Source organism: Camelus bactrianus, chromosome 22 (assembly GCF_048773025.1).
Source record: "Camelus bactrianus isolate YW-2024 breed Bactrian camel chromosome 22, ASM4877302v1, whole genome shotgun sequence".
NCBI lineage: Eukaryota > Metazoa > Chordata > Mammalia > Artiodactyla > Camelidae > Camelus > Camelus bactrianus.
In genome coordinates, this window is record NC_133560.1 from 25,777,859 (window position 1) to 25,899,754 (window position 121,896).

The 121,896-nt window shown below is 51.7% G+C and overlaps 5 protein-coding genes across 16 annotated transcripts; 2 read left to right on the forward strand and 3 right to left on the reverse strand.

Moving 5' to 3' along the window:
* Positions 1-12,551: 12,551 nt before the first annotated feature.
* Positions 12,552-40,323, forward strand: LDLR (low density lipoprotein receptor). 3 transcript variants are annotated; one of them, XM_010966875.3, is made up of 18 exons: positions 12,553-12,775; positions 18,117-18,239; positions 19,717-19,839; positions 21,488-21,874; positions 23,448-23,570; positions 25,433-25,555; positions 26,781-26,900; positions 27,385-27,510; positions 29,297-29,468; positions 29,558-29,785; positions 32,069-32,187; positions 32,474-32,613; positions 33,848-33,989; positions 34,090-34,242; positions 34,738-34,869; positions 36,720-36,797; positions 37,969-38,126; positions 38,677-40,323. In XM_010966875.3, exons 1-18 carry the CDS (start codon positions 12,709-12,711, stop codon positions 38,710-38,712), a joined length of 2,550 nt encoding a protein of 849 aa, XP_010965177.2. In that variant the 5' UTR covers positions 12,553-12,708; the 3' UTR covers positions 38,713-40,323. The 3 variants fall into 3 exon arrangements, with proteins under 3 accessions (XP_045360049.2, XP_010965177.2, XP_010965178.2); XM_045504093.2 differs by lacking the exon at positions 27,385-27,510 and having other exon boundaries at positions 12,552-12,775; XM_010966876.3 differs by lacking the exon at positions 18,117-18,239.
* Positions 40,324-47,509: 7,186 nt separating this feature from the next.
* On the reverse strand, positions 47,510-52,514 carry SPC24 (SPC24 component of NDC80 kinetochore complex). Of its 2 annotated transcripts, XM_074350816.1 has the most exons (5): positions 52,321-52,514; positions 48,965-49,121; positions 48,720-48,815; positions 48,534-48,610; positions 47,510-47,731 (listed from the first exon to the last, which is right to left on the reverse strand). In XM_074350816.1, exons 1-5 carry the CDS (start codon positions 52,478-52,480, stop codon positions 47,625-47,627), a joined length of 597 nt encoding a protein of 198 aa, XP_074206917.1. In that variant the 5' UTR covers positions 52,481-52,514; the 3' UTR covers positions 47,510-47,624. The 2 variants fall into 2 exon arrangements, with proteins under 2 accessions (XP_074206917.1, XP_074206918.1); XM_074350817.1 differs by lacking the exons at positions 47,510-47,731; positions 48,534-48,610 and having other exon boundaries at positions 48,716-48,824; positions 48,977-49,121.
* Positions 52,515-57,959: 5,445 nt separating this feature from the next.
* On the reverse strand, positions 57,960-80,946 carry KANK2 (KN motif and ankyrin repeat domains 2). Of its 3 annotated transcripts, none has more exons than XM_074350812.1 (13): positions 80,813-80,946; positions 79,275-79,495; positions 78,191-78,304; positions 76,580-77,791; positions 67,165-67,338; positions 66,966-67,068; positions 65,913-66,152; positions 65,187-65,274; positions 64,476-64,695; positions 63,494-63,636; positions 61,966-62,166; positions 61,796-61,885; positions 57,960-60,116 (listed from the first exon to the last, which is right to left on the reverse strand). In XM_074350812.1, exons 3-13 carry the CDS (start codon positions 78,225-78,227, stop codon positions 60,063-60,065), a joined length of 2,562 nt encoding a protein of 853 aa, XP_074206913.1. In that variant the 5' UTR covers positions 78,228-78,304; positions 79,275-79,495; positions 80,813-80,946; the 3' UTR covers positions 57,960-60,062. The 3 variants fall into 3 exon arrangements, with proteins under 3 accessions (XP_074206913.1, XP_074206914.1, XP_074206915.1); XM_074350813.1 differs by having other exon boundaries at positions 78,191-78,341; XM_074350814.1 differs by lacking the exon at positions 79,275-79,495 and having other exon boundaries at positions 80,813-80,837.
* Positions 80,947-81,799: 853 nt separating this feature from the next.
* On the reverse strand, positions 81,800-121,652 carry DOCK6 (dedicator of cytokinesis 6). Of its 7 annotated transcripts, none has more exons than XM_074350805.1 (50): positions 121,524-121,652; positions 115,236-115,323; positions 114,345-114,520; positions 114,029-114,097; positions 113,648-113,777; positions 112,498-112,710; positions 110,968-111,053; positions 109,584-109,650; positions 109,335-109,484; positions 108,365-108,445; positions 108,086-108,239; positions 107,804-107,931; positions 107,580-107,673; positions 107,056-107,218; positions 103,967-104,084; positions 103,825-103,895; positions 103,484-103,622; positions 103,288-103,389; positions 102,605-102,691; positions 101,985-102,216; positions 101,570-101,731; positions 100,755-100,918; positions 100,128-100,232; positions 97,911-98,003; positions 97,537-97,632; positions 96,900-97,040; positions 94,441-94,554; positions 94,169-94,339; positions 93,624-93,763; positions 93,365-93,534; positions 91,060-91,220; positions 90,457-90,639; positions 90,154-90,280; positions 89,783-89,867; positions 89,537-89,633; positions 89,268-89,402; positions 88,802-88,954; positions 88,465-88,623; positions 88,246-88,346; positions 87,226-87,418; positions 86,990-87,133; positions 85,852-85,983; positions 85,742-85,756; positions 84,274-84,399; positions 84,086-84,175; positions 83,541-83,777; positions 83,082-83,225; positions 82,894-83,000; positions 82,471-82,635; positions 81,800-82,029 (listed from the first exon to the last, which is right to left on the reverse strand). In XM_074350805.1, the coding sequence occupies exons 1-50, from the start codon at positions 121,565-121,567 to the stop codon at positions 81,987-81,989; spliced, it is 6,345 nt and encodes a 2,114-aa protein (XP_074206906.1). In that variant the 5' UTR covers positions 121,568-121,652; the 3' UTR covers positions 81,800-81,986. The 7 variants fall into 7 exon arrangements, with proteins under 7 accessions (XP_074206906.1, XP_074206905.1, XP_074206908.1 ...); XM_074350804.1 differs by having other exon boundaries at positions 112,498-112,713; XM_074350807.1 differs by lacking the exon at positions 97,911-98,003.
* Positions 105,200-106,961, forward strand: ANGPTL8 (angiopoietin like 8). The gene is made up of 4 exons (XM_010966870.3): positions 105,200-105,586; positions 105,765-105,926; positions 106,466-106,575; positions 106,681-106,961. The coding sequence occupies exons 1-4, from the start codon at positions 105,290-105,292 to the stop codon at positions 106,706-106,708; spliced, it is 597 nt and encodes a 198-aa protein (XP_010965172.1). The 5' UTR covers positions 105,200-105,289; the 3' UTR covers positions 106,709-106,961.
* Positions 121,653-121,896: the final 244 nt, after the last annotated feature.

A 121,896-nucleotide genomic window follows, 5' to 3' on the forward strand; every position in this document is an offset into this window, starting at 1 on the left:
CAGTATTGTGGGGCTGGGACTGCTTTGGATCTGGAGGAAAGGCCAAGGGTCTGGGCGGGTGAAATGGCCCCCTGGAAAGGGTGGTGGGTTGAGTGATGGAGCACAGGTCTTTGTGTCCTCAGGGAGACAGGGAGGGCCTCCACAAGGCTTGAGTGAGCAGGTCTTCACAGCTGGAATGCCACATGGTCAGGGTGTGACAGGAGCCCAAGGGGAGCCCTGACAGCCAGGACTGGGAGGGGGACAGTCAGGAATAATGTGGAGCCTCACATGTGATAAACAGCCACAGCAACATCTATCCCACCTGCGCTTCAAGAACCTTGCAACTCCCCCATTAAGACGTGGAATCGAATTCTTCCCTTGACTTTGGGACCCTCTGGTAACCAGTGGAGTACAATGGACATGACAACTGGGACTGCAAAGGGCGGTTGTACAACGCACACAGATTCCGCCTTGCTTGTAGGAACACTCCTTTTCGAAGCCATCAACTGTCATGGAACAGCCCAATGGCCTGGAGGCCACCATGTTGTGGGGAAGCCCAGACGAGCCTATGCCGAAAGGCCACCAAGACTATTTGAGGACAAAGAGATGGCTGGCCAGTCCCCAGCTGTGTGTACCACCCAGCTGAGCCCTTCCCACCTTCTGAGACCAAAAAACCATAAGAGAGTAAACGAATTATTGTTTTAAGCCACTAAGCTGTGGTTTCTTAGGCAGTTACAGCAACTGGAGCCCCCTAAAACCATTCTTCAAATGACATGCCTCTAATGAGCATGGAAAGATCTTTAGATAGAGCGTTGTTGTCTAGAAAAGCAACACACACAGGATCTCAGGTATTTGCTGGGGATCATGTCACTGCCGCATAAACATTTAGAGGGTGGGCTGTCAGGATATACTCCAAACACACTGTATCCTGAACAGCTGTTATCCCTGAGGGCAGGGCACAAGAGGATGGAGTTGGGAGCTTCTCCAAGCTGCTGAGGTTCTGGACACTTGTCCCTTTTAAGAACTATTCCTTGATTCCTCATCAGTGTTTAATTCAACAGAATAGTTGGTTTCTGGTTCATGTCATGGTCTCAAAGATTTCTACTTCAGCAAGGCCATTTGTATTTTCCAGAGCATTTGCCCACTTACAAGGCAGCCAAAGTCCAACTCATCAGGTTCCTGCTTCCCCTGATTCTGCTTCTGTGTCCCCACCTCACAGGTGGCCCCAGTGGCCCCCAGAAATCTAAGTCAGCCCCCATTCCTTTTCCTCAGGTTCCTCCATCCAGTCAGTCCCCCGGCTTAGCCTATTTTCCTTTCTAAGTATTTCTTCAATCCGCCCACCTCTTCTCCATCTATGGCCGCTGTCTGGTCCACCACTGCTGCCACCACTGGTCTCAACCAGCGTGGTAAACTCCTCTGTGGTTCCCCAGCTCCCACCCTCACTCCCCACACGGCCAGAGACTTCTAAACTCTTCCATTTCCTGAGTGCACGTGGGGCCCTGATCATCTGAGTCTGGTAAGTCTCTGGTCAAATCTTTTTTTTTAAATTGAAGTGTAGTTGATTTACAATGTCGTGTTAGTTTCTGCTGTACAGCAAATTGATTCAGTTATACATATATATATTTTTTTCATTATAAGTTATTATAAAATATTGAACATAGTACCCTGTGCTATACCATAGGACCTTGTTTATCTACTTTATATATAGAAATTTATGTCTACTAATCAAAACTCCTAATTTATCTCTCCCCACCCTTGTTCCCCCTTTGGTAACCAAAAGTTTGTTTTTTATGACCGTCTATTTCTGTTTTGTATATAAGTTCATTTGTATCACTTTTTAAGATTGTACATATAAGTGAGATCATATGGTATTTGTCTTTCTCTGGCTGACTTACCTCACTTAGTATGACACTCTCCAGGTCCATCCGTGTTGCTGCAAATGGCATTACTTCATTATTTTTATGGCTGAGTAGTATTCCATTATATCTATATATCTTATATATATATCATACATATATATCTCATCTTCTTTATCCAGTCATCTGTTGATGGACATTGAGGTTGCTTCCATGTCTCCAGCCATATCTTTCTAAGCCCCAGCCACACTGAAATTTTACATACTTACGGGTGTTTGCACATGCACGCCCCTCTTCCCATAATGCCTCAGCTGGCGAGTCTCCTTCCCCTGAGCCTCATCTCAGATGTCACCTTCCTGCCCCTTCTTGCCTTTTGTTGACAATCTGGGGCAGGAGGCATTTGGGTCCTCCCTAACAGAATCCTAAAATGTTTGTTTCCAAAGCATATTCCTCTGACACCCATGAAAGCTTGCAGCTAAATATGAGCAGGAGGGGGATGTAGTTAATATGATTTGATGGGAACTGGAGAAGAAATGCTGGCTTGTTTGCTTTCTGTTTGCTGTTTTTCTTCAGAAGCCTCACAGAGGAGCCGCAGAGAAGAAATACGAGTGCCTGTGGGGAAAAAGGTGGTTAATCCTATTAACCACCAAGTAAATGCAAATTGAAACAATGATGAAATACTTTAATATTATTTGGCTTAGCAAATTAGCAAAGATTCATTAAATGATAACACAGTGTTGGCAAGGCAGTGGGAAGGCAGGTCCTTGTATCCGTGACTACACCTGGATATGGCTTTCTAAAAAGCAATTTGGCAAGATGATTGAAAAAGCTTATGCCCTTTTCTCAGGAATTTCTCTTAAGGAAATCATTAGGGGTATAAAGATATGCGAACAGGTATCATTTCCATGTTTTTGGTGGGAATGAAAGGGCTCAACACTAAGGCAATGGTGATGCCTGCTGAGGTTCACCCAGAAGATACTGAATGGGCTTATGTATGAAAAAAGTCAGGGAGATGGGCTACAAAATGGTATTGGTCAATAAAATCTGAGTTAAGTCTATGTATAATTGTATTATACTAATATCAATTTCCTGGCTTAATTAAGTAGTTATGTTACCAAGATATTACCTACCACTGGGGGAGGCTGGGGGAAAATATTCAAGGGACCTCACTGTACTATTTTTGTAACTTATTGTGAGTCTATAATTATTTCAAAATAAGGGTTTAAAAAATACATTAGTCAGGACAGACAGGTTTTATTGCTGCTGTAACAACCATCTCTATCAACAAAATGGTTTAAACCAACAAAGGGTGATATTTTTCTTCACACACACACAATATATATATATGAGAGAGAAGGCTGGAAGAAATAAATGATACAAACAGAAATGATCTTGAGTTGATTGTGGGTGTCTGTTGCTCACCTCTCAGTAATTTTTTTTTTTTTTTTTTGGTGTGGGGAGGTAATTAGGTTTATTTATTCTTGGAAGAGATCCTGGGGATTGAACACACACTCTATCACTTGAGCTATACCCTCCCCACTCAGTAATTTCTAAGTGTTCTACTTTCTAAGGTTTTTTGTTTAATCATGTGCTCTAGTCAAAGATCATGATGAAAATGGATGGAATTTAGTTCACCTCAGGGAAACATTCTAAGTTGGAGATCATGAGGCTGAGAACTTCAGGAGGTGACACCAGTGGGTTTTCTAGCCCCAGATATGGGTTATTTCAGTTCAGTTTTAGTCTAATAGATGTTTTATCAAGCAGGTTTTTTTGTTTGCAAGTGGCTCAAACCAGCTTGAGTGGTTTCAGAATCAAAAGGACAGTAGGTGCCCAATCAGCAGCCTGGCTCTGGAGTCAAATTCTTGGGTATGAGGATATGATTGGCCAAGTCCAGATCACATGCTTATGTTCTTGTGCAAGGGATGCTGGGAAAGCAACTATCTGGCCTTTGAAATTTCTTAAGTGGATGTGGGAGGCAGATCCCCAAATGCAGGAAAGGGGTTCAGATGCTGAACAAAGGGGGAGTACCATAGCTTAAGAAAAGGGAGACCAGCTTTGCCACCAACTTGTTGTGTGACCTTGGGCAACCCCCATTCCTTCTCTGTGCCATCGTGTCTCCATCTGTCAAGGGGGAGGGGATGAGTGATTTTGCCTATATTCTCCTTGCAAAGACAGACATTTAATATTTTCTATAATAATACTTGTAAAAATAAATAATAAATTATTATTATTTTAAGTAATTTTAAAGACTCTTCTTATTAAAACAAAAGTTTTCTTCTGTTACCAGAAGTGGGGAGAATGGCTCCTGGGCAGACAAAAATCCCCAAAATGCCCACTAAGGTTACATGAGACAAATAGAAGGAAAGGCATTTCTGGTAGAGGGAACAGCATGAGCAAAGGCCAAGTGTGCAGCACTTAGAGTTCAGGCTGAGTGACAGGACTGAGAGGACCCAAATACCAAGAGGGGGGTGCCTGGTCTGCCCGGGGACTAGCTGGCATCCCCACAATGACAGTAATAACCATAGTGACAATAATAGCAATAATGTCATTACCTCATGGGATCCAGGTGCTATTTTTAAGAATTAAGAGTGGTCCTCATGCCCATTTGATGAAGGAGGAAATCAAGGCACAGAGGGGTAAAGTAACTTGCCCAAGGTCACACAGGAAGTGGCAGGACTGGGATTTGTACTCAGACTGTGTGGTTCACCCACAAAATCAAGGCAAGGGTAAAACGCTCATTCAGGAGGTCCTAGGAGTGCAGGCGACACTTCTATCAGGAGCGGTTTACATCAGGTAGGATCGTACTTGCTGCTTATTGTAATAGAACAACTGAGTTAAGTAACTGGGGAGCTTATTATTTTCAGGTAACATGGCAGGCAGTCGAGGCGTTGACGCCAGTCAGTTCCTAGCATCCTTCTCCCCGTTCTCAGTGTGCTGGTTTTCACCTTCATGTGGGTGAGACAGCGGCTTCACTCCCAGGCACCGCTGTGGCATCCAAACAGGAGGAGAGAAGGGTAACAGTCGAAGAACTGCTCCTTGCAAGAATTGTATTTTCACTGGGACAGACATTTCCACCGGCTTCCTTGGTCTCAGGACTACTGGCAGCAGCACGGGAGTCTGGGAAAGTATTTTTAACCGGGCATCTTATAGCCTGAAATAGGACTGGGAGTCTATCAGTCAAAGAAAAGGAATGTAAAATGGTACAGCTGCTGTGAAAGACAGTATGAAGTTTCCTTAAACAGTTAAAAATAGAATCACTATGTGATCCAGCAACTCCACTTCTGGGTATATATGCCCCAAAGAATTTACAGTAGGGGCTCAAAGAGATGTTTGCACACGCATGTTCACTGCAGCATGATTCACAATAGCCAAAAAGTGGAAGCAACCCAACTGTCCATCAGTGGATGAATGGATAAACAAAGTGGTGTATCCATAGGATGGAATATTGTTCAGCCTTATAAAGAAGGAAATTCAGTGAGGGGAGCATAGCTCAGTGGCAGGGTGTGTGCTTAGCATGCATGAGGTCCTGCGTGCAGTACCTCCATTAAAATAAATAAATAAGCCTAATTAACTGCCCCCCAAAGAAAAGAAGGGAATTCTGACACATACTACACTATGAATGAACCCTGAGGACATGATGCTCAATGAAATGTCACAAAAAGACAAAAACTGCATGACTCCACTTACATGAGGTCCCTAGAAGAGTCAAATTCATAGAGACAGATATATGTATGACCGAATCGACTCACTATGCCGTACACCGGAGACTAACACAACATTGTAAATCAACTATATATTTTTAAAATCATTTCACATTTATATTTTCAAAATTCGGGGGGGGGGTAATTAGGTTTTTATATATTAATTTATTTTTAATGGAAATACTGGGGATTGAACCAAGGACCTTGTGCATGCTAAGCACACGCTCTACATTCCCCCTCTCAACCATATTTCAACTTGAAAAAAAAAAATTCCTAGAGACAAAGCAGAATGGTGGGTTCCAGGGGCTGGGGCAGGGGATGGGAAGTTAGTGCTTCATGGGGACAGAGTTTCAGTTTCGCAAGATGAAAAAGTTCTGAAGGTGGATGGTGGGGATGGTTGCACAACCATCTGACTGTGCTTAATGCCACCAAACTGCGCACTTCAGATGGCTAAGACGGTACATTTTATGTTATGTGTATTCTGACATAATTATTAAAGTTTTAAAATTGAAAAGGAAAGAAACAAAAGGAGAGTACTCTTGATGCAGGCAGCCAGCTGTGCCCAGTGCACCTGCAGTCAGGTGTGACTTCTCCCCCTGACCCAGCACCAGAGCTGCCATCAACTCAGCTGAGCAGGACCGAGCCCCAGTCCCGGCCAGGGCAGCGGGGTTGCCAAGTGTCCTAGGACGCCTGACAAGGAGAACAGACACAGAAGGTCTGCGGGCCCCTGCAGCGATTTCTTACAGGCTTTTCTTCCTGGATTCCTGGCAGTGGGGAGAGAGTGGCCTGAAAAAGAAGTCCTGGAGACTGTGCCGACCTTGACATTGACTCAGAGGCTGAGGCTTCCAGGGCTGACGCAAATGGCTGGGAGAGCCAAGGTCACACTTGTGGTTTGGAGGGGCCCTTGCCAGAGGGTTTCCTTCCTTGGTTTCTTTCGCTCTTTCTTTCTCTCTCTCTCTCTTCTTCCTTCCTTCCTTCTTTCCTTTCTTTCTTTCTTTCTTTCTTTCTTTCTTTCTTTCTTTCTTTCTTTCTTTCTTTTTCTTTCTTTTCTTTCTTTCCTTTCTTTTTCTCTTTCTCTCTCTCTCCCTTCCTTCCTTCCTTCCTCCCTCCTTTCCTCCCCTCCCTCCTTCCTTTCTTTCTATTCCTTTAATTTTTTCTTTTCTTTCTTTTTAAATTCTGGGGCAAGGGGTGTAGCTCAGTGGTAGAGTGCCTGCTTAGCATACACAAGGTCCTGGGTTCAATCCCCTGTACCTCCATTAACACACACACACAAAATTAAAAAAAAATAAAATCAATAATAATAAAATTAACAAGATAAAATTTTAATCATGGCAAAATACACGTGACATTGAATTTGCCACCTTAACCATTTTAAGTGCACAGTTCACCGGCATTATGTTCATTCACATTGTTGTACAACTAGTACACAACCATCCACCTTCAAAACATTTTCATCTTTCCCTGCTGAAAGTCTGTCCCCATCAAAAAAAACAACTCCCCATTCCCCCTCTCCCAACCACTGGCACCCACCATCCTGCTTTCTTGTCACTAGGAGATTGACTCCTTCTAGGGCCTCCAATAAGTTGGATTGTACCACATTTGTCTTTTTGTGACTGGTTGATTTCATTTTTTTCTTAATCACACAGGTAGCACGTAACAGGCGTATCCCATTTTATTATGCTTCACCTTGCTGTGATGTGCAGATATTGCATTTATTTACAAACTGAAGGTTTGTGGCAACCCTGCGTTGAGCAAATCAGTGGGCGCCATTTTCCAACAGCTGTCCCCACCCATGCCTTGCCTGCCAGCCTCCCACACAATCCACAACCCCATCAGAGCGCTCTATTTGTTACCATCGGTGAACCAACACTGACATGTCACCATCACCCAGAGTCCATAGGGGTCACTCTCTGCATTGCACATTCTATGGGTTTGGACCAAGGTGTAATGACATCTATCCATCATTACAATATCTCACAGAATGGTTTCACTGCCCTAGAAGTCCCTGTACTCTGCCTAGTCATCGCTCCCCACCAACCGCTCAACTATTTACTGTCTCCATAGTTTTGCCTTTCCAGAATATCCTAGTGTTGGAAATCCACAGTATGTAGACTTCTCAGACTGGCTTGTTTCACTTAATAATATGCATTGAAAGTTCCTCCATGTCTTCATGGCTTGATAGCTCATTTCTTTCTAGTGCTGACTAATATTCCATTGCCTGGATGTACCACAGTTTATTTATCTAGTCACCCACTGAAGGACATCTTAGTGTCTTCCACACTTTGGCAACGATAATTTGTGCGCAGGTTTTTGCCATTTTGTGCTCCCAGCAGCAATGCACGAGGTTCCAATTTCCCAACACTCATTTTCTCTTTTCTTTTCTTTCTTTTTCACTTGTGGCCATCCTAATGAGTGTGAAGTGGTATCTTGCTGTTGTTTTGATTTGCATCTCCCTAATAATTAGTGATATTGAACAGCTTTTCAGGCCCTTATTGGCCATTTTTATATCTTCTTTGGAGAAAGAAATATTTATTTCTTTATTTAAATCCTTTGCTCATTTTTAAATTGGGCTGTTTGTTTTGTTGTTCTTGGGTTGCAGGGGTTCTTTGTATATTCTGAATGTTAACCTCTTACCAGATGTAGGATGTGCAATATTTCCTCCCATTCCGTGGGTTGTCTTTTCACTGCATTGATAGAGTCCTCTGGTACACAATAGTTTTTAATTTTGATGAGCCCCACCTTATCTGTTTTTTTTTTCTTTTATTGTGTACACATTTGTTGTCAAACCCAAGAACTCATTACCAAATCCAATGTCATGAAGTTTTACCCCTTTTTCTCTAAAAGTTTTATAATTTTAGCTCTTACTCTTAAGTCTTTGATCCAGTTTTATTTTTTTTTTTTCTTTGGAGGGAGGGAAGGTAATTAGGTTTGTTTGTTTGTTTTTAATGGAGGAACTGGGGATTGAACCCAGGACCTTGTGCATGCTAAGCACGGTGCTCTACCACTGAGCTATACCCTCCCCTGTTGATCCAGTTTGAATTAATTTTTGTAGATGAGGAAAGTAAGGGTCCAATTTCATTCTTTTGCCCGTGTACATACAGTTTTCCCAACACCATTTGTTGAAAAGGCTATCCTTTCTCCATTGAATGGTCTTGACACCCTCGTCAAAATCATTTGACCATGTAAGTGAGGGTCTATTTCTAGGCTCACTGTCCTAGTCCATGTGTCTATATGTTTGCCTTTATGCCAACACCATGCTGTTTTGATTGCTGTAGCTTTGCTGTAAGTCTTCAAATCAGGAAGTGTGAGACCTGAAACTTTGTTCTTTTTTTTTTTTAACACCTTTATTGTGGTATGATTCCTGTACAGTAAGCTACACATATTGCAGATGTACAATCTGATGAATTTTGATAGATGTCTGCATCAATGAAACTACCACCACAATCAAGATAGCCAACATTTCCGTCACTCCCCAACCAACTTTGTTCTTTTTAAGATCATTTTGGTTATTATTCAGGGCCTCTTGAGAGTCCATATGAATTTTACGGTGGATTTTTCCATTTCTGCAAAAACAAAAAGGTCTTTGGGAAATTGATAGGAATTGCATTGTATCTGTAGACCACTTCGGGTACTATTGACATCGTAACAATTGTAAGTCTTCCAATCCATGAACTGGGGATGTCTTTCCATTGATGTGTGTCTAATTTCCTTCAGCAACATTTTTTAGTTTTCAGTGTATTTCACTTTCTTGGTTACATTCATTGCAAAGTGTTTTATTCTTTTGGATACTATTGCAAAGAGAATTTTCTTAATTTCCTTTTTGAATTGCTCTTTGCTCATGTATGAAATGCAGTTTCTTAATGTGTTGATTTTATATCCTGCAACTTTGCTGAATTCCTTTATTAGTTCCAACAGTTTTGTGCGTGTGTGTGTTATGTGTTTAGATTCTTTATGGTTTTCTACAGATAGAACTTCTACTTCTTCCTTTCCAATTTGGATGCTTTTTATTTCTTTTTCTTGCCTAATTACACTAGCTAGTACTTCCAATACCGTGTTGAATAGAAGGGATGAAAACAGGCAGCCTTTTCTTGTTTGTGACCTTAGGAAAAAAGTCCTTTCAATTTTCCTAACCACGGGAATGTTTCACCTGGTCAAACTAAGTGAAATACACTTTTCTTTAGGAGCCTTCTGTGTCTCATACTGGAAGTAGCCTCTACACTCTCTGCCCTGCACTGCCTGGACCCGTGCATATACATATATATACACACACATCCTGCCCTGTTCTCTCTCCTGTTGTGCTTGAAGGTGACATGGTGTCTTGGTCAATTTTGAATCTCCCTGACCACTGGCTCAGGGCTGTCTGTGCCCTCAGTACAGGTTTGATCTCACATCTGGTGTTCTGCTTGAAAGGAAGAACTGGCAGTCCAGGACAAATCGGAGTTCTGACTTATCAAAAGCTCAAGGAACCTGGAATTCAGAAACAGAGTGTCTCTAATGCTGTTGCAGCCATGCCTGCAATAATTTCTCTTATTATCACATATTTATTTAACCGTTATTACAGGCAGGCCTGGGAAATATAAGCCATTGTCTCTGCCCTCACATGGCTTAGAGGTGCTTTCTGGAGATATTTGGTGGCTGCTGAGTCAAAGGAGGTCCCTAATTGTACCTACTGGCAGGCATCAAGGCACCTGCGGTTACTCACCCTCTCTCTGCTGACTGCTGGGTCAAAGGCCAGAGGCACACCTTGGCTAAAAAACCAGACTCTTTTGGGTGCAGACCTTTTCTGGTCTGAGCTTCCTGGAGAATTTGATTAGTGAAAACCAGGACAAAGAGAACTGTCCATTAAAATGAGGAGAATGCCAGCTCAGGGTTGAGATGACTTTGCAAGATTAGGAACTTTCAAGTGAAGTGGATTCCACGGAAGGATTATTTTTAAGTGCCTAGGAAGAAGAAGGTCCTCCCTGAAGAAAAGAGAGAAAAAAAGAGGTAGTTGCAAAGACAGCTAAAACAAAAAACATATCAGGGAACCCATATACTGGGTTTATTATATGCCAAGCAGGGTTCCAATCACTATCTATCTATCTATCTACATATCTATCTTTACTTAATCCTCACAACAACACTATAAGCCAGTTACATAAGAGCCAATGAGGGCTCCAAGAAGTAAGAGTGGCTCCAACCTCAAGGCAACATGTGTCCATGTCCATGTGTGGCTGGGACAGAAGGGACCCGGAGATTTCTGCAGGCAGGTCACAGGGAGACTTGGGGAGAGCCATCCTGGAATTCTCGCCCAGGCCTTGACACCCCCAGAATGTTCTTTTCAGAGATTTTGTGGCCTTTTTACAGGCCTCCCCTACTATCTCTACAGAACTAGCTCTGGAGACATACTAAACTAAGCCCTTTCTAGAGGAGAACGCTTTCCTAGTAACACTTTTCAGGCCCGTTGGGGAAAAGGGCTTCTTACCACCAGGTGAATCAGAGAAAGCTGGGCTCACAACAGAAGCTGAGCCTGTGAGGTCTTGCAGTTTTTCTGAAGGGAAATCAAACCTATTGTTCCTGACTTAAAAAAAAAAAAAAAAAAAAAAAAAGTAGGGGGGCGGTATAGCTCAGTGGTAGAGCGCATGCTTAGCATCTGTGAGGCCCTGGGTTCAATCCCCAGTACCTCCATTAAAAATAAATAAATAAACCCAATTACCACGCCCCCCAAATGTGCATATGGCTTAAGGAAAGGAATTTGATGGTGACATATTCGTAAGTGTTGAAACACCCAGAACTTGCCCATTCTTGACAATTTCTCCAGGTGATTACTAATGATCTCATTTTGACCATGATACGCAACCTGCCAAGTAAGGGAAGGAGGTATTATTTTCCCCCCATATTAATTTTATCTCCCAGGTTTTATTGGCAAAGCTAAGTCACTAGCCCCAGGTGTATGATTCAGAAGCTGGGGCTCTTTCCTGCCAAACACTCTTTTTTTAAAAGTTTCTGTTCCTGGATTAATCACTGTTTCTCTTTCCAAGGAGTCAATCATCCCCTCTGCCTCTTTTCTGCCTTCTTTCCTGGGTTTCCCTGTAAACCTGCTGAGGGGTTACTGTGCCCTGTCAAGCTCATTTCGGAATACCTCAGACAACTCCCCTCTTTCCTGAGGGAACCCTCCAAAACTTTCAGACCCTTTGTGGGAGGCTTTTTGGCAAGTGGGCCTCTGGCAAGAGGATGTATCTCAACAGATACCCTGATTCTTAAAACCTGTTCTCAGCCAGATTTCTGTGGTTTAGGCAGTCAGGTTCAACCCTGAAATCGCTGTTCTGTTTCAATTTTGCTTTAGGGAGAGGAGGTGGCCTTTATGTTTGTTCAGCTCCTCGTAAAAGGATAAATCAATATTTATGTCCAGACCCCAGATACTGGGTCAATTGATTTTAGAGATGTTTTTGCTCATACTTCATTTAAATGCTGGATCCCACAAAACAAAATCAGTTTTTGGCTGTATTTTCGTGATGACTTTACTTAAATGCCTCATTGATTACTGTTTATGTGGTGATTTGAAAGAACCCTCTAAAACTATACGTGACGAAACAGTTAAAATCTATAAACAATTCCTAGAAAGGAAAAGGCAAGTAGAGAAAGGAGAGGGGTAGGTTTCCAACATTTCTAGTTTTTCCTTTTGAGTCAGAGGGGAGATGACATTGGCCAATTAGATGATCTGGAAGGACAGACAGATGCTAATCTTCTTTGGGCACCAAGGAGAACGTAATTAAAAGTTGAGAGAAATTTAAAAGAGCTCCTTCAAGAGACGTGTGATTCCAATTTGGGGTGGGGCTGGGAGGCTCAGCTCTTCACCGGCAGCCAAAATAGGATAAATTCAGCAGCCAGTCCAGGAGCGGCTTTGGAGAAGGACTGGAATCAGAGTCAGGGCTTCAAGGGTTAAGGAGCCCATGTCACATCGGCCGTTCGAAACTCCTCCTCTCGAAACTCCTCCTCTTGCAGTGAGGTGAAGATATTTGAAAATCACCCCACTGCAAACTCCTCCCTCCGCGAGAAACCTCACATTGAAATGCTGCAAATGACTGGGGCCCCGCGTGCAGTCGCGTCCGGGCCGCGCGACGCCCGGGTTACCAGAGCTGACACAGCGGATAGCAGCCCGGGCCGGGGCGTTGCAGGCGGAGGCTGAGAGCATGAGGCCCGCGGGCTGGGGGCTGCGCTGGGCCGTTGCCCTGTTCCTCGCTGCGGGGTCGGCTGCAGGTAAGGCTGGCTCCAGAAGCCCGTGCGGGGTAGGGGTGAGCCCCCAACTCGGGGATCCCCCTTGGTAATTTTGGGGGAGAGAGAACGAAAAAAAAAAATCACTCCATCCATGGGTGACTTGTGGGAAAATCGCACGTAGTCCCTCCCAAATGGCTGGAGGGAGCACTGAGGGGCGCGCGAGTGTTTGGAGGGTCTAGGAGAGTCAGAGGAAACGGGGTGCGGCTTTCCCCACAAGTCACCACCCAATGGAGACTTATTAGAGCGGGGCAAGCGGACCTTCAGCCCCGGGGGTTGGGACCCCCTGCTAGAGTTATTTCAGGGGTGAGAATGACCCGAAACCAGGCTGCTCAGCCTGGAGGTCCTTGAGGGCGCTTCCTCGCGCAGATTCACCGGCAAGGGTTACGGCGGCGGCCAAGTTGGCTGTGTGCTGCCGGAGGGCGCTGCTAGCTCCCGGAGCTGAGCAGAACGAGCCCACCACGGACCGCGCACCACGCTTCCGCCAGAGGCCACCGCCTCCAGCCCCGCCTTCTTTCTCGTGGGCCCTCCCCCGAGCTCCCATTGGGCGCTATTCGAACAGGCGAGCCTCGAGCCACTCCCCTTGGCCAATAGGACGCTGTAGCTGCGGAGGCGCGCGCGGCGCGGGGCGGGGCTGGCTCACGACTCTCGCCGCACCTCGTTCTTCGTGAGGTAGAAGGAGATTCCTCCCGTCCGTTCCAGGCTCCTGTCACAAAAGAGGCCACACGTCCTGGGCCTCTGGAGACTCACCGCGAGCATGGACGAGGCCCCCGCCCAGCGCCTGGGCCCCCTCAGCGAAGGCCTCGGTTTCCTCCGTGCTCTTGTGGCGAGGCCTTCGTCCCCACTTTGCCATCGGGGTCGCCCGCACTCCGCCCGCCCGGGACAAGTTCGCAGTCATGTCCCCAGGCCATCCTCAAGGCCTCGATTCCTTCCCAGACTGAACCGTTGCCTCACAAATTCCTGGCCCTCGATCGGACGCGAAGGGCACTTCACGGAGACCTTCAGGGACTGATGAACCCCTCGGGGTTGCCTTGTTTGTTCAGAGGCGCTAAATGTGTTCTGTGCAGCTCCCCACAAAACGACCTTTCGTTTTAGGGGGTTTGAAATTTAGATTTGTCTAAATTTCTCTTGGGTAGTTGGTGAGCGATCCTGAGTTATCCATTGCCTGCCAGAGGCGTTTGACCTCGCCCAGGATAATAGAGTAATGGTTCTTTCCTACTTACAACCAGCTAGGCCTAGATAAGAATTGGGATTGTTTGATTAACCGGATGCAGGAAGCTTTTTTTTATTGGCAGGGAAGTGGCTTTGAGCAGAGACCTTTGAACTCTTGGAATCAGTACTTGTGACACATCAGTTTCCTCTAGGAGTAGAGGAAGGGAGGTTGCAGCCACATGGCAGGGGATTAGTGTAATAATTCGGCCGCCCAGTTGTGTGAAAAGGAGGGAGCTTGGCTTGGTCAAGAAGCACTTGATCAACCTGTATTTCACACACTGCTCCACTCCTTCCTGAGGAGGAAATAATGGCAATGAAGTCTTGGGCAAGATGTGTTGCTTACTTTAGTTTCCTCTTTCGCTGTGGTTGAGAATCTGATGTATTTCGGTTCTCAAGGAAGCTCTGAGTCCAGATGCATTCCCCAGACTCCTGAGAGCTGGCATTTACCGGGTAACTTCTCTGATGTTAATGATGTATGTTTGTAGCAGCCCTGGCTACTCCAGTTTGCCCTCGGGGCCAGAATTTCTTGTTTCCTTTGGGAATTGAAATAGTTGGAATCTTAATTGCATAGTTTCCCTTAGCCAGATCAAAATCAGTTGGGGGGGGCGGGGGGGCGGGGCGGGTATCAAATTAGCTAGGGACACACCCAAACTCTCCTTTCTGGGTGATCCTGCTGAGAATTGTGTCTGCTTTAGCAACATGCCCCAAGGGGATTCATTGTTCATTGCCAGGCATATTTTTCTTCCAGGGCAACACTGGCAAAAGATGGGGAGAGTGTTGTTTGAGACTGCAGAGCTTTCAGGGGAAATATGTGCGTCATTCTGTTTTTCCAGGGTGTTCCTTCTCTCTGTAGGGTTCGTCCTCTGATAAGATCCAATTCTAGATGCTTTTTTTGCTTGGTGCTTTGGTGCCCACTTATCTTCAGTATTAAGTATGTTAACAGCGTTCACACTCTGCCCCACTGTCAAGCAAGTGACCGTGTGTTGCTAAGACACTGTGGAAGTAGCCAGGAGGGAACAGTAACAGAAACAGGGTACTCCTCCCCAAAGGAGCAGGCAACAAAATCTACCATAGAGATCACCCCTGCGGAAAGTACCTTGGTGTCACCTCTTTTGAAAAAGAGCACTGATCAACAGATTTCTCATTCATTTTCTGCTGTGTTAGCTCCGGCCAGTTCTTTTCTCAAGGAAGTGATTCTATGGATGAATTTGATTTCCCTGAACAACTATGATCTTCAGTAGCTGCGGAAATAAAACATCGAAAGCATTTACCACCTCATTTGTGTGCTGGAGAAAAAGCAGAAATGTGCATTCCTCTTTGTGTTTCGATAACCTTGTTCCTGACTTGTCACTCGTGACCGGAGAGATCTAAGGGCTAGAGTTTAGAGATTTGGATAGGGCAGGGCGATGCTTCTGTGGTTTGAGGCAACTCCAGCATGAGGAGAGAGGGGATGGGGAACTCTGTTTGCCTTGGCTGAAATTCAAATGAGACTGACAGGAAAAACCCAACCCTTGCTCCTGGAACAGGAAGGAAGCCAGAAAGACGTGTGGTTTCTTTGGGCTGTGGTATTTGAAACAGGGCTAGTTCTGTCCATTTGCCTGCTGGGGGGACACCCATCTGATGTGTTGTCCCTTGGTGCTCTCTGGTCCTCATCCCCACCCCCACAAGCAGGGCCATGGGACTTATTTCCCAGCAGACCGCTGTCTGTAACAGTAAAATCCATCTGGGGCTGTTGGCCAGCTGTTGCATGACCTGTTCAGATAGAAATAGGTAGTGGTGGGGTCTTCCTGCTGCTGAGATCTTCAGCCATCTGTGACAAGCAAATACTTGAATAACTGTTGCCAGGGGAAGGCTTGTTGTCCAGGGAAAGGGGTTATTGTTCCTTATCCCTCTTTAAAGAGATCACGAATATTTCTCATCTTCCTGGTGGCACATTTCATTGGTAAAATGGGTCCTGTTGCCAAGTGGATTAGTGGTACCCGAAGCTGCGGTCTCCTCAATGGGAGACAGAATGACAGAAGTTCCCCCGGGATCCTTATTGTGAATGCCCCTTGCCTGAACTTCCTTTTTGACTTTTTTCTGAGAGTCCTGGAATTTCGATTGCTTTTTGCCCACCCTGTGTGCCAGCAACAGAAAGTGAGTCATTTCCTTTTTCAGGCATGATCAAAATTCGGCTGTGAGTCAGTGAGGTGTAGGGTGTGGGGTGTATTGTAGACTCATCTCTGAGGGAGATATCCTGTTTGGACCCGTAGCTGGGCAATGCATTTGTCAGTTTGTGTTCTTTTTTTTTTTTTTTTTTTTTTTATTCTTCTTCATAGTCTGTCTCATTACAGGATATTATAAGATATCGAATATTGTTCCCTTTGCTATACAGTGGGACCTTGCTGCTTATCTGTTTTATATATAGTAGTTTGTATCTGCTAATCCCAAACTCCTAATTTATCCCTCCCTCTCTTTCCCTTTTGTAACCATATATTTGTTTTCTATGCCTGTGAATCTGTCTCTGTTTTGTAAATAAGTTCATGTGTGTCATTCTTTTAGATTCCAATTATAAGTAATATCATATGGTATTTGTCTTTCTCTTTCTGGCTTACTTCACTTAGTATGATCATCTCTAGGTCCATCCATGTTGCGAATGGCATTCTTTTTATGGCTGAGTAGTATTCCACTGTGTGTGTGTGTGTGTGTGTGTGTGTGTGTGTACGTGTGTACACCACATCTTCTTTATCCATTCATCTGTAGATAGACATTTAGGTTGCTTCCATGTCTTGGCTATTGTAAATAGTGCTGCCACAGGGGGTAGGGTATATAGCTCAGTGGTAAAGAGCATGCTTAGCATGCATGACGTCATGGTTTTGATCCCCAGTACCTCCTTTAAATAAATAAATAAATAAAACCTAATTACCTCCCCCCCCCAAAAAATTGTGCTGTAATGAACATTGGGGTGCACATATCTTTTCAAGTCAAAGTTTTCTCCAAATGTGTCCAGTAGTGGGATTACTGGATCACATGGTAACTTTAGTTTTTTTAAGGAATCTCCATATTGTTTTCCACAGGGGCTGCATCAAATTACATTCCCACCAATAGTGTAGGAGGCCTCCCTTTTCTCCACACCCTCTCCAGCATTCCTTGTTTGTGGACTTTTTAACGATGACCATTCTGACCAGTAGTTTTTGTTGTTGTTGTTGTTTATTTAATGGAGGCACTGGGGATTGAACCCAGGACGTCATACATGCTAAGCAGGCACTCTACCACCGAGCTCGACCCTCCCCTAGCACTGTAGTTTTGATTTGCGTGTCTCTATCAGTCTGTGTCCCAAAAGCAGCAGATTCCAGAGCTCAGTGCATTTGCTTCTCCCTTCCCTTGTCTCCTGTCTCTTCTACCGTTCTCCTTGTTCCCTGGTCTCTTCACGGTGGCCACCTCCCACCTGGCCTCCTTGCAACTCAGTTACCAATTTCTGTCGATGCTTCCAAACACTCTTTGTATTTCTATCACCTCTGGCCTCCTTGTGGCCCCTCCTTATATATCTCCTAATATCTCCTGACTGGTTTCCTAACCTCTGGCGTGAGCATTAGGCTTGAACTTTGAAAAACCCAGAGTTTGTTTTCTTTTTAAATTGAGGGGTAATTGACATACTATAAAATGGATAGAGATTAAATGAAGAGTTCTGTGAGTTGTGATAAATGTCGACTTCCGAGTCACCACCTAAATCATTAGGAGCTAGAGGATTTCTCGCCTCCCAAAAATGGAGAAATGGGTGTATTCTTTTTTCCCTTTTTTTTTTTTTTTTAGGGGAGGAAGTAATTAGGTTTACTTATTTACTTATTATTTGAGTGGAGGTACTAGGGATTGAACTTAGTACCTTGTGCTTGCTAGGCAGGCACTCTACCACTGAGCTAACTCCCTCCCTCTTTTGGGTGTATTCTTTGCCCCTCCAGATACTTGCGGTTCATGAAATTTAGCTTGTTGTGAGTTTCGTTTCTTGGGAAACCTGACTGCTAGAATAGGATTGTATTTCTGTTTCATTCTTCAGTTAGCAGGAAATAGACACAGGGAGCGTGGTCAGTTTTGGATCCTGGCACTGATCCTTCATTCTGCTTTCCTTCTCTCTCAGTGGAAGACAGATGTGGGAGAAACGAGTTCCAGTGCCGAGATGGGAAATGCATCTCCTACAGATGGGTTTGCGATGGGACCACTGAGTGTCAGGACGGCTCCGATGAGTCCCAGGAGACGTGCAGTGAGTCCCCTGTGGGCGTGAAATGTCTCCTAAACATTTTGAAGACAGCGGGTGACAGATGAGGTGGAAATTGGCCATAGTCATATTGATGTATTCGGCCATGAATTGAGAGTTGGGGAGAGGAGATATTACTGGAACTTTCTTTCCTTTTTTTTAATTGAAGTATAGTCGATTTACAATGTTGTGTTAGTTTCTGGTGTACAGCACAGTGATCAATTATATATGTATTCCTTTTCACTTTTTTTCATTATAGATTATTACAAGGTATTGAATATAGTTCCCTGTGCTACACAGTAGGACCTTGTTACTGTGACTTTCTTTTAACGGCTCTTTTTAAAAAATTGAGGTGAAATTCACATAACACAAAATTAACCATTTTAAAATGACCAGTTGGTGGGATGGGTGAGGGATAAATTAAGAGTTTGGTATTAACACATACACACTACTGTATATAAAATAGATAAACAACGAGGACCCATTGTATAGTGCAGGGAACTATAATCAATATTTTATAATAACCTACAATAGAATAGAATCTGAAAAAGACATATATATATATACACACATATATAAAAAACTAAATCACTTGCTGTATGCCTGAAACTAACACATTGTTTTGTTTTGGTTTTTTTCTTTATTTTTTTTTAAACATTTTTTATTGAATTATAGTCATTTTATAATGTTGTGTCTAATTCCAGTGTAGAGCACAATTTTTCAATTATACATGAACATACATATATTCATTGTCACATTCTTTTTCGCTGTGAACTACCACAAGATCTTGTAAATATTTCCCTGTGCTATACAATATAAACTTGTTTATCTATTCTGCATATGCCTGTCAGTATCTACAAATTTTGAACTCCCAGTCTGTCCCTCCCCACCCTTCTCCCCCTTGGCAACCACAAGTTTGTATTCTATGTCTATGAGTCTGTTTCTGTTTTGTATTTATGTTCTTTTTTTTTTTGTAGATTCCACATATGAGCGACCTCATATGGTATTTTTCTTTCTCTTTCTGGCTTACTTCACTTAGAATGACATTATCCAGGGACATCCATGTTGCTGCAAATGGCGTTATGTTGTTGTTTTTATAGCTGAATAGTATTCCATTTTATAAATCTACCACATCTTTATCAAGTCATTTGTCGATGGACATTTAGGCTGTGAAACTAACACACTGTAAATCAACTATATTTCAGTTTAAAAAAATGCCGAAAAATAAAGCGACCTGTTCAATTGTATTAACACATTCACAGTGCTGTGCAACCACCACCTCTATCTCATTCCAAAACCTTTGCAGCACCTAGCATCTAATTTTTTTTAACAATCTTCATTAAATGTCCTTTATTTTGACCCAGAAAGATGGGCTCAGCAAGCCCTTTCAGAAAACTCTGGGTCTTTCCTCTGCAAAGCTGGGACTGGTGAGGCAGATTGGTCTTTCCTCTGGTGCTAAGGCTCAATCCTGTTTCTTGCACAGTGTCTGTCACCTGCAAAGTGGGGGACTTCAGCTGTGGAGGCCAGGTCAACCGCTGCATTCCTGGATTCTGGAGATGTGACGGGCAGGTGGACTGCGAAAACGGCTCGGATGAGGAAGGCTGTCGTAAGTGGGGTCCCTTCCCTGGTGGCCTCAGGGCCCTGCCCGCATCCAAGTGACCTGACTGGGTTCCAGTCCAAGGTCGGAGTTTGTTCCCTAAGCTGAGGGTTCCTTGAAGAAACAAGGCTGAGAGTTTCAGAGGAGAAGGCACTTTGCAGCTGGTTCTGTCTTAGCTCTTTGATTTTATTAATTATTTCTAATTTCTTTTTCAATTGTGTATTTTTTTTAATAAAGTAAGGGTTTAAAAAAAGAAACCCTGGGAAAATTTTAAATAACTATGATCATATCAAATCTTCAAGTTCACAAAATATGAAAACCCCTAAGAGAGTCTTAAAAACAAAAAAAGTGTTTACTTACCTTTACGTTAGGAATGTACATCTGACCTTGGTTAGTGATAAAACAACTCCCTGGGGAACATTTTAAAATTAAAGGGAATGGGAAGGGAGGAGATAGTTCAGTGGTAGAGTGTGTGCTTAGCATGCATGAGGTCCTGGGTTCAATCGTCGGTGCCTCTTTTAAAAATAAATAAATAAACCTAATCCCACCCCCCCAAAATTTTTTTTAATTTAAAAAATAAATGGATTGGTGTTCTTTTCCAGGCACTTTTTTTTCCTTCCAGGTTTGTTGAGATATAATTGATAGATAACATCATGTGAGTTCAGAGTATATAATGTGATGATTTGGTACACATATATATTGTGAAATGATTACCACAATTACCTCAGTGGGTTAGTTAACACCTCCATCACCTCACTCTTCTTTTTTGGCTCTTTAATGCTGGCGAATCTGGCGGGTGGGAGCTTGAGTGAAATAGGTGAGGGCGATTAATAGGTACCAACATCCTGCTGTCAAATAAATAAGTCACAGGGATGTAAGGCACACCATGGAGAATATAGCCGATAATGTTGTAATAACTTTGTATGGTAACACATGGTAACTAGACTTATAGTGGTGATCATTTTGTAATACATAAAAATATTGAATCACTGTGTTCTGCACCTGAAAATAACATAGCACTGTAAGTCAATTATACCTCTAAAAAAAATCCAGTATCATTATAAATTTTAAAAAAATCAAATAATAACAACAAACTTTTTTAAGTGTTTCATTTTTTATTTTTTTTAATGAAGGTACTGGCGATTGGACCACGGCGTGGGCTCTACCCCTGAGCTATACCCAGCCCTCAAGAGCAAACTTTTTTCCCCAGCTGTTTTTTAAAAATTGAAGTATGGTTAATTTATAATGTGTTAATTTCTGGTGTACAGCAAAGTGATTCAGTTATACATATATTATTTTTGTATTATTTTCCATTTTCCTTAGTTTATTACAAGATACTAAATACAGTTCCCTGTGCAAACTTAGATAGTGCTTCCTGTGTGCCCAGCCCAACCTGAGAGCTTTACTCCTCAGTCCCACAGCAATGCCTTGAGGCATGAACGGGGAGGAAACTGAGGCACAGAGGGGACCCAGAAGCTGGGCGGGCGTCTGGCCAGGGCAGTGGTTCTGAGTCTAGGGCACCTGACCACGACCCCCGAGTCCACTCCCTGGGCTCTGGCCTCTCCCCTGCTCAGGGTCCCCGTCTGTGCAATGGGCTGGTGTCGGGAGGCAGGGGCTCCCCGGTGACCAAGCTGTCATGTCCTGTTTGTCCCTGCAGCCCCCAAGACGTGCTCTGAGGGCGAGTTCCGCTGCCACGACGGAAAGTGCATCACCCTCAAGTTCGTCTGTGACTTGGACCTGGACTGCCTGGACGGCTCGGACGAGGCATCCTGCCCGCCGCCCACCTGCGGCCCTGCCAGCTTCCAGTGCAACAGCTCCACCTGCATCCCCGAGCTGTGGGCTTGCGACGGCGAACCTGAGTGCGAGGATGGCTCGGACGAGTGGCCAGAGCGCTGCGGGGGCCGCAACACATCCGCCACCTCAGAGGACGACCACCCCTGCTCGGCCCTCGAGTTCCACTGCCGCAGCGGTGAATGCATCCACTCCAGCTGGCACTGCGACGGTGATCCTGACTGCAAGGACAAGTCTGACGAGGAGAACTGCGGTAGGGGTGCCGGGCGGGGCCCCACAATTGTCCCTGGGCTCCCCCAGGTAGGGCAAAGGGACAGTGCCTTTAGGTGGTTAAACAATTTCCAATCACACAGCAAGAAAGTCAGTCCCATTTCCTGTTTCTTCCAGTCTTTCTGATCACATGGCAGTCAAGCCATCCTCCAAAGGATACTTTTTATTTGTATTTTTTTTTGCAGTATATGATTCTATTCATTCATTCATTCATTCATTCATAACAGAGGTACTGGGGATTGAACCCAGGACATCCTGCACACTAAGCAGGCACTCTACCACTGAGCTGTGCCCACCCCACCATCAGTTAATCTCTTCTGGCCAGGGGAGCAAACTACAGCCTGCAGTATTATTTTGGTCCAGACAGATCCTGGGCTCCTGGCCTGGCTGTGTGACGCTTGGCCAAGGACTTAGCCTCACTGTGCTGGGGTCTCCTCCCCTGTAGGTGAGGCAGTGGTGTTGGCCTTCATGGGCTTTGGTTAGAGACCAGTGCCACCTGGTAGAACTTCCCGTGATGCACGAGCGCTAGCCAGAATCGCTGGAGTCACTGAAGAATGGAATTCTTAGGTTTATTTCATTTTAATTTGTTGAAAGTTAAATAGCCACACATGGTTAGTTTATAGCCCCCTACCTGCTGTGTAGACTTTTTTAAATGTCACCTTTTAAAAACAATTGGAGGGAGGGTATAGCTCAGTGGTAGAGCGCATACTTACCATGCACAAAGTCCTGGGTTCACTTCTCAGTACCCCCGTTAAAGCAAAATAAGTAAATAAACAAAACTAATTCCCTCAAATTTTTTTAAAAATTAGAAAACAAAGTCTTCAGCTGTTTGTATTTTATGTGATCAGGTCTAAAACTGAAGACAAGCTCACTGACTCTCCATAACTCATGAGCCTTTAATGCAACGATACACACATGGGTGAAGAACAGGATCCTTCTTTACGTAGGGCTCAGCACAGCCAGTACCCACTTAAAAATAAAGAGCTCTAAAAGTTAACATGTTTTTTAGAAGGTGAAGGGAGGAATCATTCTGCCCATAGATTTATTATCGCTTTTCACAGATATCCTGAAATCAAAATTTCAAATTGTAAACATTTTTATTGTGAAGTATAATAACCCACAGGAAACCTATAAGCATAAATTTGCGTAAAGCAGCAAACTCTGTTTGAGGTCAAGTTCTGGATCATGGCTCGAATTGCCCTATCCCAGTGACCCACATGCATTCTCCAAGATTTCACTGTGATGTCAATGTCATCATGTTCAAGTAGTGTCAGCTCAGAAAGTTTTTATGTTCGCTTGAATGGCTGTATTACACTCGGTGGTATTGATCTGATTTATCAGAACGTACCTGGCCAGCCTCTGTCTCAACTGGGATCACACCATTGCTTTTCTGCTGAGAATGGCCTCTCAGGTTGACCTACTTTTTTAATGAAGTGTCCTGTTTTGAAACATGCATAGGACAGACTGGGGAGAAGTCTTAAGAAAACTTAATGGTTGGGTTAGGGTGCTTTCCTACCCACCTTCTTACTTTCCACACTTGGCTCTGCCTTTCCCAGCCAAGGCCACCTGCCGGCCCGACGAGTTCCAGTGCTCGGACGGGGCCTGCATCCATGGCAGCCGGCAGTGCGACAGGGAGTATGACTGTAAGGACCTGAGCGACGAGCTGGGCTGCATCAACGGTGAGCTCCTGGGCTGTGGGGTGGCGTTGGGGCACAAGCCCACTGCATCCCAGACAAGGGGGGAGCCTCCTGGGTCGGCTTCGCACCGGCTGTGTGTCCTGCAGCAAGTTATTTGACCTCCCTGAGCCTTACTGCTGCTTATCTGAAAAAATGTGCAAAACTAAAGCACCTACTTCAGGGACTGTGAGGTTTCATGAGGTGCCAGAGTACAGAGCTGATGAACTTGAGCTCGGAAATACCTGCACAGGACCATTCTGTGTAAAGCACTTCCCTGAATTTACAAGATAGCAGTTCCTGGGAATGATGCCACGAAAAACTTGCCCCTGGGCCCTGGGAGACAGGCTCGGGACCGTGCAGGGCAGCCCTCTCCTAACAGCAAATCACTGGAAGCAACCCAAATCTTCATCAGCAGTAGAATTAATTTCAAAGAAATTTTAGTGGGGTAGGGATAAATCAGGAGTTTGGGATTAGCAGATACAAACGACTATATGTAAAATAGATAAACAACAAAGTCCTACTGTACAGCACAGGGAACTATGTTAATATCTTGTGATAAACTGTAATGGAAAAGAATATGAAAAGGAATATATATTTATATGTATACCTGAATCACTATGCTGTACTAGAAACACATTATAAATCAACTATAATTCAATTTTAAAAAGATTTAAAAAATTTTTTAATTGTGGTAAAATACATATAAAACTTACCGTCTTAACCATTTTTATGGGTACAGTTCAGTTGTGCTAAGTACATTCACCGGTTGTACAGCCATCACCACCATCCATCCCCAGTACTCTTTTCATCTTCCCGAATTGAGACTCTGTCCCCATTAAACACTCAGTCCCCAGCCCCCTCCCTCAGCCCCCAGCACCCACCATCCTACTTTCTGTCTCCAGGAATCTGACTCCTCTAGGGACCTCATGTAAGTGAAACCACACAGTGTTTGTCTTTTGTGACTGGTTTCTTGCACTTAGCATAATGTCTTCAGTGTGCATCTATTTAGTAGCATGTGTTAGAATTTCCTTCTTTTTTAAGGCTGAATAATATTTTATTGTATTGCTGGACCACATTTTGTTTATCCATTCATCTGTCGATGGACGCTTGGGTTGCTTCCACCCCTGGGCCATTGTGAACAGTGCTCCTATGAACAGGGGTATATGGAAATAATTTTAAAATGGAGGATGTAGTTGCACAGTGGAATATCATACAGCTGAGAAGATGAGGCCACAGCCCCCAGCTGCAGCACAGGCCAACCTCATAACCTTGAGGTTGGCAGCAAGGAGCAAGCTGCAGGAGGTGACTAGATACAGTTTTTATATAAGGCTCAAAACCAAGCAAAATTCAACAATTTATTACTCATTTATAACTGTTTGATAGAACTATTAATGAAAAAATAAGGAAATGGTAACCCCCAAATTCAGGATCATCATTACTTCTGCTAAGAGGGGTAGTGGGGCGGGATGGCAAAGACCACTGTCATAGGCTAGGTCAGGGCTCCATAAAAGGCCAGATAGTATTTTTGGCTTTTCTGGCCATAGTCTCAGTTACAATTACTCAACTCTGCTATTACAGTGTGCAAACCGCCACTGACTCTATGTAAACCAGTGGGCAGGGCTGTGTGCCAATAAAACTTTATTTAAACAAACAGGCAGTGGGCCTGGACTTTCCCAGCCCCTGCCCTTGGTGTCATTCTAATTCTTAAGCTAGGTGGAAGCTTCACGGGTGTTCAGTCATTCTTCTGTTTCATTAGCAAATGCATTTGCATCTGCTCTTGCATGAATGAACTGTCATATAATAAAGAGCACTAGGCCGGCTCCTGGTGCCCAGAAGCACCTGACCCTCCTCTGTGGCTCTCGTAGTGACTTTGTGTGAAGGGCCCAGCAAGTTCAAGTGCCAGAGCGGCGAGTGCATCTCCTTGGACAAAGTGTGCAACTCGGTCCGGGACTGCCGGGACTGGTCAGATGAGCCCCTCAAGGAGTGCGGTGAGCCCCGGGGTGGGACCCAGGCCCGTGAGTGCTGTGGCTCTGGGGTGAGAGGGACGTGGTGGGGGAGGGGGAATAAGTGGATTGGCCTCTACGCCTCAGTTTTCACAGCCATAACATGGAAGAACAGTTGCCCACACCTCCCAGGGCTCCTGGGCATCGGCCGATGTGATGCTTGTCGTCTCGGCAGGGCTGGGTAACTATTTTGGACTTTTCGGGCCATACGGCCCCTGTCACAGCTGTTCAGCTTGGCCGTGTAGCAGGAAAGCAGCCATACAAACGCACACATGTGCACATGACTGCTGGGGGCCGAGTTCCTTCCCGGGAAACTTCAGTACAGACACAGAAACTTGAATTTCAAAAAACTCTGATGTGGCATGAAATATCACTTTTCTTTTGATTTTTATTTATTCTTTTCAACTCTCTTAAAATGTCAAAACCAATCTTAGCTGTGGGCCTGTGCCAGAGCAGGGGGCGGGCTGGCTTTGGCCGGTGCCCAATGTAGAGGGTCAGAGCATGGATTCTGGAGCTGAGCGCCCTGGTTTTGAGTTCAGCGCTGTGATCCTGGGAAAGTCATTTAACCCGGCCATGCCCCAGTTTCCCCAGCTAGAGTTCCCTTGCCTTTAGGGTTGTAGGGAGGATTAAATAAGTTAATATATGTGACTATAGTAAGTGGTATGTGGCTTTTTTTAAAAACTTTTTTCTTTTGATTTTTTTGGCTTTTATTTTTTATAATTAAAAAACTTTTAATTGTGGTAAAATAAACATAATTTACCATCTTAACCATTTTTTAAGTCTACAGTTCAGTTGTGTTAACATTTATTCACATTGTTGTGCAACCATCACCATCATCCATCTCCAGGACTGTTTTATCTTGCAAAACTGAGGCTCTGTCCCCATTAAACACTGACCCCCCCAACCCCCTCCCCCAGCCTCCGTATCCGCAGTCCTACCTTCTGTCTCTATGGATCTGACTCCTCTAGGGACCTCACGGTGGAAAAATACAGCTTTTGTCCTTCTGTACCCGACTTATTTCACTCACTGTAATGACCTCGTGGTTCATCCATGGCGTCGCATGCGACCGTAGCTACCATGGAGCCATGGTACTTCATGAGCCTCAAAGTCTTTGTGGGGGTTGTGATGGAGATGGTGAAAGAGCACAGGCTGGCGGGGGAGGGGGCTGGGGGCCAGAGTGTGACCAACCCCCATCCCCTGTCCAATGCAGGGACCAATGAGTGTCTGGACAACAAGGGCGGCTGCTCCCACATCTGCAATGACCTCAAGATTGGCTACGAGTGCCTGTGTCCTGAGGGCTTCCAGCTGGTGGACAAGCACAGATGTGAAGGTGATTCCTTAGGCCCGGTCCTTTCCCTGGATGTTGGTCAAGCCCTCTGCCTCAGTTTTCCCTTCTGTTAAGTGGGTGTGGGTGTGGGTGTGGTCCTCCCCTCAGGGCTGATAGCAGGGCTTTAACGAGGTGCCAGGTGCACGGGCCAACTGTCACAGGCTTGGCCCTTGGGGAGCATGTGCTGTTTGCCTTTTGGGATTCATAATTAAGAAACAAATCTCAGCCGACGTAGCTTTGCCCTGTTGGCTGTACTTTGAGGTGAATGGTGAGGTCAGGGTCATGGTTAGAGACAACACTTGGCTGTTTCTAAGATTTTGTTCCTGAACCTGATAGTCACCAAGTCCCCGGCCCTGGAGGTCTTCCCCAGAGGTGGTGGGCTGTCCCCCATTTGCCACTGGGAGGCGTGGCTTCTGGTTGGAGCCCATGGCTCTATCCACGCCCTGTGGGGAAGACACCCCAGATCTCTCTCTGTCCCAACTCACAGATATTGATGAGTGTCAGGATCCCGACGCCTGCAGCCAGATCTGCGTGAACCTGGAGGGCAGCTACAAGTGCCAGTGTGAGGAGGGCTTCCAGCTGGAGCCCCTCACCAAGGCCTGCAAGGCTGTGGGTGAGTGCAGGGAGGCAGCGGGAGGGGCTGGCCTGGCCAAGCAGAAAAGAAACGTGGGGGAATTTCATCATCTGAACTTTGCACCGACTGCAATGACCTGGGGGTAGACCATTTGCTCCCTAGACCTCTGGCAGGTGAGCCCCCAGCCCTGTTAGGAATCGGGCTTGCTGCGGGGCTGCCCAAATGTGTCTGGCTTCTCTGAAGACTCAGGTCAACCCCATGGGGGACAGTTTGCAGCCCTCAGTCCTCCCGGGGACTTTAGGGGACAAGAGATGGAAAGCCATGGCCCAAATAGCTCCCACCCACTCCAGCAAAAGGAACTTATACCATAAAGAAAAAAAAAGAAAATCTGTTGAAAAGAGATCAAAATATAATAGTTCATAGTAAGACCACATAGTAGAAATTGTTGAGTGTCTCTTACCTGAAGTTTCGGTTAGGACTGCAACCCTGCACTAATTCTTAGAAGCACCTAAGTCAAGGTGTCCCATGTTTTTGGAGGCATAGCTGTCCTGGTGGGGCTGACAGGTCACCGCAGCATCCTTTGTCTTGTGTCACGTTCTACCCTTGCTGTGTGATTCCAACGAGGGCCACTTTTGCAGAAATGTTTTAGAGCTGTTTCCCCAAGGGTCTCTCAGCCTTTAAGCCTTTCTCCCCTGTTGCCGCTTGGATGGCTCTTTGGCCTTGCTCTGTCACATCCCCCTGCGTGAAGCCCTCCAGTCTTTGAGATTTCACTTTCCTCCCGTTTTGTAGGGTCAGTGTCTCTATAGATGCCATCCCCGCGGCTGGGATGGTGTCATGGGAAGGGACATTCTGAGCCGGGTCCGTTGCAGAAGGCTCAGTGTGTTGGTGAATATTGGTGTCATGGTCACAGCACAGCCCCCACACTCAGAGTGGCCCTGGTTCAAATCCCAGCTCTGCCACTCACTAGCTGTGTGACCTTGGCCAAGTCACCCCCCCTCTCTGAGCTTTAATCCTCTCATCTGTAAGCGGGGTTGACTACAGCGCCTTCCTCTTAGGAGTGTGAAGATCAAACAGGGAAAGTGGTAGGAAAAGCACTGAGCAGAATTCTCCACCCTTAGGAATCACTCTGTATACATTTGTCATTTTTCACCTTTATGTTCTAAAATGTAAAATGCTAGAGCCTAGGCATTTCTAGGTTTTACTATTCTTTTAGGTTTTACTATCACTTAGGTTTTTAGGTTTTAGGTTTTAGGTTTTACTATCATTCAGCTATGGTGAGGCTAAGACATGAGTGCCATTGAAAAGACAGTTTGTTATGCACAGATCCCAGGGGAGGAGGCATAGCCTGCCATGGGGGCCACCCGGGGAAGCACTGGGAACAATCAGGAGGCAGAAGGAGTGAGGGCAAGAGTCTTTATTGTGGTTTCTGTGAGAAGGAACAGATGAGGTGGGGTAAACAGACTTCAGACTGGCTAGTTTGAATAATTTCAGAGGCTCTGGGGCTGAGGGCTGGCCCTGGTTGCCCAGCACCTGGCCCTGGGGTGACTAGGGCAGGTGGATAGTGGGCCAGAGTGTGAGACCCTATTAAAGGAGCTGGTGGGGGTGTGGGCTGGTTGGTCTGCATTTGATGTGAGCCATTTCCCATGTCTAGGAATCAGGAAGCCCTGGGAGGGCCGCCCTCCTGGGTCTGCGTCAGAACCCAGGTGATGGTTCATATATGAGGCGGGTGTCCTGGGTGTCTCTGCTGATTCACCCAGACCCTGCAGGGTGACATCCGGGGCTGGGGTCCCTTCCATTGCCCTGAGCACCATTCCTGGCTCCCCAGGCACCATCGCGTACCTCTTCTTCACCAACCGTCACGAGGTGAGGAAGATGACTCTGGACCGCAGTGAGTACACCAGCCTCATCCCCAACCTGAGGAACGTGGTCGCCCTGGACACGGAGGTGGCCAGCAACAGAATCTACTGGTCTGACCTGTCCCACAGGAAGATCTACAGGTGAGCCTGGGCCCTGCGTGCAGCCCCAGTGCCTCGTGGACTGAAGGCCCCTGGTGCTGACACTCTTCCTCCTCCACCTCCCCTCTCAGCGCCCAGATCGACAGAGCCCCCAGCTTCTCCTCCTATGACACTGTCATCGGCGAGGATCTCCAGGCCCCCGATGGGCTGGCGGTGGATTGGATCCACAGCAACATATACTGGACCGACTCCATCCTGGGCACTGTCTCCGTTGCCGACACCAAGGGTGTGAAGAGGAAGACGCTATTCCAGGAGAAAGGCTCCAAACCCCGTGCCATCGCGGTGGATCCCGTCCACGGGTGGGTATTCTCAGCAGGTGGGTGGGGTTCATGAACCAGGTTAGGGCTCCAGGTGGCGGAATATTTGAGCTGGCTGGGGGCTGTCCCGAGCCCTGGGATGCTCGTGCTGTCAGAGAGAACAGGGCGGAGAATGTGGGCCTCCCCACCCGCCCTTTGGGGACCCTGAAGGTGGATGCTCGCCATGTGTGCTGTGTCACCTGACGTGGAATCAGATCCTGAAAAGCCCTGCCCGATGGAATAGAATCCAAAATCAGAAATGAAGTACTGATTTAAATTGATAGTAGGAATGAATACTTGTTAGAAATTTAAATTCTGATATCATATTATACGGTAAAGCATCCTACACGAAAACGGAACGAGAGAGATGTAAGAAGCCTCTTGTCCAGCGATAGCCAACTGACCCTCTTTTTTGGTGTGTGGGGAAATTGGGTTTGTTTATGTATTTATTAAGGGAGGTATGGGGATCGAACCCAGGACCTCATACATGGTCAGTATGCGCTCCACCACTGAGCTATACCCCCCATCCCCCCCCAACTGACCACTTTTGCAAGGGGAGTTGGTAGAAAGCATGGCCTCCGTCCCACATACCTGGCACTTGTCAGACCACACCTGCCCCCACAGCACCTCTCAGCTGGACTCTCACCGCCCCAGGACGGGCAGCCCGTTCCGGCTGCAATCATTAGAGAAAAGGGAACATCTGGCCTCAGGGAGAAAATGTTGGCGAAGGCACGCTAGGCTGTGTGATGTCCACAGCTCAGATTAGACAGACCCCAGGGTGAGGTGGGCCTGGCAGGCGCGCATCTCACCTGCTGGAGGGACACCCAGTCCACCCAACTGCCAGGGGAGAGCCCCTCCCAGACGCTCCACTTACATACCTGTGCTCACGCCCTCGTGTGCTCTGTTCTTGTTATTTCTTATTCCCCAGTTAGCAGCGCACCATGAAACTCTCTCCTCCACATGGCTCTCTCACTTGGCCCATAGGGTTCATTCTCTGCCCAACGGATGGACCGTGATTTATTTAACTGTTATCCAGCACATGGAAATTTAGGTTTTTTTCCTCCTACCTCACATAGAGTAGCCATGAGTACCTTTGAACGTGAGTCTTTTACAGTTTATTTGCAGGATAACATCCTAGAAGTTGGATCACTAGGACCGAGTTCATGTGCATACATAGGGCATCAAATTGTCTTTCCAAAAATCATTGTAAAACTGACCCTCCCACCAGAGGTGCACCCGAGGGCCTGTTTCCCCACATTCTCACCATCAGGTTTTCTACCTTGGCCATCGTGATGGGGAGGGTGTATTCCACTATAGTTTTAATTTGTATTTGGCTGTTTGTGAGTCAGTCTGAGCATCTCCTCGGAGGTTTAAAAGCCCTCGGAGATCCGAAAGAATTAACAACAGGGATGGGAACAGATAATTTGTACACCTGTGGTCACAGCAGCACCATTCACAATAGCCAAGAGGTGGAAGCAATGCCAGTGTCCGTCTGCAGGGGATTCGAGAGACAAAATGAGGTGTGCGCACACAGTGGAACTTTATTCAGCCTTAAAAAGAAATTCGGACTCTCACTACAACTCAGTGTACCTTAAGGACAGTATGCTAAGTGAAGTCAGTCAGTCACAGAAAAGAGAAATAGTGTGTTACTGCTCTTACATGAGGTTCCCAGAGGAGTCAGAGTCACAGAGACTGGAAGTAAGATGGTGGGGGCCAGGGCTGGGGAGTCAGTGTTTCATGGGGACAGTTTCAGTTTGGGAAGATGAGAAAATTCTGGAGATGGATGGCGGAGGTGATGGTACAACAATGTAAATGCGTTTAATGCCACTGAGCTGTGCACTTAACAATGATTAGACAATAAATTTGTCTGTTTTACCACAGTTATATGTATGTTTTCAAATATATATATTTGAAATTATATATATTTGAAAAATGTATAATTTGAAAAATATATTATTTGAAATATACATATATTTGAAAAGCAAAGCAAAATTACAGAAAATTTAAAAATTATAAATAAAAGCCCTCAGAAAACAGTGCTCAGGGAGCAGATTTCCAGGCTCTGAAATTGGAATGAAAAACCTCCCTTTGTTGAAGGTCCTAAAATCCTGCTAGGTCTCCCCAGGCTGTGGGCCTGGAGTCAGCACATTCGGAGGAGCAGAAAGAACCGGGGTCCGGGTCTCCCCAGGACTGACTGGGAGTCTAGCCTGGCTGTGTCCGGGGAAAGGGGCTCTTCTGGGCAGGCTGGAGCCTCCTTCCCTGACGTCCTCCCCACTCTCCCACCAGCTTCATGTACTGGACGGACTGGGGAACCCCTGCCAAGATCAAGAAGGGGGGCCTGAATGGCGTGGACATTTACTCGCTGGTGACGGAGGACATCCAGTGGCCCAATGGCATCGCCCTGGGTAAGCTGGTGGGACCATGGTCCTGGTGGTCGGGCAGTGTCTGCAGAGGAGAGATGGATCCCTGAGGTTTTCACCCTGGAACTCAGCTGCCCTCCCTCCGCACACCACCTGCAGCTCAGGCTCACGTGGAGGGGCCTAGTCCAAGCGGCTTTTCTGCGCATGCCTCTGCCGGGTCCTTTGCAGGCGCCTTCCTGCAGAGAGCAGGCTGCCTATGCCCCAGGGCCTCCCCCTACCCCGGCACTGTGTGTGACCTCTCTTTAACCCCCGCCCCTCACTGCGGTTCTAGATCTTTCTGGTGGCCGCCTCTACTGGGTCGACTCCAAGCTCCACTCCATCTCCAGCATCGATGTCAACGGGGGGAACCGGAGGACCGTCCTGGAAGACAAGAAGAAGCTCGCACATCCCTTCTCCTTGGCCATCTTTGAGGTGAGGGCTGGGGGCGTCCACGCCTGCAGGAATTCACGCCAGGCGCCGCTGACTGAGCGCCGCTGGCACACGGGCGCTCGTGCTGCTGGGCCGACGCACAGGGCCTAGCCGTTGTCGCCAAGCCTGAGCCAGAAAACTGCCCAGGAACACGAAGAGGTCTTAGACCTGGAAGTATTTCCATCTTCTCCTCACCAAGAGTCTTGAAAGGTCTAAAGCGGCAGTTCTCAATGGGAGGCCATGTCACCGGCCAGAGGACTTTGTGGTTGTCACCAGGTGGGGTGGGGTCACTGCCAGCATCCGGCAGGCAGAGGCCAGGATGCCGCTCAGCACCACCACGAGGGGTTATCTGGCCCTAATGGCCCCCGTGGGGAAACTAAAGAACATTGCTGTACAGTTGACCCATAACAACGTGGGGTCGGAAGCACTGACCCTCTGCATGGTGGGAAATCCGAGTATAACTTACAGTCGGCCCCCTACATCCACTGTGTGTCGGTATCCACATCCATGGAGTCAACCACCCAGGAACTGTGTCTGACTGTAGCGTTTGCTACTGAAAAAAAAAGATCTGTGTATAAGTGGACCCTTGCAGCTCAAACCCATGTTGTCCAAGGGTCAACTGTATTTGCACACCCAGGTTCACGCAGCATGAGTCCCAAAAGCCAAGCAGTGTAAGCTACCCCAGGGCCCAGCAGCAGATGAGCGGATAAACAAAATGTGGTCCATCCACACAACAGCACACTGCTCAGCCTTAAAGGGAAGGGAATTCTGACATGTGCTACAGTATGGATGGACCTTGAGTGCTCAGTGAATAAGCCAGACGCAAAAAGACAAAATACTGCATGATTCCACTCATAGGTGGTCCCCAGAGGAGACAGATTCAGAGACAGGAAGTAGATAGTGGGGCCTGGGGCTGGGGGAGCGGGTGGGGAGTCAGCGTTTCTTGGGGACAGAGTTTCAGTTTGGGGAGACGGGAAAGTTTCAGAGCTGGATGGTTGCACAACAATGTGGATGTACTTAATGCCACAGAAGTGGGCACTTAAAAATGGTTAATGTGGTACAGTTTACCTTATGTGTATTTTATACAATTAAAAAATTTTTAAAGAAAAAAATGAAGTTAGCACCTAGCACTGTTTGTTCCCTAGAGAACCCCAGAGCTCTGGGGGTGGGGAGACAGCGGTCTATGTCCCAGCCCCATGTTTGATGGGATCTGTCATCTTCCTTCTTGCCCGTGTAGGATAAAGTATTTTGGACGGATATTATCAACGAAGCCATTTTCAGTGCCAACCGCCTCACAGGCTCAGACATTAATCTGATGGCAGAAAACCTGTTGTCTCCGGAGGACATTGTCCTTTTCCACAACCTCACGCAGCCGAGAGGTAAAGATGGGGTGGCCGCCCCCACCTCCACTTCCCTGCCAGTGCTCTGGAATTTTCTCGAATTTTCTGACCTCGTTCTCACCCTGCCTTCTCACCTCAGGGGTGAACTGGTGTGAGAGGACCGCCCTCCACAACGGTGGCTGCCAGTACCTGTGTCTGCCGGCCCCGCAGATCAACCCGCGCTCGCCCAAGTTCACCTGTGCCTGCCCCGACGGCATGCTGCTAGCCAAGGACATGCGGAGCTGCCTCACAGGTGGGGGCACCACCCTTGCCTGTTGGCCCTGCGGCCAGACCTTCCGGAGCCGGAGCCGCTCTTTGCTCCTCTGTCAAGTGGGAGGGCAGGGCCCCAGGAGGCAGTTGTCAGGCCACCAGTTTGCCTTTCTCAAGCACTGGGCGTGTCAGCACTGTGCCTGGACTCAGTACACCTTTGACGCCCAGTTCTCTCTGGGGTCGAGACTGATTTTAGACCCGGACATTGAGGGGGAAAGTGGCCCCCCTTTAATTCTTCTCATCCTCAGAGAGTCTCCATTTGGGGCCAGTGTACCTGTAACGCTTACGGATCTCCTTTTTGAACAACCACATGGAATGTAATAACATAGATATCAGTGGGTTTGTATCTTCACTTCATTTCTTTTCAGGTATTTCTATGTGGCCGAGGGCACTTGCTTCCTATCCGTTGTCATCAGCAGCACAGCTATGTGAGGGATGCTCAGGCCACGGGGCACTCAGGAAATGTTTCTTCTTTCAGAGACTGAACCTGCAGTGACCACCCGGCTGTCCTCCACAGTCAGGCCGAGGGTCGGCTCGACAGCCAAGGGGCCGCAGCGCACAGCCAGCCCTGAGCTCACCACGGCCGAGTTGGTGACGATGACCCACCAAGGTAAAGCCTGGGACCACCCTGGCCCTGGTTCATCTGGAGGGGACTACAAGCATCTCGGTGAAGAGACAGCATGGATCTAGTCTTGGTTCCGTGCTGACTGTCTCTGGCATGGCCTGTGCACTTTTGAAGCCTAAGTTTCCCTTCCCATAAAGCGGGGCCAGTAACAGTGCCTGCCCACCTCCCTGTAATAGTGAAGATCACACGGGCTACCGCGTGTGAAGGGCCCGGTCCCAAAGTCCCCAGGTGAGGGGCCTGGGAGTCTGAAATGTGATCAAGGCCCATTGGCTGCCCCAGGTATCTGCCCAACAGGGCCAGGACTGGTGTGAGGCAGTCAGGCACTCACTCCCTGGGGCAGCATCAAAGGGAGTCACTCAAAAAACCCAAGACGCAAATAGTATTTTAATGCAATATTGAAAAAAAAATCAAATTGTCGAACTATGTCCGGTGGGGCCAAACACCTATTCTTGTAAATAAGTCTGCTGGAGGCCAGGGTCCCAATGAGGCAGGATTTTGCAAGTGTGCAATCAGATCCTGTCTTCCTAAAAACTTTGATATTTTGTTCTTTGAGGTGTTGGCATTAATTAAAATAATGCATTAAAATGTTACTAATTACTGAGTTTTGGGGGACCCCTTTACATTTTGTGCCTGAGGTGAGTCCCTCGCTCTCATCTTGTCAGCCTGCCCTCAAGGTCATGATCTACCTCCCCAGTTGGAGGTCAGAGCTGGGCTCTGAATTAAGGGGAGACTGCCATTCTCCGCCTTGTCCAGCAGAGGGCGCCCGACCTGAGTTTTCAGCAGCCCGGAAATGGAGCTCAGACTTTTCTGGCGGGGGGGGGGGGGGGGGGATAAAAAGGCACATCAGCAAGTTTCAGACCTTTTTTTGCCCTCAGAGTAGCTGAGTCCTTTGTTCAGCCATTAAGGAGATAAAACAGGAACTGCTGTGGTTGAGGAAGGCCTGGAGCCCTTCTCCCTCGGGGACCACTTCTTGAAAAAACCAGTTCCCAGATGGGCCCACCCAGGGCTACTGGAATTTGGCAGAGGAGCCCTTTTAAGGGAAGAATTTCTCAAGGATACTGCTGCTGCTGCCCTAAATTGTTTTTGTTACAAGATTTCTTAAAGATGCACAAAGGTAAAACTGGGTATAAACTCCAGGCACGGACGTGTGACAGCCAGCCGGTAGAAGGAAAGCCCTGGGGAGATTTGAGTATAACTGACGAGCCAGGCATGCTCACTGGTGACGTGTGGCCGGGACGCTGCTGTGCGTCTTCCCAGCCCACGCACCTGTTTGGAGGCCTTGAAACTGTCACTCGCACAGGCCCTCACGTCCCGCCCAGGTGCACACACGTGGTTACATAATGAGGTCTCCCTCCCCCAATATTTCTTATCATCGGGGGACAGTTAGTGGAGGACTATGGGGCTTTGGTGTGACCCAACCCAGGCACTGGAATTGCCGAGCATTGCAGGGACAGAAGGTGGCCCCTGCCCCACCCAGTACAGGCTCCTTGTCATCAAATGCAGATGCAGGTTGAAAAATTCCACCAGTGACCTCTCCCGCCCTGGGAGTGTATCTGCAGGATTGACTTAAGTCTCAGAGACCAGTGGCCCCTTCTCCAGTGCCTCGTAACTCGAGGCTAAAGGACCCTCTTAAATTCGCACCAAATCCCATAACCCTGATTACTAACAAGTAAGGCCCCAGTAGAAGTCAGCCTGGCACCTCAAACCTGAGAGATCAAGTTCAGGTTCCTTTGAACTTCTGGGGACACTGAGAAGTGGCAGGGGTTCCCTTTGCTTGTGCTGCGACACGACACCTGTGTTTTCCCGCCCCTCACTTTCTCTCTTGTCCTGCACAGCCCTGGGCAACGCTGCCGGCCAACTGGACGAGGAGAGGCCCCGGAGCACAGGGGCCCTGTACATCGTCCTCCCCATTGGTGAGTGTGCGCCCCCCGCCCCTGTATGTTCCCCACTTCCTGCAAAATGACCTCCCTCTCCAGCAAGCTTTTGTGTCCACACACGTCCAGGAATGGGGTGGCCCTGCTGCGTGTCCTGTTCATCACTGGGCCTCCCTTCCTAGCTGCTTTCACTTAACAAATAAAGTTGAGCACCTACTGTGTACCAAGGCCATTTCCGGGCTCTGGGGACAACAGCCATGAGAGGAATAAATCCCCCCCGCCCCCCCCCCCCGGAGCTGACAGTGAGGATAGCTGATGTGTCACATGGGGGAAGTGGGCTGGGCCAGGGCCGCCTGTGTGAGTGACAGGCAGTCTCACCGACACACAGGAGATGGGAGCCTCCTGGTGAGCGCTCCTCTTGCAGGGGGAGTTTAGAGAGATCTGCTTTCCTGCCTTCACCCATCGGTCATGGCTCAGTCAGCATCACACCCATGTTTCTCCTTCTCTGAGGAAATCCACAGACCAGAGATACAGGTGCCCAACAGCTGTCCAGCTGTGGGTTGGCAGGCTTGGCAAGTGGGACCCTCACCTCCCTTGGGGCCACCCAAGGGTGACACCCACTCCCTCCCTGGGCATCTTCCCAGCTGAGCCTGAGTCTCTCCCGCCCTCTGGGCACTGGCCAGAATCTTTTACGCTCCCGGGCTGGGTGAGCCCTTGGCTGTCCCCTGGATCCTAGGGATGAGGTAGGGAGGGGAGAGGGACCATCACCCCAAGGCCCACCACAAATGATGCAAAGAGAGATCCAGCCCCACATGCCTTCAAATAGAAGTAAAGAGTGCATTGTGTCTCCATATGTAGAGGACAGTCCCATTTCTGAAGAAGTAGTAGCTCACATGACTAATCACAGAACAAACCTGGAAGAATTGACAATAGTTGGGTGTTTGGTGGGGGGGCGGTAAGGCAGTCACAGTGGTCCTTAAGCTAGATATGTGTTATGTTCATAGATTATTTTTTTACAACGGGCAAGTACTGCTTTAAATGCAAAGCATTAAAAACAAATACACTTGGGGGGAGGGTATAACTCAGTGGTGGGGTGCATGCTTAGCATGCACGAGGTCCTAGGTTCATTCCCCCCCAAAAAAACCCAAAAAACCAAGATGCTTACAAGTAAAAAGGCAGAGCAGCCCGTGACGGTCTGCCTCCCCCGCAGCGCTGCTTATCCTCCTGTGCTTCGGGACCTTCCTCCTCTGGAAGAACTGGAGGCTTAGGAACATCAACAGCATCAACTTTGACAACCCCGTGTACCAGAAGACCACGGAGGACGAGGTCCACATCTGCCGCAGCCAGGACGGCTACACCTACCCCTCGGTGAGCCGCGCGCGCTCGGGACCCTGCAGGGCACAGGGTTTTATGTGTCCACCCTGCCTCCTAGGGGCCCAGCCCTCCCCAGACAGCAGGCGTTCTCACAGTGAGGGGATGGGGACAGAGGATAAGTGAAGGGATCACAGGAAGGGGGACAGAGTGGCCTGTGGGGGTGAGAGGGAGGGGATGCAGCTTCAGGTGAGGTGGTTACGCAGGCTTCCCTGAGCAGGGAGTGCATGGTGTGCAGAAGGCACAGCCTGCGCAAAGGTGTATTTGAGGAGCTCGGGGGCCGCCAGTGTGGCCTGAGTGGAGCGAGCTGGGGAGAGTGGGAGGGTGGGGGGCAGATGGGGCAGGAGTCTGGGCCACCGCCAGGACTTTGCTCTGAGTGAGGTGGGAGCCGAGCCAGAGACCAGGGTGGAGCAGACTGTGATGGTCCAGGCAGGAGATGAGGGGGACTGGTCTGGGGGGCCGACAGGGAGTGAGGCATAGGTGGCCTCTGGCCATGTTTACTGGAGGTTGGACTGATCGTTTCCGGTGTTTATTGTTTTGTTGATAGAGACAGATGGTCAGCCTGGAGGATGATGTGGCGTGAGCTGCGCCTCAAGTCCCGTGCCTCCCCGGAACCTGCCGCCTGTCACTCACATGCAGGAAGGACACTTTCTCCCTGGACCCTTGACCTGCCCCAAAACCCTTCCTGAGACCTTGGCGCCAAAAGCACTGCTGGTGGCTGTGGCCCCGGCATTGTCTGCCTGTCCGCCAGAGCTCTGTTTTATATATTTATTTGTCTGGGAGGCAGACAGGCTTCTGACGGCGCACATGGGTTTGGGTTGCTTTTTTCTTTCTTTACATGTGAAGGAGAAGAGAAGGAAGGCGGGCCAGCTGGGGGACGGTTCCTTCTCTCCTCCTTGACGGGCTCCTCCCGAGGGACACGGAGCAGGAGAAACCTAGTGGCTTTGAACGCTTGAGAGCAGGTGCTACCCACCCCTCTGGCGCGAGCCCCACACTCAGGACTGAACGTGTTTACCTCTGCCTGGCGAGCCTGGCTGGACGGCCAGGGAGGCTCTTGCTCTGCCAGCCCCAGGTCAGGATCAAACTAGGGTCTTCCAAGCCGGATTTGCCCTCCCCTCGAGCTGGGGAGGGGCCCCTGGTGTTGGTATTGACACAGCTGGATCCGGCCTCAGGGGGTGGTGCCTGCTGAACCCCATTCGCTCACCAAGACCCAGCCATTCCCAGGGAAAGCCTGAGCCACCGGTCCCCCGTAATGTGTATTAAGTGCCTGAGACACCCCACCTTGTGCGAGAAGCGGCTCTGTTCTCTGTGTCCCAGTGCGGGTGTCTGGACCCCAGCCTCGCCCCTTGCACTTTTTCAGTTCAGGGTTATATGTTGTGTAAAGTCGACACTCTATTACTATTTTGCACTGCTTTCCGTTCCCGTTGGTTCGGGCTTCCAGGCCGGAGAGCCCAGGTGGATGTCTGGCTGTGGCAGGAGATGTACTGTGTGCGGAAGAAAGGGGGTCGGCTTGATTGCGACTTCAAAGCCGAGATCACTACTGGTGTTTCCACTTCTATGCAGATGCCCCCGAGCCATTAATTTCCCTCACAAGCCAGTTGTGGTTGGCGGGGGCTGGGGGGGCTTCGTCTGAAACAACATGTATGGCAGTTCCACCCTGTAAGACGTGCCCTGGGTGCCCACATTTTGTGGGACTTACTAAACAAGAATGCTTTCTGAAATTGTCACGCGTGTCACCACATTTACAACCAGACAGCCAGGGAGATGTCTGAGGGGACTGCCTGCCTGCTGCACAACCACAGAACACCGCACCCCGCCCTGCAGGAGACTGTGAACACCTTCTCTCTTTCTGAAGCATGTAAATAACCCCCCGACAGCCAATGGGGGCTTTTTTATGTTTGCACTTTGTATATTTGTTGAAACATTTATCACTTATATATATATATGAAAAGATCTATTTATTTTTGCAAACCCTGGTTTGCTGCATCGAGGGAAACTATCTCTGAGACGCCTCGCCTTTCTGTACAAAGCTGTGCACATGCTGTGCACAGCGCACTCTTCAGGAAAATCAGGCCTGCGTTGTATATATGGGTTGCTTTTCAGGGATGGGTATCGCTTTTTAAACCACTGTATAGAATGTTTTTTATAGCTTGAATGTCTTACTGTGATGATTGATTAAATTTCTTAAATACAGTGTCTGGCTAAACTGAAGCGCTTTCTTCTTCGGTCCTCTGGTTTCCTCCATTATTGGTGGACCAGACTCCCTGGGAGACGGATCTGGAAAGAGAACATTTCCCCAGAGCCCTGAGCCGGGGTTTTGCTAAATTTCCTGCTTGTTCATTCATTCAGCAAGCATTTATTGGGCGCCTGTTGTGCGCCAGGTCCTGTTCCAGGTGTGTGGGATACTGCAGTGAATAAAAGTCCCCTTCCTCAAGGGGGGACACTTTAGAAGGAAAAATGGATACCCCAAAAGAATTTTTTAGAAGAATATTAAACAGGATGATGGGACAGAGAAGTGATTGGCAGGGGGCTCTTTTATTTCTGGGGAGTATCAGGGAAGGATTGCCAAGGAGGTGACATCTGAGCTGAGCCCAGGAGAGTAAGAACCGGCCGTGTGAGGATCTGGGAGGAAAGAGTGACGGGCCGAGATCCCCTCACTGGGCTCCATCAACACAAAGTGATGTTCCTGAAGGACCCTTCCCTTCAGAGCCCCTGCAGTGGTTGGCATGAGGACCTCTTAAGCAACAAGACAAAGGACTGAACTGAAACTATTAAATTCACTGCTAAGATATAAAATAGATTTCACAACACAAAGCCAAATAATCTTAAGTTTGGGCGAATTTGGCTTCATTGTGGTAACATTTGGCCAAGTACATGGGCTGTAGTCCACCTGCACCCCCTTTCTCTTGTGCACCCCAGCTTTGCCTGAGCCTGGGCCTTGAGGGCATTTCAGACCCCCACCTTAGGGCTTGGCAGTCAAACCACAAATCGTACTGGCATGTCAACTGGGGTGCAGTCAGGAACACAGCAGGTCATTGGATAGAAAAAAACATAGAGGAAAACACAGGCAGAACACCCTTGGACATAAATCGCAGCAATAGTTTTTCAACCAGCTCCTGAAGTAATGGAAATAGAAGCAAAAATAAACAAATGGGATCTAATTAAAAGCTTTTGCACAGCTAAGGATTCCATCAACAAAATGAAAAGACAACTTACAGAATGGGAGAAAGTATTTGCAAATGATGCGACCGACAAGGGATTAATTTCCAAGATATACAAACAAACAGCTCACATACCTTAATATCAAAAAAACAAGCAGTCCAATAAAAAAACAGGCAGAAGACCTAAACAGATATTTCCCCAAAGAAGGCAGACAGATGGCCAACAAGTACGTGAAAAGATCCTCAACATCACTAATTGTTAGAGAAATACAAATCAAAACCACAATGAGATATCTCCTCACACCAGCCAGATGGCCACCATTAAAAAGTCCACAGATGACACATGCAGGAGAGGGTGTGGAAAAAAGGAACCCCCTACACTGTTGGTGGGAATGTAAATTGGTGCAGCCACTACGGAGGACAGTATGGAGATTCCTTAGAAAACTAAAAGACATTGAAACAATCCAAATGTCCATCAACAGATGACTGGATAAAGAATACACACACACACACACACACACAGTGGACTACTACTCAGTCATAAAAAAGAATCAAATAATGCCATTTGCAGCAACATGGATGGACCTGGAGATTGTCATTCTAAGTAAAATAAGCCAGAAAGAGAAAGAAAAATACCATATGATATTGCTTATATGTCAAATCTAAAAAAGACACAAATGAACTACTTATTATTTATAACTTAGATGGCTGATTTCTTTTTTTTTTTTAACATTTTTTATTGAGTTATAGTCATTTTAGATGGCTGATTTCTTGAACATGAGTAAGCACACTTGGCTGTCCTTTACGATTGGATTACTGCATTGTTGATTCTTATTTTGTGGTTGGCTTTATTTCTTTGGTAACTATGTAAGATTAAAAAGTTAAATCTCTAAACCGTCTTCCAGGCCCCCCTCCCGCCAGCGCCCCCTATAGGCTGAACTCAGCAGGACCTGGGAAACGGGGTCCCTGCCTTACAGGCTGGACTGAGGGAGGGCAGGGGGTATCCAGGAGCAGGGGACCCGGAGTGTCGGGGCAGCAGGTGGGAAAGAACACCCACTGGGCCAGGCTGCCTGTGCTGAGTTGAGTGACCTTGGGCCCATCAGAGCCTCAGTTTCCCCAACAGAAAATGAGGCCAAAGCTGATCCCCCCAACACTGTGGGCTCCGTGGGCGCCGGGCGCTGTGGTCACTGTTATCTTCCCTGTGTCCACAGGGTGGCACTTCCTTCCTTCCTTCCGCCTTTTGTCTTGGGAAGGTTCCAAAACGCCTCTGGGGGCGAAAGCTGAGCAGACCGCACAGGAAGCGGCCAGGGCCGGCTCGATAATTGGTTGATTGACTGACTCCATGCTCAGCCGTGTGGCTAACGGGACAAATGAGCCTGAATGGCCGGGCACGCGGGAGGGGCCCGGAGGTGGCTGAGGGCGCCCAGGGGAGGGTGGGCAGGACTGGGGGGGTCCCTGGGCTGAGGGAGTGCCTGGGAGAGGCCGGAGGTGATGGAAATTTCTGGTCTCTGGCCTGGGCAGTTTTCTGTGAAGGGAGTAAGTAGTTCTTGAAATTCTTCCTCAGACGCCCCCACGTCGGCACTGAGTGTGACACAGACACGCGGGATGAGAGCTTTGGGACAAATATGAGCAAATGCTCTTGGGGATTAACTCTTCTGCTCCTCGAGGTGGCCGCCTAAGGAGGAGGCAGGCCCAGAGCCATTTCACAGATGGGCAAGGGGAGACTGGGGTCACTGGCTCAGCTCCTTCAGCTCCTGATGAGACCCCGACGCCCTCCCTTTGCGTTTCTCCACCAGCAGCCCGAGGGGTGGAGGGGGTGTGCCGTCTCTGGACTCACACGGGGTCCCCTAGGGAAGGGTGTGGATGTCACCTGGGTAAGATGCACCAGGCAGCTGGCCGGCCACTTGGAGCTAGTCTGTGGGCTCGGCACTCCCAGAGGGGTGGGGGGCAGATTGGAGTTTGGGGGCTGCCATCCCCAAGGACAGGGCAAGGGCAGGCAGCCCTGAGCGCCCCCTCTCCGCGGGCTGGACAGCTCTGGCCAGGACCGGCTGGGTGGTGGGAGGAAGCTGCTCCCCCAGGCCTGACGCCCCAACTCGTGTTCTCTGCTGCCTCCCACTCCGGCCCCCACCCCGGCATCCGAAACCACAGCTGCCTGTGGTGAGTCAGGCTGGAGCCTGAGGGGCTGAGCCCAGGTCCGAGGGAGGGAAGGAAGGAGGGGGGAGGGGTGTTCCCAATGCTGGTCCCTCCCCCACAGTGGGGGTCAGTGCCCTCCTGCTCCCCCAGGAAGTGAATTCCCTCAATGATGAAGGGAGGAGAGAGCTGGCTAAGTGTTGCGAGTATGTGCACTGGTCACATCACCCACCCCACTGAGCAGGGCCGTGAATTAGGGGGGGGGGAGTGGAGGCTGGTCAGGGAACAGCCCCCAGGACTCCTGGGTCCAGTCCAGCCTCCCCTCCAGGCAGCTCAGGTTTCAGCACTGATTTCTGCCCTCAGTGGAGGGGCTCCACCCTCCCCAGCACAGCTGCTCTGCTTACCCCGGCCTCCGCTCCCACGCTTGCGCCAGGGATGGAGGCAGGGAGCTTGGAGGTTGACAATGAGACCAGCCCCCAGTCGGCTGGCCTCCTGCACCATGACCTGTGTCAAGAGACCAACATCAGGCTCCTCTTTCCCAAGCCCCAACTCTGGGCCCCTCCTGGAATCTGAAAATCTTCCCTGTGCCTCACTTGTGGACTGCAGGCCTGGTGTGATCCAGCCCCATGGCCGCACGGTTCCCTCCACCCTGGCCTTTTTGCTGTCCCTGAACACCTGCCTTTGCACTTGCTGTTCCTTCTGCGTGGATCACTGTCTCCACACTTTTGTTCCCTAGGAGCTTAGGTCTGTCTGGGCTCAAATGACTCCTCCCCTGAAACAGTGACAGCTATACATTAACTGAGATGAACTCAGTCGTAGGTCGGGGTTAAGAGCACAAGCTGTGGATCCTCATTAGCTGCGAAAACTTCCACAAATAGCTTGCTGTCTCTGTGGCTCAGTTTCGTCACCTGTAAGGGCACACGGAGCCAGCACAGCACCTGCTCAAGACCTCCACTGGAGTGTGGCTTCCTGGAAGGGGGCCTGGCAGTTCACAGAAGCCCAGGGTACACTTTTGACTCAGTTGGGGAGGCCACCAGGAGGTCCTGGGGCCTCCCTGAGGGTGAACCAAATACCACAGTGTCGATGCCCCGGGGCCAGTCCTCCCAGCCTTGGCCCACCAAGCTTTATGGGGGTCCAGCCTCTCGACTCCACATACCCTTGGCAATATCCCCCAGGAACACCAATTATAAGCCAGGTTGGCTGGGTATGTGGATATCTGACCCACAATCACTGATCAGTAGCGACTTTAAGCATCTAGACCTCAGCCTGCTCCACTGCCCCGTAGGGCTCCACTTTCTAGCTGGGTGACCTTGGATGAGGGGCAGGCACTTAGGCCACTTCTCATCTGAAAAGCCACAATGTTCCTCCAGAGACCCTGGGGCCCCACTGCCAGGTTCAGCTTCCCAGGGTGTCACTATCCTGTGACCATGCTGTGCCTCAGTTTCCCCACCTGTAAAATGGATACTCCTGACCAGCTTGGGATGGCGCTGGCCTGAGGAGGTGGAGGAGGAGGAACGAGGTGGGGTGTGGCGTCAAGTCAGTTCTGCGGGCACATGGCTCCAGTTCCCCACTCCCTGGTCTGGGGACTCATCCTGCTCCCACCTCCACGGGGCTTGGCCAGGCGCTCAGTGTGCCTCTGGCTGGCCTCCAGAATTCGGGAAAGAGTTGGTGGCTGCCAATGTGCCGGCTCTCAGAGGGAGAACGGGCAGGGGGGGAGGCAGGGGTGTGGGCTGGAGGCCGTGGGCCGAGGCTGTCCGGGCGTCCGGCCAGCGCCGGGCAGTGAGTCAGGGCCCAGGCATGCGAAGGGCCAGGGCCTCTCCCGGCCCCTGTGAGCTCAGGCACCTCCCTGAGCCCGCCTGCCGGGGCCCCACGGGGCTGCGTTCCTCACCCACTTGCTCACTCCCTGGGCCTGTCATGGGGGCTGCTTGGGGAGACGGGGACACAGGAGCCTGGGTTCATGCAGCCTCCCTCAAGCGACCTTCCTCATCTTGGGGAAACTGAGCTCCAGGCAGGCAACGCCTCCGGGGCCCCTCCCAGAACAAAGTGGGGTGTCTGCTTGGGCTGGGAAGCCGGCCCAGGGCACAGATAAGTGCGCCTGCCCCCCAGCACCTGCATTCTCTCCCAGGACCCTGTGCCCGTAAGTCTGTTTAACTAGAGGGAAACACGTCTCTCCGTCCCCAGTCCCCCAGGACCCGTGGCTGGGCTGGGTCTACTCAGGGCGGGAGGCCTCCTGGCACCTTCACTCATGCAGGGGAACAGGTGCAGTCCAGCTGTGTCAGCAGGAACAGCCACCAGGGTGACAGCGGCTCCTTCGCTGGCCTTGGCTGAAGACTGGTTCCTGGCTGAGGCTGCAAGTCCTGCGAGTGGTCCACCAGTGCTGTCACAACAGGGGTGAGCTCCTGGCATCTGGAGGGCGGAGGCAGGGGTGACGCCACCTGTCCCACCATGTCCAGGACAGCCCCCTCCGGAGAGAGTGACCTGGTCCCAGGTTGAGGCAGGAAAGCCCTGGTCCAGGTCCAGTCTTTCGCCCTTCAGAGGCCAAGGGTACAAATGAAGGGCTCTGCTTCTTTTTTACATCATAAAAAACTCCGCCAACTTTGAAAGTGAAAACAGCCCAGGAGGGCTTATGTGAACATTTCCTTGAATATGTAAAGCCAGGCCCTCAGCACGAAGGCAGGGCCTCTGAAGTTCTTCTGGGAATCTTTCTCTGTGAGCTGAGTGGCCTGGGGTTTCTTACATTTCAGGGAAACCAACAACCCCCTTTTTTGGGTCTATTTCCTGGAGCCCGACAGGTAGGACTCCTTGACCTAGTCCTCCGAGGGTCACCGGAAGGGACTGTTTTTAGTGCCCACTTAATGTACTCAGGTGCTGCTAGAACTTAATGTTACCTCTGCCTAGAGTGTTCCTCTCTGATTAAGAAATACTAATTGTACGTATTGTAAACAATTAAGTCATACAGGGGTGCACAAAACCCAGAGGTTCATGTAACTAACAAATCTACTGGCTTCAGGCAAAGCTGTATCCAGGAGGTACCTGATATCAAAGGGACCCTACTTCTCACTCTCTACCCCCAGGCAGGCTGGCAGACAAGCTCCGCACTCTTAGTAGTACCTCAGTCACTGAGGATGGGGGTTAGGTGAGCACACTGATTGGCTAGCTCAGGCCTGGGCTGCATGCTGAATCAGTTAGGATTTACTTTAGCTGTTTGTGATAGAAAAACCAAAATAACAATTCCTCACCCCCAAAGTCCAGGATAGTTACCTGGCTCCATCATCAGGGAATCAAGCTCCCATCATACCTAGAGGATTACACCCTTCAAGCGTGGCAACATAGCTGCCAGGGCTCCAGCCACCACATCCAAATTCCAGAAGACAAAGGGGAGGGGAAAGGGTATATGCCCTTGCCTTTTAAGGATCTTCCTACAAGTCTCACACAACACTTCCTTTTATACTTCACTGTCCGAAACTTAGCTGCAACGGAGGCTGGGAAATGTTGTGTTTTGACCTGGCAGCTAAAAGGATTCCCTTACTAAAGGTAGATGGGAGAATGGCTACTAGGGAGGCAACCAGTGGTCTCTGACACGCAGCCCATCCTGGAGCAGGGATGGGTCCATGTACATCGCATAATGTAATCTCTTCACGACTGACTCGTCCCTTCAAGTTTCAGCACAAACGCTGCCCTCATCCTCTGGGAAGCAGACCTCCTCCCCAGCCAGGGCCCCACAGCACTGTGGACTCTCTCTAGCTCAAGGGTGGCATCTGATCACTTTTGACTCCTCCCCTGGCTGAAGGGATCTGTCACCTTCATCTTGTCTTGGGCACCCAGTACAGTTCTGGGCACACATTGGCACTCAGAGTGGGAACTCGGAATGAATAAGGACCAAACTTGAATAACAGATGACAAACACCTGGAATTTGTCATCGGATACTGCAGTGCCATTTGCATGTGTGGTCAAGATGTGAAGTCACCGGCCTGATATGGTTCAGTCAGTCTCTGATTACCTAGCCAAGGCCAGTCTAGCATCTGAGGCCAAAAATCAAGATGGGGGAAAGGGAAATCCAGTAAAAAAAAAAAAAAGAAAAAAAAAAGTCATTTATGTGTAAACATTTAATTTTAAGCTGATCTCACCACTGAGGCACTGACCACCCACCACGGCTGACTCTCACTGTGTTGGATTATAAGACACAGTCCAAGAGACTTCTCTCTACCACTCCGCGTCCACCAAGCTCCAGAGATAGTCGCTGATGAATTTCTTGGAGAGCTGGGTGCCGTCCAGGTGGATGGGCTGGGCGACGCTGGGGCCGTGATGTACTTAGGGCATGACGTAAGGAAACCTGGCACACACAGCCCTCCCCCTCGACAAAAGGGTACTGGCTTTACATTTTTACTATGAAGCTATTTAGAGACTGAAACACATTTTCATGAACAAAAAGTAAAATTCTGATCACGCATTGCCCTTTAAAAAAAACTGTGGTAAAATACATATAACACTATATAGTTAACATCTTAAACATTTTAGTGTCCATTTCAGTGGCATTAAGCACATTCACGTTGCTGCGCAACCATCACCACCATCCACCTCCAGGACTCTTTTCATCTTGTGAAACAGAAACTCTGTCCCCATTAAACACTGCCTCCCCCAGACCCTGATAATCACAGTCCTACTTTGTCTCCAGGAATTTGACTCCCCTAGGGACCTCATGTAGGTGGAATCACACAGTATTGACTTCTTCTGTCTGGTTTACTTCACTCAGCATATTATGTTCCGGGTTCACCCATGTAAGAGAGTATGGGCCAGATTTCTTTCCTTTTTAAGAGTGAATAATATTCCACTATATGGATGGACCATATTCTGTTTATCTGGTCATTTGCTGATGGACACTGGGGCTGCCTCCACCTTTTGGCTACTGTGAATGGTGCCAAACGTGGGTGAACATGGGTGTACGAACATCTGTTCAAGTTCCTGCTTTCAATTCTTTCATGTGTCTACCAGAAGTGAACTGCTGGGTCATAAGGTAATTCTGTCTAATTTTTCAGGGCCTGCCATAGCGTCTGTACCATTTAACATTCCCACCAACAGTGCACAGGGTTCCACTTTCTCCACAAAGGATACTGCCTTTGATCATCCCCGGCTCACACTCATAATCCCACTCGATTTTACTAATTCGGCGATAAAGTTGAGCCACATACCTATGCAAGAAGACAAGAGAGAGAGAAAAGGAAGTTACTCCAGCACCAACTCCAGCAAAGAGCTGCAGGCTGTACACACACACACTCACACCGCGTTCGGTGGACCTACACGGCTGAAGGGATGGTGACTGTAGTGTCTTCATCAACCTCCCTCTCCTGTCTTTCAAGATCGGCCTCGATCTCCTTGAGCTCCTCCAGCTCTCTGCTGAGCTGAGTAAGGCAGGCAGTTAAGGACCCCTTGCTTTGGAAGGAGGGCTGGGCTGCCCACATGCTAACACCAACCACCTCGGGGCTGGGGCCGCTGGTTCCAAGCACCTCCCAGGCAAGGCTGGGGCCCAGCGGTTCCGCAAACACAGGAAAGGATATAGGAGGCTGGCCTTCAGATGGGTGTCCTCCTCGCTGGCCCTCTGAAGCTCAGCTTCAAGCTGCTGCAGCTCGGTGCCACCCTGGTGCGCCTGCTCCTTTGCGTCAAGAAGGCTCTGGGCCACCTCTTTCTCCGCAGCAAGGATCTCTGCAGGACGGGGACAAGTCTGTGCCCCTCAACTCGGGCTCCTTAGGAGAGCCTCGGACGGAGGCGGTTCATTGGCCTGTGGCCTCAACGCCCATCTATGGCCATGTTCTCACTTCTATCTGTAGCTCCCGAACCCATCACCCTATTTCCAAATGCCCACCAAGGGCGCCCCCCTGGACCTGGTGTAAGTGCTTCCCATTTCACCAAATCACACTTGAATCCACCCAAAATAATAAAGTCTGGTCCTTCTTTGCATATGTCTTAATTTACGATGCCACTCTCGACTCTGTTGCCTGAGCAACCAGCCCGGGACTCACTATCCACATCCAGTTAACCATCCTGCCTGGTGGGTCCCTCCTCCCTCGCGCAGGTCCTTTATCCCTCCAGGACCACCCAACTGCCTCCCTGTCGTGCCCCTCCTTGGTCTCTACAGTTGCCAATCCTTTCTGCTATCTGTCTTCAGAGCTGCTGCATTAGAGGCCAAATGTTAAATTACTCCCCTGCTCAAAGACCCCCCCATAGCTCCCCAGTGTCTCCAGGATAAGGTCCAGGTTTCTTTGGGCATCTTCACCATCCCTGCCAACCTCCTTTCTCCCTGTTTTTTGCCCCCACCAGGTGCTTTTCCCTCCACTCTGGCTGCAAAAATGCCTCATCATTCTGCAAACATGCCACATTTTTTTCCTGGGCCTCTGTCTGCTTGTCCTCCAAGGATGCCCCAGTGTCCCTGCCCATGGGGCACACCCATTCCCGGCCTTCAAGGCCTCCTGGGTAAAGCCCGACACTCTCCTCTCTTTCCTGGGGTGAGACTGTGCTTCCAGGACAGCCTCTATCACCCCAAACTATTTATTCCTTGTATTTCTTCTTCGAAGCAGAGATTGCATCTTAAATTCACCACATTATTGCCAGCACCTACACAGAATAAACACATTTTGAACAAAACATCCAAAAAGATCAAAAACACCTGAAGGAGGTTGCTGTGTTCCTGCCCAGAGTCAGAGAAACCTGCCAACTCAGAAAAGGCACAGATGAAAATGCTTCCCAAAGGGCCGGAGTTTAAGTGCTTACAAACTTTAAGTTAATTTTTAGTCAAAGTATTACATGTATATGGTTATGAAAATTTACACACACACACACACACTTGCACACACCCCTCTCTAAGTCTCTCCATCCTCTGAAGCAGCCACTTTCAACTCTTCACTGTTTTCTCTGGCACCGACCTTCATATTTCTAAATAATTTGCTTATGCTGCTATTTCTTGATTTGTCTGAATTGGATGGTGCCTGCTGATTTCCTGTTAGGAGAGCTGAGGGCCTGGCTTTTCTTACGCAGCCTTTCTGCCCTTTCTCTACTCACCCTCCGAACAGCAACTGAGTCTCCTTGGACCCTCCCTGGGGGTGAGCTCTTCCCCATGGATATTCATTATAAGCCGTCTTCACCAGAGTGTGTGCTAAGTGCCACGAGCGACCGGGAGCCCTAACACCTGACCCCCTTTGAGAGGCGACGAGCAGATGCCCGAAGAGGTTCAGTGACTTGTCTACAGCACCTAGCTCCGAAGCCGGGATCTGAACTCGATCCTTTTGATGGAAGCCCCAGCTCCCTGGAACACAGACTCTTGTCTCCTTGCCCCGAATCCATGTGTTCTGCTGAAACCCAGACAGGCTGGGCTATGCTGATCTTCTCCCCAACTATCAATGGAGGGGGAGTTAATGGAGGGGGAGAGGAGGAAAGAAACAATAGGGAAGGAGGGAGGAGGGGGAGGAAAGAGCAGAAGACTCAGACCAGGGCATCCGTCATGCTTAGACTAATATCCAAACTCCTGGGGGCTCACAGGTCTGGCAGGGTCTGGTTGCTGCCAACCCAGCTTCTACTACTTTCTCTTGGGTCTCCAGGCTCCTTTTCACCTGACCTTTGTCTTTGCAGTTCCCTCTGCCAGGAACTCTCCTCCCCAGTCATCCGATGGCTAGCTCCTAGGCCATTCAAGTCTCAACCCAAACGGCACTCATAAAGTATAACTGTAAAAAGGCATTACAGCAGCCTGGCACTGAAACTGCGGTGGAAAACTAAATGACAGTTCCTCAAGAAATTAAATATCAAATTACCATCTGATCCAGCGTTTCCACTTCTGGTAAAATACAAAAAAGAATTGACAGCAGGGACTCGAAGAGATATTTGTACACTCATGTTCATAGCAGCATTATTCACAATAGCCAAGGGGTGGAAGCAACCCAAGTGTCCACTGACGGATGAATGGATAAACAAAATGTGGTGAGTCCGTACAATGGAATACTGGAGAAGGATGGTGGTGATGGTTGCAGAACATTGTGAACGTACTTCATGCTACTGAACATTTAAAAAGAGTGAAAATGGTAAATCCTACATTATGTCAATTTTATCACAATAAAAAAAAGTTTCTAGCCTTAAAAAAAAACCCTTAAGCTGAGAAAAGCTGCAACAAGGGCCCCGCCCTTCTTCAAAGGCAGTGTTGTGCAAGGATCAACATCCACGAATCTCACTTTGATCCATCAAGAGGTGCTATCGGCAGCCCCATTTCACAGATGAGGAAACTGAGGCTTGAGAAGGAAGCCACTGGGCTGGGACCACAGGGCTCATGAGTTAACAGCTGAAATCCTTAGCCCATCACTTTCTGACATTCATTTCTCTTGTTTATCTTCAGTCCTTGCCCCACCAGCATATCAGCTCCTCCCACCAAGGGGTTTTTGTCTGTTTTGTTCTCTGCTGTCACCCCAGGGCAGGCACTATGCCTAGACACAGCAGGTGCTCAATAAAACATCTGACCAACCTCAGCAGGAAGATGCAGACTATTGTTACAATTTTATGGGAAACAGAGGCACTGAGAGATTAAGTAAATCACCTCAAATCTCACAGCTGGGAAGTGGGGGTGCTAGGATTCCAATCCCGTGCTTTGAGGACACATGAATCCCAATTCAAACGCCAAGTCCACCAGCTCCTGCTCACAGAGCGCTCAGAACTGGGCCGGATCTGCGAGATCCTATATTCACTACTAAACCCCAGGAGGGTGAACTGCTGTCCTGAAGTCCATTTCACGAATGGCTCATTCGCCGGTCCCACGAGTTAACAGGATAGGGAATGGGGGCGCACAAGAGGAGGGCAGTTTCGCGGCCTGCCAAGCCGCCCCTCCCATCACACGGGCCCCGGCCGCGCCCACCCCAGCCTTCACCTCGCAGCCGCTGGTCCGCGCCGTCTTGCGTCTCCAGCAGCCGCTCCACCACCTGCTCGTGGCGCCCCAGCAGCCGTCGTTGCTGCGCCTCGGCGCGGTTGGCGCCCAGCAGGCTCAGCAGCCCCTGGCTCACCTCCTCCATGTCGCGGAAGGCCGCCATGACTACGCCAGGATCAATCCCGCGCAAATTTAACTCCCCCGTTGCCCCGCCCCCTTCCCGCAGAGAACCGTCTCTATTGGGTTGACCCCACGTCAGTCATCAGTGGATGAGGCTGGCCACTTCGAGTCGAACCAGTGCGCCTGCGCCGGCTCCTCTGTCAGTATCTGCGCTGCCCAATCTGCGCAGGAAGGGGACGCCCCCCCACCCCGAAGCCTGCCTGATGCGCCTGCGCAGACTGGAAAAAAAACGGCTGCAAGGGCTTTAAACTGCTGCCAAGTTTCTTCTCGGGTCCTTCTGCTGCGTGCAGGGCGGGATTCTAGGGGCGAGGCAGTGAGCTGCTTATTGTGGAGCTGACGTCCTGCGGTGTGTGTGTGGGATACTCAGAGTAAACATCATACAGAAGTAAATTCTCTAAGAAGCTGCGTAGCTAAATGGAGCCTGCCACCAGATTTATTGGGTTCCAATCCCAGATTTCCAGATTTGACAGTGTTACCCCCGGGCAAATTGCTTCATCCTTCTGTGCTTCTCTTTCCAACTTAGTGAAATAAGGGTCATCAGAGTGTCTACTTAAGATGTAGCGTGAGAGTTAAATGAGGGCATTGCCCGATATTCAGTACGTGCTATATAGGCGTTAAATAAACGCTAGAACGCTAGTGGGTGAGGTGTCTAACTCTCACCGAACATCCTGTGTACGGAGTTAAAGTAGAGGAAAGACAAAATGTTCACTTTTGTGACCTGTTCCTCAAAGGGGGTGAAGAAATCAGCTCAGCGGGTCAGGACCAGCATTTTCTACAAAATACAACGGGGGAAAAATCAGTGCATTGTGTGAAGAAAGCTAGGTATTATTTTGGGAAACAAGGCTTTTGTCTACTGGCTGTGGTATTGTATTTTCCCCCAAAATGGCTACAGAAATAGTTCCAACTTTGCCACTCCCTGTCAAGAGGCAGACTCCAGTTCTTCTCTTGAACTTGAACAGAACTTTGTGCCACAAACAGATGTGGCAGAAGGGACAGTGTGTGACTAGATTAGAAATGAGGATACATTTTTGCCTGATGCTGGTTCACTCTCTCAATTTTAGGTTGCTAGTGCTTGGAGCCCAGCTTCCATGTTGTGAGGAAGCCCAAGCCACATGAAGAGTCTCCCACATAAGGTCCCAGCCAGAGCCAGCATCAACCACCAGGCAAGTAAGTGAGTGAGCATTGAGATGATTCCAGCCTCCAGCCTTTGAGCCATCCCAGCTTACACCAAAAGGAGCAGAGAGAGAGCTGTTCCCAGCAAGCCCGGGTTGAACTGCAGGTTTGTGAGCATGCTCAATGATGTTGTTTAAAGCCAGTAATTTCGGGGGTAATTTGTTATGTGGCCATAACACCTGGATCACTGGTTCACCTGTGAAATTTGTGTCTTGCCACAGGTTATGTAAAAAAAAAAATCATTGAAAGCCACTGCTCTAGTGGCAAGCCCTCCCAGTAAATAAGGAAATAAATGATCGGGATCATTTTAGACCTGCCATGAGGACGATAAAACAGGGTCATAGGAGAGTTGGAGAGGGATGACTTTAGGTTAGGTGGTCAGGGATGGACTTCCTGAGGAGGGGACAGATGAACTGGGATCTGAGTGATCGAAAACGTATTGAGAAACAAAGGACAAGGCAGAGGAAAGAGCACGTGCAAAGGCCCCTTGAGGTTGAGTAGTTTAATTTCTTTAAGGAATAGTGAGGAGGTTGGCATGGCCAGAGAGGACTGAGCAAGTGGTTTCACTGGGGTCCCAGAAGCCTTATTCTGGTGCAGTGGGGGGCACTGGAAGGCGTTAAGCAGGGAAGAGCTACGGAGTGGATTGGCTCCAGATCTTCTGGAATCAAGAGAACTTGCCAACAAAACTGGATGTGCAGAATGAGGAAGAGGAAGAGGATGATGCTTCCTGGATGTTTGGCCCTGTTGGGTGGTGGTGGTGCTAGTGGCCAAAAGGGGCAGGAGCCAGTGGCCAGGAGCAGGTGAGGGGCTACATGAAATGAAAAGTCTGGCGACACTCCCAATGCCTGGAGCATGGCCACGTGGGACTTTCAAGAAGATGGTTGCTTGGCCATATGAGTCTGGGCTGCAAATAGAAATCCGGACGTTGTCAGAGTGCAGCCATCAGATGGCCCTGGGGGGGGAGTATGGAGAGAAAGAGGTCCAAGAACCAGGTTCAGAGACCCCCACCCCACCCCACCCCAATTGCAGACATTGGAGAAAAGAGAAGCTGGTGAGACAGAAAAGGCACAGCCCAGGATGGAGGAGAGAAACTACAACAGAGACGTTAGGAAATGTGATTTTCACTGAACATCAGAGTCTGACAGCTCCCCAACCCCAGGCCCAGAGCTTATTGCCCTGAGGTAGTTTTTGCCAAGACCCAGGGGCTGCTCATGTTTTAATATTTTACAGGGGTCATGGAGCTGGGGACACCCTTAGGGCTTATATATTTAGTCTCCCTTGGGTCACAGATTCCTTTGAAATCTTTTTTTTTTTAAGCTTTTCTGTTTTTTTTTTTTAATTGAATGTACTGGGGATTGCACCCAGGACCTCAAGCATGCTAAGCTCATGCTCTACACTGAGCTCTACCCTCTGCCCCTGACCTTGAGATCTAATGAAAGCAATGGGAGAGAATCTTCCTTGGAAAACGTACCCAACATCCATACATTTTTGGAATTTGTGCAGTTTTGGGGTTCAGGACCCCAGAAGGCCATCCTCAGATTTTCAGATTAAGAACCCCCCTGGTCCGGCCCGAGAGTGGCTAGCAGATGTCGAAGTGGTTGGGTATGAAGCTGGGTCCCCGGAATCGGCACTTATAACATCACTCACCCTCCTGAGGCTGAGCATTTGATGCTGAGATTGCTCTGTCACCATTGGCTGTGTGACCTTTGGTAGCGGGCTCACCGTCTCTGTGCCTAAAGGCAGCGGGTTAACGTACAATGCTGAGTAAATGAGGAGATAAGACCATAGGTTCAGTTTCTGGCTCTGCAGTTTTTAACCTGTGACCTTGGCAAGTTCTTACCTTTCTAAGCCATGGGCTAATGATGGCTCTCCTATCAGCTGGGGTAGGATGTTCCCGTGATAGGCCGTTCCTGATTTCACAACCACAGCCTGACATATAAATGCTCCCTTCCAAAAGGCCACTTACCTCTTTTCCAAAAAACAAAGCAAAAACCACTCCCAGCCATTAGGATGGCTACTAATTTTTTTTTTAATCAGAAAATAACAATTGTTGGTGAGGAGGTGGAGAAACTGGTTGGTGGGAATGGAAATTGGTACAGCTGCTATGGAAAAGAACACAGCTGTACCTTAAAAATACTAAAAATAGAAGGACCGTATGACCCCGCAATTTTACTTCTAGGTATAGACCCCCACCATTGAAAGCTGGGACTTGAAGAGATATTTGTACACCCAGCATTATTTACAACAGCCAAAAGGTGGAAGCAACCAAGTGTCCATTGATGGATGAATGGATAAACAAATGCAAACAGTGGAATATTACTCAATCTTTTTCTAAAAATTTTTCCTTTTTCATATATTTTTATTGTATTTATCATTATTTTCCCCCCTTAATGGAGCTACCCAGGACCCTGTGCATGCCAAGCACACACTCTACCACTGAGCTATACCCCCCATCCCCTATTCAGTCTTTTTTTAAGTAAGAAAATACTGCCACATGGTACAACATGGATGGATCTTGAGGATATTATGCTAAGTGAAATAAGCCAGTCACAAAAAGACAAATATTGCAGAATTCCACTTACAAGAGGTCCCTAGAGGAGTCAAATTCATAGAGACAGAGAGTAGAATGGTGGCTGCCATCGGCGGGGGTGGGTGGGGGTGTTGAAGAGTTAATGTTTAATGAGGACAGAGTTTCACTTTGGGAAGATGAAAAGAGTTCTGGAGGTCGATGGTGGTGATGATTGCACAACAATGTGAATGTACCTAATGCCACTGAACTTCACAATTAAAAATAGTTTTGGGGGGAGGGTATAGCTCAGTGGTAGAGTACGTGCTTAGCATGCACGAGGTCCTGGGTTCAACTCCCAGTACCTCCAATGAAAGATTAAAAAAAATAGTTTTGACGGTAAATGTTTTGTTATGTATATTTTGCCACAAAAATAAACATAGCTATATTTTTAAAAACCAAAGCGAGACAAGGAGTTTAGGGAGTGGAGAATGGGGTCTTAAGCCTGAGCTGAACAAGGTCACAAAGATGACGAAACGGTCCTGGGTAATTGCTTGTGAGAAACAATTTCTTTTAGGGGCGGTAATTAGATTTTATTTTAATGCTAAGCACGTGCTCTACCACTGAGCTACACCCTCCCCTGAGAAACAATTTTTAAAAAATTTTTCAAAAGGCCCTTTCTTGGGTTACAAACCCTTCTGGAAAACTGACAAGATCAGTGGAACTTCTGCTCAGAAATACACAACTTCACATAAAATGTTGGGGACTTCCTACACCGTCTGAAAACGCCCCATTATCTCCTGGTTGAACAGTCTGGAGGAAAAACCGAGGAAGTGATAATCAAGAGAGCAATCATCCATCATCAGCTACACTTGAGGGGAGAGGGGAGAGTGGCCCGGGGCCTCAGTGGGGCGGGGGGTGCCTGAGGATGTTCCACTCCCTGTCCTGGTGCTGGTGACGTGGAAAGGTTCACTTTCCAAAAATCCATGGGGCTGGCGGGTGAGGTATAGCTCAGTGGTAGAGTGCTTGCTTATTTAGCATGCATAGGGTCCTGGGTTCAATCCCCAGCACCTCCTTTTTAAAAAAGCCTAAATAAACCTAATTACCTCCGCACTCCAAAACAAAAACAAAAAAACTCAAAACAAACCAATCATGGAGCTGTACACTTTTGTACATGACTTGTACACAAAATGTCTATGATACCTCAATAAAAAATACAACAGCAAAACAACCTATTAGAAAATTTAATAGTTTAATACCCAACCTATTAGAAAAAGGTTTGGCAGGAGATACTCCAAAGTATTGAAAATGGCAGGCATTTCTACCAAGAGGGACCATGGCACCCTCCACCATGCCAAATGTTTCTGTATTTTTAAAATTTTGCCGTTTTATAATCACTATAAATGATCTTGTCACAAGTTAAAAAAAAAAAAACAGTGACCACATTTTCCTGAGCTGTCCACAGTGGGTTTGATTAGAACTTTCTGCCACAGTGGTGGTGGCTCTGTGTCTCTGCAGCCCAGTACAGTAGCCACCAGCCACATGCAGCCACTGAGCATGAATTAATTACAGTTGATTTACATTTAAGTGGAAATTGCCACAGGTGGCTAGTGGCTACAGTCTTGGACAGTGCCAGTGTAGGGCAGAGCGTAAGGGAGTTTACTGTAATAGTCTTGCCACTTTTCTGTAGCGTCGAACACTGTTCAAGTAAGTCAGTTTTTAAAAAGAGATCGATTTTAAAGCTTCAGGATGAGTTCAGTGAGACAAGACCAGATACAGATGCTTTGGTATTATCATAAGGTAGCTTTATTAAATTCCTTTACCTTCTAAAAAATGATTACAAAAAGGAATACTTCATTTAAGTGTAATACTGACTTTATGGACGTACCGTGGTCGGAAAGTGAAGTTCAAGGTCATGAGTACATGTGAGAAGAGAGCAGGGTCAAAGGCAGGACCCCTGTAGACTGACACGCCAAGCCCAATGGGCGTAGGGGACAAGAGAACACAGGGATAAATACGGACTTATGGTGGGGGGGGCGCAGTTTAAAGAGCTGCTTCTGGAAGTTTCAAATAAACACACCCACTGGCTCCAGGGCCAGACACACAGGCACACAACTTTTGTACCACTTCTCAAAGCTGCCCAGAGCTGTGGCCTTCTGTTAATGCTCACCCCCAGTCAGCTTGGGTTCTGTCCCCCCTCCAGTTTATGCGTACATGTGTGTGCGCGTGCACAAACACACACACACACAAACTGGGATGTCTCCTTTCATCATCCAAGCTCTCTGTCTTAGGAAACATCCCTTCCATCAGAATCAAAGCAAGCCGGACTCTATCAAGCCAGGAAACCTACTTTTCTAGGAGAGAAGCCTGCACTTAGCTTTACTGAATGAACATGTAAGGGCCGAAGGGACTGCTCTGTCCTGCTGGGGTTTGGCTTCAACCCTGATGGCCGAGCTGAGAAATGGACAAGGGAGGGCAGGACACCTAAGAGCTAGGGGTCTCACTGTCCAGTCACAAGGCACTTTTTGAGACTCAAAACCTGGTCCCCACCTTCTTTTTGGTCACAAAAGGAAAGAATGAGAAAAAACTGCATTGAGATTCTCAGGACAAAACAGGTCATGCAGGGAACTGCGTGTGCTGGGAGAGCCCCATTTCCAGCAGGCTCCATTCCAGGCAGCTCTGGAAAGCCTGTAGGTTGTTTGAAAACCAAAAAAAAAAAAAAAAAAACACACAAAAAACCCAAAAAAACCCAGCTGGCCCTTGTTTGGTTTTCGGCAAAGCCCTGTCTCTTTAAGTTTGCACTGGGAGCCCTTGGGGGCAGCCAACTTTTAATGGAGCACACATGGCGTTGCTGGCCCTGCGCCAATGCTTTGCCACAGTCTCATGCCCTGTTTTCTTTCCTTTGAGGAGAGAAATTCTGGAGTCTGGAGAGGACAAGGATGGCCCCGTCACTGGGGTGCCAAGCCCAGGGATGCAGCGGCCACTCTGGGAACTGGATTCATTTCCTGCGTCTCCAGGTCTGAAGGATTTTTCTAGGAAAATGAGTATCTGCCAGGGCCCCCCTGCAGGGAGGGGATGGATTGCTGGGTAATTTCTCCATGGGAACTGCTGGCACATCTCGGCTGCTGGGTCCTGAGCTCCCCCCACCCCACCCCACCTGAATAGGGGTGACACTGGCTGTGACAACAAGCAGAACGCAGAAGAAACAATGACATTTCCTACCCCGGGTGACAAGGACAGGATCTGCTGTGTGAAGAGACCAGAAGAAAATTCCACTAAGAAAGCCGTCTGGGGTCGGGTGGGAGTGGACAAGATGCTATTATATACCAGACAATTAAATGGAGGGGGAGGTGTGGCGAGGGGGCGTTACGCCACTCCAGACGCGATCCGATCCATGTGTAGTAACATTCAGGATTCAAAGGAAAATGTGCGATTCCAGTGACTTTCAAATCTGGCAACAAATAACCTGATTTTTTTCCCCTCTCCCCTGACAATGATTTAAAAATACAATATTTTTCCCCTCTCACCCTCCTCCACGTATATTGCCAGTCAATTGTTCTCAGTGTTCTTCACAAACCCACGCCCCAGCATCAGCCACTGGCACCAATTATATAAGAATTTAGCTCTGGTCTGCGTTGCGGCTGCTTTGAACTGGGGTACTAGGAAAAACCAGCTTATAGCTGAAGTCTTGTCGCTGTTGGGGGCTCCCCCCGGGAAGCAGAAGAAAAACCCACTTGCCTTGAAGACTTGGGCCTTGGTGGGGATGGGTTGGGGGCTGGCCAGGGAGGGGACCAGGGAGGAGGGATGAGGGACGAGGCTCCACTCTGGGGCTGCCTGGCACCCCCTTCCCCGAGGAGAGGCACCTCTGGGGACCACCCCCTCACAGCTACTCTTCTGCAGAGGATGACGCAGGGCTCTCATCATCAGACATCGGGGCAAACTGAAACGAGAAGCAGGATTCCTTTCATTTGGCATCCTTTCAAGGTGCCAACTTTGTTGGCTGGCCCTGCACCTGCAGTGAGTGAAAAGGCCTTGGCCTCCTGGCCTCAAGGAAGCAACGCTGAGGAGGAGATGCTTCGGAGAAACACACATGTGAATGGAGTAGAGGATTCTCCCGAAGGAGTAGGAATGGAAGGTGATGAATGTGGAGAGTGGGTGATGGTGGGGGGCCAGCTAAGGGGCAGGGCAGTCCAGGCAAAGGAAACAGCAAGTGCAAAGGCCCTGAGGCAGGGGCAAGGATAAGGCCAGTGTGGCTGGAGCACAGTGAGCAAGGCAGAGGGGAAGGAGAGAGGGGACAGGTGAGGGTGGTCAAGCAGGGCTTGGTGGGCTTTGTGGATGACTTTGGCTTTTTCTCCAAGTGGGGTGGTGGGAGCCATAGAGGTCTGTGAGCAGAGGTGGGATGGACCCCGACGAGTGACCTTAGCTGTTCTGGGGAGAACAGATTGGAGGGGCAGTGAGGGTGGGAGCTAGGGAACCAGGGCAGGGGTAGTGGCAGTGGTCCAGGTGGACAGTGATGGAGGAGTGGGGTTTGTCCCTCAGCAGTCCTTGGGAGCAGGACAACACATCGTATAGCAGGACACTACCCAGCCCCATCACCCTCATCTCCCAGCTGAGGAAAAGAAGCCCAGAGCTGATCCCCAGGTGATGCCCTGAGCGCCACACCTGAGGCTCAGCTGTCCTCACACCCTGAGGAGTGAAGCCAGAAAGACCTGGAGCCTCAGGAAGAACCTGGAAGCCAGGTGAGAGCCACGTGGCTTATGTCTCAGCAACCTTCTCTCTCCTGGCAAATTGCTGTGGTCGACATCCACCACACCCTCCTCAAACCCAGCCCCAGACATGCCTCAGGCAAGTGCAAAGGAGCAGCGAGGCTCCTGACCCCGGTTTGGATTCAGACCCCGAGGTCCCTGTCCCTCCTGTCTGTGAGACTTTGGGCCAGGAGTGTAACCATTCTAAGCCTCAGCTTCCCCACCTAAAAAATGGAAATAATAACAGTACTTTATGCAACTGAACTGGGTTATTGTGGGAGGTTCAAGAAATCACACTTGTTGAGAGGCACCTGGTACACAGTCCCTTAGACTGTCTCCTCCATCAGACAAGGGCAGGGCTTTGGAGACTTATGAGGTGTACCCCTGTCTCCCCCATCAGACTGGAAGGGCTTGTCTCCTCCATCAAGCACTCAGGACACGGAAAGTATCAACTTTACCCTCCTGTTAAGGTTTCCAAAAGAGTGTTTTGCTAACAGGCATGATTTAAAAAAAAAACCAAAAACCCAGATTTCTGTGGTCTAATCAGAGAAATACTGAGTTAGACACAGCTAGGTTAGGTCTCTTTACAGTGAGACCTCTCAAGGCCGTTAATACACTGCATGCTTCGAGTCAAAGCGGAGGTCCTCCGTGTGGTAACGAAGGGCATGCATCTGGAACCAGACAGATCTGGGTTCGAATATTGTGATGTCACCTGGGGCTGCAGTCTCAGCTCTCTGTGCCTTATTTCCTCACGGGGGCAGCGGGAAGGTTCAACAAGCAGCTGACCACACGGTCCTTGACATAGGCCCCCTAAACCATCCGCCCCCCGAGGACCCCCGCTCCCCTCCGCTGCCCGGCGGAGACTGAGACTCACCGAGCACTTGATGTTCATGCGGGAATACAGCATGGAGGCAATTTCACTGTGTCCCGCGTCCAAGGCCACCATCAAAGCTGTGCTCCCATCCTGTAAAGCATCCGTTTTCTATGCTGACGCCCTGCACTGGGCTCCTACCCTCCCCGGGGTGCGCCAGGATGGGGACTCACACCGTCGGTGATGGAGATGTCGCAGCTGGGCACGGCTAGCAGCAGCCCCGTGATCTCCTTGTGGCCGTGCTCGCAGGCGCACATGAGGGCTGTGGAGCCGTCATCATCTTGCACGTTGACGTCCGCCTCGCAGGAAAGCAAGGCTTTGACCACGTCCACCCGCCCGTGGCTGACTGCCAGCATCAGGGCTGTCTGCCCCGCCTGGGCAGGGCAAGGAACAGGCTTATGGATCATGCAGACTGCAGAGCGTGACACCCCTGTTCCAGAACCTTCCATGGTTCCTGAGTACTCTGATGCTAACAGCACCTCCACTTGAGGGCCTCCTTCTGCACCTCAAATAATCCTACCTACCACTGGGCCTTTGCACTTGCTGGTCCCTCTTCCTCCTGCTGGCTCTTTCTCATCTCTCAGGTCTCAGCTTAAATGTCTCCTCCTCGGGGAGGCACTCTATGCCTCCCCACCCTTACACCCACCTAAATCAGATTCCTAACTCATAGGCACAGATGTATGTAAAAATATGTTGAGCTAAAAATTGTACACTATTCTGTGTGCCAAGTAAACCTCCATAAAAATCAAATCAGAGGGAGGGAAATAGCTCAATGGTAGCATGCATGAGGTCCTAGGTTCAATCCCCAGTACCTCCATCTAAAAACTAAATAAACATAATTACCCACCCCTGACAAAAAAAAAGAAAATTTTTAATTAAAAAAAAAAAGTAGAAAAGGGTTAATCTTATGTGCATTTCACCTCAATTAAAAAATTTAAACCACCAAAAGAATTTTAAAAAGAAAGAAAACAGTAAAAAAGCAAGCAGCTTCTGTTATGTGTCATCACAGCATGCCCCTTTTGTCACTGCGTGTAGGCTGTTGCAAATCTCTCCCCTCTTCGCTGTCCTCATAGGGTCCTGGCTGCCCTGCTCTTCTGCCTGACACTCGTCCACACCCCAGTCACCTCCATAATCTCCTAGCTTCTGCTCCCTATCACTCAGCCAAAGGGAGATTTCAAACCAGAAGGCAGCCCATCCCACATGTCCTGCTTTTAAACACCCCCAGTGGCTTCCTGCAGCCCTGAGTCCGAACCCATTCCAAGCCTCCCATGCTTGGGCTCCTGGAGCTCTGGGCTGGCTGGTGAGCTTTGGGAGGGTAGGGATTGTGCCTGCTTGTCCAATACTGCAGTCCCCAGTGTCCAGTTGCTGTTCAGTAAATTACCGAGCAGGATGTGGGATGGTGTCGGATTAAGAAAGGCTGAGAGGCTGAGGAACCCCATGTCCTCCCACACCCTCCCGTTTCCATCACAGGGTCCTATATCAGAGGCAGCCTGACAGGCAGTTCATTAAGAATGGGGCTCAGGGGCTGGACCGCCAGGTTCAAGTCCCCTCTCTTCTAATTTGACCTAGAGGAAACAAATACTTCTCTGAGCCTCAGTTTCTTCACCTGTGGGGTGGGAACCCTCCCCTTGGGTTTGGGGCACAGCCAGGCCTTAGTAAGTGGGAAGGCCCCTCCTGGTACGCAGCCCCGAGGGCCCGTACCTGGCTGGCTTTGGCGTTGACGTCTCCGAGCCGGAAGAGCTGCAGGACAGTCTCGAGGTCATCCGGGGTCTTCAGGGTGGCCAGGGCGGTGAGCATGATGGGGCTGTAGCCGGCTCGGTTCTGCTTGTCCACCTGGCAGACACCTGAGGGGAGGCGCCAGGAGGACATCAGCCCACAGGTCCCCTGATGCTGGCCAGTGTGCCTCAAGGCTGGGGGAGGGTCCCCGAGGACCAGGCCACATCTCTGCCGTCAGACTGGAAGCCTTGCTCACCACCCGTAACGAGCGCTGGGTATTGTGTCTCTTCCATCAGGCTAGGCATGGCCTAATTCCTCCTTTCTCTTGGCCTGAGAACCCCATTCTGCCCCCGGGTATCCATCTCCATTACGGGAGGGACTCCTAGAGGTGGAGGCTGCATCTGCTCCAGCAGACTGGGGCCCCCCGGACACTGGCACCGACACTTAGGGCTGAAAGTAGGAACTGTGTCTCCCTCGTTAATCTGGAAGAGCCCCCAGTCACCTTTCAGACTGGCCCCTGTCTTTTCCTTTAGAGTGTGGGCTCTGCCTCCTTTATCAGACGGACGAGGGGGCCGTGTCTTCCCCATCACACCAAGGAAGGGCAACTTTCTTCCTGACTAATTGAGGACCCCAACTTCTCTCCAATCCCCAGACCAGAGGCCACGTCCTTCCCTCAGAGTAGGGTTCCAGAGGTGTCACCTTCATTATACAGGGGTCGTTAGGGGTGGTGGAAGGGCCACTAGTTTTCCATAAGATCATGTCTGCCTTTTCCAATACAATGGGGCCACAGGTAGGGCCTGTACCTCCCTCACCAGACTGGGAGGACAGTGTCTCCCCCATCATACTGTGAGGGTGGCATCTCCTCCGCCAGACTGGGAGGGCAGTGCTCCCCCATCAGATTATCAAACCCAGGGTGTCAGCCAGCCTGCCTGCCAGAGAACCCCTCGTCCCGCCCCGCCGGGCTCACCGCTGTCCAGCAGCTGCCGCACCACGGGGAAGTTGGCGTGGGACACGGAGTAGTGCAGCGCGGTGTTGCCGTTGCTGTCGGCGATGTTGACCACGTAGTCCAGCAGCCGCGCTGACATGGCCCGGAAGGTGACCAGGTGGCGCCGCACCAGCTCCGGGTGGGCGTCGCTGCGGCAGGCCAGGCGCAGCCACTCCTGCAGCACCGTGGTATAGGCCACTTTCTGGATGCAGGTTGGGGAGGACAAGGGGGCGTGAGGGCCCAGATGAAGCCCCACAAGGGGTGTGTAGACATCCCCATTCTGAACCAGATGAGCCCCCTGGAGCAAAGTATAGTGTCCCCGTCCCAAGACCCTACAGGAAGTGTAGACACTGCCGTCCCAGATATGCCTTCAGAGGAAGGGGTGAGCATCTCCAGCCTGGATGTGATCTTCAAAGGCAAGTGCAGACACCCATGAAGGGAAATAATCCAGCTCCTTCCCTCAAGCCCCTGAAGGAACAAACCAAGGCCAGCTTTGCTGGCAGGCCATCATCCTCGGCCCCTCCTCACCTCCCTTGCACATCTCTAAGACCCACGACTCAAGCACCCACCCACCCCAAGCTTCCAGCCTGGATCCTCAAGAGGCAGGAGTAGAAAGACACTGTAGACGAAGAGAAGCTGGGGTGGGGGTGGAGGGAAGGAGACCCCCACCCCAGGCCCAGGGCCCCAGCGTACCAGCTCCCGCTCGCTGAGGGCTTTGGGGTTGTCCAGGTACTTCTCCAGGGCCAAGCAGGCTGAGATGAGGTCAGGGCTGAGCTCCATCCTGCCAGGGGCAGATGAATGGGGAGTTTATCTTGGGAGCACCCACCTCAGCCTCCTGAGTGCCCTCAACTCCCCACATCCAGCTGCGGTGCTCAGAGAGGGCCTCAACTCCCTCCACCAGGGTGGCCCTCACCCAGTCCTGCCAGGGCTTACCAGAGTGGTGGAATCTCACACCCCACTTCTCTGGGGACACACTTTTACACTGTACCCCCAGGGGCCAACATGAAGAACATACCAACCCCAAGACAAAGTGGATGCAAAGGCCAAAATTCCAAGTGGCCAGTGGCAGATGGAAAATCTTTTTCTGAGGGCAGATTTTTCATCAGGGGAGAGAAAAAGAAACATAAACAGGAGGGGCAGGTGGGGCAAATGTCCCAAAGAAGGTGGGAGGCTTAAGGACAAACTGCCTGCCCCTTAAATCCTAGCCCCAACAGCCCAAATTGCCCCCATCAGGCCCTTTATCAAAATCTCCACACTTTCAGATGTCCAGGAGAAAAGTACTTGTTCACTAATTCAGACTAAGGTGTGCATGACTGATGGGAGTTTCCCTCAGAGGGTCTGAATGATGGCATTTGAGGTGGAAGTCACCTCTCTGTCCCCCTAGGCCCTGCCTGAATCCCTCCCACACAGAAAACAGACCGGATCTCCTCCTCTGCATTGGATCCTGACGCCCCCTCAGCTGTGGGCATGTGCCGAGGCTCCCGGGACAGCTGGCACTCCTCCTGGCTGGTCTTGGCCTTTGCCATCTCCTTGGGCCTGAGCTGGGGGGCTTCGGCCACACTCGGGACCCTCTCCTCCGGCTCCGGGGCCTCGTTCTCTGTGCTCTCGTTGTCCGAGAAGTTCTCTGCCGTGCTGGAGTCCTCAGATGAGGACTCATACCTGGGGGAGACACTGCAGGTGGTGGGGGAGGGGCACTTGACCTCTCTGGGCCTCAGTTTCCCCATCTGTTAAATGGGGATAATGACAGTATCACCCTCACAGGGCTGCAGGGATGCCGCTTACAGCACCTGGCACACAGTAAGTGCTCAGTAAATACTGGCTATGTTTGTGATCGTGCTTGGGGGTAGGGAGGGGCACTGCTTTTCCCTTCCATCCTTTGATACCCTTCCTGCTTTGCTCTTTACACAGGTGTTATGCTGGTTCAGACCCTCACCCCACTGCACATAGGACCCTCGTGCTTCTTGCTCCCTCTAGACAAAGTCCACGCTTCACGTCCCCCAACTGTCCCTGACCATCATTCCCCAGTCCTCCTGCTTCTCACGTCAGTGCTCCGTCCCAGCTCTGAGCCTTCATCCAGGCTGTGCCCTCCACCAAGGGACCGCGCCCCCCCACTCTGCACCCTGCAAGCTTCTGCTTGTCCTGTAGACATGTGTCCCCTCCATCAGTGACTTCCTGGAGCCATCACTGCCTCCTCCAGGGCCCCATGCTGCCTAAGCATCCCCCATTATTGTTCCAACCATGCTGCACTGAAACTGCCTATTAGTGCCCGAGAGCGCGCTGGACCAGGAGCTCCAGCGGGGAGGCGAGTGGAGTCTGGCAGCTCCTGAGGGGCAGGATGGCTGAGCAGTAACTGCACAGGCGCTGGAGCCAGCCCCCTGGGCCCCACTGGGCCTCAGTTTCCTCATCTGTCTGCTGTGCTTCTGTTAAATGAATGAATAAAAGCAAGGGGCTGAGACCAGTCAGTCCTCTTACCTGCCGTTGACCCCCACGAACTGGAGGCTCCTCCGCCGGCCCTCGGGGTCTGTGGGCTCCTCTTTCCGCTTCATGATGGACCGCACGCCTGCCTGGGCCCCACCTGGTGGGGAAGGGTGGTGTGGTGAGGGTCTCCCAAAGCCAGACCCCACCCCTGGGCCTCTGGTGCCTGGCCCTCTCAGCGGCCACCCCCACTTACCTACTCCCCCGGCCTCCTGTGACTCCAACTCCTGAGAGGCTGCTTGCCTGGTGGGCTCCCTGTTGGTGGCATCACAGGCAGGCACCCGGCCTGTGTTCTTCTCGGGCTGTGCCAGGGAGGGCCCCTCAGACTCCGTGCGTGAGGAGGACGACTCTGCAGGAGCCTGTGGGAGACCTGACAGGACACGAAAAGAGGCTCTCACTCTGGGCAACAATAGCAAAATAAGAACAGTAATAATAACTGCCTCCTGGGGTCACAGAACCAGGTGCCCTGAAGGCTCACTCTTGCATTTCTTCATCAAGTCTTCCCAGCCCGTGCAGAAGATGGGTTATTTACAAATAAGGAAATTGAGGCACAGAGGGTCACCCAGCTAACAAGTGGCAGAATCCAATTCCAACCACACTTTGTTTCCTGCCTCACAGCTGGTCAGGATCAGGGAGGACCATGTGACCCCGTAATCCTGGCTTGTGACCCCGACTCTGACATCATACTGAGCATTGTGTCTGGAAACCACAGCTAAGCATAGTGGTCCCAGTAGGGACTCAAATCTCCCACAGAAGTGCTGTGTGACCTCAGGCAAGTCACTTAACCTTTCTGTGCCTCAGACAAATGACATTTCCTACATCATGGAGTCGTACAGACTAAAGACAGTAATGTCGGGGAAAGAGCTTAGAGCAACACCTGCACATCAAGAGCACTTGAAGAACAATTTGTTAATTCAGGAGAATTGTAAACTATATTTTGATAAGATTTAATATTATAATTTTTTTAACAGAAGCAGACTTATGCCGTAATCATTTTGTATCTGGCTTCCTTCTTTACTTAGTGAAGCAGGTGTTCTGTTAATAATCATGAAAAAGAAACAATAAGGACTATTAGAAAATGAAAATTAAAACCTCACCCAGGGAGAGTTTCAGTTTGGGCCAATGAAAATGAGATGGATGGTGGTAATGGCTGCACAACAATGTGAACGTGCTTAATGCCACCAAACTGGATACTCAAATGTGGTTAAAATGGTACCTTTTATGTTGTGCACACTTTATCACAATTAGAAAAAGCCCACCCAAGTTGGTCTGAGAACATATGTGACCTTGTGGGACCCAGCCCCCACCCCTGCCCTCAAGGGTGCTCCCCCAGCTGGGGATCCCAAAAACCCAGTCACCACTTCAAGTGGCTGCCTGGGTCTCGGAACCCTCTCAGGTCCTCCCAGGCCATATGTGGCTTCCTTGTCACCACTTCCCCAGGATGTCCCCTTCCTGCCACCAGCCATGGGCTCTGCAGACCAATTCATTTTAATTCCCCTTAACGGTTAACTTTTTTTTGACAGTAACTACTTCCTCAAGTCTGTGGGCGACACTTGACTTGAGCTAAGAACAGGGAGTCAACACTCAGCACAAGTAAAGCACATTGAACAGATGACACATTGGCCATAAACACTTCCGACGGCGTCCGAGCCCAGGGCAGGGCTGGGCCGGGCTGATTCCAGAGCCGGAACTCCAACTCCCGAGGGGACCCAAGATCCAACGCCGGCTTTTAATGTGAATCTCCTAATTTTTATTTTTCTAAGCCTTGTCAATAAATTCACATCAAACAAACAAACAAAAGCACTGTGTGGCCAAGTGGAAGGTGTCAGGAGGCAGAAGGACCAGTTGACAATCTCAATGTCAGTCTGAACTCAAGCCTCCTGATGTAAACGCCTGGGAGGCTCAGAAAATCAGGTGGAGTGACATGCTGCTCAGTGAAAGGAGCCAGTCACAAAAGGACAAATACTGCATGATCCTACTTACATGAGGTCCCTAGGAGAGTTAAATCCATAGAGACAGAAAGTAGGCTGGTGGCTGCCAGGGGATGGGGGCCAGAGGTGGGGAGTCGGTGGTGACTGGGGCAAGAGTTTCAGTTTGGGAAGATGGGAAAGCTCTGGAGATGGAGGTGGGGATGGACGCACAACACCGTGAATGTGCTTATTAACACTGAGCCAGACACTTAAAAATGCTTAAGAAAGTAAGTTTTACGTTACATGTATATTACCACAATTTTTTAAAAAGTGAAAAAAAAAAAAAAGTGAAGTCGAGCAGCCTCCTGGCCAGTCCTGCCCGGGGGGGGGGGGGAGCAGGCCCCACCCCCCCAAAAGCTTGGATGGCGCCTTCCAGCTTGAGAAGTTCAAGGTCAGACACTGCAATACTGAAATAACAATAACAATAATAAAACTGATAATAGTTATTATTGTTATTCCACCGGGAGACAGGGTAAACTGTTACCAAAATTTGTCTATAAGAACTAAAATCCGGGGTTGGGGGGGAGGGATAGATTAGGAGTTTGATATTAATAGGTACACATTACTATATATAAAACAGATAAACAACAAGGACCTACTGTACAGCACAGGGAACTATATTTAATTTCTTGTAATGAGCTATAATGGTAAAGAATTTGAAAAAAATATATATGTGTGTGTATGCATTTAAAAAAAAGAACTAAAGTCCAACTCAGCAATCCCACTCCAAGGCATATATATCTAGAGAAAACTCCAATTCAAAAAGATACGTACCCCAGTATTCATAGCAGCACGATATACTGTAGCCAAGACATGGAAGCAACCTAAAGGTTCATCGACAGATGACTGGATAAAGAAATTGTATACACACACACACACACACACACACACACACACACACACAATGGAATACTACTCAGCCATAAAAATAATTAATGTCATTTGTAGCAAAACGAATGGACCTAGAGATTATCATACTAAGTGAAGTAAGTCAGACAGAGTAAGACTAATATCATATGAAGTCACTTTTATGTGCACTCTAAAAAAATGAGACAAATGAACTTATTTTCAAACCAGAAATAGACTCATGAACATGGAAAACAAACTTACGGTTTCTAAAGGGGAAAGGAGGGTAGGGATAAATTAGAAGCTTGGGATTAACCAAATAAACTATTACATATAAAATAGATAAACAACAAGGTCCTATGGTACAGCACAGGGAACTATATTCAATATCTTATAATAACCTATAACAAAAAACAATATGAAAAAGAATATGTATATATACACGTATGTATAGCTGAATCACTATGCTGTACACCAGAAACTAATACAACATTGTAAATCAACTATACATCAATAAAACATTTTCTTAGAAAAAAAACCTCTGTAGGATTAATATGAAGGCTCAACTACAAAGCGACAGGAAGAAAATGTAGCAGAATATTGGGGGCCTCAAGAAAGGGAAAGACCACTTTAAAAAGTCCCTTAAGCATTTGCAAATGTTAACCACTATATATAAAAATAGTTAAAAAGCAAATTTCTTCTGTATGGCACAGGGAACTACATTGAATATCTTGTAATAACTTTTAATAAAAAAGAATATGAAAATGAATATATGCATATGCACGACTGGGACACTGTGCTGTACACCAGAAAGTGACACACTGTAACTGACTATACTTCAATTAAAAAAAAAAGTCCTCTAAGCACAAACCACATGTGGAAAGTACGAGGCGATCTCACTTAAATGTGGAATCAAAAGAAACCGAACTCAAGATACAGAGAGAACAGATTGGCGGCTGCCAGAGGTGGGGGATGGCTAGGACGGGGGAAGGTGGTCCAAAGGTACAAGCCTCCAGGTATAAGATACAGGAACACTTTCTTTTATTGGGCTACACTTTACTGCATTTTGCAGATATTGCATTTTTTTTACAAATTGAAGGTTTGTGATACCCCTGCGTTGAGCAAGCCTACCAGCATCATTTTTCCAAGTGTTTGTTCGCTCCGTGTCTCTGTGTCACGTTTTGGTAATTCTCACAATAATTCAAACATTTTCATTATTATTTTATTTGTTACAGTGACCTGTAATCAGTGATCTTTGATGTTACTATTGCAAAAAGACTAGGACTTGCTGAAGGCTCAGCTGATAGTTAGCGGTTTTTAGCAATGAACTATTTTTTAATTAAGATGTGTACTTTTTTTAGACATTAATTCTACCACACACATAATAGACTACACTACAGTGTAAACATAAATTTCATATGCACCAAAAAAGTGTGTGACTTGCTTTATACTGCAGGGGTCTGGAACCAAACCCACAATATCTCTGAGGTCTGCTTGCAAATAAGTCCTGGGGATATTAATGTACAGCATGGTAACTGTACTGTGTATTTGAAAGTTGCGAAGAGAGTAGATCTTAAAAGTTCTCACCACAAGAAAAAAAACTGTAACTCTGTGAGGTGATGGATGTTAATTAAACTTACTGTGGTAATCATTTTGCAATATACACATATATCAAATTAGTAATTTGTACACCTTAAACTAATATCATGTTATGTCAATTATATCTCACAAGTGGAAAAAAATTAAAATTAAAAAAAAGAAAAATATGATGAGTTTAACTATTTCAACATGAAGATATCTATTTGGTTTTAAAAAAAAAAGGACTCCTAGGCAAAATTAATTGATAGAAGGATACAAGCTGTGGGAAGACAGTCATAACGCCAAAAACAGGCAAGGAATTATCTCCTAGAACAGGAGTCAACAAAATTTTTCTGTAAGAGGCCAGATAGAGTAAATATTTTTGGCTAAGTGGACCATAAGTTCTCAAATAGAGAAAAAGCAGCCCTCGACAGTACATATTAAATGAATGGGTGTGGCTGTGTTCTCATAAATTTGAATTTCATATAATTTTGTTCATAATTGCACGTTATTCTTCTTTTCACATTGTTCAACCATTTAAAAACATAAAAACCGAGAGTGGGAGTAGGTATAGCTCAGTGGCAGAGCACGTGCTTAGCATAAATGAGGTCCTGGATTCAATCCCCAGTAACTCCATTAAAAATAAAAATAAATAAAAACATAAAAACCATTCTGAGCTCACTATATAAAAACAGGCAGTGGGCTGGATTTGGCCTGCCTGCTATAGTTTGACAACCCCTATTCTGGAATATGCCAGGTATATCTCAAAATTGCCCAAAGCAAAATGGACAATGACTACAAGTAAGTGATTCACAGAGGATTTTTATTAAACATATACGGTGGTGCCCCATCTCACCAGAAGTCAAAGGAATGCTAATTTTCCTTTATTCTGTTTCCCTGGTGGCGTCTCCTTTGAGTGTGGTTACCGCAGCATCCCACTCAGGGGATGCTGTCTGTGTCCCCCCTGACACCCCAGGTCCCTTCCCCAAAGGAATGCAAATTAAAACAAGAAGATACCACTTGGCACCAGCATAAGATGGACAAAAATTTAGAAAGACAGATAAAACTATATGTTAGTAGGGATGTGAGGAAATGGGCACCTCAGACCAAAGCATGGCTGCTGGGAGTGTGGACAAGAAGACCCTTTCCAGAGAAGACCAGACAAAATCTGGAATGAACTGAATTCTCTGTGACCCAGCAATCCCTCGGGAAGGAGCAGGCAATGATAGTACCAGCACCGTTCACGGCAGCCAGGAGCTGGAAGTAACCTAGGTGCCCACCAAGGGGGGGATCAGATAAGAAAGAACACATACCTAGGGCGGAAAGCTACACAGTCATTAAAAGAGACAAACCAGATTTATAAACATCAGGGTGGAGAATTCGAAAACAGCGTGTAAGGAAGAAAAAAATAGGAAACAGAATGAGATTTTTTCCCCCCCTAAAGCACAATACCATTTTAGGAAATTAAACAGGAACAGGGCATATTTTTTAAGAATACTAAGATATCTATATAGCTTCTGGAAGGTGGGTTGCAAGGAATGATATTACAGTGGGGAGGGCAGGGTGTGATTGAGCAGAGGGTGGTGAACCACAGCCTGTGGGCAGTTTTTATATTTTGAAATGGCTGCAAAAAAATGAAACGAAGGAATCTCTTTGGGACATGTGAAAACTGTATGAAATAGAAATATCAGTGTCCGCCCATAGAGTTTTATTGGCACATAACCATGCTCGTTCATTTATGTATTGTCTATGTCTGCTTACATGCTACAAAGGCAGAACGGAGGCACCAAATTCATCAAAATGTATATATTAAAAATGTGCAATTTTCTGTATATTAAACATATCGCAGTAAAGCTGGAGGTGGTGGGGAGGGTGGGGAAGAACTGAGTCGTTGCAATAGAGATCGGATGCCTTGCAAAGCTGAAAATATTTGTCAATCTTCAGCAATAAAGATGGAAGATGAAGTTGGAAAAAGAATTAAAGCAAAACAAGACAGGTGCCACGTGCAGCCCAGTGGGGCTAGCTGCCACCAGCCAAAGAATTAGATTAACTCAGATTTGGGCTCCTTAAGTACAAAAAGAAAATTTTAAAAATTTAAATCACTTGGCCAACCAGTGCAGGAAGGGAGAGAGTCCACGGGAGATGGTGTGTAAAGCAATTAAGAAGAATTAAGGCGGGGAAGGTATAGTTCAAGTGGTAGAGCACACGCTTAGCATGCACGAGGCCCTGGGTTCAAACCCCAGTACCTCCTCTAAAAAAAATAAGTAAGTAAACCTAATTACCTCCTCCCCTTCACAAAAAGAAAATTAAGGAAAAAAAAAGAATTAAGAAATTTCCCTGGCATAATGTTAAATCAAAGAAATCAAAGAGTTTAAATCCTGGCTTTGAGAACTGTGGGCAAATTCCTTTATCTCCCTGTGCCTCAGTTTCCTCATCTGTAAAATGAGGGTTAAAACCACCACCCACCTCATTGGGGCCCTGGAGGTATAAATGAATTAAAATATGAAATGGGCATCAAATGATGCCCTGGCCCATAGTCAGGGCTGCCTAAATGCTTTTAAAAATAAAATAAGGCAGCACAGCAAATTCCATCAGCTTGGTGTCGCCAGAATTGAAAACTACATATTATTTTCCGCATTACAGAAAAAATGGAAGGAAAGAAGAAGTGTTGACAGCAGCTGTGTCTGGGCGGTGGTGGGTTGATGGGGGTTTTACTTTGTGTTGTAGATTCTTCCGTATTTTCCAGACCTTCCACAAAGAATATGAATTGCTTTCATATGAATGTTTCAAACAAGAGCACAGGAAATTTCAGAGCCTTGGAGAGACCCTATGGATGCATGTGCCTGGCTGCTCCTTCCCCCACTAATCTCTGTGGTGCCTTTGAAAGGTGAGGGGTGGCTGAGACTTTATGGGGTCTCCAGGCCTCTGCCTACCTCACCCACCTTTGCCAGCCTAAGAGGAAGGCTGCCTCTTACCATCCCTGCTCTTGGCTGCAGTGAACAAATTCTAGGTGGCAGAGAGGTTGGGCTCCTTGCTGCCTCCTCTCCCAGGGAGCCCTCCCTGACTCATCCTCTGAGCTGATCGACCTAAAAGAACCTGTGGTCCAAACACCTGTCAAGCTATCACCCGACTGCTTCTTTCCTTTCACATCTTGGTTCAAAGAGCCAACAGCTAACCCTTGAGCAACCACCAGTGCCTGGTACCACGTTGAACCAACACCAACTGACGCATTTAAGCTCACACTGATCTGGTGACATTGGGCTATCAGGACCCCCAATCTGCAAATGCAGCACAGAGAGGTTAAACAGCTTGCTCAAGGGCACAGAGCCAGGGATCATGGAAATGAGAATTTGAACCCAGGCCACCACCCCATGCCCCTGTTTTATTTGCTTCAAACATGTGTCCTCTGAAATGATACTTCTTCACTTGTTTCTTGTGGTCTCCTGTTTATTGAAGAGGCTTTTGTCTGTCTTGTTCACTGCTGTGTCCCCAGTGTCTAGAAGAGTCTGGCCCATAGCAGGCACTCAATAAACATTTGCTGAATGAGAAGGCGCTAAAATGAATTAGCACATGCCAGTTCGGCACAAGCATGGCAGAGATTGAGGCTGGCTGCAGCAAGAGGGAGTTAAGGGAGACATAAGGGAGAACTTTCTGGGGACAGCAGATTGCATAGTGTGGGGCATCACTACGTCTGTGTGTCCTGAAGGAAGGAGACCCCATGGCTGCCCTAGAAGCATCTCTGGAATGGAGGTTGCCTCTCAAGAGATCTTGAGGCTGGGCCGGGCGGAGCCCCTGGCTGGGGGCCAGAGTCGCAGGGCTGGATGTTTGGGATAGACGCAGAACCCAGGGGTGGAGTCCAGAGCTGGCCAGGAACAACATGGGGAAACAAGAAAACACAGCTGGGTCCCCGCCCTCCAGCTTGTGCCCACTGGTCCCTCCATGGGGCTCTGACCATCTGACATTCGAGGCTGGGATGCGGATCTGAGCTCCACCTTTGAGCCTGGCTGCAGGTTCAAGCCGGCCTGGGCTTTGATCCCAGCTGTGTGACACAGGGCAAGTGAAGCTTCTCCCTGAGCCTCGGTTTCCCCAGATGTAAATGGAGTTGACCTGAACATCATCAGTAGAAACAGCAACAAACACTGACTGAGTGCTTACTGAGTGCGCTAATTCACACGGGCCCTAGGGGTAGAGACCGTTATTCTGTCGCTTCACAGATGGGGAAGCTGAGACCCGGAGATGGTGACGCTGCTCATTCAGGTCACACACTAAGAAGTGGAATTTGAACCCAGGTTGCCTGGCTGCACAGCCCACTGTTTGTAGCCCCTCCATGGGGGAAACACTTATCAGAGCACTCAGCACCAGGCTGGTGTTCAATAAAGAACAGCTGTTATTATTATGAATCATTCTGGCAGTTTCTCCCAGGGGCCTCAGGACAGCGGTGGTGGGGCAGCTGCCATTCTGCACATCCCACATCCCCTTTCCTGGCATGAGGACTCAGCACTTCCTCCAGGGAGCAACCCCTTCCTCCTTGAGGATTTGGGTGGGGCTCCTCTATCCCCAGGATCTGGGCCTGGGCAATGAGGGAAATAGTCATTAGCTCAGTGATGGCACATGACCCAAGCCAGCCAAGGAGAGCCACCCCTGGGATTTTTATTGGTGCTATCTGGATTGAGGGGATCCCAGTCCATGTTGCTGCAAGGATAGATGCCCGTAGAGGTGGGGTCATCTTTGCTCGCTTGAGAGAGAAGCCTCCAGGATGCACACAGGAAGAGAAAGAAAGAATTAGAGATTCCTGATGATATTTAAGCACCTGGATCCAGCTACACCTGAAGCTGTCCCCAAATTATGTGAATAATATATTTCCTTTTCATGGTCTGAGATTGGTTCCTGCCACTTACTGAACTGAACAAACAGGGAGGATTTTTTCTGCCCAGCAACCAACAGCCATGGGGATCCTCCCCCATGGACCTCCTGTTTTCTAGACATTTACAACATGCTAGACATGAGCACACACACTTAACAGACAATCAATCTCTTCACATGGTCCCTCGAGGCACTGAGTCGGCAGCACAACAATGCCCTTTTTGCAGAAAAAGACTGAGGCTCTGAAAGCTGGAGTTGGTCTGTCTGGTGGAAGCCCAGGGCTGGACCGGACCCTGGCATTCAGAGGAAGAAAGAAGGACCCTCCACCATCCTCCCTGGCCCGCTATGGCTCACCTGCTACCCCATCGCAGCTGCGCTCTGTGATGCTGATCTTCTTCACCAGGTGGACGTTGCTGGTGGATGCAGTGGGCATTGGGAACATTGTCTCCACCACCTCATGGCTGCGGAATACAGGGGGGCTCTCAGCCCCACTGGAAGTCGCCAGGGCCCGCAGCCCTGTCCCGTAGGGCTCCAGACTTTGGGCTCGCTGTGCAGGGGCCCCGGCAGCTGTGCTGGCTGCCACCTCCACCTCCCGAGGGCCCTCCACCACCCGGACGGTGTCCACACGGACCGGACTGTCCGGTGGTGGCCAGGCCTGGGGCTGGAGGTCGGCCTGCCGGGCCTGAGCTGCCTGCAGCTCCTGGAGCGCTTTCTTGAGCTGGGTCTCCAGCACGGCAACCTTAGCGGCAAGGGCTGCCTCCCCATCGGGCATGCCCAAGTCCCGCTCTCGGACCCACGTGCCCACGCTCCGGGTCTCGAGGGCCACCGGGTCCTCGGGGGTCTCAGGGAGATCCAGGCAGAGCTCGCTTCGGCCCCGGGCCCCTGTGGGGTGGCCTAGGAATTTCTGGCTCTTGAGCTGCACCGTGAGCTGCCGCTTCTCCTCCTGCAGTACCGACAGCTTCACCTGGAGCACGGGGATCAGCTTCACCTGCTCCTCCAGCTGCCGCAGTTTCCGCAGGGCACCAGCCATCTGCTCCCGCACGTGGGCCAGGTGGCCCGCGCTGGGCGGCACTGGCGTGGACAGTCCCGAGCTTCTCGGAGTCGGGGGTGGCAGCCCCACACCCACCAATGAGCTCGTTGAGCCGGCCGCGCTGGGGGTCAGGGAGCCCAGCCCGGTGGGTGTGGCCGTCTGGTCCTCGAGGCGGCGACGGGCATCCAGCAGCGTGCGCTCCACGCGAGGGTTGAAGCCGGCGCGGGCCTCCAGGGCGCCGTACTGTGGGTAGAAGCCGCGGCCACAGTAGGAGTAGGCTGAGTGGCGGCTGTCCCCACTGGCGTTGGAGCACAGGGACTCAGTGGAGGTCCACCAGGAGCCAGGGCCGCGGGGCAGGGAGCCCAGGCGCGGCCGGCGCTGCACAGCCACCCGCCGTAGTGTGTGGCCCTTCTCAATGTCATCCACGTACTTAAGAAAGTCCAGGTCCAGGCGGTAGCCATAGGGCGTCTCCACGGAGTAGGGCAGGTCGGGCTCCTTGGCGGGGAAGGCGGGCGGGGAGGCTGGGCCAGGGGTCCCTGGGATGGGGAGAGATGCCAGCGCTTCTGAACACTGTGGTCCCCTCCTCCGGGTGAAGGTGGGAGAGTCAAGGCTTATTTGCCCAGAGGATGGGAGCCCACCAGGCACTCAATCACTCAGCTGTCTCTGGTCTCAGACCCCCAACCAGGACAAGACCTTGTCTCCACACTCAGACAAACTTCCTTCCCTGGAAGACCCTCTGGTGCAGAGCCAAGCTGTCCCCATTTAAGTCCTCAGGGTAGGGCCGTGTCCTCCCTCAACCCCCTCAAGGAGGGCCCCCTCCCCTCCCCTACGCCTCACAGGGCAGGGTTGTATCCTTCCTTGGGCCTCCAGGAAAGGACTGTGGCCCCCCACCTCCAACCCCAGAGCAGGGCCCTCTTCTCAGTGAGACCCCTGACCTGGGAAGGGGGCTGGCACGTGCAGGACTTGGGCCATCCTCTTGCTGCAGATGTTCCTCGAGAGTCACTTGGGAGACGTGAGTCAGACCGCCTGCAGCACAGGCTGAGGCTTACCTGGGAACGGGGTGTGATGGAGCCTGGAGTCAGGAGTCTGCAGGGGGAGGGAAGGGGATGTGGCCACCCCCCTCCATCACTGTCTCCCCTGGAACTTCCCCCTTCCCCCGGGCGTGGGACCCTCTCATAGGCACACAACCGGCCTGGCTGTGGAAAAGGGTGGGGGGCCCCCATGGCCTGGAACAAAGAAACCAATCCTCATGGTCCGCTCGCACATCTGTCCAGCCCCTGGACAGGCTCCAGCTGTTCCCACAGCCCCGCCTCCACAAGGCCCACCCACCCCAGGGCCGGCGGGTGGGGGCCTAAGCCCGACAGGCCCCACCCTTCCTGCACCTCCCCCCCCAGCCCAGGCCAAGAGCTGGCTACCGGGACAGATGGGGGCTTAGGTGGGCAGAGGGTTGGGGCACTAATGGGGAGATAGTCTTCCTGCAAGGACTCTGGGAGACAGAGACACAGGGGCACAAAGAGAACTAGAGCTCAGGGCTGGGGACCCCAAAGCAGAGCTGGGTCAGCCAGGCAGGGGTGGGGGAGTGGTAGGGAAAGTTGAGGGTAGGCAATGAGGAGTAAAGCCTTTCCCCTTTATGGAAACAATTTTCTCTAAAAATAAACAGTTTCGCTGCCGGGCTACACGAGAACTTCCTGCTCCCCCCTCAGGATGCGTCCGGCTGGAGGCTTGGGGGCGCAGCAGGGACAGAAGGCCGGGTGAAGGCCCGGGAAGTCACAGGGGTGGGAGGAGGAAGTCAGAGGGGATGCCTGGAGGCTGCAAAGGAGAGAGACAATCAGGGCCTCTCACTAACCCGCCCCCCCATCCCTGGAGGCCTGCCAGGGCACTTTTGTCCCCAACACTCCTCCTGAGTTTGGCCAGTCCTTTCTGTTGTCTGACTTCTAGCCACCCTGCTGCGGAGGTCCTAGCCCATCACACCACCAGAGAGGACCTTTTCCAGCCTATGGGTACCAGGGCAGGGCGTACCTGGGAGGATGGGCCAGATGGGGCACCTGCCGGGCATGAAGGCGGGGCTGGGGCTCCAGGGGCAGCCGAGCTTGTCCTGTCTCACGCCCCACTTGCTTTGCGTCTTACTTCGTCTCTCTCCCCGTCTCTGCGTCTCTCCACGTCTGTCTCTCTGCGTCTCTCTTCACTTCTCTCTCCCTGTCTCTCCACGTCTCTGTCCTCACTTCTCCGTCTTTCAATACCTGGAACACAGTCACTGATTGTAGGAAATTTGGTTTTCCACCTGCCTCGAGGCTCACCCCATGCACAACAGAGAGCTGATCAAAAATATTTTCTGGGGACCTGAGAGAGACCAGAGGCAGGGAGCAGGAACGGTCCCCTGCGGGGACCCCTGGAGGTGGAGAGGAGTGGGGTGAATAACAATATTAACTATAATCATCATCCTGGCAACTCATTTGATCAACACGACAACACTACCAGGTAGGTAGCTATCACCCAGTTTTACAGAGGAGGTACCTGGGGTCACAGGAATGCACCGTGACTTGCCCAGGGTCACTGAAGCGGGAAGTGGCTGGGTCTAGATTTGAATCCTAAGCCTGGTGGATTACCCCACTGCCAGCCAAGCCACCCTCACCCCCTTCTCCACATCCCTCTGCCCATTTCCCAGACAGCCAGACTGAGGTCTGAGGGTCTCCAGTCATCTGTCCTCCGTGTGGACTCAACGTGGACAAAGAAGATGGTGGGGGGAAGTGTAGTGGCGGTGGGTGTCTGTGGCTGAGGCTCCTCTCCCTTTATAGGACTCCTGGAGGATGGGGAGGACACGGGAAAGGACAGAGAAACATGGAGAGAAAGGGAGACAGGACACCCCAAGAGGGGATAGGTAGGAGGACCTGGGAAGGGGTGCTGCGTCCGGGGCAGGCCTGAATGTCGGGCGGGGTCTTTCTAAAGCCCCCCTCCCAGACCAGCCTGGGCGTCTCTGGGGTCTTCCCGCCCCTAAGACAGGAGCGAGGGGGACCCCGCCCCGTGCAGGGAGGGGGCGGGGCCTGCGGGGGTCCCCCGCTAATGGCAAACAGCTGCCGCTCCCCACACCGGCTCAGCAGCCAGGCCGAGGCCCAGCCTGGCCGGACGCTCGGCCGCCTTCCCGCCGCCTGGGGCCTGGCTCTGGCCCGGCCGCGGAGGAGGGCGAAGGAGGACAGACGAGGGGGGAGGTGGCGAGGCAGAGATAGAAAGGAGGACGGAGACATGGGAGAGGAGCAAAGGGGAGGCAGTGATGGGGCAAAGGGGCACGGAGGTACAGATGGGAGATGGGGTTGGGGGAGAGAAGCAGGGACAGGGTCAAAGATGCGAACGGGACAGAGGCACGGGGACCGAAACACTCAAAAGTCCGGAAAGTTTGGGCATAGCTGATGGAGTTGGAGGTAGCAGCTGGTAGAGACCGGCGAGATCCCGCCCCGGGATTGGAGGTGGGGTAGGGTGGGATGGGGACTACGCTCGAACCCCGAACCGGACTCGAACCCCGAACCGGACTCGAACCCCGACCCAGCCCGGGTCCTACTCGCCTCCCGCGCTCCAGCCGCTGCCGTCCCAGAGTCCCGCCGCCCGTGCGTCCTCCGCGCGCCGCCGCCCGGCCGAGCGGCCCTCAATGGTAGCTCCGCCCCCGCCCCGCCCCCTCTGGGCCGACCCGCCCCCTCTAGTCGCCTTCGGCCCCGCCACGGTGGAGGGGGTTGGGGAGGAGACACGATTGTACCTGGACGGCAGGTGTGTGTGTCCTCGTGGGGATGCCCGGCCTCGCCCCCTCCTCCAGTCCCCGGGGCAAGGTCCCCCCATCGCTGTCCTCTCCGGCCCACTGCAGCTGGGCCGCTGCGGGAGGGCGGGAGGGGGCGGGGCTGGCCGGGGCTGGCCCGGGCCCAGCTCCTGGAGGGCGCGGAGGGCGGGCGGTGGTGGTGGCTGCGGGAGGTCACCCTTCCCCCAGCCGGCCTAGGGCTGGAAGCCGCCCAGCGCAGGCCTGGTACATGGTGGCGTGACCACCGCGGGGCGGGAAGGCGGGGGAGGGGGGTGCTGGGTCAGCGCTAGGTTGCACAGGCGTAGCTCAGGCCTGGGCTCCATGGCCAGCAAGACCTAGGCTCCAACACCACCAAGCCTTTAACTTTCTGCTGCCTCAGTTTCCCCATCTGTAAAACGGGGTTAAGAATGCTGCCTGACTAACAGTGGTGTGGAGAAGATTCACTAACCATGAGGCAAGGCCCTAATGGAGGTCCCTCAGGCAGAAAGGCCCAAGAACGGGGGGGGGGGGGGGGGCGCAGTGTCTTTCTGGGAGCCAATTATACAGGGCTGGGCACTCAGCAAGCATTTAATAAATGTAAATATTATTCTCTGTGCACACATGTGACACTGTCATTTGTGCATTGCATTCCCCACTAGACAGGGGATTTGTTCCTGCTGCGTCCCTGGCACCCAGTTAGTTCTCAGTGTCTTTGTATCAACAGTCAGGGGGTGCAGGTAGTGAACACACAGGACCCAGCCCCTAAGGACCACACCACACAAGCTGTTTATAAAAACCACTTTAAATTAGAAAAGGTGAGAAGCATCAGTGCACACAGACAAGAACAGAGGGACAGAGGGCCCAGCCCCATGTGCAATGTGGTCACCCCACAGTGGGGGAGACTCTCAGGAAGGCAGACAGCTGAGGTCAAGGTGCTGGCTCCTCTGGGTGTGGCTTCAGGCCTTGTGGGCTCAGAGATCAGCCTTCCGGAAACTTGCTCTGTTCAAGGAGTTTCTGGGGAAGGAATAAGGTGGGTCAACATGGCCATAGGGCCCCCAACTTCATAATGCTCCCCAGCCTCTTCCTCCTCCTCCCCCTCCAAAGATCCTTCTATGGTCTTCCTGAATCCTTTCATGTTGGTTCTGATCTAGCCGCGGAATTAGAGATTCTCTCATAGAATCCACCCGTCGATATGAATCATGCCCATTTTACAGATGTGGAAACCGAGGCTCAGAAAATTGAAGTCACATGTCTGGGAACTGACCTAGCCAGGGTCAGAAACGACTGCTCAGAGCTGGCACTTATGCACACGTCTGAGGATTCACATGCTTGTGGGTCACATCCCGAGCCGTGACCACCCATGTTGATGTGCACATGTATGCCAGCCCTCTTGCTGTGCCCAGCTTTGCCTGCCCCCTCTTGCCCTCTCTAGGGTGGGGGGCCCGGGTCAGGCACCTGAGGCCGCTGGTTGTGGTCGGAGCCAGCAGCTGGGGCAGGCGCTGGGTGAGCAGGGGCTGCAGAGCCTCCCGCAGGCGGGAGTAGTTGCGCTCCAGCTCACGGTGGTACTCCTTCTGGTCCGGCCCAATCAGGGCTTTGTTCTTCCGTAGCGCATCCTCACACCTGAGGACCACATGGCAGGAGATGCTCAGGGGCTGATACTCAGGACAGGAAGCAAGACAGAAAGTGGGGAGTCCATGAGGTGGCATCAGGCATTCAGAGGAACTATAATGGGGGGCCTGACAGGTGGGTATGACTTCATGGAAATCAGAGACTATAACGGCTGTTCAGGCTGATTGACAGGCTGTACTGGGAGTCAAGTAGGCAGAAAGTCACAATGGGGAGTTAGAGGGGCTCTGATGGGGTGGGGGTCAGGCCTACTTCTTGCAGAAGTCCTTGAAACAGAGTCGCAGCTTGTTGTGATGCCTAAAGAGCTTGGGGTCTTCTGGGATCTCGGCCAAAAACACCTGGGCCACCTCCAGTGGACCCTGTGGAGTACGAGGGGCTGGTAAGGATGTCTGCATGGGCCCCGGGGGCCTTGGGCAGCCTGCCCTCCACACCAGCCGTACCTGGTTGACCGTGGGCCCCACGGAACCCTGCAGCACCATCTGCAGCATCTTGGCATCGGGTGGGTCCTGCTCAGTGGCGAAGGCCAGCTCCCGGGTCTTCTTCTGCATGTCCTCGATGGCCACTTCCACTGGTGTCAGCACTGTCTACAGGGTGGGGATGAGGACGCATGGGCTGGGGCCTGAAGATGTCTTGACCCAAATTCGCCCACGGCAGCCTGGACCCCACCTGGGGGTGGATAGGGGTCCAAGAGACTGTGTAAGGGCCTGGGGGCTCTTGTGTGCCTGGGTCTGACAGGGTGGAGGTCAAGGTTCAGGTGCCTTTGTCTGGTTCTGGGAACTTTGGTTCTAGTCCAGTCATGGGTCGGCAAGGTCTGGAGGTAGGGTTGAGTCTGCAGATTGGGGTCTGGAGGTTGGAATTTGGGGTCCCTGCACCTCCCTCCCCAGGCCTGCCCCGCCCACCTCCTCCCGGTGGCACACGCGGATGCGCGTCTTGATGTAGGGGAAAGCGTGGTCTGTGCTGAGCAGCGTCTTGCGCTTGTGCTGCTCGGGCAGCTCCCCGTGTGCGCGCCCATCGGGCGTGAAGGGCGTGCAAAACAGGAAGGTGCGCAGCCCGTAGTTGCGGTCAAAGTAGGTCACCCGGTCCTTGAGCTCATAGGTGTCGAAGTGCGGCTCCACGTACGTGATCTGGATGTAGGCCTGGGGTGCAGGGCTCAGGGGTGAGGCTCTCAGCCCCAGCACACACATCTGGGGCTTACCGGCCTCCCGCGGGGGACCCTTCCCTGGAGAAAGGGGATTTGGGCCTCCCTGGGTCTGGGAGCTCTGGATCTGGGGTTTCTAGGTCTCCCTATGTTTCATCTGAATGCTTGGGCATCCCCTGAGGAATAGGATTTTGGGGCTCTCTGAGGGAGATAAGCTTTGGAGTTTCCCAGAGAAATAGGATTTGAGGGGCTACAGGTTTTAGTACTTGAATATAGTACCCCATGGGGATGGCTGGGAGCCCTCACCTTCTGGGCGTCCAGCTTGGTCTTGTCCACAGGGTTAGAATCTTTGATGATCTCGACCACATCCTCCCCGAATCTCTCCGTGTAGAACTCCTGGAGACACAGGGCTGACTCGGGGCCGCACAACTGCAGCCCCCACTCCACCCCAGGTCAGCCCAGAGCCCAGTCCACCCCCCACCACCAGGACGTGCCTCCAGCCGGTGAGAGATCTCGGCCAGCTTCGTGATGGATGGCTCCTTGTACACAAACTCCTGCTCGTCCAAGTCGCCGAAGCGGGCACCATAGAAGCCCACACGGAAATATGTCCCGAACACGCGCTGCGGCTGTGGGAAAGCTGTCGTTGTTCACGAGGCCTCACGGGAGGTCCCCCTGCCCCAGAGACACGTGTCCTCCAGCCCCAAGTACCGAAGACACTGGCATGGGCAGAGGACCCTGAGGACTCCAAGAACATCACATCCCAGGCACAGGCAGGAGGACCCTGGGAATATCCGAGTGTGGACCCAGGTGACAGCCAACTGCCCACACCTCACTCTTTCTCCCCAGCCTGTCTCCTGCCTCCCTCAAACCTTTCTCATTTAACACAAAGCCCTAGTTTCTGATTCTCCCTCTTGCCCCATGCAGTTCTTCAGAGTCTGAATCTCAATATGAAATGAGGATTGGGGCTCTATTGCTCTCAACTGTGTCCTCAGTGCCTATAAGGCTGGGTATACAGCAGGTGCTCAATAAATGCATGTGGCTGAGGGAAGACATGGCCATCTCTTGGTCTGGGACAGAGGATTTGGTTCCCTCGTTCCAGAGCATCCCCTCCCCTCCCAGACCTAAGTTTGGAAGGAGGGTCTCCCCACCCCCAGGTAGTCTACCCTCCACCAGAAAGAATGGGGGTGGCTCCATGTTCACTCACCAAGGCAGATCCAGGCACAGTGGGGTGGGCACCGGGAGATGGGGGAGCAGGGGGCAGAGAGACAAAATCATGGGAGAGGTCAGAGGTCAGAGTCCCCAACCCCGACGGTCCTGGTTACGCTGCCTCATGAGAACCATTCCATGAGCAGAGACAGGAGATCAGGGGAGCAGGGACCTGCCCGCCCCGCCCAGCCTCCACCCAGGCCTCCCGCCTTGGCTCTGGGTTCCTGCCATCTTTGGCCTGAAAATTCTCCCCAAACTAGGAGATGCCTAAAAATAGACCCAAGTGGAGGAGTGGCAGGAGAGGGGGAACATTAAATGGCAACGAGGAGCAGAGATTCTGGGGCAAGCTGGGGAGACAGAGAGAGACAGAGACCAAGACAGACACACAGAGAGAGTGATCAAGGAGAAACACAGAGAGACAGGGAGAGATGGAGGGGAAGAGATCAAGAGACACAAAGAGACAGAGACAAAAAGAAACAGAGGGAGGGAGTCAGAGGCCCCCCTCTTCCAGGCAGTGACCAAGCTGGCCCTGCCCGAGGGAGGGGTGTCTCTGGAGAGCTCCCAGCTGTGTGAGTCACAGGCTGCCCTGGAGATCTGGGGCAGGGAGGGGGGATCTGGGGGGAAGTAGTGGGGGTGCGTCATCATCGCCCACTGAGCCCCTGCGGCCAGGTGGCTGTGCTCCTCCAGCGCCCCCTGGTGGCCCCTGACTGCGGAGACCGGGCGTCATGGGGGCCCCAGGGGCAGGTGGCCACTCACCTCCCAGCCGGAGCTCTGTTGCAGGGAGAAAAGGGTCAAGGTCAGCTGAGCCCCACAGAAGCCAGAGGCTGGGGCTGAGGGCAGGGTCTGGGAGGGCGTCCTGGGCCCACCTGGTGCATGATCTTAGTGAAGGCCTCCTGTAGTTTGCCGTGCACGGCCGCCAACTTCTTGTAGTCGCGGTGGGCTTCCAGGATGGGGATAAGGGTCTTGTAGACTTCATTCACTGCTTCGTAGAGCCCACCCTGGGGGTAGGGGTGGGAGCACATTAGGATTCCCAGGACCCGCCCTGGTCTTCTCTCCTGCCTGAAACAGCCCTCCCTGTATGCTCCTACCCAGTCTCCAGGGTGCCATCTTCCATCACCTCCTCCAGGAAGCCCACCTTGACCACATCTGCCCCAAAGGGGGCACCAGTTTTTCCACTCAGCCCCTCAGACATCCTCTGTGGTCTCCGCTACACTTACTATGGACCAGATGCTGTGCACATCTACACCTTACCATGTCCCATCATTTGTGGGAGAAGCCATTTTTTCCTTCATTTCTCAGAGAAGAAACTGAACCTCAGAGACATGGAGAGGCTCCCCAGGGCCAGGCCCTGAATGCCAGCCCTTCTGGCCTGGTGCCTAAGGCCTCCATACCCAATTGCCTCCTGACGCGTTGGTAATGACCACTCCTGAAGTCCCGGGACCCCAGCCAGCACCGGCATCAAGCCTGGCACACAGCAGGTGTCCTAGGATGTTTGCTGACTGTCAGAGGTCTGTGTCTACTGTCTAGCTTATTCTTGAGGCCTTTGTCTCTAAGACTCCAGCAAAGTGATAGTAATGAAAACATTAACCAAAAAACTCTCTAAAAAAATAAAAAAGAAAAGAAAAAGAAAAGAAAAGAAGGTTCAATGTCAAAAACTGAAACAGAACACAGGATGGTAAATGTAGATGGTCACTGAGTTTGAGTGCTGGGTATGGGGAGTGTGCGGTTACAACTTTCTTCTTTTATGTGTTCTTGAAATTTCTTACAATAAAAAAGAATTTCAAATAGTAACTAAACACACTGAAGGCTTACTATATCCAGACCATGTGTCAAGGGTTTTCTGGGGAGAAAGGAGGTAACAGGGTCTCTGAGGGATCCCAATTCTTCTCTTCCACAAATCCCCTGCCCGGAAAGAGTCCAGGCAGCAGCTTCGCCCTGATTCTCAGGGAGCCGGTATGGGGCCCGTCAGCGAAGTCACGACGCCACCCCGGCCCCAGGCCTCACCATGGTGAAGTAGGCGGCCGCCTGCTCAAGCAGCCCCACCAACCCCAGCTCCGTGAAATGCTTCCCGGAACAGAAGCCCTCCTCGTCGGGGGACAGGATGTCGTCGGAGATGGCAGACTCCTCCAGCACATTGGATGAGATATTCTGGGTGGGAGGTGGCATCAGGACGTGGTCCTCAACCCACACGCACCGCACCCACCCTGCCCTGCCCCGCCACCCAAAGCCCGGGCGCTTACCTGGAAGGAAACACAGCCCACCGGCAGGTGGCGGCTGTCTTCTAGCAGAGCAAGGTACTCGGCCACCAGGGCGGCTGCATGCACCATGCACTGCGCGGCCTCTGCATGGTTGCCAAGCTCCGCATGCTTCCCTGCCATGTTCTGCAGCCACGTCAGCCGCAGGTCTGGGGAGCCCTGGTAGCCCCGGGCAATCCTGGAGCCCAGGTGAGGGTGATGTGAGGAGGCTAGAGACCCACCCTGCCCTCCCCTGCTCATCCCTCACTTGTCCATCCTCTTCACTTGTTACCACACTCATCTGCCCCACTGACCAGCCACTCTCCCCCCCTGTTCCCCAATCACCTGTCCATCCCCTCACCTGTCCCTCATCTCCTCTCTTCCTCTATTCACCTGTCTCCTAACTTAGCCCACCCTGTCCAGCCCTGCACCACCCCCACAGGGGTCAACCTCTCACTTGTCCTTCAGCGCATCAGTTTAACTTTACCTGGAAACTTGAGCAAAGTCACCTGTTTGCCCAGGCCCATCCCTCCTGTATGCCCCCTGCCCTCCGTCTCATCTCCATCACCTGTGCCCTCATCTCCCACTCCCCAGTTTCTTACTAAATACCCCTCACTCTCCTCCAGGTCACTTGTTCCCCTGGTCTGTCACCCCTTTGTGGGTGAGCACGTCACCTGTCTCTCACACCTGTCCCCCTCACTTGTCCTTGTTCTCCCCTGTCCTCTGCATTCGTACATTCATCTGGTACCCTCTCTACCTGGTCATTTACCTGCCCTCACCTTACCTGTGCCTTCATCTGTCTGCTCACCTGTCCACTTACCTGGCCCCTCGCCTGTCTGCTTACTGACTCGGCCATTGTCATCTCTCTGCTCTCCTGGTTCCTCTTCAGCTGGCCATCCTTACTTATCTCTTATTACCTGTACGCTCACCTGCTCCCAGCTCCCCTTACCTGTCCCTTTCACCCTCTCCCCTCCCATCACCTGTCTGTGGTATGAGTGGTGGAAGGCCCCGACTGACCCTCCTCACCTGTACATGAGGTCGATGAGCATCTCGGGGTCCTCCTGATGCTCCTTCATTTTCACCGTGTCAGTCAGGATCATGTGCAAGTTGAACATCAGGTCCTGGACCTGGGATGGGGGAACAGCAGCAGGGAGTGACGGGGCCAAGGTGATGGGGTCAGGGGTCAAGCAGGGAGGGGCAAAGATCCGGGTTGCAGAAGGTGGGGCGGGGGCCCGGCAGGGTCACCTGCTCAGCAAAGGTGCTGTCCCGCAGCCCCATGTCCTCCTCGGCATAGGTGAGGATGGTCTTGAGCGAGCGTCGCAGGTGCTCTTCGCTGAAGTTCTGCGTGGTCCCCACCAGGGATGAAAGCGACATGGTCACCTGCATCTTCACTCGGGCAAAGTTCTGGGCGGGCCGGGGAGGAAGAGCAAGGCTGCCTGCGGGCCTCGGACCCTCACACCAGGGCCTGCCCGCTCTGCTGACTTCACCTCTCCCCTCTCGCCCTGTGTCTATTGCGTGGAGACCCTGGGCGGGCCTTCCTCACCAGAGCCTCCTGCAGACCACGCCCCCCACCCCCACTCACGTTGCCAATCTCGAAGTTCTGGCGCATGAGGAGGTAGAGGGAGGCGCTGGCCTGCGTGCGGATGGTGCTGATGCGGCTGCCACAGTGTCGCAGGAGCCTCAAGCAGAGGTCGGCACACAGCTCGGTATCCTCCTCAAAGAGCAGCTCTGGGAACTGGGCCCCAGGGTGAGACAGACACTGGTCAGCCCCTCGCCATTCTGGCTCAGAAGGTGAGGACTTGGGCAGGGGCATCTGTCTGTGTTCTGTCTTCTCTGGCCAAGCCCAGCAGGCTTCCTGAGTCATACCTGGGTTTAAGCTTGCTATGTGACTCTGGGTGAGTGACTCTGCCACTCTGATCCTTAGTTCCCTCCTCTGCAGACTGTGGCTAAGGAGTGTCTTCCCCATGGAGTTACTGAGCACACAGCAGGTGTTCAATGAGTGGGCTGTGACTGTTACTCTAAGAAGCGTGGCTGTCAGGGGTGCTCACCTTGGACACCAGGGCCCGCTGTGTGGCCAGGCCATGCTGTAAGAAGAGGGCACTCTGGGCACTGCCCAGACTGTACAACACAACCTTCAGTATTGCACCCAAGACACTCTCCCGGGCCTCTGACAGCATCACCGTCTGGGGGGCCAGAAATCCAGCTGTTAGAGACTGGCGTGGTTAAGGAGTTAGGGAAGGAGAGGGATTCTGGAGTCAGAGATCACAAGGCATTGTGGTAAGGTCAGAGGCCAGGGAGATGCTGGATCAAGCCCTACCTGCACGATAATCTCCAGTGTATCCAGAACCACCAGGCTGGCCTCAGTTGCCAGGTTCCCGTCCACCAAGGCCTCGTGTTCCATTTCATCCTTGGTCCTGGAGGGGATGGAAAGGGCTTGGGGGCGCCTCTCAGGGCCAGACCCCACCCCATGGCTGAGCTCTTTCCCCTCCCTCAGCTTCCCTCAAGGTGCTGGTTCTCTGGAAATTGGTCTGACCCCAGCGAAATACTTCCCACCCACGCTTACTTGTCCACACGGTCCGAGGTTTGTCTCCAGTGTGTGATGCTCTTCCGCCAGCGTACGTTCTCCTGGTTCCCAAATGGGCTTCTCTCTGAGATGCACAGGTGTGTGTTCACAGATGTGCAAAAACATAAGGACACGCGTGACCATGAGAAGATACACATGTGGGAAACCTGTGAGGACACTGGGTGATGTGGGCACTTGCGGAGTGGACGCAGTTAGACATGAGTGGGGAACACAGACACCCATGTGTATGGGGATAACGTGGACTTCTTACTGGGAAAAGTGAGCCAGACCGAGAGGCAGAGATGGCCCGCCTCAGGGCCCTGGGACACAGACTGGGAGCCGCCAGGTGGGGACGTGCATCTCCCTCTCACCACGGCTCCGCCGCACCATCTCCTGCCGGGCTCCGATGGTGCCCAAGATAGCTTCCTCCAGCCGGGCTTTCATATCCAGTGATTTCTTAAACGTGAGGCTGTTGATACGTTCAAAGGCCTTTTTCCCCTGGGAGGACAGAGAACAGGTTCAAGGTTGACTCTGCCCTTTTCTGGGGGCTAGCCCGGACCTGTTTCTTCTGGCCCTTTCCAACCTCCAGGACCTTGTGCTTGAAGACACAGTCCACCCCTTCACGCCCAGCCCACAGCACCCCAGAACCCCAGCCCCCTGCCCACAGCTCGAACCTTGTACTCAAAGGCAGCCAGGCAGAGGTACAGCAAGTCCAAGAGACGACCCAGCTGAGGGAGGGCCAGGTCCGCAGCCCAGCGCTGCAGGAGGGCCGGCTCGGCATTCTTCAGAACCCAGAGCACACACACCAGCAGGGTCCGGCTGGACTCAGCAGAGAGGGCACAGCCTGAGCGAGCAGCCTGGGGCCGGAGAGGGGACGGGGCGCTCAGAAGGGAGACAGTACAGTTTCATTTTCTCCATATTAAGATGAGAACCAGCTGATTGGCACTTCATTATATAACTTCTATTATCAGGTTACGGTTCTTTTACAAACAATGTCCAAGATACAATAAAAAAATCGGGGGGGGGGGAAGGGTATAGTTCAAATGGTAGAGCACATGCTTAGCATGCATGAGGTCCTGGGTTCAATCCCTGGTACCTTCTCTAAAAATAAATAAATAAATAGACCTAATTACCTCCCACCCAAAAATTAAAAAAAAAAAATCACAAGACGTGAAGAGGCAGGAAAACGTGATTGAAAAGGGAGAAAAGATAGTAGACGCAGGCAGAGAGATGGTTAAATGTTGGATGGTGTCTCTGGGGACAAGGCCGGTACTCACTGTCGCTGGGCCCTGGGAGATGCTGGCCCGGGAACCAGGGGCCAGGGGGCCACCAGCAATGGCCATGGCCACTGAGGGGTTGATGGTGCCTCCGATGTCCCCTTCCCCTTCTGTGTCTGAGTCGAGCATGGAGGCTAGCCTTGACCGTTGACCTGGGCCCTCTGAGGGATGAGAAGAATGAGCCTGTGGTAGGTGTTGTATCTATCTCACATTTCATCTCAGAGGCCACCTCCTCAGGGAAGCCTTCCCTGATACCACCTCTGAGACCAAGGTAGGGTCTCTAGTTATTGACTCCCGGAGCTCACTTATTGTACTTGTAATTCATCCTGCAACTGTTTGTAAGATCCACAAAGGCCTGGACTGTATCTGCTCTGGGCACTATGCTCAACACTGAGAACATGGCCTGGTGCACATTATTAAGATGATGATGATGACAATGACAACCATAATAATAAATGTTGCTGCTACTCTTATAGCATCAACTGGCACTTACATAGCATTTCCTATGTGCCAGGCACTATTCTAAGCACTTTAAAAATATTAATGCTTACTCTTCAAAACAATGCTGTGAGGTAAGTATTTTATCATCCTTACTTTATGGATGAAGAAACTGAGGCACAGAGAGGTTAAGTTACTTGCCTGGGGTCACACAGCAGTTAAATGGCAGAGCTAGGATTTTAACCTAAACAGTCTGGTTCCAAAATCTATGATCTTAAAACAGTGCCCTCATAAGCCAGAAAGAGAGAAAAATACCACAGGATATTGCTTATATGTGTAATATAAAAAAAAGGACACAAATCAATGTATCTACAAAACAGAAACAGACAACAAACTTACGGTTACCAGGGATTAAGGGGGTGAGAAGGGATAAATTGGGAAGTCGAAATCTGGACCTCTTGGGGTGTGATAGAAATGTCAGCTATCTTGATTGTGGTGGTGGTTTCATGGGTGTACGTATACATCTATCAAAATTCATCAAATTGTTCATCTAAATATGTGTCATTTACTGTACAGGGATCATACCATAATAAAGGTGTTTAAAAAATTAAAATTAAAAAAAAAAATCAAAGAGTACTCTCTCCACCAATACCTCTCCCCCACCAAAAGCCAGTCTCATCAGAGAGAGGAGCTGCCAAATACAGAACAAGTCTCACCCAGGAGATTTCTGAAATAAAAGGCAGACTGAGTTTTACTAAGGCTCCAGCCCAGCTTAACCTAGCTTAATTCCTGAATGGATTGAGTGATCAGCCCCTTATCCTCTCTACCTAAGAGATAGAATGGGGATCCCTCTCTGAGAAAAGATGACATTGCTTCAGTCCTGATGGTTCTTTTATATGCAATGTCCAGAATACAATAAAAAATCACAAGACATGTGAAGAGGCAGGAAAATGTGATTGATAGGGGAAAAAAGCCAGCAGAAGCAGGCACAGAGACGACCACATGTTGAAGTGAGCAAACAGGGACTTTCTAACAAAAAGTAGCAAAAAAGATGCACAAATATGGGTAAAAAGGTGGAGAATTTCAATAGAGAGTTGGATCTACAACAACAACAAATCAGATTTTACAGCTGTAAAATGTAACATCAGAAATTCAGAATTCAATGGAGAAGGTTAATATACCAGACACAGCAGAAGACAGAGGTAGTGAACTCAAACACAGGTGAACAGAAAGTTCCCCAATTCAAGCACAGAGAGTACACAGAATGAAAAACAGAACAGAGCACAGCAGACACGTGTAACATGATCATAAAGGTCTAACATACGTGTAATTGGAGTCCCAGGAGGAGAGAAGAGAAAAGGATGCGGGGAAAAAAATTCAAGAGATAACAACTGAGTTTCCCCTGAATGATGAAGGTGGATGGTCCACCCACCAATCCCAAGGCTGTGTCTCCAAACACTATACACACTTGTCCTTCAATGGTGTCAATGAACACTCATGTGAACAAATGAATACATGGCTCCAACTGCCCCCTCACCTTGATTCTTCACCCTCCCCTCCTCACACCCTCTTTCTAGAAGACAATACACTTACCATGGGCTGTCCATATCCCAGTACTACAATCCCCAAGTTTTCACATAATCCTAGGAAGTAGCTGGTGCTACCACTTCCCCCCAGGTGAGAAACCTGAGGCTCAGAGAGATTAATGGCCGTCCTGGGGCCCTGCAGCAGGACTTGAACTCACACCCCTGACCCTAATGTCTGTGTTTTCACTCCTAATCTGCTCTCCTGCCTTTCCTGACCTGAGCCTTGTGTGAGCAATCAAACCCCCAGATTGTATGACCTCATCCCGCCCTGGCCCGCTGACCAGCAAAGTCGTGCAGCCGTGGCAGCGTGTCCCGAGCGAGTGACAGCAACGGCAGGTATAGCTCGGCCACCCGGGCCCTCACGGTGGCCTCTGCATAGCGGGGGTCAGCGTCATGGCTACAGAGCAGACTGTGGACAGCACTGATGGCCTTCTTGTGCAGCAGGGACACCCTGTGGGGTAGTGAGGTGCTCAGGACAGAGTGGGCATGGCTCCTGGACCTTCCTCCCTGGCCCTGGGACCCAACAGGGCCTGTGCTCACCCCTCGGCCTCAGGTTCCAGGGCCAGTGCCAGTTCCGTTAGCAGGAGCCCAGCCAGGAAGTGCTGCTGCCGGAAGGGCCCACTCAGCTCGAACATGCTGGTCACCTTGGGGTCTGGAGCCTGGCTGGAGAAGGTGGAGCTCTGTAGAGGATGGAGGACAAAGCAGGGGCCCAGGGTCAGAGGTGCAAAACTGGGGTTAACTCATCTGGAGGTGACAGTGGGCATGGGGTTAAAGGTCAGAGGCGAGAAGTTGTTGTTAACCCATCTATGAGATGACAGGGCATAGGGTCAAAAGTCAGAGGTCTGTGAAACAGCAGATGGAAAGTCAGTCTGGGAGTTTGGACTTCAGGGTGAGAAATCAGAAGCTGGTCCTCCCTGGGAAACTGCTGAGAATGAGGGGTCAGAGGTGAAGGGTAAGAGGTAAGGAGTCAGTCCCCTGGGCAGTGGCCCACGGTGAAATGGACAGAGATGAGGGAACCACAGAAGGAGAGTTGAAGGAAAGAGGTCATAGATCAAGAAGAGGAACCAGAAGTGAGACCAGCTCACCTGGGAGGTGGTGGAGGATACAGAGGGCGAGGGCGAGGCCGGGGGCGACAGTGGGCAGCAGGGGAGGTTGAGGGTCACGTAGTGCTCGTGGCTGCACAGGATGCGGGTGAAGTCCATGCGCAGAGTCAGCAGCACCGCCGGGTTAGGGGCTGACTGCAGCCGCGTGGCCACCTGCGGGGGAGGCGTCAGTGGGTGACATTTACACTGCTCTGCCCACCACCCCCGCTCCCACATCCCTGCAGGTGTGCCATTCCTGCCACGCCCACCCCTACCTGCTTGTAATGAGCCCGGACCAGGCTGAAGATGAAGCCGCGGTCCACCAGGGACAGCAGATCGCTGAGGAAGAAGGCCAGACTGGCGTTGAGGCGCTCCGCCAGCTCTGCATCCTGGGGGCACAGGGCCTGTCAGCCCACACCCACTTGCCCCCTCAAGCCTCAGTCCCTGCACTGGGCCTCCTCTCGCCAAGGCCACCAGTGACCCCCAGGAGCCGCGTCACTGCCCCAAAGCCTTGGGGTCTCCTGGACATGCCCTTATCTTTGGGCTCCAGACTCCTGGCCTTGCTGGTTGTCCTCCTCCATCTGACTAGCCCTTCCCTCCCTGACAGTTACATGCCTACCTACCCTACCCTCCACACAGCTCTGTCAAGGACACTCTTCTGTCCCCTCTCCCCATATCTGAATAACACAACATGGATGGCAAACACTGGCTGCAGACCTCCCTCATGCTCTCTTCCCCTCTTTCAGTGCTGAGACCCTTCTTCAGAGTTCAGAGCTGGGACTACATTTCCCAGCCTCCCTTGTAGCTGAGAACAACCATGTGACCACATTCTGACCAATGGGATTTGAGAGGAGTGTTGTAGCCACAGAAGGGGTGGGTCCTCCTGTTCTCACTGCTTGTAATGCCTGATGTGGCAGGTGCCACAATGAACAGAGGTGGCTAGGCCTATATGGTGGAGCCCCCTGCAGCTCACTTACGCTCAGAAATAAACTCTGGCCACATTTAAACCACTTGTGATGATGTTCAAGCAAATTAACCTCTGCCCCAACTGATATAGACATTGTCTAACAAGCACGTACTAAGCATCTATTATGTGCCAAGTCCTGTGAATGAGACACAGTCCTTGCTGCTCGTCCAGGTCAGTCTCAGTGGTGGGGGAGGTGGGGGAGGGGAAAATAAATAAAAGTATTCCAGATACTTCTATGTGTTTAAAAGACAAGTAACAGGGGGCTGTTTCAAAGGAAGGCTGAAGGATGAGAAAGAGCCTGGGGGAGAAAGGCATTCTGAAGAGAGGGAACAATAAGTGCAAAGGCCCTGGAGCAGGAAGTGCCTGCTTGGCAGGTGTGAGGAACAGCAAGGAGGCTGCTACAGCCTCAAGGTCCAGCTGGTGCTGGCTGCCCTCCTCCTTCATGGCCTCACAAGTTAGTCTCGGTGACCCTCAGTTCCCTGCAACACAAAGAAACAAAATGCAAAATCCGCCTGAGCTCCAAGTACACAGAGGGGCCAGAGACTGAGTCTGCCTTGTGCACAAAGCCTGATTCAGCTGATGCTCAAGACATGTCAAGAGGAGGAAGGAAACTGCTGTGGCCCGTCACCGATGAGCTCCCTGCGGCTGTGACAATCCTACTTCTCAGGGCTGTTGTTCTTCCCTGCAGCCCTTTCTGAGGTAATAAACTGGCTCAGCCCCTGGGAACTCAGCCCTTGGGGAGGCTCTAGTGAAACAAGGTTGAGACCTTTGAGGCCAGCCCAGAGGTCGCCGGGGATTGCACAAGGGCCATCTTGGGCCAGACCGGCGTTTTCAAAAATCTGGAAAATTCCCATCCAATCCAAAAGTCCCCCTGCTCTTTAAAAATCAGACATTCTGGCCATAGCTAATGTGCACATGCTCCGCTCTAGTCCACTATAAGCCCCACTCTCCCAACAGAAGCTGGTGGTGAGGGTTCAAATCCCCATCTTGCCCCTTCCTGGTTATGTGCTATCAGGTCATTACTCAGTCATTCTTTGCCTCAGTTTCTCCATCAGTAAAATGGAGATAACCATAATACCAACTTCATGGAGTTATTTGGAGAATTTAATGATGGGATCCATCTGAAGTATTCAGGTACACAGTAAGTGCTCAATAGGTGCACAATTTTATTACTATTGTCATTATTATTATTTGCCTAGCTCCTGTGAGCACTGGTAGTAGTGACCCAGGGCCTGGACAACCATCAAGGTCTCAGAACATCAACATCCACTTATTGAGTACTTACTGTATACTGGCACTGTGCTAAGGGCTAATGGATCTGCTGTGTCACCTCCCTGCCCTCGCCAATTCTCATTCCCCTCTTTGTTCACTCCACCTCAGCCACTGACCTCACTGCTCCTCCAACAGAGGCACGGTCCTGCCTCGGGGCCTTTGCAGTTGCTGTTCCCCCTGCCCACAACGCTCTTCCCGCAGGTATCACAAAGATTGCTCCCTTACCTCCTTCAAGTCTCCCCCTAAGTCAGCTGCATGAGGGCAAGGATTTGGGTCTATTTTGTTCACTGCTGTGTCTCTAATGCCCAGCAAAAGACTGTGTACACAGTAGGCGCTTAAGAAACAGATGCTGAGTGAACAGACCGATCAAGCAAACAGGATTCTCAGTCTTGTAGCTAGGAGGCACTGGACAGGACTGGTGCCCCACCTGACTGGCTCTATGTCCTCCCTCAGCACCCCGGCCCCGCCCCCACCATTGAGGCCCCACCCCCTCACCTTGTGGACACGGGTGATGACCTCCAGGCCCACAGAGCCCACCAAAGCTGCGATGTCATCCAAGAAGCGCCCAGGGAAGCGAAGCTTTCGAGGTGTATCTAGCCGCTGGCCCAGAAGCAGGTGCAGCGCCATGCTTTTCACCTGGGGGCGGGGCAAGAGGGCCCGGGGTAGGACTTGAGGGGCTGTGGGTAGAGGTGACTTGCCAGAGGGGGGCGGAGTTTTGGAGGCTGTGGGTGGTGACTTGAAGTGGGCTAAACGTGCGCATAAGGGGTCCTGGACGTGACTTGAGCCCTGCAATTATGGGGTGAGGGCAGGGCCTGATAGCTGTGGGCAGGACTTGTATGTTGTGGGCGGGGCTAGGGAGACTATGGGTGGAGCCTGCGTGGGGCGGGGCTGATAGGGTATGGGAGGAGCTAGAGGAGGTCTCTCTCCACAGTCTCATAAGGAAGGTGGCGATTGGGGGCGGGAAGGGCCTTGTCACTGCTGAAGGTGTTCCGGGTAAGCCTCAGGGGGCCTCTCCAGGGAGAGAGCCCCTCAGGCATCTCTTTCCTCTCTATGTGGGGGTCTCTTAGGGCTATTTCTCAGGGGGCTTCTCTCCCTGGGGGCCTCTTGCTCCAGGGCGGAGAGGGTGTCTCACCATGAGCTGGAAGAAGAACCAGGCGTGCTGCAGGACAGCCTCGCGCACGGCACTGCCGCTGACCACCCACTGTAGAGCCAGCTCCTCGTGAAGCAGCTGGGGACAGGGGCAGGGGTCATAGACAGCAGAGGAACCCACTCCATATCCCATCTGGAGGGCATGACAGGGGAGGATGCAGCTGGAAGGCTGGGGGTTAGAGCAGTGGGAGGCCATGCGGGAGGAGAGGGGCCAGAAGGAGTCCATGTGCTCTTTCCCTGGGGCTCTCCAGACCCTGCTGGGCTCAAGAGCAAGGGAGTTCTGTACCCCCTGCTTGGACCTCCCCCTGCTGGGGCCTGGGGGCAGAATGGAGTCACCCACCCCCTGCCTCCCACTACCTTCTGTGCAGTGGGTCTCGGCTGGGTGGCCGGTGGGGCTGAGGAGGAGCCCTCGAGGTAGGAACAGGTTCGGCTAGAGCTGCAGTCGATGGCCTATGATGGGATGGTGAGGGGGGTGGGATGGCGAGGGGGTTAGTGCGGGTGCAGGCGGTACACATGGGGAAGAGAGATGGTCAGCATGGACAGAGGAAAGACATGTCCGTGTGGATGGACAGTGGGGGCATGGATGGAGAGAGCCGGTTAATAAAGATCGAAGCGTGCCAGTGCAGATGGAGAAGGTCAGAATGTGATGGAAGAGAGGAGAATAAGCAAGTAAGGTGAACAGAACAGGTGAGAAGGCAGATGGGAGACCGTGGTAGGCGAGGGGGGACAGCCGAGCAGGACCCAGTGGACAAAGGTGAGAGAAGGGTTGGGGGAGTGTAGGTGGGGAGGGTGAAATCAGTATAGACAGTGAAGGGAGAGACAGTGGGTCAGAGGAGGTGAGTGAGTGTGAACAAGGGTGGAGTGTGAATCAGTGAATTGTAGGATGGATGGAGGAGGAGAAGGGCATCAAGGTGGAGGAGGGAGAGTGTAGATGGGGTAGTAGAGTGTAGACAAAGGGGATTAAAGGAGGAAAAAGAAGAAAATAAAGGACAGAGGAAGTAAGATGGTGATGAGGCAGCAGAGCAGCTGAGAGAGTCCCAGGTTCCAGGTCTGGCCCTGCTTCAGCCTTGTTTGGGGCCTCGCTAGGCCTCAGTGTCCCCATCTGTGAAATGGGTATGGGGCGCCCAAGCTCCACTCTCTCTTCCTCCTTTGCTGGTCAGGATGTGAGGCCACTGACAGGGAGAGGAGACTCAGTGATGGAGCTGGCCTGGCCTGGGGACCTGCCCAGGCCTCTGCCTCAGCACTGGAGAGCCCCCCAGCTCCCACAGTCCCAGCCACAGGCCCTGGGCTCCTTGGCCTGCATCATATGTGCCATCTGCTGCAGAGGCCAGCCTCACTGCCTCCTCCTGCCTGGAATGCCTGCCCTCCTACCACCTTGTCACCTCCTATGTGCTCTTCGAGGCCTGGCTGACACTTCAGAGAACTGAGGGCACTGGGGGGGGGGACCTGTTAAAAATGTGGGGGGACTGGGAGGGCCCATGAGCCCAGATCCCTAGCAATCATGGGAGAAGACTGCCCAAAAGTCCCCCTGCTCTTGCTGTTAACAGTGTCCTGGCCGCTATGCAGTGCGGGTTCCCTGGGTGATGGGAGCAGAGATGGAAGGGCCTGGAGCCAAGTGTGTGGGGAGTCCAGCTCCTGTGGCCTCCTTTTGGTGCCCACAGGCCTCTGAGCTTGGTACCAACCTCTGCACATGACTTTCCCTCCACCTGGAACATCCACCCTGCCCTGGCTGGCTCCATCTCACCCTCAGGTCCCAACAAAAATATCACTTCCCAGGAGAGGCTCCCCAAGACTGCCTGGAGGGAGGCTGGTGGCCCAATTTCTGTTCATTTCCTCTCAGGCATTTTCACACCCTGCACTTAGGTATTTGTGAGTTTGTTGGATCAGCTTCTATAATCCTTGACTAGCCAGCAACAGGGCCAAGGCTGGGTCGACGATCTCTCCCACCTGCAATGCCTTAACTCCCTCCCAGGCTCAGGACCACTGTGCTGAACATTTGATTTTGCACCTTCGCCACGTCTGAAAATTCAGAGCCTGGGGTGCAGGGCGAGCCCATAGAAGAGCCAGGACTTGAACCCAGGTCTCTCTAATGGCAAAGGCCCTCATCACACTAGGTTGCTGGAAAGGGACAAAGCAAAGGATGCTGCCCACAGGGGTCCCTCTGCCTGAAATGGGGTGGGGGAGCCCCGAGGTTCAGTTCCATCCCCTGGGCATCATTCAGGTTGCTGTGTCAAGGGGACAGTTGAGAGTCTCCTGAACAGAGAGGATTATGCGGGGCCATGCGGGGCAGTGAGGTTACAGTGGCTGGATGTGCATATCATTTGCATGCTATTTGCATACCACCCGGTCCCTTCTGTCTCTGGTGGAGGCTGTGGTTGGTGCAGCAGCAAAAGGCTGGTTAAGATGACCCTATGATGCCTACAACACCCACTCCACAGTCCCAAACAAATGCAGGAGGGGGTCTGCTGCCTCCTCTAGGCAGCCCCCCTAGGTTAGTCGGCTGCAGCCAGGAAGGTGGGAGGAGCTCATGCTGAGGTGGGGTGACCCACGTGCAGGGGCAGGTAGGGAGGGCACCTGTCTGGGGTCGGCCCCACAATAAGGGGGTGCCCGTCGCAGCACAGCCTTGCTGCCTCCTGGAGCATAAGCCGAATTCACCCAGGAGTGTGAGCGGTCGATACCCTGGAGATACACAGAGAAGTGGTAGCATCCGTGGGCAGAAGGCGGGGAAACCAGCATGAATCACCAAGCATGCTCACTGCCCTGGACCACACGTGTACCCACGTGGGCACCCACACACAGCCCTGGAGTATGTGTGTGCAAAGATGTGCATGGGGGGCACACGTACAGTACACACGTCCATGATCCCCTGTGCATGAGGTTTGTGCGAATATGTGCCCTGTGTACGCATACGAGTCAGGTACACGTGAAAATACACTCTTGCACTATGTACACGCTGCTCTTTTTTCAAGCCCCAGCCACTCATTTTTGGGTCAGCCTCGGAGCGTGAAGACCAGCACCAAGTCTGCCAAGTCGCAGCTCCCAAGCTATGACAGCCTCAGCCCAGCCCTGGTGTCAGGGCCAAGCCGTCATCCATGCTGCTGGCTGTTGTCGCCAGTCCTTTGTCAACACTGAGATCTTTCACCCACCCACCTGGCAGCCATGGCCACTGAGGTTGGAGAGAACAAGGTCCCATCGCCCTACCTTGCTGGCCAGGATGCGGGAGACCTCGTCATCCACAGAGCCGGGGGCCACGGCCAGGTCGGGATTGCTGCTGCTGATGCTCTTAGAACGGGCCAGGTAGAGGCTGGTGGGGCGGCCGGAGCCACGGGCCAGCGTGGCAGGCTGCACCGTGACCGGGGGGGCCCCTGAGGATGGAAGGAATGTGCTCAGCCCCCTGCCCCCCTGCCCTGATGCCCCACTGCCCTTCCCAGGCAGCTGCCCCTGGCGAAGTCACTTTCTTTCTCTGAACCTCTGGGTTCCTCACAGTAATTTGAGGGAGACTGAAAGACACTGAGAACAGTGCCTAGCATATTGTAAGTATCCAGAGGGGTTCGTGGTTGTTACTTATTATTTAACAAATGAAAAAAATGCAACTTTATTGAACACTCACTGTACTAAGCATTTTGCACGGATTACTGGGGCATTTACTATCATCAGCGCCCCCATGAGAGAGGCACTAATATTACCATCATTTTACAAATGGGAAAACAGGCCCAAAGAGGTGGGGTCACTTGCCCAGGTTCACAGAGCTTGTGGGCAGACCTAGGATTCCAACCCAGGCAGTTCTGCTTGAGTCCTTGCTTGCTGACTGGCTGAATCATTTGTCAGTCACTAAATCAAGTCTACAGAGAATAAACCCCTGGAGTCAGGCAAAAAGTTCCCTCTCTCTCTTGCAAGTTGCTCAAACCCACCAAGGCCTGTGCAGCTTCAGGACCTTTGCACATGCTCTTCCCTTTGCTTGGGATGCTCTCCTCACGGGTATTCCCTGTGCTCCAGGGTCCCCTGCCAACACTCACCGCCATGGAGGCTGGGCTCTGTGCCAGGCAGTCGGAAGGCATAGTAGACATAGGCAGCCAGCAGTGGGCAGTGACCCCGGGCATCCTGGGCAGCCTCCAGGCTCCGGTGGACAAGGCTGACTACATGCGCCATTGCTTCAAAGGCTCCACGACCCAGGTTCACTGCCGAGCAGAGCAGAGGTCAAGTACCAGATCCCAGGACCTCTTACCTCCCTGAGGAAGAGCCTTCAGGGTCCTAGGGGGTTGTGTGGCCATCAAAAGATCACAGGAGACCAGCTCTCAGCCCAGGGGGTTGGGGCCAGTTTTCAGATGGGAAAACTGAGGCCAGAGAGATAAATGGGCTATAGGAGGTCACCCAGAACCAGTGGACTGAGGGCCCATTTTCCAGATGAGGTCTAAGGCCACACCCACTCACCGATCTGGCCCCCAATGATAGGGGGCCTCACGACCAGACGGACAAGCTTGTCCAGCACGTGGTGGGAGAAGGTGACAAGGAGTTCAGGGCTGGCAAGGCGCAGGGCTGCCAGGCTGGCACGCAGCTCCTGCTCCACAGTGCCCTCACTCAGCATGGGATCCTTGAGACGGAATGGAAAGACCCCCTCCTCCAGGACGTGCACCAAGGTGAAGAACTTGTCCAGGTGGGGGTCCTGGAGGGGGGACCAGGAGTGAGAAGGGCAGGGCTAGGGCTCCCAGTCCAGGAAGGGCCAGGGGGATGGAGTGAGGGACTGAGTGGGCAGAGACACTGAGGCTGGGGATCAATAAATGAGGAAAGGGACAAGGAAGGAAAGAAAAAGATGCGGAGGGACCATAGAAATAGCAAGAGACCAATGCGGGGAGGAGAGACCACGCAAAGGCCAAAGCTCCACCTGGGATGGCCACAGGGACGGTCGCCCCTGCCTGAGTCAGCAGCTTCCCTGGGAGCCCAGCCCAGCTGACCATAGTCACGTCCATGGCCCAAGGCCAGGCTTCCCTGGTCAGCGGAAACTCTTGCCCAACCCCAGGGCCGGACTCTTGAGTTCTGGTCCCACCCCCTACCTGGGGGTGCACAGATGACACTGCTGTGAGCTCCACGCTGAACACGCCCTTGTGACCATCCACCCAGCGCATGCCCGGCAGCGCCACCTGCGGGAGGGACACACCAGGTGGGCACTGGCCAGCTCTCCCCCACCGCTCAGGCCACCAGCTTCAGCCATTGCGACACTGTGGCCTGAGCACAGCCCTGCCTGGAGGGGTGTGGTGGGGGCAGCTGAGCACCCTGCCCCCAGCCCAGCTCAGCCTGAGATGGGGGCAGATAGGAGGGGGCATTACAGGGGTCCACGGAGCAGGCTGGGAGCCAGAGATGCTCATGGAAGGATGCAGAATGGAGACCCAGGGTTATTGGAGGGAACGGACAGGGGTCCTAGGGACAGGGGTCAGGGAGGCAGGCAGGGCTGCAGAGAGGCAGTGGAAACTTAGTGGGGAACAGAGAGTGCAGAGGCAGGGGTAGGGGGTGTCAACGAGGCAGGGCAGGTCGGGTACAAGGAGGGACAAACACCGGGGAAGTAGGACACACAGGATTAATAATGAAAGGAGAGGGGTGGTGTGATGAGGCAGGCAGGGGCCCTGGAGGCCCCAGCAGAGGACACAAGCCTCCTGGGGTATCGATGGGAAGGAAGGCATGGCAGGAATGGGGGACTTGGGAGCAGGGTGTTGGCTGGCAGGGGGTCCAGGGCACGTACATCTGGAGTGAGCACGGAGTAGCTGGGCGGGGGCTGGTCCACGGACACAGGTAGGCAGAAGGGGCCGGTCCTCAGGCGCCCGTGCTGCAGCAGTGGGATCCACTGGGGAGAGGCTAGGGGTCAGTGTAGGGTTGGACAGAGCTGGGAGGGCTGGGCAGGGGGGTGTGGGATGGCGAGAGGCGAGGGAGAGGCTCACAGTAAAGCCCACAGGGATCTCCAGGGCTGTGCCTGGCCGGGGCTGGCAGCTGACATGGTAGAAGGTGAAGAGGAGGTGGTGGTTCTCGGTCACACAGGCCGGGAGACGCAGCTTGAATTCCTCGTAGAACTCAGGCGACCTGGGAGGGCGGGGCTGGTGGTTCTGCGGGGGCTGCTGAGATCCTCCTTGCCCGCCCCACCCCCTCTGCCACATGTTTCCTCCTGGCTCTGCTCTCTGCCTCAGCTTCCCCCATCAGCACTCCCAGAGCCTGCCCCCCGCCGCCCCTCTTCCTGCCCCACTGTGTCCCCATCAGTGCCCCGTCTCCTCTAGACCCCACATACTTGTTGTGGTAGACCACTGGTGTGAAGGCCTCGCGGGTGAATTCGCTGCAGCTGGACTTGCCAAAGATGACCTGGTAGAGCAGGGGCATGAGGGGCTGGCTGGGGACAGCCCGCCCGTCTCCCCTGGGGCCCAGCCACTGACCGGCAGGGCCTGGCTGGGATCCTCGCCCGCCATGTACTGCACTCGCACGGTGAGGTTGCGCACGGAGCCCTGGCGGCTGCTGAAATTGAGGCTGTGTGGGTACACGTACAGCAGGTTCCTGTAGGGGGACAGAGAGGCCGGGCTGCTGGAACCAGGGGGACAGTGGCCACAGAGCTGGGACACTGAAGGCCAGGTAAGGGGCAATGATGAGTATCAGGTGGGAGAAGTAACTGGCAGAGTCGGGGAACAGACGGCAGAGGGTGGGAACGCAGAGGGACTTTGGGGGCACTGAGGGGGCACTGTGAGGCAGAGGGCAGGGGACAGATGGATGTTCAGGGCCAGGTTTCCAAGAAGGTGGTCCGGGCAGCCAGCATTGGGCCTGAGCCTCGCCCAGGCTGCACTGCCCATCACCCAGCTCAGGAGCCTGACTGCTCCTTCCCCCAGAAGAGGCCACTAAAGTAATATGGTGGGGAAACGGAGGCTGGAGTTGGAGGCAAGGACTGGGCTGGGGTTAGAGTTCTGCCTCCCTCCCCCAGGGGTAACTACGTACAAGCCCAAACCTCCTATCTATATAATGGGGGAAACCAGCCTTCTAGCTGAACCTCTGTTAATACCTAGCTGACCATAAACAACAATAATGTCAATAATTGCACCAAACACTAACGTGGCTCCTACTGTGTGTCAGGCTCTGTACTAAGCACTCAGCTTTCTCACCAGCAGCCTGTGAGGTGGGACTCATATCACCCCCATTTCACAGGCAGGGAAACAGAGGCTCTCACTGTCATCCAGATGACAGTTAGCATTGATCCAGGGCATGTGCAGGTCCTGAGTCAGGTTGTGTGGCCTTGGGAGAGTCTCCACCCCCTGCACCTGCTCCCCTAGCTCTCGATCAGGCCAACAAAGATCCCAGCATCGAGGGCTTGTGGGAAGGATACGAGGAGACCAGCTGCTGTAAGGGCAGTGGAACGGCTCTGGGCAAACCGTCTGTACTCACAAAAGCCTCACTGTTACCACTGGTACTGCTGCCATGCGTATCCACAGGGTGGGAAACCAAGGCTCAGAGCTTAGGGTGCCCCAGTGGAGCCTGGGTCTGTCCTCTCCCAGTGCCCCCAGGCCATACCTGGCCTTGAGCCCCAGCCAGCGTGATCCCAGCGTGGCCCAGCCACACATTCGCCTGATGCAACTGTCGCACCACTGCCAGGCCCTTGCACAACAAGAGGCACCCAGCTGGCCAGTTAACGATTGACTGGAGGTTAAGGGGGGTGTTGAGGCATAAAAGGCAGCAGCAGTGGTGCTGTGGCCACACCCCCCTGCCTCCCAGCCATGCCCGTGCTCATGCTGTCCCTGCTGTGTACCCTGGCAACAGTGGCCCGGCCTGCCCCAGTAGCCTCCATGAGCAGCTCGGAGCCAGCACAGCATGAGGAGCTGACCCTGCTCTTCCACGGGGCCCTGCAGCTGAGCCAGGCTCTCAATGGTGTGTACAAGACCACGGAGGCACAGCTGACAGAGGCCGGGGACAGCCTGGGCCTCTACGGCCAGGCACTGGGGCTTCTGGGGCAGGAGGTCAGCCAGGGCCAGGATGCAGCCCAGGAGCTACGTGCAAGCCTGTTAGAGATGCAGGTAGGCATTGCCGTGGGGGTATTGCGGGGTGGGTAGGAGTCTATGGTGGAGTTATACCTTGGGTGACTATCAAGGTTTTCCCAGGACTGGGGGAGATTCTGAAATATAGAACTTCTAGCATTAAAATCAGGCCAGTACCAGTGGGTCATCCTACTAACAGCTATGATCTATTGATCAGATGGAAGAGGATACTCTAAAGCTGCAGTCAGAGGCCACAGCCCAGGCACTGGGGGAAGCGGCCCAGGGACTGCGGGTACTGCGGGAGAGTGTGACACGGCTAGAAGTCCAGCTAAGGGGCGCTTGGCTGGGCCTTGCCCGCCAAGAATTTGAGGCCTTAAAGGTAAGGGGTTCCCAGCTGGGGAATCAAGAACTTGATTTACAACCAGATCTCATTTCTGAACTTTTTGTCCCAGAGACACCCCCCCCCCCCCGCCAATTGCTGTCAGCCTTTCAGAGCCATGGCCTCTACTCTGTGTGACCCTGGGCAAAAACCCATACCCCTTCCCATGCCTCAGTTTCCCTATTTGCAAATATGGGCAACAACTGATGTCTCAAAGCAGAGCCAGGGACTGGATGCAGATAAAATCCTCAGCCTGGGGCGGGGCACATGGTAGTTGCTCAGTACATGCATACTAGTAGAGCACTTCTTGAATGCCCATTAAGTACCCAGCGTTGTTTTATGCCCTCTAAGATAACCCATATCATGCTCATAACAGCCCTACAAAGCAAGTCCTATCTCTTCCCCATTTTACAAGTGAGGAAGTTGAGGCCAGAGAGTAGCCAGGCCACAAAGATGCAAGGGGGAGCATGGGGCTGGGCAAGGTCAAGGGATAGGAGGTACAGCGGCCCCCAGCTGAGGTCTCTGTCCTGACCCCACAGGCCCACGCTGACAAGCAGAGCCACATCGTGTGGGCCCTCAGGGGCCACGTGCAGCGACAGAGGCAGGAGATGGTGGCCCAGCAGCAGCGGCTGAGACAGATTCAGGAGAGGTAAGCCTGGCAAGGGTTGGGCGTGTGGGGCAGCTGGACAGAGTGGTGAACAGGGCAACTGGATGGGGATCCCTTTGCCTTGGCTGAACCGCACTTCCCTCCCAGACTCCACATGGCGGCACTCCCGGCCTGAGCCTGCCTGGCCAGAAGTAAGGACCAGTCATGCATCGAGGGATGCTTCCACGCCCCAGGCAGCCCCTGCCCGAGGAGGACCTGTCTATCCGCTGGGGTCGGCCAGGGTGCTGGGACCCGCTGCCAGCCGAGGAGTAGCGACAGAAACAGGCGGGGACACAGCAGAGGACACGGCCCCGTTGAGGAGGGGTGGAGGAAGGACACGCTCCTTCATGCCTACAGGCCCCTCATTAAAGCAGAGCAGTGGCATCTCACCCTGGTGTCTGTGCATGTCAGAGAAAGGGGATCCCCCTCTGCACGATGCCTGAATGCCCCCACTCAAGTGCCTGGCTGCCCCAGAGGCTATACCTGTAGCTGGTGTGGGGGGCGTAGACCTCACGGGCAGGGAACTCCAGGATCTCCTTGGTGGGCCGGCCTCTGGGATCTGGGTAGGGCTTGACATGAAGCAGCTCCGGGGAGAGGCAGAAGTGGGGGTTCTCAGGAGCCGGAGAGATGTCGATCTTGAGCTGGGCTGGGGAGCGGGCAGCCAGTTTGCATCTGCCTGGGAGCCTCTGACTGGGCCCCATCTCTGGGCTTCGGGTTGGGGCTCTGACTCCCTCTTCAGGTGCTAAGGCCAGAAGTTGCCCTCAGCTCTGTCTCTTGCCCCCACTTTTAATCAGCTTTGCCCATCACGTCCCTCATTTAACCTACTATCTGTCTTATTCTGTTTCTCATCTCTGACCCCCATTAGAAGGTCCACCCCTGAAGTTGGGGCTTTGTCTATCACAGTCACCATGGTGGTCCCAGGACCTGGCACAGCAGGTATTCAAGCGTGGGTTTGTCGAGTGACTGTATGAGAGTGACATGTCTTATCTATGGGGCGCGCCACCCACCAGTCACGGGCCGCAGGCGCCGCAGCAGGGATGTGGGGCGACGCATATCAGCCAGGAACTTGAAGAGGTCCTCGTCACTGAGCCGCTCAGCCTCCTGCACAAAACCCGCCCCCGTGAACTAGGGCCAAGGAGTTTGTGGTCCCCATGACCCATGCGGCCACAGGCTAATGGGAGGGTGTCCTTGGGCATCCTTCCTTCAGCCCCCTGCCCCGCAGCCACTACACCTGCTTAAAGAAGTTGGTGACAGTTAGTGTGGCTGGGCGGAAACCAGAGAAGCTGCAGGTGTCATCCCCACTACTCGTCCGATCCTGGGGCACCCGACGGCGGCGGTCAGTCCAGGCAGGTCGGCGCTCTAGAGAAGACAGTGACAGTGATGCAGGGAGACGGAGATAGAGGCAGGGAGGGACAGAGACCTGTGGACTCAGGGCTGGTACTAAGTCCGGCCAGCAGAGGGCGCCCCTCCCCCCGGTAGCCCCGCCCCTGGCCCGTCGGCCCCGCCTCCTCACCGCCCTCGGAGTCGGAGTCGCGGTCGGGCTGGCCCGCGCTGCTCACGATGTTGGCCAGGTGCACGGCCGTCCAGGCGAAGGGCATGCGGTAGCGGCCCAGGCGGGTGCAGAACTGCTCGGCGGCCAAACGCAGCTTCTCCAGCTTCTCTCTGTTCTGCGGGGAGACGCCCCCCCCAACACCCCACAAGCTCAGTGCCCCAGAACTGCTGAATCCAGGATCGCTGCTGCCGCTACCTAGCGGGCGACCCCATCACCACCCGGCCAGCCTCTCACGCTTACCTTGGCTGTGTCCACCTCTTTCATCACCATGTAGGGCTCGCAGCACTCACTGATGTCTCCCTGCTGCAGCACCTTCTCCAGCTGAGGGGCAGGCAGGCCCAATGAGGCACTGCCGGGACCCCAACCTCCTCACCCCACCCCCAACCTCCCTGACCCTCACGGCCCTCCATACATTCCATCCAGCCAGGGCTCTTGCTCCAACACCTCCAGCATGGCTCCCACGGTCCTCAAGGTTGAGTGCTAGCTGTCAGCCTGCCCAACCAGCTGCCCCCTCCCCACCCTTTGAAACCGGCCCCAAACCCAAGACTCCATGTTATCCGCACATTTACATCTTTCTTTGTTAGTATAAACGGAGGCCACTCCAAGCATGGCTCTGAGCCTGGACTCCAATCATGACTATTCGGGGACTATGGCACCCTGAGCACATTCCTCCATTTCTCCATCTGTAAAATGAGCCCCATGGCAACCTCCACCTCCTGGGGCTGCTGTGAGGACCAAAGGCCAGAATCCTTGTGAAGTCTGACTGACCGGGAGCAAGGCCTGCCTGGAGGTATTCAACTAATGTCATTACTGTAACTCAACCGAACATCTTAGGAAAGGAAATTTGAGCTCACTCCTGAAAACAGAAAATCCCAAACCAATGTACCAACTAGATCTTTCCTCCCCTAATAAACTGAAAAGACTCAAAAAAACATTTTAAACATCCACCCACACATGCCAGATGCCATTTCCCCCCAGGCTGCCGACTCATGGGTGTCAGCTCAGGTGTGACCTCTCTGCGGAAGCCCTTGGTGATTTCTCCCTGCCCGGGCTGAGTCAGGTGCCTCCTCCAGGCTCACCCAGCTGCCTGCGCTCCCCCACAACAGCCCTGATCCCCTTTTTGGTGACATGTTTGTTTTCTTCCATGAGAGCAGGGACCATGCCCATGGCCTCCAACATTATCACTGCCTTATCCAGCCCCGGCGGGTACCTTGATAACCAGGAAGATGTCAGGCGAGGGGTAGGTCACGGAGAAGATTGCGGAGCGGGCCAGGGTGGAGATGGCAGGATGGGTGCTGTGGGCCCGCAGCAGCCCCTTCATGGAGTCCGAGTTCAGGTCAAAGTAGAAGTTCTCTGAGATCTGAGGGTACGAGAGGCAGCTGCGCCACCACCTCCAGGAAGCCCACCACCCTACAGTACAGAGGAGGAGTGGGAGGAAGGGGAAGAGAGGGGCTCCTACCTTCTTTTTCTCCCGCACATCGTACAGGGCCAAGATGCCAAAGATGGGCTCAATTTCGATCTCGAACCTGCAGTGAATGGCAGAGGTTGTCCCTGAAACTTCTACCTCCACACACCCCAATCCCTCTTGTGGCCCAGCCCAGGGTCGCTGCATTGTGGGGCAGGGGGTGGGCATCTGATTTCCACTGGGTCATGCAGAACCGCCATTTCAGGGCTTGCAAGAAAGGCCCGTCCCGTTTTGCAAAAGGGGAAACTGAGGCACAAATAGATTTTTTTTTCCCCCCACCACCACTTCCTCCCTTAGTAAATAATGCACACAGAGCCCTTATTTGGTTGGCATGAAGACAGCTTTTGAGACGTCAATTCCTCCCCCACCCCTGCCCCATCTGAAATTCTCAACTCCTGGGCCTCCTTGTCTCCCCTCTCTGGGGTGTCCTCCATCCTGGGCTGAGTCCCCTCTTTGCTCACCTGAATGGTCTCCTTTTGGGGACCTCCTTCCTGCCTCACTCTGCCCCACTGGGCCCCACTCACCACCCACATGCCTTCTAAGGAAACATCTTAAAACTTAAAATTTGAGGCACCCCACTGCCCTGTGTGGCCCTGCCCTGCCCACCTCTTAGCAGCCTCATTTTTCCTCTCTCCAGACATCCCCAGGCTTTGTGTGTGCTGTGTTCCCACCTAGACAGCCCTGTGTGGTCATCCCACAGTTACAGGGCCTGCACACAGCAGATATTGAGCGTTTGTCAAATGACTGGATAAGTCCACAGAGCTCCCATGTTCCCAACCCATGTGTCTGAGGCAGGCGGCCCACCCAGGCCTCAGGCCAGGCTGGGGCCTCCCTTTCCTGCCCCAGTCCAGGCAGGAACTCAGAGTGGGGAGGGGCAGGGCTCAGGTCCAAGGCCACATCCTGTTCAGCTCCATTCCCATGCACTCTGGCTGCTCCCAGGGGCTGTTGTGGAGGCGGCCTTGGGCGGCTGGAAGCCAGGCCCAGGGTCCCCAATGCCCCCTCCAGCCTGGCTCCCAGCAGCAGAGTGAGCGAGGGCCAGCTCCAGCCTCACAAGTCATGTGATCTTGGGCACAAGGTCTTCACCACTCTGTGCCTCGGTTTCCCACCTGGGCCCACTTCACAATGTTGTGAAGATCAGAGATAGGACATATAGCGGGCAGAGAACTGTGCCTGGCACATGACTGGAGCTTAGGATTCGTGGCTTTGAATAATGAAAAAGGAAGTCTTATTTTCCAGCCTGAAAGCCCACGGGTGCCCTCCTGGGTCTCAGGGCTGTTAACGGTAACAGCGTGGCCTGCATAGTGAGCACCAAGTGTGTGCCGCACTGTAACCCACGTGGCTGGCCTGCCCAAAGGGAGGGGCGGATCAGCACACTCACTTGAGCGACAGACACTTGACCAGGATCCTCTGTCCAAAGTGCTCTCGGGGTGGCTCCGGGCGGCTACAGCGTTCCACAGCCTCATCCTGCCAAGAGCCAAAGGGGCAGCTGGTACAAGTCCTCCAAGAAGGGCTTGAAATGTGTGGCGTAAGACCGACTCAACCCCCAACCTGACTAAACTTCTTTTGGTCCCCACCTCTGAGCCTTTGCACATGCTGTTCCCCCTGCCTGGAATGCCCTTCCTCTCCCTTCCTCCTTGTCTCTCCACCTGCTCATTGTCAGGTCAGTTGAGCTGGCACTCCTCTAGGACACCTTCCCTGAGGCCTGGGTGGCCCCCTCCTACAGATGCTCACCAGGCCCTACTGCAACAGGCCACACGGCTAGGACACTGAGGGCCGTGTGAGGGACAGTTACATGCACCTCATTATGGCACTACTCTGGGTTGTAATTTCCGGGTAGGGAGGTTTCTCTTCCACTAGACTGTGAACTCGGAGGGCTGGGACTGGGTCTGCCTTGTTCATGGTTGAATCCCAAGTGCCTGTGAGATAACAGGCACTCAGACAAGTTGGTCAGATAAATACAGAGGTATATAGTAGGTATCTACTAAAAAGTGGTTGAATAAACATAGACATATACAGAAAGCATTTGATTAATGCTTATTGGACATATATAGGGATATATACTATGCACCCAATAAGTACTGGTTGAATAAATAAAGGTGTATACAGCAAGCACTGGATACATGGCTGAATTAAAACAAAGATGTATACACTAGATGCCTAATAAAAGGTGGTTGGATAAATATAGGCATATATAGTAAGTGTTCAATAAATATTGCTCAAATGCTGTTTGATTAAATAGAGGACATACAGTAGGCATACAATTAATATTGATTGGATAAATACATGTATAGTCGATGCCCAATAAATGCTGGGCGGATAAATATAAGGGAATATATAAAATAAATAAAAATCATTGAATTTTGTACTGTATACAAAATAGATAAACAACAAGGTCCTACTGTACAGCACAGGGAAATGTATTCAGTAGCTTGTAATAACCTATAATGAAAAAGAATATACATATATGTATAACTGAATCACTATGTACACCAGAAACATACATTGTAAATCAACTATACTTCAATTAAAAAATAAAAGTCATTGAATAAAAATATTGAGTACACAACAGGTACCCTAATAAAATGCTGGGTGGATAAATATAGGCATATATAGTAAGTGCTCAATAAATACTGGTTGATTAAATGCCGTTTGATTAAAGAGAAAAGTATATACTCGTAGGCATATAGTAAGTATTGGTTGAGTAAATATAGCAGTACACAGTAGGTGCCCAATAAATGCTGGTTGGATGAATACAGGGGTATCTCGTAGGCATCTAGTAAAATCCATTGAATAAAAGTGCAGGGAATACAGTAGGCACTCGGTAAATGTTAGTGGGATCACAGAACGGGATATATGTAAGGCGGATGTGCATTGGCCTCAGGCCTGCTGCAGGCGAGCCGGCACCCACCTCGTCCGGCGCCGGGTAGAGGGCGAGCAGAGCGCGGGGCCGCTGCTGCCGCCGCAGGGCCTCATTGCGCCGGTCCACGTCCTCCGGGGCTGCACGCTCCAGCAGCGAGGGCAGCAATGAGTCGGCTGCCAAATTCCTCAAGTCAAAGATGCCAGAGGCCCCGCTGCTTCGTGGAGTGTCGTCTGGGGAGCTTGAGGAATGCCGGGGATCATCCTGCTAGTGGAGAACGGCCAAGCACTGAGCATTAGCTGCATACACCTTCTTCATCCCACTCAGGTGAGACTGTCTTCACGCCCATTCTATAGATAGGGAAGCTGAAGGCCAGGAGCTGGGGTCACCACTACAAGGGTCGCCTGAGGGCTTTGCTGACCCTTCCTTCTAGAATTTGCTGTCTGGGAAAGCCCCCCTCCTTTGTTATTGATGGAGACTACTTCCCACTTTCGGCTTCACGTGACCCCCAGCTGGCCAATCAGAACACAGCATTTGCCCCCCCACCCCGGGATTGGCTCCAGGATATGCCTGGGCTGGGCCAATGAGAGCTTTCCCTGGGGCTTTGCTCACCGTTGCCAGGGGAGCGAGCATTCGTCTCACTGTGGCTATCTCTGGCCCACGACCCTGCCTGACCGTCCAGACTTAGCTATGGTCAGAGCCAGGCTACCCTGGTTCAAATCACAGCTTAGTTCTGTGACCCTAGGTCTCTGACTCCAATTCTAAGGGCTTCAGTTTCCCCATCTATATCTATAAATACTAACAATGGAAACAATAACGATAATTCTTGGTATGACTATTATTGGTGAAAAACAGACACTCAATAAATGTTGGTTGACAAAATATAGGCTCAAGAATCAGCAGGCCAGTGAAAGCCCTCTACTAACCTTGCCATGCCTCAGTTTCTTTATCTGCAAAATGAGTGCTGTCCTGCCTCACAGGATGAAAGATGAGGACAAGTATAAAACATTTAGTATAAACTAAGTACATAATAATTGCTTAAAATGATTACCCTTAACTTTTCACTCACGGAGCTGATACATTCCTTTTGTGTTCAAGGCTGTTTGGGTCATTTCCCATCACATGTGACTGAAAGCTGGGGCCACAGCCCACACACACACATATATACCCCCTTAGTGACCCCTGCCCGTGGCTCCCTCACCGAGTCCTCTGGGCCAGACCTCTCGTCCCCAGAAGCGTCCTGCTCAAAGACCTGGCGGGTGAGGCCCTTCTGCCGCTCTCGCTGCGTCTCTGTGGTGATGGGGCTGTATGCTGCACTCAGATGCTGGTACCTAGGAGGAGGCGGGGCTGGGTGAGTAGCAGGAATAGGGCTCCCCAGGGCTCCCCAATGTGCTGACATGCCTGCAAGTCTCCTGTGATGCCTACGCGACCATCCACCCTCCCTGTGCTCCACCAGAGAAGTCCGGCTACACTTGCAGGGACCGTGGACAAACAGGAATACCAGCTAAAGACAGTGGGCTCTTTTGGGCTCAGACCCGGCCTCTTGACCCTCTACCCTGAGCTGCCCCCAAGCCAGACCAACCTCCTGTGGGCAATGATCCAGTCCTCAGTGTACATCTCCACCACTGCCCTCACATGGGCATCCAGCTTTCTGTACAAAATACAATCAGGGTAAACAGAGGCAGGGCCCAGGGTTAATCTTTCCAGTGGCTTGTGAGGTGGGGCCGGTCCTTCTGTCTGTTTCAGAGATTTGGAGATAGAGGCTCAGAGAGGGAAGGGGACTTGTCTAAGGTCACACAGCCAAACCAAGGGATGAACTCAGGGCTGAAAGGGGGTGTTGATGGGTGGCACAGAGGCAGAGTGGAGTTATGGACAGTGTGGTATACGGCTGAACCCACCCATCCTCGGGTATCCCGGGCTCTGTGGTGCGGCATTCCCGGGGCTGCAGTAGCAGCTCCAGGTCGTCAGCTGGAAACTCAACCAGCTCCCGGAGTGGCCCAGGCTCTGCATCTGGTGGTCGGCTCAGGAGCACATCCTCGAAGTCCAGGGGCTCGATGACTTCAGTCAGTGGGACCTGGGTCAGAGCAAAGTGGCTATAACCCCTGCCCTGGGGACTGGGCATGGGGACTGGAGGGTGAGTGTGGGCTTGGGTTGGCCTTGGAAGAATATGAGGGCAGTGGGAGCCATGGAGGGTGTTGGAGCTGTGAAGGGGCCGCAGAAGGACCACAGAGGACAGAAACCTCAGCCGCTCCACCCCCACCCCAGCTTGGCTGGCCCTGCCCCCTCTTTCCAGGCAGGAAATCACACCCTGTGCCTGGAGGGACAGGAAACTAATGGTGGAAGGGCAGCAAAGCAAGAGACAATTCCTAAGGTCCTGGGGCAAGAGAGCCCCACCCCCTGCCCACTGCAGTCAGAAGCACCTCCCATCCCCCCAGGCCTCCTGCCCCACCATCCCCATCTGGGTGGTCCAGGCAGCAGGAGGTGCCACGACAGCAGGCTGGAACCTCTCCCCCCTGACCACCCAAAGGGCTGCTTCCCCAGCCAAGGAAACAGCTGTAGAGAGGGGGGACCACCCTCCCTACTCATGCTCCCTGGGAACAGGAATCAAGGACAGTGCTGGGCCGAACAGGGAACCCTCCCCTGCCACAGCTGGGTCCCTCCCAGCAGTCACCTCAGCTTCCCCATAGGATAGGGCACTAGTAGGAGGGGTGGGTGGGACAGACCCCTGGCAGAGGGGACCCCCACTCCTGCAGAGGGTGGCGGGGAGGATGCACCTCCCAAACACTTACCCCCAGGGAGCTGCTACAGCGCCTGCTGGAGTGGGGCGAGCCACTGCGCTCCCGGGACACCTGCTTCCGCACCTCGGCTGCCACTGTCCTGCAGGGACAGGAAGAGGGCCACTGAGGGCAGGAAAACTTGGGCAGCGGGGCCCTGGGAACCCAGGCTTTGGGGCAAACATGTTCACTCTATGAGAGGAAACTCCAGGCTGCAGAAAGAATAAAACAGACCACGGGCCAAAAGAACCCGGGTCTCGGGGATCCTCCGATCTCAGTGTGTGGGTCCCAAGGCTGGGGCAGACACATTGCCTGCTGCACCCTCTTCCTGCCTCCAAGCACAGATCAGGAGCTGCCACTGGGTGGGGCCTGATGGTCACTGATCCCCACTTCTCTCTTCCTACCTGGCCCCAGGGATCTGAGTCCTGCCCTGCCTGGACTGGCTTCCAGGCCTGGAGAGAGGCCCGCTGGCCCCTGGCCTCCACTTCTTCATTTGGGGGACCTCTGCCTACCCTGGCCCCTGCCCCCTGGCCTCCACAGGAAGTGAGCCCTGTTCTACTCTTGCTGGACAAGTCATTCCTGCCTCTAAGCCTCAGTTTTCCCATCTGTAGCTGCCAAGGTCTCACATGGCTGCTATGCAGAGCTGAGCTGAGGGTCTGGCAATCAGTGGGTGCTCCACACACACACCTTCTCAGGGAGTCTGAGATGGGGCTGACCGTGTGAGCATCACCCAGCAACCAGGGTCAGTGCCATGGCCTTCCTGGGCCGTCAGCATCTGCTCTGGCCTTCAAAGTCACAGTGGATGAGAATGAAGGGGCAAGATTCACAGGGGAGGGGCCAGCACAGGAGTTTGGAATGAACCCTAAAGGGGCAGGGACTCCCCAGGTTCAATTCCTTCAGCTGAGCTTGGAAGGAGGGGCAAGAAAGAGAGCCAGGCAGTTATCCAGGGGAAGATTGTGCCAGCCAGAGGGAACAGCAGGTGCGAAGGCACTGAGGCTGGGCTCTGTGCTCCCTCGTCAAGACAAAACTAGGACTGTGTGGTCCCCACAGAGGCCCCAGCGCTGAACCCCACATTTAGTAAATGCTCAATAAATGCACTTTTTTGATGGAATGAATAAATCCCTCCCAATCTCCCTCTTGGTTCAACTTGCCTAAACCTACTGTAAATTGGGGGAAGCCCCTTATCATTTAGCTGGGTGACTTTGGGCAGGTGGGACAACCTTTCTGGGCCTTGGTCTCTTAAAATCAAGAAGACAATTGCCCGGGGGTTCAGGCCTCAAGTCCTCCTACTTCTCATTTTTCTCTTTCCTTGGAAGTTTTCTTAATGAAAAGTTGTGCCCTGTACAGCGCTACGCTGAGGACTGCAAACACAGCTGTGGGCCACCAATGAGATGGATGTGTGTGGTAAGCCCAGGCAAGGCAGGTGTGGGGTAGGGCCAACTGAGAGCTTCAGGCCCGTCTGGAAGCTTCTGAATTCAAATCCATGTGGTTCAAACAAAACTTGCCCACAACCCTGATCCCCAGCCTCCTTCCTTCTCTGTCCCTGTATTCTATTGCCTCTGTCAACTGTCTCAGAGTCTTGCTTCTATTGGCTTGGGTGGGGGATAGGGGAGGGGAAGAGAAGCTTGTAGGAAATTCAAAGGATGTGAAAAATTAGGGATTTGTCCTCAAATCCCCCAGGTTGGGGCCACCTCCTCTGGAAGCCTGGGCACACAGGGCTGAGGGGTGAGTTATGAAAGATGCTGGACTTGTCTGTGCCCTGGTCCCAGCTGTTCTGCAGCTGCTGCCCCAGAGCAGGGGGTGGGTAGGAAGCTGGGCCTCCAGCTTCATTTGCCACTGGCCTCAGAGTGAGGCCCCCAGAGTGGGAAAAGGCTGGGTCCATAACGGTATGGCCACAGAGCCAGTTTACTGGGTCACAGGGCTCTGCACTTGGAGCTGGACGAGTTGGGGTGAGTGACTTCCCTTCGCTGGACCTCTGGGTTTGGGAGAGTACCCATCACTTACTGAGCTGTTCTGAGTGTAGGGCTTGGCACACAGTAAGTGCTCAATTAAGGCTCATTGTCACCACATTGCCTCAAAGAGCATCCTGGGGAACTGGAATTTCTGACGTTGGTTTTTATACCAAAGGTGAGTGAGGCTCAGAGAGGGGTTGTGAGGCACCAAGGGTCACACAGCAGAACGCAGAGGTGCCCAGAATCAAACCCTGGCCAGCTGGAGGTCCTTCAGTTCTTCTGCGTCACCCACGACAGGGAGCAGGGCCAAGAACTGGGGCTCCAGAACCTGCCCCTTCTCTGCTCCTCTGCCCACACTCAGGCCGCCCCCCTCCCCAAGAGCAGTCCCATCCAGCCTCAGTGCTTCAAAACTGTCTAAACAAATCCTCGGATCCGTCCTGTGTCTCACCTGCCTCCTTTGCATGCTCACATTGGGGTCCTGCAGGTATCCTGCAGCAATATGACCATAACCTGCCCTCCCACCATCCCCCCTGTGTCACTAAGGGCAGCCCCACCCTCTTGGATTCTCAGGACCCACACCTGGGAGTCGTCCCAAACTCCTTTCTTTCTCATCTGCCCCCATCAGATCTGCTTCAGACGCCCCCATGGAGCACATTTCAAAAAGGGAGGCAAAGGCAGCCCTTTTTCCTGCTTCCTCCCCTTCGGAGATGGCCCGCACCCTGTCCATGGAGTGTGTACCTACTTTTACTTTAACCTGAGCACCCAACTCCCACACCTCTTTCCTTGCCTTTCTCTTGCTTTATACTCTATGCAGTATGTATCTCTCTAAATAAATCTACCTTTACTCAAAAAAAAAAAAAAAAAAAAGAAAGAAAAAAAAAAAAGGAGGCAAAATGTTGAGCTGGATTTAATGGTTTTTCTCCCGAAGTGATCTCAGAATTCAGTGAGGGAAACTGGAAAGAAAGATCAGGTAGTGGCTTACAGCTATTGGTGAGATAAATCCTATTATGGTGAAAACTCGACACCCCCAGGTGATGCTCAAGAGACACTCAGAGGGGAAAGATGAAGCAGTGGCATCGCTGGAATTCACGTGAGACCTCATCCCAGGGCTGGCCAGATTAACAGAGGTCTATCCCTTCAGGGGAGGACAATAAAACCAGAAACAAGAATGACATAAGCCTCAGATACTGTGTTCCCACTTCTGCAAAAAGTGGGGAAGAAAATGAATAAACATAAAACCCTAAAGAGATTCCTCTTTACATCCCACCCTAACCCTCCTGGACTGGCAGAAAGACTTAAAGACAAATAATATGAGTGCCAGCAAGGATCCAGAGCAATCGGAACTCTCCTCCACTGCTAGGGGAACCCCTCTGGAAAACCACCTGTAATTAACAAGCCAAGTTGAAGATCTGCCAATCCAGCAATTCCACTCTGAGGCACAGATACTCAGGAGAAAAAACATGGCTGGGAATGTTCACCGCAGCTCTGATCATGACAGCCCGGAAGTGAAACAACTCACATGTTCCTTGACCAAAGATGGAGAACACACAATCTTGGGAATAATATGCAGCAATGAAAAGGACAAGCCTGGCTACAGGCAGCGGCACAGAGGAGTCCTCCTCCTGACATTATGCTAGCAGACAGGACTGGACATCCCATATGGTTCCATTTGTAGGATGTTCTAAACAGGCAAAACCAACCCACAGGACATAGACAGATAACTTGGATGGAGAAACTATTATGCAAATGAGGAAGGGACAGTAACCGCCATCAGCATGGCAGTTCCCTGAGGGACAGAGCCAAGTACAGATCACCAGGGGAGGGGAGTGCTGGAGTGGGGAGGATCAGGAAGGTGGAAACAGCCCCTGTCTTCACTCGGGTGGTTTCACCCCTGGCATTTGTTTCATAATAATTCTTTAAACTTTGCATTTCTCTGTATGCATGTCATCCATCATAATTCTTTAAAAGGTACCAAATAATAATCTAGGCATGTGCTCGAGTTTGCAGATATATTTGAGGACAAGGGTGGGAGGGCGATTTCCTTGAAATCCCAGAGGTACTTTTGGGATTCTATTGATGTACATCTCATTGCACTCCCAGTCCTTGAACAAATCATTATTTCTTTAAGTGAGAAATGCAAATTGCCTCACATCAGACAACTGAACGGAGAATGAAGATGCTGCTGTCAGGTGCCTGGGAGGAAGGAACGGACACGCTTGGGGATATGAGTGCAGGGAAAGGTTTCTGAGACTGTTCTGAACTCTGGAGCCACATGCTCCTGGGATCATTTTCCTACCAGAGACCCTTGAGAGTGACTTAAACACTTTGAGTCTAGGTTTCAGTAGTTCTACGAATGTCAACAGGCTCTGGTAACAATTAGTGACATCTCAGATGGGGACCAGCATGAAAAAAGCACATTATAAATGTTGGTCATTATCACCCTTCTAGATCAGATTTTATTTTACATAGTACAAGTGGAAAAAATGAACTTTCCGCTGCATGCAGTAACGTTTGTCCATGTGATTTACATTCATAAGAGTCTGGATTTTTAAGTTGTCCCTCCAAATCTTTGTTTTAAAAGAATCCATTCAATAGGAAACCAGGGGACTGTCTAATATTCAGGTTAATATGGCATTTGTGGAATGAATGATTGAGCGAACCAGCTGATGAATACAGGCCTAGGTCTGAGCATGTATACGCCTGGGTGCCCACTAGGCTGCTCTGGAGAATTTGTCCGAGGGTGGCTGGAAGATTTGAGCCATTTGATTGTGGCTCACTGGGACCCCAGGATCTTTCTCTGCTCTTCTTACTCTGGGCTCTACAGTATCCATTTCCCAGGGCGGAATTCAGGGCCCCTTTTCCCCTTATGTGGAAGCCAGGACCCAAGGACATAGGGACCCAGAGGCAAAGAAACAGACAATAATCATGTATCCAGGCTCAGAAACACCAAAGGTCCCAGACAGAGGGACGATTCAGACAGATAACAACGTAAAAACTGCCCAACCACTGTGCCCCAGACACCAGGTCACAATGCCCCTCCTCTGTTCTGAGCTCTTCACGGCTCCCACCTCATTCACGGTAAAAAGTTAAACTCCTCTCCACAAGGCCCTGCACAGCTTGATCCTACTGCCCCCTTCCTCGCTCTGCCACCTCAGATGCTCTAGCTATGCCTGCTCCTGCCTCTGGGTCTTTGCACTTGTCCTTCCCTGTGTTTGGATTGCTCTTCCCCCACATCTGGGTATGAGCCCCTCCCTCACCTCCTTCAGATCTTTGCTTACATGTCACCTTCTCATCCAGGCCTTCCGGACCTGCCTCCCAGAGTAGATCCCAAACTCCCCATCTCCCTTCTCTGTCCCACAAGTACCATTACGACTTACCACTAACATATAATCTACTTTATCCTGCTTCTTCTGTCTCCCCCGCTATAGCTGCCCCCAAGGGTGGGATCTTTTCTTGTGTCTCCATCAAGCTAGTGGGGGGTAGTCCCCCGTGGAGAGGACTCCTGAGCAGATTCCGAACCCACTACAGAGGCACAGACCCCCATGACGGGGAGGTTCTTCAGCCCCAGAGAGTCTGACATCCCCCTCCCAGGCAGAGCCTTACAATCTCCAGTGGCCACGGAAATGGATCCCCCAGCGCCTGGCGCCTGTCCCCTCCCCCGTCTGCCCACCAGCTGGTTCTGTCCCCAGCCCCCACTCCTTCTATTCAATCACCCATCCATCTCCAGCGCGTCCAGGCGGTGCTGGGAGAGCCTGAAGCAGGGCTGGGGGCGGGGGGACATCCCCAGCTGTCCTTTACCCCCCAGAGACAGCTGGGCACAGGACCCTGGCGGGTCCTAAGCACGGGAAACTTCCCGAGGGGGTTCAAAGGACGCCAGAAGCACCATCTCAGTTCCTAAAAGCCGGCGCCTGGAGCATCCCTGCCCCACACCAGGCACAGAGGATGGGACGCAAAGAGCCCCCAACTCCCACGCCCTGGGGCTCGGGGACCTGGGAGGGGCCAGAAGCTGGGGAGGAGGCGCAGAGTGCGCCGGGCAAGGCTTTCCCCGCGCCGCCTCCTCCAGGAAGGCCCCCGGACACGCCCCCACGAGTCCCACCCGTTCCGAGGGAGGACCTCAGACGCCATCGCGCCCGCCGCCCCGACGCGACCCCCAGCCCGGACCCCCGTCGCCCTCCTCGCCTGCCCCCGCCGCCGCCGCCGCCGCCGCCCCGAGCGGGAGGAAGCGGGCCGGACCGGGTGAAGGCGGAAGGGGCTTGAACAGGGGGCGCCCAGGCTGGGGGGCGCCGGGCCGCCCCGGGGCGGGGCTCAGACACGTGGGGGCGGCCCGAGGTGGGCCCGGCGGCCGCACTACCTGTTGATCTTGTGCGCGAAGGCGCGGCGCTCGGCGGCCGCCATGGCGCCCCGCGCGTCCCGCCGCTGCCGCCGCGCGCACCGTCCCCGCCGTGGCCGCCGCCGCCGCCGCCTCCCGGCTCTGGGCAGCCCGGGCTGGGCGGGGCTGGGGGCGGGGCCCTTCCGGGTGTCCCAGGCCGCTCCGTGCTGCCCCTGCCGGCCGGAGGGGTGCGGGGTCCTTTGGCCGCCTCCGCGCCTTCGGGGCTGGGATGGGGAAACTGAGGCTCAGAGGGGGCAGGAGAGGAGGGGGGCCGGGACTGAGGCCGTGGGGTGGGGGTGGGGTCTCGGGCTCCCCGGGGATGCTCTTTCTGCCCTCTAGCTAGGAATCTATCTGT

Coding starts and splice junctions, on each gene's coding strand:
- LDLR (XM_010966875.3), top strand. CDS start 12,709: ATGAGGCCCGCGGGCTGGGGGCTGCGCTGGGCCGTTGCCCTGTTCCTC. Junction 12,776..18,116: donor CGCTGCGGGGTCGGCTGCAG/GTAAGGCTGGCT, acceptor CTTCTCTCTCAG/TGGAAGACAGATGTGGGAGA. Junction 36,798..37,968: donor GTACATCGTCCTCCCCATTG/GTGAGTGTGCGC, acceptor CCTCCCCCGCAG/CGCTGCTTATCCTCCTGTGC.
- SPC24 (XM_074350816.1), bottom strand. CDS start 52,480: ATGGCGGCCTTCCGCGACATGGAGGAGGTGAGCCAGGGGCTGCTGAGC. Junction 49,122..52,320: donor CGCGGACCAGCGGCTGCGAG/GTGAAGGCTGGG, acceptor CCCGTCCTGCAG/AGATCCTTGCTGCGGAGAAA. Junction 48,611..48,719: donor GTCACCATCCCTTCAGCCGT/GTAGGTCCACCG, acceptor CTTCTTGCATAG/GTATGTGGCTCAACTTTATC.
- KANK2 (XM_074350812.1), bottom strand. CDS start 78,227: ATGGCCCAAGTCCTGCACGTGCCAGCCCCCTTCCCAG. Junction 77,792..78,190: donor CGTGCCAGCCCCCTTCCCAG/GTCAGGGGTCTC, acceptor TCCCCATCCCAG/GGACCCCTGGCCCAGCCTCC. Junction 66,153..66,965: donor TTCGTGGGGGTCAACGGCAG/GTAAGAGGACTG, acceptor TGTCTCCCCCAG/GTATGAGTCCTCATCTGAGG.
- ANGPTL8 (XM_010966870.3), top strand. CDS start 105,290: ATGCCCGTGCTCATGCTGTCCCTGCTGTGTACCCTGGCAACAGTGGCC. Junction 105,587..105,764: donor CAAGCCTGTTAGAGATGCAG/GTAGGCATTGCC, acceptor TCTATTGATCAG/ATGGAAGAGGATACTCTAAA. Junction 106,576..106,680: donor CTGAGACAGATTCAGGAGAG/GTAAGCCTGGCA, acceptor CTTCCCTCCCAG/ACTCCACATGGCGGCACTCC.
- DOCK6 (XM_074350804.1), bottom strand. CDS start 121,567: ATGGCGGCCGCCGAGCGCCGCGCCTTCGCGCACAAGATCAACAG. Junction 104,085..107,055: donor GCCCCCCACACCAGCTACAG/GTATAGCCTCTG, acceptor GTCCCCCTACAG/GAACCTGCTGTACGTGTACC. Junction 82,030..82,470: donor ACCACAACCAGCGGCCTCAG/GTGCCTGACCCG, acceptor TTCCTTCCCCAG/AAACTCCTTGAACAGAGCAA.